At 54.5% G+C, this 137,904-nt stretch overlaps 4 protein-coding genes across 18 annotated transcripts in view; 3 read left to right on the top strand and 1 right to left on the bottom strand.

Moving 5' to 3' along the window:
• Positions 1-37,202: 37,202 nt before the first annotated feature.
• COL18A1 (collagen type XVIII alpha 1 chain) lies at positions 37,203-56,129 on the top strand. 2 transcript variants are annotated; one of them, XM_082056297.1, is made up of 42 exons: positions 37,203-37,999; positions 42,074-42,618; positions 45,571-45,654; positions 45,746-45,805; positions 45,988-46,126; positions 46,244-46,347; positions 46,436-46,462; positions 46,534-46,704; positions 46,806-46,832; positions 46,923-46,985; positions 47,083-47,169; positions 47,332-47,385; positions 47,459-47,608; positions 47,758-47,820; positions 48,008-48,052; positions 48,742-48,882; positions 48,967-49,038; positions 49,146-49,172; positions 49,276-49,320; positions 49,466-49,528; positions 49,969-50,004; positions 50,076-50,165; positions 50,260-50,289; positions 50,396-50,422; positions 50,622-50,684; positions 50,835-50,909; positions 50,996-51,031; positions 51,155-51,208; positions 51,412-51,486; positions 51,694-51,765; positions 51,973-52,015; positions 52,127-52,189; positions 52,269-52,312; positions 52,413-52,535; positions 52,628-52,772; positions 52,867-52,940; positions 53,023-53,151; positions 53,333-53,368; positions 53,828-54,100; positions 54,184-54,381; positions 54,564-54,679; positions 54,773-56,129. In XM_082056297.1, exons 1-42 carry the CDS (start codon positions 37,237-37,239, stop codon positions 54,984-54,986), a joined length of 4,746 nt encoding a protein of 1,581 aa, XP_081912423.1. In that variant the 5' UTR covers positions 37,203-37,236; the 3' UTR covers positions 54,987-56,129. The 2 variants fall into 2 exon arrangements, with proteins under 2 accessions (XP_081912423.1, XP_081912424.1); XM_082056298.1 differs by lacking the exon at positions 53,333-53,368.
• Positions 55,918-61,811, bottom strand: SLC19A1 (solute carrier family 19 member 1). Of its 2 annotated transcripts, none has more exons than XM_082056300.1 (6): positions 61,672-61,811; positions 58,835-59,145; positions 57,341-58,088; positions 56,923-57,115; positions 56,690-56,831; positions 55,918-56,599 (listed from the first exon to the last, which is right to left on the bottom strand). In XM_082056300.1, exons 2-6 carry the CDS (start codon positions 59,009-59,011, stop codon positions 56,411-56,413), a joined length of 1,449 nt encoding a protein of 482 aa, XP_081912426.1. In that variant the 5' UTR covers positions 59,012-59,145; positions 61,672-61,811; the 3' UTR covers positions 55,918-56,410. The 2 variants fall into 2 exon arrangements, with proteins under 2 accessions (XP_081912426.1, XP_081912427.1); XM_082056301.1 differs by having other exon boundaries at positions 55,918-56,544.
• Positions 61,812-61,913: 102 nt separating this feature from the next.
• On the top strand, positions 61,914-123,374 carry PCBP3 (poly(rC) binding protein 3). 13 transcript variants are annotated; one of them, XM_082056407.1, is made up of 18 exons: positions 61,914-62,016; positions 62,938-63,013; positions 67,951-68,040; positions 74,157-74,238; positions 75,334-75,439; positions 93,244-93,315; positions 93,612-93,635; positions 94,600-94,632; positions 95,286-95,402; positions 95,824-95,955; positions 96,757-96,885; positions 99,544-99,687; positions 102,848-102,889; positions 107,003-107,081; positions 107,823-107,882; positions 110,735-110,787; positions 113,215-113,384; positions 122,990-123,374. In XM_082056407.1, exons 5-18 carry the CDS (start codon positions 75,374-75,376, stop codon positions 123,033-123,035), a joined length of 1,167 nt encoding a protein of 388 aa, XP_081912533.1. In that variant the 5' UTR covers positions 61,914-62,016; positions 62,938-63,013; positions 67,951-68,040; positions 74,157-74,238; positions 75,334-75,373; the 3' UTR covers positions 123,036-123,374. The 13 variants fall into 13 exon arrangements, with proteins under 13 accessions (XP_081912533.1, XP_081912539.1, XP_081912535.1 ...); XM_082056413.1 differs by lacking the exons at positions 61,914-62,016; positions 62,938-63,013 and having other exon boundaries at positions 67,998-68,040; positions 99,544-99,618; positions 107,006-107,081; XM_082056409.1 differs by lacking the exons at positions 61,914-62,016; positions 62,938-63,013 and having other exon boundaries at positions 67,998-68,040; positions 99,544-99,618.
• Positions 123,375-133,096: 9,722 nt separating this feature from the next.
• COL6A1 (collagen type VI alpha 1 chain) overlaps positions 133,097-137,904 on the top strand; it is a 24,591-nt gene continuing 19,783 nt past the window's right edge. Inside the window, exons 1-8 of the mRNA XM_082056640.1 lie at positions 133,097-133,382; positions 134,159-134,288; positions 136,158-136,358; positions 136,674-136,833; positions 137,034-137,156; positions 137,249-137,269; positions 137,477-137,497; positions 137,603-137,647. Of these exons, the coding sequence (XP_081912766.1) occupies positions 133,274-133,382; positions 134,159-134,288; positions 136,158-136,358; positions 136,674-136,833; positions 137,034-137,156; positions 137,249-137,269; positions 137,477-137,497; positions 137,603-137,647 (810 nt within the window). The 5' untranslated portion in view covers positions 133,097-133,273. The remainder of the gene's footprint in view (positions 133,383-134,158; positions 134,289-136,157; positions 136,359-136,673; positions 136,834-137,033; positions 137,157-137,248; positions 137,270-137,476; positions 137,498-137,602; positions 137,648-137,904) is intronic.

Genomic DNA, 137,904 nt, shown 5'->3' with positions numbered 1-137,904 from the left:
CCAGTGTCCCCAGGGCATAGGAGAAGAAGACAGTAATGGTGTTTGTACTCAGCAACCATTGCCCAGGCATGCAGTGTGGTAGGAAAAGTGGGCAGAAACCACTTTGCACTTGGTTTTTCCGCTGAAGCCTTTAATGCTTCCAACAAGAGCAGAACCCAGAGCTGTTGGGATGCCTGAAAATCTTGGAGATGTCCACAAACATTCTCCCCACCGTGAACTGCCATTTGTGCCTCTTTAGCCGGCTTCTGTGGAGCTCCTTTGGTGCTGGGTCACTGTGGGGTGGGTTTGCTGGGCTGGGGGAGCCCCAGGGCACACGCCTGTGGCACCGTGTCACAGGGCCGCTTGTGGCTTGTTCGCTGTTGATCCGTGTCTGCTGTCTACGACGCTTTTCCTACGTATCTCCCATCCCTGCAGCAGGCGTCCTTGAGGCCAGACAGCAGCGGGATGGCGTGCAGACCCCCATTCCCACCCAGGGTGGTCTGGCTGAGTGAGAAGAGTGAGGATGAGGACGAGGAGGAGAAGGGTGCTGAGGCCGCCCCAGCATCACAGCATGAGGAGGTGCAGGAGCACCAGCTGCTGCAGGCAGGTCAGTGGCCGGGCTGGGCCGCAGGGCGAGTGGCTGCAGCCGGCTGGGACCATCCCCGTGGACATGCCCAGGGAAAGAGGGGACGAGGGGACAGGGCTGTTCCCCACGCTGGGCTCTGGCCATGCTCCATCCACGGGCACTCCCAGCCCCATCCTGCGGCCAGAGAGACGGGGGTCAGTGTCCCCACCAGCCCCTGTCACGGGGCTCGGCTGTGTTCTCCAGCCTCTCCAGCAGCCCCTCAGCTCTGCCCACGCTTGGTCTTTGCCAGATCCCAACTGGGAGCTGCCAGAAGAGGAGCAGAAGCAGGAATACACCCATGTCCTGCACAACCCCAGAGCAAAGGTACGCGCAGCCAGCTCTGCTCTCGCTGCCCAGCCAAGCACCGCTGTTGGGCACTCGGTGTGGCATCCTTCTCTTCCCTGCCCTTCCTGCCCTTCCTGCAGTAGCAGGTGTTTTGGGAATCCTTTGAGCCCAAAGACGATTAAGGCTCCACCGTCATGGTCATTGAGGTCATGACAAAAGCACACTGCTGTGATGCAGAGGCTGGTGCTGCTCTGCTGGACATGCCTGTGGGAAGTGAAGTCTCCACTTTGGAGCACTTAAGTAGCCTGTGGCCAGGGCTGGTGCCCACCAGGGATCCTGTGGTCCCAGAAGCCGGGTCTGCTGGGCTCCCAGCAGCCTTTTAGGCCAGCACACTGTGGTGCGAAGGGCAGGAATTGTCAGGGGAAGCCGGGGAAATGTTTTCCTCCGGCAGCACTCCAACTCTCAGCTGTGCTTCCTCCAGGTGCCCAGGATTGTGCGGTGCATCCACTGGTGGTTCACGTCCAGCACAGATGAGTCTGCTGAGCGCAGGCCAGCTGCCTGGCCAAGCTCTTGAGCTGCCACTGCCCAATGTGGGGTGCACGAGGCTCCCTGCTGCCCTCTTCCTCCCCTGCCCTTGGTCATCACGCTTGATTAAACAGTTTATTGAAAGTCTGAACCTGCAGATCTTAAGTTACTGCTCTTGTGCCCTTCTGTCTCCAACCAGTGGGTTTTGCTTTGGTCCCCAGTGTCCCCAGGGCATGGGAGAAGAAGAGAGAAAGGGTTCTTGTGCTCAGCAACAGTCACCCAGGCATGCAGTGTGATAAGAAAAGCGACCAGAAAGCCTTTTGCCCTTTGGTTCATCTGCTGAAGCCTTTAATGCTTCCAACAAAGCTCATGCGCAGAGCCCAGAGCTGTGGGGATCCCTGAAAAACTTGTCCTGGGAGATGTCCACAAATTCTCTTCCAGCCGTGACCTGCCATTTATTTCTTGCTGACAGGATTGTTGAGGGGTCCGAGTTGCCTCTTTAACCGGCTCCGGTTTCCTGTTTCCAGGCAAAATGCTGCCATTTTTGTTAAAATCAGTGTTTAAAATCTGTTTTGTTTTTCAAAGTGAGTTGTTACGGTATTCCTTCCAGAATTTGAAATTTATTTTTGATCTCTTCTACCTCCTATGCTCTACACATTATGTTTTGACAATCTACAGGTTTTTATCCTTTGTTTCTGCACAAGTGTTTCTCCCAGCTCTAGGAAATGTCCCAATGCTCTTCCTGTGTTTTCCTTGTACTGTTTCCTAGAGTCCTTTTTTGAAGAGATGTGTTTGAAAAGCTTCAGCATGAGAATTACAAAAGCACAATGTAAGCAAAAACATAAGTTCAGAGGGAAGGGGCAGGGCCCCAAAACAGCCATCTTCGGCCACATCACCATCCAAGTGCAGTCACAGACCACCTCAGCGCATTCTGTTCCGAGCCCTGTCAGTACAGGGACAGTTGACCCAGAACTTACTGAGCTCTGAGGTTCTCTCACAGCAGCGATGGCTGGTGCCAAGGGTTCTCACCGCAGCAAAGCTGTTCACATTTGAGCCGGAGAAGAGAGATGTGGCTGCAGGTACTGTGGAGGAAGAGGAGGCCATGTTGGAGGGGAGGCACCATCAGCCGCATGGGAGTGATGGCCAGCACTCATGTAGCTGATTATGTGGAGCCAATGGAGGTGGATCCACCCCAAGACCAAGAAGAGCCGATGGAAGTGGATCCATCCCCAACATGGCTCCCCTGGCACCACTACACCGTGCCAGGGCTCCCCTTCAAGACACTACGCTGGCGCAAGCGCACCTGGCGAGCGTGTTACTGACGGTGCAGCCTCCACACCTGGCATTAGCTGGACGCCCAACCTCCACGGCAGCCACCCTGCAGCCTCAGCTCTTCCACCGCCTGGCAGTCAGCAATCCTGTGGATCACCATGAGCAGCATGAGACCTTTTCTCCCACTCCTCTACCCGCTTCCCTACTCCACCCCTCCCGACCAGGTGCCGTCTCCTCAGCTCTGAGGCCCAAGAAAAGGGGAGCAGAAGACAGGGCTTCCATCTGGCTGCTGCACTGAGGGGACGTGCGCCCTCCCCTGGAGGCCACCAAGGAGGTCCCCGCAGCCTTGAACTGTAGTTCCTTCAGTCTGAGGAAAAGGGTGGTGAAGGTGAAGCCCAACTCTCCGCAGCAGCGCAAAAAGAAGAGCAATGGATCAAGAAAAGAGGGCAGAGAGACAGCTGATTTTGTGAAGAAGCAGTAGCATAAGAGTTGTGCCCTCACAACAACCTTGTGTGCCAGAAATACTGATTTCCTCCAGGTCTGTTAACCTGAATGCACTTCTAGGCAAAGATGCTGCAACGGGCAAGCCTCTTACTACACAAGTTGAGAGAAGAATATAGATAGACTAAGAATTTTCTAAATGTTTGAAATTAACCTCAGCACACTCCTAGATAAATACGCTGCCATTGGGAAGCCTCTTACTACACAAGTTGAAAGAAGAATAGGTAGACTAGGAATATTATAAATGTTTGAAATAAAATCTTTAAAACTACAAAAAGCATTATTCATTATTACAGACTAGAGTTTTTCAGCTGAAATATTTTTAAAATAATCAAGATGAAAAAAAAAAAAAACAAAAAAAACCAAAAAACAAAACTACTATCATATTCACATCTCCAGACACTGTCAAGAAACTAAAGAACACCATCTCTCTTCTTTTACCTTTGGTGGAAGGTTTCCTTCCATTATAACCAATGTATCTCCTCTGCAAACATTAAGTTCCACCTGGACTAGAATTAGTTCCTAAGCGTTGGTGTCTCTGCACTGTCCATCTGTCCACCTTCATTATCTTCAGTGCTTTCTCCGCAGTGATTGACAACATGAGACAAGCGAAGCTGCTCCTGCACACCGAGCTCTGAGGAAGGGGCAGCACCATCCACACAGGGGACAGAGAGAACAGCCCCGGGGGTGCCGAGAGCCCCAGCACAAGAGCTCAGAGACCCCACGGGGCAACTGGTACCCAGGATGAGGCGCTGCCCACTCATTTTTAAATAGCAGTTTATCTTCATGACACTATGATTATCATTAACAGAGAATAATTTTCTTTGCTAGTGTTTACAAACTCTTCTGTTCCAATTAGCATAATTCTGGAACCGATACTGTGCCCAGCTACCTTCTACTTATTGGTCATTTTTCCACCACACAATTTGTTCGTTTTTTTTCTGTCATTTTAAGCCATAAGTATTTCAGTTTGAAAGCCTTTTAGTATAGTAAGAAACAAAAGCGTGCAACAACAGTCCACGTTAAGATAGGTTTTGTATTTCTGTTGCTTTGTGAATTGCCATGCTCACTCATTTGAGTTTCAGAGAATTAAAACTTTTGCTGCCAACAACAAAAATAAAGGATCAGACCATTTCCTTTCCAGATTTTCTTTCCTTGGTCTCCACACTAGTTTATGGGCACAGCCATAATTAAAAAAACAAAACAAAACAAAACCAACCTAACAGAAACAAACAAAACCAACCAACCGAAAAAAACCACCACCAACACAACCCCAGGGAAGGAGGGGACAGGGCTGTTCCCCAGTGCTGCAGAGGCACTCCCCAGCCCCCCTGCACCCCCCTCCCTGAAAGCCCCAGGAACTCCTAGATGGAGACAACAGTATGGCCATGCACATGCCTCTTGGCCAACAGACAAGGCCAGTCACCAATCAGTTGCCTTGGTTGAGAGAATAAATGCTCAGCTCAGCTTTAATGTATGTTATAAACCACTTTGCCATTTGTATCTTCTGCTGAAGCCTTTAATTCTTCCAACAAAGCCTGTGGGCACAGCCCAGAGCTGTGGGGATCCCTGAAAATCTTGGCCTTGGAGATGTCCACAAATACTCTCCCTGAGGTTCTAGGAAGTCCCTGAGGGTACATGGTTGTGGGAGGGAGGAGGGGGAGACAGGGTCCCCACGGGGGTACATCTGCTGGTTGCTGCTGGCAAGGGGCAGTGGGCAGATGCAGGGCTGGTGTCCAGCCCCAGCCCTTGTGGTTGCCCAGGTGGCAACTAAAAGCATGTAGTGCTTGCTCACCCCTCCCCTGCCCCCCGTGGGATGGGGAGGAGAATAGGGAAAAAAAAGGCAAAGTTTGTGAGTTGGGATAAGAACAGTTTAATGGAATGGCAAAAAAAGAAACAAACAAACAATAATAATGAAATAAAATACAAATTAAAGACAATCCCTCACTGTGTGGTGCAGTTCACTTTTCTGAGCAAACTATTCCCTGGAGCAGTGACTCTGAACTCCCGACTGCAGCTCACTGAAACCTAGTTTTTGGTCAGCTGTCCTGGCCATGTCTCCCCCCAGCTACCTGTGGAAATTCACCATATTTCAGCTGACCCAGCACTCCAGGGCAGGGCACTGTGGCCAAGACCCTTCTAACACGGTGCTCTGGACCCGCAGAGCTGGCCAAGGCGCCTCCAGAGCATAGCAGGAGCCCACGGCCTCACTGCTGCACCACCAGGCCTTATGGAGCCTTTTGGAGCAGGAGGTGTTGAGGAAACACCTTGTCATACTCAGAAGCTGGCAGGACCCTGCCTTGCTGCCCTGCAGTCTGCATGGTTCTGCTGGGAGAGGTAATGGCTCCCACCTGGGGCACCCCCAAAGCTTCCTGCACCTCCTCTGAGGCAGGGTGCACCCCCAGGCAGTCCTTCACAGCCCAGCTACAGCACCAGCAACCCATCTCATTGGAGCAGCAGGACCAAGCATCTCTGTTGCTATTTGCCAGCCTGAGATCAAACCCATCTGATTTTCCAGCAAGGCAGCAAGCACCCAGACAAAAGCGGTCCTGCTTTTACACACCACCGCCCTGCAGAGTGTGCAAAAGCCAGGAGAGCAGCTTTCTTCTGGAATATTTACCCCCCGGGCATCTGTAGAGGTTTTCTCCCCTGCATTCACTGCCTGGAAGCCCAGCGAGGCTGCTGGCTGCTGGCCCATTCCTCAGCTCCCAGCTTGCTGCTGGAAAGATCAGCAGAGGGCAGGGCAGTCCCACCAAAGGGTGACCCAGGACAATTCCCAGGAGCCAGGGCATCCCGTCACAGCGCCATAGAGGATGGCTGCTGATGAAAAGGAGGCCAGGGTGCCCAGGTGACCTCCTTCCTGAGGAGGATGCAGCCAGTCAGTCAGGTTCTGTGCCAGAAAATAAGCAGGGTGCCAACAAAATTGCTCTTGCAGGTGCTAGGGATCCTACTCTTGGCTTAAAACGCACATCCTTTGTGGGGAAGGGAACAAGCCCGCCCTGGGTAAGGGGTAGGCAGTGTAACCCTGCCTTGGCAGCTGGCCCAGCCAGAGTGGAGGCTCCCCAGAGCAAGTACAGGAGGGACGGTGCCTCTTGTGCTCCAGCCCTGACCTGCTTTGCGGGAGCTCGCTCTCAGCTGTGCTGTGTGCAGGTAACAGGATCCATCAGCAGCCACAGTGGAGAGGAGGTCCAGACAGGAGCAGCAGGAGAGGGGGCTGGAGGCACCATTGGGAGCAAGGCTGCAGCATGGAGCTGAGGGCTCCATCCAGGAGATGGGGCAAGACACAAAGACCAGCCACCTCCGCCGTCTGTCCATCCAGCAGATGGGCTAAACACAAGCTGTCTACCACACAAGTATGAGGTTCACACAGGAAACAGCACCTGAGATAAGCTACCTGTTAGACAGGTCCAAGGTCTACCTGAAGACAGAGGTATCAATAAATGCTTCCTCTCAGAGCTCAGGGCTCAGATGAAGTGATCACATGGCCCACAGCTGAAGGATGTGTGAGTGGGGGTCAGAGTCGAGTCCGTTCATGGTCATCAAGACCTATTAGTGCCATCAGGGTCCAGACACTTAATGCAGGTCAAGTTTTGAGCATGAGGTGTGGGCCACTCAAGGGTTCAGCTCTGATTGGGGCTACTCCTCAAGATGGGGTTTGAGGGACCTGTGTGTGGTTGTGCCCAACTGCCTGTGACCTATTTCCCTGCACCTCTCTTCAAAAAGTGAAATTTGTTGTTGTGTTCTGGGGGTGATATGCTTGTTCAGGTAAGGAGGAAGAGCTGGATACCACATTTGTAGAGATGCTCCATCAGAGCCCAGGGTAGCTCCAACATTTGGTATCTTTGCTTCTGTGAAATCCCAGGTGCATCTGGGTCATGAAGCTTTGGAAAACATCATTGAGTGGCCAAGGCTGACTTGCTTGTTCGCTCTCCTGGCTGCTTGGCTTTCAAGGGTCCTTGGCATTCTCTTAGTGAATGCACCTAGGGGATACATTCCCTGGAGATGGTCTTTTTGCCATCCTAGAAAACAGGCAGGATAAAAAAGCCTACTTTCCTGCTCATTAATTGTAGCCAGACAAATGAAACATATGATTGTCCAGCTGTGTTGCCGGGGTGATGTGCCAAAAAGGCAGCTTCAGGGGCTCAGGGCCAGGATGGGGAGGAGGGGTGTCCACCTTCTGCAGGGGCCTTGGAGAGGCTGGGGCTGCTGCAAAGCAGCGTTGTGAATCTACAGCACAACACAGATAAGCAGCTTTATTTCTGCAGCCAGCAGCCACGTTCATAAATAGCAGGAAGTTCCAGATACCTGGATAAGTAATTTCAGCTACAGTTGGCTTTGCCACACACAGGGGGTGGTTTGGTATCCATGCCTGCAGGGTGTGTTTCCTCTCCAGCTTGCCAAGCCTGTCTGTCCTCTGCCAGGACAGAGTGCTCACCGTGCTCTCCGCAGGGCTCTGCGCCGTGCCGGCAAAAGCTCCACAGGACCTGCTGAGCTGGAGCAGGTGGAAAACATGCCTATGGGGACACATCTGCAAGTGTCTCTCCATGCCAGGAGGGCTGGGGGGTGGGCTTTTGTGGGAAAGCCTGGTGTCTAGCCTCGGCATGTGAACCTAGCAGCTGGAGCTTTGGGAAGGAATCTGAGATTCAAAAAAAATGATAAATGACAGGAAGCAGTGATACCAGCAGGTGCCTGAGGAACCCCTATGCAGCCTGCACGTCAGGAGTCTCCTCTTGCCCATTACCCAGCAGTGCCAGGCACTGCTTGAGAGTGGAGAACGGAGCATGGAAAGCTGCAAAACCACACCTGTGTCTTCTAGATGCTGTGTTTGGGGACAGCTGTGACAGCTAAAGGTCTTTCTGGGAGAGATGGGGCAGGAGCAGTCCTTTCCCTGGTGCATAGGAGTGGAGTGAAGAGGACCCCTTCTTCCCTAGCTCCAGCAGACACAAGGGCAGAAGTAGAAGTGCACAGCAAGCCTTCGGGGTCCAAGTTTGCACCTTGTTTCTCTGCTGGGGGGGCTGAGAGGTGGGAATTTGGCTGCTCGCCTTCTTTGGAAAGGGTCCAGCTGCCTTAGGAGAAATTCCTCACATACCTTTGCTGTGAAGAAAGTGCTGACCTGTTTGGGGGTGTTTTCTGAGCAAGTGAAGACGAGCCAAAGGCAGCTCTTAAGTGCTGGGAGAAAAAGGCCTGTTTTCTCATCACTGGGGTTAGGCAGCAGGTCAGGTTCTTTTGGGAAAGCAGTGCCAGCTGGCAGCTATTATGTACCCAGTAAGCAAGCCCAGCAAGATGCCCTGATGTTTGCTGCCTTCGCACACTGGGGAGATGCTCTGGCTACAGCAGAGAAGCTGATGGTGCCACGCCGTGTGGTAGGTGAGTGCCGAAGGGTGAGCTGGCAGCCACTTCCAGGCTGCTTGGCCAGACACTGATGCTCAGGACCTGCCTGTGGTGCTCTTCAAAATCCTGCCAGTTCCACAGGTGAGACCTCGGAAACATGATGAGATCTGGAGTCTCAGGGTGGGGATGAGACAGTGGGTCAGAGAGGAGGCGTTTAGCTATGGTGGGACTTGGGCACCTCTTGGGATGCCAGGGACAGACACAGGACAAGGGTGCTGTTCCTTCATGGTATAAGAAGCAGGCAGCTGACACTGATAATTGCTGTGCCAAAGAGAACTTAAACCAGAAGCAGGCGGCTGGGGGAAAGCACCTCATTTGGCCTGATGGGACTGAAGTGGGGAACTCAGCTAACGCTCAGTATGCTTCCTGAAAATGCCAGCAGGAAAACAAACAGCATAACTGTGATAAATAAGAAGGCAAATTGGATCTCCTGCAGTGCTGGGAGAGCAGCCAGCGCATGCCTGGGCAACTGAGCAAGGGCAAACCCACAAGTGCTCTCACACCAACGCCAGACACCTAAAGCCAGATACTTAGTCATTTTAGGGGAGGCTGTTATAAGGGGACACTTCAGCTATCCACTTGCAGACTGGATTGAAGTGTCAGGGGACAAGGCATAAAGATAAAACCCTTGAATGCAGTACATGGTGCCATACCCCCAGAAGTAGCCTAAGAACCACCAGAAGGTACTTTTCTGTATCTGCTCTTGCACAGCACATGAGGCTTAGCTTGGGAGGGTCTAGCCCAACTGTGATACCACTTGGTTTTCATTTCATGGTAAAGGAAAAGCAGGATGAATAAAGCCAGCATGTGGTTATTTGATTTCAAGACAAGAGACTGTGTAAAAATGAGGAAATGTGTCAAAAAAATAAAAAAGACAAAAACAGGCCAATCCCAAAACTCTCAGTGGTGTGGTCCAGGAAGCCAGAGGCCTCCAAGCTGCCTGGAGGCTGCAAAAAAAATGCTGTATTAAGAGCCTCAGTAAAATATGGAGCAAAGAGCAACAGGGCAATCTCATAAAATCTCCACACAGCTGATGGGAAAGAACAGGGAAGACAGGAAAAAAGGTTAATGCTGAGGAGCAGAAGGTCTGTGAAAAGAGCAGGAAAGCTGAAAAAACGCAGCAAGTCAGATATAAACAGGGAAGCAAGAGGGCTGGGAGCAGGCTTGAGGACTGTCCTGCCAAATGTGCTCAAACCAGTGGTGAACAGCTCAGCAAATCTACTGCAGGCACCAGGAGGTAAGCAGGGTGCACAGGGATGGGATGGCCACAGCAGACAGGTCTTTGCCTGGGCGCCATTCCCACCCCCACCCAACCCAGCTCATTTTTTTTCCCAGACAAGCAGGAGGGGCTCATTAATTGGAATAGAAATCCTGGAGGGGTTATCCTGAAGAGACAAGCTAATGTCAGCCAGTCCTGGACAGCTTGGAAGCAGCCAGGACCAGCTGGGCCAGAAAGGGATGAGGCACGATGACTGTCAGCAGGAGCATGGTGATGTCCTAGTGCTACCCTGTGCAAGGTGGGTACAAGGATCCTTGAGCATGGGTATCCTCAGAGGAGCAATCCTTCCCAGGGGCCCACCCCCCTCCCAGGCTGCAGGAAGCCTGGCAGCTCAGTGCATCTTGGCAGAACCTCGAGGCATCCAGCTGCTGGACAGCCTGAGATGGTCTGGTCCTACAGAGCTCCTCTGTGGAGAGCTGGGAATTTTCTCTTCCCAAGGAGGAAATAGCTCCTATTTTGAGTCTTGCTGGAGCAAAGGGCTCAGATTTTTTTTTATTTTTTTTTTTATTTTTTTTTTTTTTTTAGGGGGGGTGAGTCAAAGTTGACTCTTTCTCTCCAGGGGAGATGCTGGGTGCAGTCTGGGAGAGAGGAGATGACAACCTTAGGGCTGCCGGGAGACCCTTCAAGGAAGCAGCACTGCTGTGTGCCAGGACCTTCAATTTTGGTGCTTTTTGCTCTCAGTGTTCCCTCCACACAGGGAAAATGAAGGAATGCATCACCACTGACACAGCATTCCCAGTGCCCTGCTGGTCCCTCCTCGAGCCACCACCCGTGTACCCCCACCTGCATCCCACACCCTGTGTCTGAGCCAGAGACAGCCGTGGCTTACAGCCCGTCAGCGTTGTGCCTGGCAAGCTGAGGGTGATGCTTCCAGGGCTCTGCCCCCAAATGGCAGCCTGAGCTCAGCCCCATCACTGTGCCAGACCCGGCTCTGTCCTGGAGACCTCAACTTGCCTGGCCTCATTCCAGGGCTCTCCCTTGAGCAAGCACCTGTTTGTCAATGCAGGCAGGAGGGGAAACATGCTCTTTTTCTCATGTTAAACATAAACTGCTTTTCAAGAAGTCTCTCTGAAAGGGCTGGGGAAGGGACACAGGAATCTGGATGAGTTTGCTTGCTCTGTGGCCCCAGCTCACACCAAGCAGGGCAGGCATTGATTTGAATTGAACTGCAGTTCATGGGGGCAAAAGGGAGGTGGGAGTGTGAGCAGAGTTTGATGGGGCACAGCACCCACCAGCCAGCCATGTGAGCGGAGGGAGAGCCCAGGGGACACATCCCAACCTTGAGCTAGAGGCTATGGGGGGCCCCCGACAGCTGTAGAAGGGACATGGAGGGGCTGGAGCTGGCAACCAGAGTGTCCCAGTGTGGGATGACTCCTCCCTTGCATGAGCAATTCAGACATCACAGCCAACCAGGGCGTTTCTGGGAAGACTTCAGGAGCTCTCCCAGCCTTGCGGGGTTTGGCAGAACCACGGATGGTCAGTGTTACCAAGGAGCCCCAGCCCTGCAGAGGGATGGGGGTTTTGGGCAGGGCACACAGTGAGAAGGGGCAGGGGGGGACCCAGTGTCCTCCCCTGGGTAGGTGATGAGGATACAGGCTGGCACACATCTCCATGGGCAGCAGCAAGAGATGCTGCTGGAGATGCTGTGAGCCTGGGCATTCTCTGTGGGCTGGTCCCCTTTTGCTCCACTGGTGTCTGTAGTCATCGCATCAGGGATATTGGTGGGGATGTGCCTGTCTAGGGTCTTCAGGACCACCTCCCCATCCTAATCTGAGAGCAAGCGGTGGCTGGGGACAGAAATGTCTGCTGGGATCTGCTCAGCCTCTTTCTGCTGAGCCTCAGCAGGTGGCCCTGATGCTGGTGTTGCAGGCTGCAGTGAGTAACAGCTCTGCATCACCTTGTCCACCAGCTCTGTCAGTATATAGCCCTCCATTGCCCTCCCCTCCCACCCCCTCGTTTCCTCCCAGAGTCCCGCCCCGCCGGGGTAGTCTTACCCCTCAGGCAGCTGCTCCATCCCCTCAAGTGTTGTGGATGCTACTCACCCTGGCTCCAATAGATCCCTCTGAAGCTTTGGGGGACCAGACCTGCACCTCATACCTGCGGTGTGGATGCAGCAAGGTTTCATGCAGCTGCAGAGCTGTACCCTTCTTATCTTCCACTGGTGGTGTACGAGCGTGACTGTGCAGCGGGAAGGGAAACAAGTACCATTTCCCACAGGCAGCCAAGAGGCAGAGACCCAAGGGCGAGACGCTGTGATGAGGCATGCAAGAAGCATCTGTCTCGTCCCCTTTCCCATGAAATGCTTCTCTAGGTCCTTCATCTGATGTGTGCTGAGGTCTTGATTTTCCCCTGGAGTGGATGAGTCATGGAGAAGCCGAGAGGGAGCAGGGGCTGCCAGGACATCCCAGGTGCCTGTGTCTGTTGGGGAGGCTGCATGGAGGGAACAGGCACTGCCCAAGGGTGCAGGCAGAGAGCAGGAAGGATGCCCGTGGTCCGGAGGTCTCGGGCTGGCTGTCTCCCTACTGACACTGCACAGGGTTCCCAAGCCCTGGCATAAGAAGGGGGATCCCTCCTCTGGTCTCCCTTCTCCTTCCCTGGGGAGGAGGTTGCTGTGCATGGGTGGGTGAGCTCTGAGCCATGGCTCTGCTAAATTAGCACCTGTGTATCTGCTGGCTGTGGAGAAAATGGTCTCGCTTGCCCTTCTCTCTCGAGTGTTGCTTGGTTCTTTTTTTGTGGATATCCAGCTTGGGAATGGAACAGGCTGTCTCCATCATGTTGTGACTCCACCAGACAATAACTCTCCACAGCATGTGGCCCAGGGAGGGAGGCAGAGGCCCCAAGACATGGCCGGGGCTGGGATCCCATGCCCACCCAGCTTTATGCGCAGGACTCTAGGCTCTGTGATGACAGGGGCTGTGCCATATGATGCAGGGGGCTGCAGACAGGAGCCTGTCCTGTCCCTGCTGAGCCAGGAGGTGATGCTGCAGTGGTCCCCTGGCTCACCTCCCTGCTGAGCCGCAACAATTCACACTGTCCTGTTCCTTGCATCCATAGGAAGGATGCAGGTGGGCTCCAGATCCTGGAGCATTTCTGCTGCCGGCCAAGCCTCCGGCTACCCCCGTAACACCTCCTTCTGCTCATCACTAACGCATCCACCAGAGCTGGCTGCTGGGCCCAGGCGCGGTGCTACTACACTCCAGCCTTCCGGCACCCCAACCTGGCTTAGCTCATCCCCCGCCTACATGGGCGGGTAACGTGCTCCCCACTCAGCCAAGCTTTTGTGCTTGCCAGCTTTCCTAATTGGGGGAATATCTGGATTTCCAATTATTCCCACTCCCTGCCTGAGCTACTTGGGTCATTTCCCAAACGCCCACCTTCATGTCTGTACGTGCTTCACCTCCAGAAAGGAGGGATGTCTTTTGCAGACCAAGATGCTGTCGTGTCATTCCTTGCCAGATCCTTGCTGAAGATGTCAGCTGAAGGGAGGGCATGTTGCTGCCCTTTGCAGCAGACGTCCCTCCTGGACCAGCTCCTCCACCGCTGTCCTGGTTGGTCTGGGCCATCAGCAGACACAGGGTTCTGAGGCAGAACAACGGCTATGGCAGAGAGATGCAGAACTGACTTATGTCAGTTGTCCTGAGCACTCACACCCAGGGGCTGCAGCTGGGAGAATGTGGCGTTAACATGGACAAATGGCACATCAAAGTGGCAGGATCTGCCACAGCCACTGCTTGGGGGTTGGCACAGATGGGACAGTCCTGCCCGTCTGTGTTTTTCAGCTCCCTCTGCTTGCTGCAGCCTTTGTTTTTCTGCACAGACGCTTGCCAAATGTTGTCCTTTGCCTTCTTGTCCCTTATTGCCCCCCTGGCCTCAATCCCCCCTGGCTTCCACTTCTCCCCAGCCTTCTTGCTAAGACCCTCCATGAAAAACCACGGTGGCAGCAGGACTAAGCCCCCTGCCCACACCTCTGCTGCACGTAACGGGAGCATCTCAAGGCAACCATGCACAAGCGACTGTTTTTCAGCAGTGCTGCCAGTTCATGGCACCCCTGCTGCTCCCACAGCACGCGGGTCACGGCTCCTTGAGCTGCCCGGCAGCCTGGGGACACACTGCCCTTCACAGCGCAGGGGCAGCCGTCGCGCCGAACCCGCTTTGGGAGGGGACGTGGGTGCATGAGTGCCAGCCCTGAGTCACTGCCAGGGACGCGCCTGGGCTGTGGTAGCCAGCGTTTCCAACCCCTCCCTGCTGCTCAAAGGAGGGAAAACAGGCCAGTCATCCCGCAGGGTTGCCAGGGTGACATTTTTTTTTGGCCATCGTGCTGTCCCAGCCGCTGAGCTGGCAGGGGCTGTGTGCTGGGAGCTGGGGCACCCTGTATGTCCCTGCACCAGGGTGCCCCTGCCCAGGGCCACCCAGCAGCACAGGGCCACCAGCCGTGAGATGCAGCTGGGAGGGAGCGGGTGGGGGCCAGGCACAGGGGTGGGGGGACAGCAGGACCCTGGAGGAGCCATGCAGAGATGAAAAATGACAAAGCTTTGCTGGAGCTTGAAGCCTGCAGGGCAGGAGGGCTTTTTTGGCTGGGGCTTGGGAAGTCGTGGCTGCGAGCAGCCGAGCCACCATCAGAGCACCGCTGGTTTCTATTTGGGCGGCTTTCGAAAGAGCTGCCTCCCTGGCAGCATGTCCGTCCCCCCCCGCGGAGGGCAGTGTTTGTTTGCCTGGGAAAAGATGAGCCTCATTATCTGTCCTTCGTGGTTCTCAAACTTTAAAGCACAGCAGGAAGAAATTTTACGATGGGAAACTGCCCTGGTGTCAGCCAAGCACTTTGCATGGAGGTCTGCCGGGGGGAGATGGCCCCACGACAGTGCGGCCAGCACTGGGGCACAGACCCACTGACAGGCACAGGGAAGGCAGGAGGGTGGGCGAAAGGTGATGCCCTTGAACCTGCCCCGTGTCTCTCCCTGCAGAACCAGCACAGCAGGAGCTGGGGGAGCAGGGCCAGGCCAGGCAGAGCCTGGAGGTGCAGCGAGGAGGAAGTCGGGCTGTAAAGCAGCTCCATGTTCACCTGCACCTCGGCACGGGCAGCACCCAGCGATAACATCTCTGCTCTCGGAGAAGCACCAGCCGCGTCAGAGCATGGGAAGGTCTGGGCAGGTGGTCAGGATACCTGAAATGGGTTTGCAGCCCCTGGCCCATGGGGCACTAATAACGATAGGAAGGGCCCCAACACTGCATTTCGCTGCTGAGCTAGAGCAACACCCGGTGCAGCCGTCCTGGAGCTGCCTCTCCCACCCTGCAGGAGCATTTACCCGCCCGCTCCCGTCAATCCCATTAAAAGCCGGCTCGCTTTGAAGAGACCGCCACTATCGGGAAGGATCATTCTCTGTTTTCAAGATTTTTTTCCAAGCACCATCCTTGCCCCAGGACTCTCCTCCCACTTGCTTCCTGCTCTCCAGGCCCAGCACCATTGCGACTCCTCCTGCAGCTCATCCACCCCTCCGAAAACCCTGCCCGAAATGGCAGCCCGGTGACTCAGGGCTGCCACGTGTTGCCTTTTGTGCAGCTCAGGTACTCTGGCAATGCACATCAGAGTCTACCTGGAGGAAAGGAATCCAGCTGTGGGAGAAGAAAGGGGCGGTAAATCACTCACAGCATCCAGCCAGGAAAGCATAAATTTAACAGTCCAGACCGCATGAAATCATTCTGCACCCAAACAAAAGGCGGCTTCGGTGTCTATTCATTGCCTCCAGGCTGGGGTCCTGCCGAGGGGCTGCCTGCCTTTGGCTCTGTGATGCAAGGCGCGGCTAAAAGATTCATAGCTAAAAGACGGATAGTGACAGCATGCACCTCTGCGAAAGCAGAGCTGAGCAGCTGGATGTCATGGTTTATTCTGCTAGATCCAAACTGTGGCTCAGACTAAACACCGCCTCTGCCACCAGTGAATCACTTCTAGATCCCCTGGAAGTTTCCAGGGCTTGGATTTCAGAAGCTTGCTGCCGCGGGGCACTAAAATTGCTGCGGAAGACAAAGCAAGGTGTGGCAGGTTTCGTGGGGATTATCCTGCCCTCTGTGGCGCTGGGGCTGGAGGCAGATGAAAGCTGGGGTAAGGGGAGGAGGTGGAAGCGGGCGGCAGCACCAGCTTTAACTCCTTTCCCTGCACAGGAAAGGTGAGGAACTCCAGCCCTCTGGCAAGGGCTTTCCTGGGATGGTGTCTAGGGACCTCCAGATCCCCCACCCTGCTGGGGTGCCAGGTTCATTGCATGAACAGCCAGAGTGGCAAAGAACACTCGTGGGGTTCCCAAACCCTCCACATACAGCAGGGAGGAGTGAGAGACTGTTGGGGTAGGGAATGGCCAGGAGAGAAGGGCATGGGGTGCCCAGGTGGGAGCACCCTTTCCTGGTGCCCCCGGGGCTCAGATAGGTAGAGGAAAGGGAAACGAGCTCAGCTCGCTGATTCACCCCCTCCTTCGAGACCTGACCTGGCTTGCCAGCTGAAACCCATGGTCTTGGTGGAGCAGGCAATGCTGGGGCAGGTCCAGGCTGCCGGTGCCCTTTAGGGCCAAGGGTGCTCCCCGGCGCCCCGGGAAGAGGATGGCCTTTACGAGGAGATGCTCCTTGGGGAGCCGGGCCGTGTGCCCCCGCACACCGGCTGCGCTGGGGCTGGCGCAGAGCCCGGACGCACCAGGGGCTGTCCCCGAATCCCTCCCGGCTGCAGGAGCCCAGCGCGGGTGCAAACTGGGGGGTTGGGGGCGGGCTGAACCCCCGCCCGCTCCGCCGCCAGCCCGGGCCGGGCCGCCCCTCCCCTCCTCTCCCCGTCCCTCCCTTCCCCTCCCCGCCCCCCGGCCGCGCCGAGCCGAGCCGCGCTGCCGGCACCGAGCGGGCACCATGCGCCCAAGGTGAGCGACGGGGGCCGCGGGGCTGGGGCGCGTCGGGACCCCGGAGCTGCCGGGACTGACAGGGACTGAGACCACGGAGACGCTGGGGGGCACCGGTTCCGCGGGAACACCGAAGCCGGCGGGGCTGGGGGCACCGGGGTACTGTTGCAGGACGCCGGGGGCATCGGTACCGGGAGAATAACGGAGCTGGCTGGGCTGGGGGGCACCGGTGTACTCGCACCAGTACCGCGGGTACCGCCGAGCCACCGGGGCTGAGTTTTAAAACGAGACTCCAATGAACCGGTGCTGCTGAGGCTGGAGGGTGCTGGTATGCTGTCGGGACCCCAGAGGCACCGGTACCGTGGGGATTTCCCAGCTGCCGGAGTGCCCTGGGGCTGCGGGGGTCAGCCGGGAACCGGCGGAAGGTTTGGGTAACACTTTACTCTCCCCTTGCCACAGGTGCCCCCCGCGGCAGCTGCTGCTCGGGCTCTTTGTCCTGCTGGTCCCCGCTGCTTCCCAGGAACCGGGTAATGTGTGCGGGATGCTGGGGAGGGGTGTCCCTGCTGCCGTGCCAAGGGTCCCGGACCCCGTCCCTGTCCTGAACCCCCCTGTCCCTTGGGATGCGCTGTGAACGCAGCCCTCCTCCACGGCATGTGTGGGGTTCCATCTTCCCTCAGGCCAAACGTTGCACCCAGTCCATGGTCCCCAAAGAGAAGGGTGATGGAGCAGGTTTCCCCTCACACTCTCCTTCAATGGCCATGTCCCTTGTGGCTGCTGAGGGTGGCAGAGTTGGGGTCCCATGTGCCCCATCTCATCAACGGAGCACTGGGGAAGGATGCTGGGAAAACACTGTGCCAGGCAACCCTTGAGAGAGGTGCCTGTCTGCACTGTGCTCAGAGGCTTTACTGGGGTGAGAGCGGTTTGTCTGGTCTGTTCTAGTTGTGGGATGAACCAGATGGCTTTGCCCCAAAGTGGCCATGCTCCATGTGTTAGCGGTTTGCGCCGCGCCTACAGAAGTCCTCCCTGTGACTGCATGTCCTTGGAAGCTTTACCAGCCGTAGGAAGCCTCGGGCGCGTGCCTTGGGGATGCAACACCTCCTACGCCACTTGCCGGCTTTCCTCTGCCTTCGGGACTCCGTGAAACAACCCGTTCATCTCACTCTCAAGCCGCTTGTGCCCCGTGCAGAGGGGAATTCGTCGCTGACTCAGCTTCCCAGCCCTTCTTTCCCCATCAGGCTCATGAGCCGGTTCTCCCACTGCCTGAGTGCATGAGCTGCTGGTTTTTCTAGTGAACTTTACCTCCCCGACGGGGAAGCTTCCTCCTGGCTGCCAGGCTGGTCAAAAGCCCTCCTCCCCTTGCAGCCAGTCTCTGGATGCGTGCCCAGTGTGAGGCAGCAAAGAGAGATGCTCGTGGCTGACACAGGGAGCCCCTGACCCTGCTTGTGGCCCAGGAACCCCATTGCCAAAGCAGCTGAGCTGTAAGCATTGATCCAAAACTGGGTGAGGGTAGCTTTTCTCTGTGGTGATGCTCTGGTTGTCTTCTGCTTGCACTGAGTGTTGTCAGCTTGCCAGCATATTACGACGCATGGCTCATGCCCCTCTCTGGCATCACAGGCTGGGCGAGACGTGTTGGGAAGTGGCTGCCCCAGGTACAGGCGAGCTGGAAGTTGGACAGGCGCTGGGCCGTGAAATCGGTGGATTATTTACTGGAGCAAGGCTTCGCGTCATCTAGGAACAGCTCGGGCACGGCTGCGCGGAGGCTGGCTCTGCTGGCGGCTGGGTCATGTCGTGGAGGGGAAGAGAGGGGCCTGGGCGGTGGGGATGCCCAGCATCCACAGAGCGTGTCTGGGAACACTTGGAGCAGCTCTGGAAGTGCCCCGGGCTGGGTTTGTGATGCTGTTTTTTGTGGCGTGGGTGCTTCCTCAGGGACTGCGGGAACAAAGGTCCCCTTGGAGGTCTTCAGAGATGGGAACATCATTCCCATGTGAAATCCTGAATTGAGTATTTTAAGTCCCTGGAGACCATCCAGAATGGCTGAATGGAGCTGGAGGGCTGGGAGCTGGTTTAACAGAGGTTACTCAGAGCTATTTGTGCCCTTCCCACCCCCTCAGCACCAGCATCCCGGCTCCTAGAATGGCACGGGGTACGCAGGGCTGACCAGGACTCTTTCCTGAGCTGAAGCAGCATCTCTCCACCTTTGAACAGCCACACTGAGGGACCCCAAGGAGTTTTCGTGTGGCATGCGGAGGGGTTAAACATCAGGGGAGCACCGGCGGCGCCGGTCACCCGTTTCACCCAGCTGACTTGGCTGTCTCCCAAATGCAGGCTGCGAATCGGGTTTTAGAAGAATTTGCAAGAGGGCTTGGTGTGGCTTTTCTTCTTTCTTTCATTTTTTTTCTTTCCTTCCCTTGGTTCAATGTCCAAGGACGGCAGGGCCTGTTCTGCCAGCCCTCCTTTGTGGTGGCTCCTGGGGAATGTTTGCTCTGAAGGCCATCTTGGCATGGAGATAACCTTTGTGTTTATCTGCCTGCCTCGCAAATTTGGGGGCTTAGCTGTCTGGAGCTGGTCTTACCTCTTATCACCAGATCTCTAGGATTCCTCAGCCATGGCACGTAGCTACATCAGGGATGGGGATGCTGTGGGACCAGTCCTGAGACCATGGGAGAACTGGGGCATGTGTAGGGCTGTGGGTGTCCCCTGTGCAGAGGACAGCAGCCTGAGCTGTGTCAGATGTGGGGGAAATCCCCATTCCCAGGAGCAGGGGACATCCCTGGGACAGGTCCCCAGAGATGGGGCATCCCCACCCTTAGGGGATTCCCAAACCAGCCAGGGTTGCCTGACTTAATTAATTTTATCTTGCATTGAGTTTCTCTGTGTCAATTTGGGGCGGGGATGGGCTGGTACATCAAGGTCTCAGCTGGTGATGATGACAATGCAGCCAGTACCTGGGAAGCTGATCTGCCTCCTCCCTCTCTTAAATATAGCAGGTGCTAGAGCTGCTTGCTGATGGCATAGAGGCTCATGCTTGATTTTATTTCCATCTTCAATGGCCTGTCGATCTCAGTGGCTGGGATTCTTTGCAAGCACGTGCCTTCAAAGATGAAACAGGTGCCGTGCAAAGCGATTTACAGTCTGTGACATAACTGCTTTGGCATCGGTGCCTGGGGATTTCTGACAGGTGGATCAGAGCTTTCGCAAACATTATTTTAAGAATTTCATTCTAAAGACTAGGAAAAAGGGCTGTGGGCAGCACCCACCTGTATGGGTTTGGCTTGGGGAGAGTTGGCACCTCTCAGCTCCGACAGCACCATTTGGCTGCTGAGGCCCCTGGGATGGGCTGGAGCAGCTGGGGAGGATGCTGTGCTTAGGAGGCTCTGTGGACTCACCTCCTTATCAGCTGGCAGCACTTCTGTTTGCAAAACCTTATCTGGGCCGCCACTCTCTGTGTGGGAGCTGGTGGGGAGCAAGAGCTGCCCTGGGCTGCTGGTAGCTGCAAGGAACCAAGCCTGTGCACGTCTCCCTCCTGGATGCTCCTGGTCCGTCCCCTGGCAGATGGATCCCATCCCAAGGTGAAGCAGCCCCGCTCAGGTGACACTCTGGGGCTGGAAATTCAGTTTAAAAAGAGACTGTGTGGTCTTGCATAGTCACTGTGCTCCCAGGCAGGAGTTTTTTTCACTTCCTTCAGTGCAAGCAATGTATTCAAGCCCTTTTCCTCATTTTCTCAGTGGTTTGCAGCTCTCTACCTGGACTCAGTCCATCCACAGGATCCTTTGTGCAGAAATCTGATGTGATTTTGGGTTTCCTTGTGGGGAAAGGGAGCTCAGTCTAAGTCTCTCCTGGCCTTGTGTGGCTGTGGGTACCTGGGAGCTCCCCACTGGTGTCTGTCCCTGGGAGGATGGAGAGCCAAGCTGCTTTTCCCTGTGACCTCTGGCAGATCATGCACACACACTACCAGATCCTGGAGAAGTGGAATTTCTGCTCTGAATAGCAGCCTTTTTGTGGCATTGCTTTTGGCCTCTAGCTGGAATAACGTCTTCTTGCAGTGTTCATGTCAATACAATTTTGATGCTGTTAAATAGCAAACCCGAGCACTTGGAGAGGATAGAGGAACACGTTTTGCAATCCCATTTTAAGTGCTATCACAAGGCTTAAAAAACCCCAGGCTGATAACTGTGTTGCTGAGAAACAGTCTTTTCTCTAGTGAGGGGATGTTGCTGCTTCTTTTTAAGGAGGCACTAGCATGTGGAGCAGGGAGTGAGCATGAGGGGTGAGGACCAATTTGAAGCTACATCCTCCCGTGAGCGTGGAGCCTCCTGAGGACCTGGGCACGTGGCTGCCACGGCCACCACTGTTTGAAAAGCAGCTTCCTGGGCAGCCCCAAGGGTGTCTGGTGGAGCTGAGGTCTGTCACCAGTCCTTCGGGATAGTGAGGGAGAGCTGTTCTCACCACAGCTGGTGCCATGGGATGCCACTGTTTTGTCCTCCAGCACATCTGGGGCTTGTTGCAGTGGCTCTGGGGGGAAGCTCCCAGGCACATTGAGCAACCTGCTCTTCTGTGCAAGCCCAAGGTGTCTCGTCCTTGTGCATCTGCAGTCTTACTAATTTACACGCTCTTGCTTTATCATAGAATAACAGAACAGTTTGGGTTGGAAGGGACCTTTGAAGATCACCTAGTCCACCCCCACGGACAAGGACATCTTGCATTAGATCAGGTTGCTCAAAGCCCTGTCCAGAACAATTTCATTGATGGGATATCCATGGTTTCTTTGGGCATCCTGTTCCTGTGTCTCACCACCCTCATCATAAAAAAAAAAGTCTTCTTTATGTCCAGTTTAAACCTATCATCTTTATTTAAAACCATTGCCTCATGTCCTGTCACTACAGGCCTGGCTAAGAAGTCTCAGTCTCTCCACCTTTCTTATGAGCTCCCTTTATGTATCAAAAGGCTATAAGGTCTCCCTAGAGTCTTCTCTTCTCCAGACTGAACAACCCCAAATCTCTCAGCCTGTCTTCACAGGAGAGGTGCTCCAGTCTTTGGATCATCTTCGTGCCCTCCTCTGGACTCATTCTAACAGGTTCATGTCTTGCTTGTGCTGGGGATTCCAGGTTATTCCACCTTCCCTGCCTGGAGAGACGCTCCGAGCTTGGGGTGATGTCTCTGGGAGGATACATGGAGAGAAGGAGAGGGAGGAGGGATGGAGCTGTGCAAACTGCTCCTGGGGTGCTGGCGGGGCTGCTGCTCAGCTTTGCCAGCGAGGGCTTCCCTGCACCTCGCTGCTCCTCCTGTTGTTGGGCATGCCTGGTGCTGGCTTCTTTCCCGCACCATTCTGGTCTGCGGCGACTGTGAGAGATGATGCTCTAAGCCCTGAAATAACAATCCCAGTGAGTGCGCTGTGTCTCTTCCAAACTCTGATAGTTTACCAAGAAAAGAATTAATTCTGGCATTTCAGTAGAGAGTTCAAAGTGCTGAAGGAGGCATCTGGGATTAAATATCGGATGTATATCAGCAGCCCAGAGGTATGGGATTAATAAAGCATTTTAACGATCTTCTAGCGTATCCGATGACATTTGAGAAAGCGTTGGAGGTGAATCCTTTCCAAGAGCATCCTGCACATCTCTCTGGCTGTGTATGCAGCCTGGAGGCAGCATCTTCTGCAACCGATGGGGAGGCCGGTGCTGGCCTCCACTTCGCTCCATCACTGGGTGTTCTCACATGCTCTCCTGTCTTCCAGCTGTGTTCCTAATCCCTTGGGTACCAATGTATGTGGAGCACTGGTGCTGCTGCCCTCTGGGAAGATGTGTCCTGTCCCGCTGGTGTTTGGAGGAGGTGCTGATGGGTGGGAGGTAGTGGAGAAGAAACCTGCAATAGTGCTGGCTGGTACTAAATCCCCTTGAATATCAGGGAGTGGGAGAAAAGTCCCTGACTTTGTGGTTGGAGGAGAGTATGTGGTAGCAGCATGTGTGTGTGTTTTGGCTTTGATGTAGGACTTGATTAGCCTAGAAAGCTTGTTGCCAAAGATGTAATTGAAGCGAGGAGCTGAATGGGATTAGAAAATGGTTTGAACATTTGTACAACTAATGGGGGCTTCTAACATTGCCTTAATGTGGATTTGGAGCCACTGAGGGAAACGTGAGAACGGAGGCTGTGGGTGTGGGGAGAGCTGGAGTGGGCTCGAGGGCAAGAATAGTTCATGTTGGGTGGAAGCGAGCGAAGAGCAGAGAGGGAAAAACGTGGTGTGGCAGAACCAGCATAACCCGGGAAACTCGTGGCTGATACACTGTGGGTGCTGTTCATCTGGATTTGGACTAATGCAGAAATGCTCAGACACTCATGAGGCCATCTCCTGTTCTTGAGAAGTCTGACTCTGCTATTAAGGAGAGAGGAACCTTCATTAAAGAGAAAGCTGTTGGGTGTCTTGTTGCGATGTTGAAGCCTGATGTCCTGCATCCCTCCTGGTCCCCGGGAGCAGGACTGCCTGTGGGGTGCGTGGCAGCTTGGCGGCACAGCTGGTGGGTTTCCTCCCTGGTTCCGGGTGCATTTGCCAGCTCTGCCTGCACGGTTGAGCATCTTGGTGTCGTTCAGTGTGTTCTCTGTCTCTCTACTCAATTTCTTTCCCTGCGAGGACATGCAAGAGTGGACAGTGGGCCAAAAAACCTCAATGGCCTTGAGACGTGAGCACAGTTAATAAACCCTTTAGGGGTGAAGGGGTGGTTCGTGCAAACCAAAGCTTCCCCCACCCCAGGGCTGCTCCAGGACAGGGCTCCAGAGACTTGCCGTGCTCCCAGCTCTGACCGGCAGCGCTGTTTGGCAGGAGCATCCTCGGCACTGGGGGCTTTCTCAGCGAGCAACATCTGGTCCGGAACATCCCGTGTCTGCTGGTTTGCAGTTGAAAAGGTTGCTTTTGTGGAATTTTTATTGCTTTTTTTGGCATCGTGTCCCAATCCTTTTCTAAGATGGAAATAGGTCATTAGTGAGATTTTATTGTATTTTTATTTTATTCCCAAGCTCAATCTGCTTGGTTTCCTCCTCCTGAGGGACTGGAAGATCTGGCTGTTCCTCTGACCCTCTCCCCAGGTTGTGGGAGGCTGCCTGAACAGCCTGGGGTGGGAACAGCAGCCAGGATACTTGGATTCTGCAACTTGCCAGCCCGGCATCACCATTCCTGTGCTCTTCCCACTGTCGCTGCTAGCATAAATCTCCATCAGCCCAATGGCCCCTGAGGCTATCTCCAAGTAAGGCACCCTCCTCTCCTCCAGTAAACGCTGTAGTCAAACAAATTATTTTTTTTTCCCACCCTCCTCGTTAGTCTGTAATTTAATTGAGTCAGGGATTGTTGACTTTTGGATAAACGGCACCTTTTCGATAACCCCAGATAAGCTGGCAGTGCTCGCTGGCTGCGCCCATGCTGTGGATGGAGGGTGGCCTGGGTCCCGTCTGATTTCCCTCTGTCCCAGCAGCATTCCCAGCATGGTCCTGGGGTGCATCACCTGGGGAGGCAGGTCTAGGATGGGTTTTGATGGGTACATGAGGCCTTGGCCATCACTTCTGCTGGTGGGTCCCAGGCTGCTGCTGCTGGATCAGGGGCTCTGTGTTTGTTCTTGCTTACAATAGGCTGTCATTTATTAAATTGGTGGTGGTGTGAGATCAGGGAGGGCGAGGGGTTGCTGAAAGTTGGGGAGATGTCCCCACTGCCATTATAGGACCTATATGTCTAGTGAGATGGGTGGTACAGGGGTGCTGCATGTTCTGCTGTGTCTGCCAGCAGTAGGATTGACAGGGTCTCCACAGGAAAGAGGTGACATGGACCCCTTTCCTAAGCACCTATGGTCCAGGTTGGGGAGGTGATGCATGCAAGTCAGGATAGCAAGGCACCCATGCCTGTGTTAGGGTGAAGGTGAAACAGTGTCTTGTCTTGCTTTCAACTAGCTCCCTTGAGTGTGAAGGCATCTTTTTGGCTCAGTTCTTCCTCTCTGGCCCTGAACTGCTCTTCAGAGGGGCAGGACCCTCATCTTGGGGAAACCTTGACAGGGGACTGGGAACAGCCAGAGACCCTGGACTCACACGGCCAGCCTGGTCTCAGCCACTCCTGAGGTTCCTTGTCAAACCCCAGCATGGGATCATCTCCTCGCTCCCTCCTGGGGAGCCCCCCTAGGACACCTGCCCACTCTCCACATCACCCCCAGGGATGGGATACCCGTAGCCTTTGGGCGGCGGGCTGTGCTATGGCAAGGGGAGTGGGCTTGCCCACACTTGGGACCCACAGGTGACACAGAGCCCAAGACAACTTTTGTTACCTTCTCTGTGATGCCAGCATCTCCCTAGCGGGGTCCTGAAACGGGCAAAGGGCTTGTAGTGGCTACTTGCCCACATGCCAAGACTGTAAGTCTTCAATGCAGCATTTGTTAGTGCGTGGTCGTGATTAATAATGGCTTGCCTTGCTCACGAGATGACTCATGCTCCGCTGTTGAGCAGTGGGTCATTTGCCCTGGGGAGGGGATGAGTGCTCTCAGAGCCAGGAGGACCTGTGATTTGTAAGGAGATGACCTCCCACTGTGCCACGAGTGGGGTTTCTCTCCCCAGAGCCCTGGCGAGGAGCTCATGGCATGGCTGTCATCCTTCCAGGCTACGTAACATCATCTGCGATGGATGGAAGGGGCCAGTGCTGGGCTTCGTATCACTCCATTGTTCCATCTCTTCTCTGCTGTCTCAGGATGCTCTGACTGGCTCCCCTGAATTCCAGCCACACTTCTCATCCCTGGGTACCAGTGTTCATGTGACATCAGTGCTGCTGCCCTCTGGGACCATGTGCCTCATCTTGCTGAGAGCCAGTGCTCGGAGAAGGCACTGATAAGCAGGAGGTGGCGTGGAAGAGATCGGCAATTTCAGTTGGTACAAAATCCTCTTGAATATCGAGAAGTGTGAGAAAATCCCTGACTCTGTGAATGGAGGAAGGTGCGTCACAGCAGCACGTGTGGGGTTTTGGCTTTTAATGTAGGACTTGATTAACCAGATGTTATTTCTGCAGCTGTTTCAGGGACCTCTGTGCCCCGGGCTTGCTGTTAAATGCTGGCTCCTCAGGAGCGAGTGCTGCAGCCCTGCAGAGCGCCTGGAAAGCTGCGGTCACAGGGCCACTCCTGGCAGAAGGGTGAGCTGTCCCTGTGCGTCCCCATCCTGTGACCCCACTCAGTCTGGCCTCTTGCCTGCCAAAGCCACTGGAGGCCAGGCTGGGGATTTGCTCTCTGGGTGGCTTTTTGCAGGGACAGCTTGCATCGGGCAATACCCCTGGTGTAGGGGACAGTGACACTGTCAGGACAAACTGCTCTCCCCTGGGTGACCTGTCCCAGATTTCCTCGAGGAGGGTGGTGAAAGGTAAAATTGTGGGTTTTAGGTTTTGTCATTGGGAAGAGAAAAAATTCTCTGACGGAGGTTTCTAACCTCTTCCCACCAGATAAACAGGGCATCATCCGATAAAAACATGTGGGGTTTTATTTTAACAAGCTATCTCATCTTTTTGGTGGGAAGACAGAGACATTGGGCCACAGAGGCGGAGGGAATTGGGGTGTCCCAGCATCTCATCCATGCACGGTACCTAGTGGGCTGGGGCGGGCTTTCTCCATTGCTTTGCTCAGCAGGGCAGGAGGCAGGAGGGCTTCAGCACATGGCATCCTCTGCAGCTGCTTGATGGCTTGAGTGAGGATGCCACTCGCCAAGGTCAGCGTTTGATCTTGCAGGGACTCTTACAGGGCCAGGCTGGAGACAGAGTGGTCCCCTCCCAGCCGGGATGTGGGAGTGTGGTCCTGGTTCCCACTGGGTCTAATCCAGTGTTGGAGCTCAGGCGCAGAGACATCGCTCACTGCCAGCCTGCCCCAACAGCACCCGAGGGGACGGGTCTCCTCGTGGCATCCTGCGAGGCTGAGATACCCCCCGGGTCCAGCCGCCCACCAGCTGCTGCCGACGTTGGTTGCTCCTTCCCCACCTTTTCCTTGGGCTCAGCCGAAAGAGTTAACAAAACCATTTGAGAGGGGCCCCCAGAGGCAACTGCTGGAGGTAATAATCTTCTTTCGGCTCTTTTTTCTTTTCCCCTGCTAATTGCGGAGTTGACATCGTCCCCTCTCATGAAAGGCTCTTTTGTCGATGGGGTTGCTGGGCAAAGCCTGGGCTTGGCAGCAGGTTGCGAGACCCGGGTCTGTCTCCTGCACATCCCTCTCTGGCAGCAGGTAGTGAAATGGCTCTTTCAGCAACAGCGATGTCCCTCCCTCTCTGGCTCCCATCTAAAAAAAAAAAACAACTTTACAAAAACCCCTCCTTTTAGCCAACGGCGCCCGACTTTTGCCCTGGTTCCACCTCACGAGCGTAGGGAAAGGTCAGCCAGTCTAGACGCTAATCCGTCAAGTGAGGTATTTCTTCACCCATGGGTGTCTTAGCAACAGGATTAATGCAGTGGTGTAAGGTGAAAGTTGGCGGGGTCCCGCTCCATCTCCAGACCTGCTGGGCAGGGGGAGCCCCGGGCTCTGCCGGCAGCTCCCACTGCTTGGCTTTGGTCCAATGGCCGGGAAATTTGGGGAACGGGCAATGAAACAGGCTCATGGAAGTTTTGGCTAGCCAGCAGATTGGGGAGTCAGTGGTGAAGCATCCCTGTCCCCGCACCGACACCAGCCCTTCTTTGGGGAGTGCAGTGGGGATGTTCTGTGGCCAGGTTGCACCAGCTCCACCATGATCACCCTGGGACCTCGGGACAGGCTGTGTCACTGTAAATCTGACTGTCACGGTGGAAATGGGTCTCCCAGTACATCCCTGCACCTCAGTGCTGGTGTCTCCCAGTACCTGCCCAACGCCTGGGCTGTGCAAGCAGTTGCTGTGCGGGAGTTGCTGTTAAGCTACCAGCATCTCTTGGGCCTCAGGGTGTTGCTGGTGTGATTTGGACTGATGAACCACAGTTGCATGAACACCAGTAAAAACCAGTTTACTTGGGTAGGGAGTAAAAATGTTTCCCATTTATTTCATTTTGCTATTTTATCTTTTTGTTGCCCTGTTGCTGTTGAATCTCTTGATGACCCCAGTTTGCTTCCAAGTGTTCCTGGAGATGCTTCACTGCCCGTGCTTGGGTTCAGGGGTGCAGCCGGTGCCACTGTATGTCTCCCACACATCCAAAGGGTGGTACCACCGTGGATACCACAAGGTGTTGGTGGGTGCCATGCAGCCAGGGCCGGCAGTCAGAGCCCCCCCGCATACGTGACATGGAGGCATGGGGCAGCTGCCCGCTGATAACATTGTCCCATTTTAATCTTTTAAGCCCTTCCTCTGCTTTCCCCATGGCCCCTTCCGGGCTTTCTCCTGCCTTCCCTTCCTTGCAGAGGGGCCAGTGAGCGTTTCCCCTGCAAGCCACGCAAGCCTTTGTGCCTTCCTTGCTACTCCCCCCATCCTGTTGTTCTCCGATATCCCTGAAAAGATGGGTGCAAAGCAACATCCTTCAGCAAAAACCAATTTAAAGAACAAAATCTGGGTTTAATCTTTACCCTGCAGCCGTATCGCTGCTCTGGCCAAGCAACTGATGGAGAGGAGTCATGGTCGGCTGGGTACCAGCGCAGCCCTGGGAGCTCCTCCAGTTTTCAGCATCCCTGAAAGTGGGGTGCTGGTCCAGTGGTGGGGGCTCAGCCCCAGAGGTGCTGGAACCTCTGTGCTCCAGCTGCTGGCTTTGCTGCCTGCAAGCGGCCACACGCTTTAATTAGGTGAGGGGCTGGCGGTGCTCCAGGGCTGGGAGAAGGGGGGTTCGTTCCCCACAAAGCCTGGCTGGGCGCTCAGGGGACAGGCTGTAGCTTGCCTGGAGTCCCATCGTGTAGCTCCTCCTGCCTACGTGGGGTTTTTTCTGCAGCTGGGATGGGTTAAGTGGGGTTTTAGGAGTGGTTTCTTTTCTCTTGGGTGCTTAAAACAACAACAAATAAAAAACCCCACAGCAGCAAAGCAGGCCGGTGACGCGGCAAGGAAGGAAAGACGTTGCGCTGCTGATTTACGGGGCTTATTTTATCTTTACAGGTCACTGCTAGCATTTGTGGAGTTGGCCCTGCTGCAGGAAAAACTGGTTTCCAGCTTTCCCGTTAGGAAGAAACTTCTGCAATTGTGTAATTAAAATGCAGAAGAAAAAAACAATCCTGTAGCAGCTGGTTGTGGTGCTCGTAGCCGGGTCCTTTGGTGGCCGCGTGTGTCCTCTGCCTTGCTCTGTCCTTGGCTTTGCTGCCTGCAGCCTCTGGTAGAAAAAAAATAGGCTTTTTTTTTCCCTGGTCTTTCTGGCTCATGTATCAGCTTGCAAAAGAAAAAAAAAAAAAATCTACATTTTGACCATGGGAGTGTTTTAATCCATCTTGAGGCAGTTTCCAGTATTTTTTTATCACCTTATCTGAGCTGGTGCTGTCACTGGGCTAGAGTCTCTGTGGGCTGGGGAGGCTGGGACCACGACTCCCCCATCCCATAAATGAGAAGTGATTGATCTGACTCAGCCCCATTACAGTTCCTTGGCAGCAGGTGATGATGGGGGAAAAGACCCCCTGCTGTTTGGGGCACCTTGAACCCCAAGTGTGGTCATCTGGAACAAAACCATCCCAAGTAGCCTCGTTTTTTTAGGGATGACTAAAAGGAGGTCCCCCAGTGACGTACCAGTGTGGCTCGCCCAGCCTTTCCAGCCCACCCCCCGCTCTGAACCCTGTGGTATGTGAATTTTTGCTGGTGTCAGAGGGTCGGTGGCGGCAAAATCCCTCTCGGTTAAAGGGTGGGAATACCAGTGTGTGCAGCTTGGGATAATTACCAGTTGTCAGCAAAACAATAGTGGCATTGTAGGGCAGGAGCGAAACGAAAGGGCCCCTGTCTTGAGCGTAATGTTACTTTTCTATTTACGTTGCCATAGTCTTTGCTGAGAAATGGCCCTATTCTCTCTAATCCTCCTCTTCAGGCATGCCTGCTGGTTTTTTGTATGTGGTTTGGTTTTTTTTTTTTAACCCTTATTGTCCCAGAAAATGGCTCGCAGGGACCCATCTCCATGTGGTGGTCCTTGGCCGGTGGCAGCGGGATGCTGATGTTGGGGACAGTGCCCAGCCGTGGCATCATCCCTGTGCTCGGGATGGGACAAACCTGCTCCTGAATCCCCATCTACGTGCAAGGAGGAACACAGTTTACCCCCATCCTTGTTCTTGATATCTGTTGTGTTACAGTGCTCAACTCTGGTGCGTTAAAACTATTTATCATTATTGTATTTTGCCTTTAAAAGCAAGTGATTTGTTGAAAAAAGCAATAATGGGGCAACTGATGGCTTTTAATTCCCATCTCTTGCTTGTCCTTAGGATTAGTAGATCTCTTGCCCAGTGTATTTGGTTTTTGGTTGGAGAGGGAAGATGTGTTTTCTGGCCTGGATGAAGGTCTTGTTGTGTTTCCCCTGCACTGAAGGAAACAAAGATACCTTCTCTCCAATTGCATGGAGCAGCAAAGTAGCCACTGACAGCATCAACCTGTTTGACCTCTTTAATATCTATCTCTGGTGATGCTTGAACTTTCTCGAAAGAGAAAAATGTTGCTTTTTAAATACTTGCTGTGCCAGTGGAGAGACAGACTATCATGTTGTCCTGGTAGTGAGTGGGGGATTTCAGCCTTGGATGACATCAAGTTGTGATCACTCAACTTAATTTCAAGGCATTCAGCTGATTTATTTTTCCTTCAATGCTGGGACATGTGCAGCAGGGTAGGTTCAAGGGCTGGATGACACTTTCTCTGTTTAAGTGGCCTCTCATCCAGGCTGCTAATGAAGGTATTAAATAGTCTGCTGGGCATCTCTCCCCCTTGCATCCACTCCTTGGGGGACCGAAAGTTGTGGCGTGAAGCTCAGTGCCCAGCAGACGTCCCTGGAATGGGATGCAATGGGATGCCATGGGACGCGATGCCAAAGCGGGATGGCCAAGCTCGGCTGCCTGGAGCAGGGGAAACTCCAGAAAGAGCAGGGAAATTATGCCAAAGTCAGTGGCAAAGGCAAGTGTCGTCTGAGGAGTGCAGAGAGGTGGAAGGACTGTGGAGCGGACAAGGAGTCTTGTTATGAGCACGGCTGGGGGCTTTGAGAGGCTCCAAGCTAAACAAAGTCCCCGGCGCTGCAGGGGGGCAGCTCTGACAAGACCGAGGTGGGGTGGATGAGCGCGAGGTTGTAGCTGAAGTCCAAAAGTAAAACCCCCTCCCGGATCCCTCTTTTCTTTTCCATTCCCTAGCAAACAGTGCTTCTCGCAGCAGCCTCTTGGATTTCATTTGCTGCAAGACGCACAGAGGATGAGGTTTCCCTTGCTATAAAGCTGCAGAGAGGCTCTGTAAAGCATCCACAAGCTGTGGCAGTTGCCTCTTTCAGCAGCATGGACCAGCTATTATAGCACCCGGCATCCCTGGCTTGCGGTGGATGCAGGACAGATGCTGTACCATAGGATGGATGCTGTACCACTCCATTGTAGCTTCAGGTACTACTTCATTTGGTAGCTTTTCTGTATTTTGTCTGGTGAATTTTTTTCTTTGTTTTAGCCATGCTGGTGTTTTCATCTGTCTTAAAGTCCTGAAAAACAACTGAGAATGAACAACTCCCATCTTTTGTTGTGCAGCCTTCAAAGCTGGTGCAGGGTTACCCTCTGGCAGCACTCTGTGACTTTGGTGCCTAGCATCCTGGCATGGTGCAGGGCACAAGCACAGTCTTGGGGGGGGCACTGTGTCCCACTGGCCCTTTCCCAAGCCGTCTTGGTGCCCAACCCCCTCCACGGCTGGAAATATGCTCGTGGGAGTCGTGTCCTGACATTTTGGGCTTCATTGGCTTCTCTACTGCATGATGCTTGAAGGCTTCATTTGGGCCCTGGAGAAGCGTACCCTGCCTGGGTGTCTTGTCCTGCTCTTCTGCGCCTTGTTTTGTGCTGATGTGCAGGTTGTGGTGGCATCGAGTCAGCTTGCAAACCCTCCACCCCAGCCCTCATCTCCCCTTATCCCACGGCACAGCATCCATCCTGCGGCGCGATGTCTGTCCACAAGCCAGGATACTGGGTGCGTTGGTCTCCCTGTATTTCTAGGTAAATAGGTGCCTGGGAACAAGGATGCGCTCCCCAGCTGCAGACCTGCTCAGTCCATTGCGGAGGTGGGAACCAGAGCCCCCTCCCCAGTAAGTGGGGCTGTGAGGGTGGTCGCGGGTGCCGCCGGAGCCCCCTCGGCTGCGTGCTGGGGCAGGAATGTCAGGAACGCAATTGAAATTCAGAGCTTCCCGGGAGTGTGGCTCCCAGGCTGAGCCGGGACCCTGGTAGGGGGTGATTCTTCCCCCTCCAAGGAGCAATTAGTCTGTGAGGTGATTTATTAATGCGGTGGAGGGTGAGTGAGGGGGTTGCATTCCTTCCTTCGCCTCTCCTCGCCTTATCTCCGGGCTGTCGGTCGGCCCGGGGGAGGCGAGTGATGGGAAGCAGAGCCGGTGGCCTCTGCAGGGGCAGGGCAGGGGCTGGTGATGGGGCTGGAGGCTACAGGTCACACCAAGCTCCCCTTGCGTTTTAAAGACCTGTTCTCACTATTAAAGACCTCCCTTGGGTTCAGCTGTGCCCAGAGGTTGATGGTCCCTCTCTACTGCCCGTCCCCTGGGCTGGCCAGGGCACCTGGCGGGGTGGCCAAAGTCACTCCAGCCGCAGCTCCCTGCCCGGGCTGCCAGATAAACCAGGTGCTGCCTTGTCCTGCCCACGTGGATGGGAAAAAAGGGGAGACCAGCATCTCTTGGCTGTCCCTTCTCTGCTCAAGGCTCCCTATCTTTGCCGGAGGGTAACGAGTTACAAGGCAAACTCAAGATGCCTTTGGTGAGACCTGTTCCCCCCCGTGGGTATTTTTAGCCACACTTGGAAGGAAGGCTGTTTGCTTTGCGCTTTGCTCGCCCTGCCCGCTGTCATTGCATGCATAATTTCCCATGAGGGCTGACAAATTAAAAATTCTCCTTAGATGCGTAGAATGGATGCCCCAGAAGCAGCGGGTGCCTCCGTCTCCACTCAGTTCAGGAGTGGGAGGAGGATGCAAGGGGTCTGAGCACAGCCACCCTTCTTCCCCCGCCAGGGGTTATTTGGTGGCTCCTTGAGGCAGTTGTGACATTTTCACGGTTTATCTTATCGAGGAATTTGCTGGGAGGATGTTTCTGGTTGTCCATGAGTAAATGTTTAGGAACGCTGCGGTCCCGGGGGCTCGGCGGTGTTGTGCAGCCAGAGGCAGGGGGGAAGTGCTGGCCCAGAAGCAGGTTGTGGCAAACCTGCACCTGCATCCCATTCGGGGCTGTGATGGATGCTGACGCACACACCAGCTTGGCCCTTATACATGCTCATCCCCAGCCTTCCCGTCTCCCTGTCTGTGTGCCCAATTTGGGGGCCAGGTCCCACTGTCTGTCCCCATCTGTCCCTGGGTGCTGTCTCCACATGGGACGTCAGCAGCTGGGGATGTGGCAATATCCTCAGCGTGGGTCTTGCTGAGAACCTTTTAACTGTTGTTTGGGCTTTTAGATGAAGAACGGATTAAAATCCCAAACATCGATAGGATTTATAGATACCATCTGCTGCTGACAGTCGCTGATTTTTTCCGCTCGGTGCTTGAGTGCTCCTGCATCCAGTATTTTGTGCCGGTGTCAAGGTTTCCATCCTTCCTTCCCCACCAGCATCCGTGGAAGCGTAGATGTACAGATTTGGCATTGGCAGTGGTCCCAGGTGCTTGCTGTGGTTTTGTGCCATTTGGAGACAGAAACTTTCTTGAGCATCCTACAGCAATGTTGTCATCTCTGGTAGTGACCCAGCAAGCTTTCGATAAGCTGCTGAAGTGCTGGTGGGCTTGGGAAAGGTTGTGGGGCTGCGGTGTGTTTGCATCCCAGGGCTGCCCCTAGATATCCATCCTGCTGGTCCCAGGGGTCATTTAATGTCATACCCCCAATGCAGTGCTGTGTGGGCGTTGGTGCGGCTGCTCTGAGGGGACTCGGGACGTTTTAAGTGGCAACCAAAAGCAAGAGGCGATTTGCAGCCTTCCTGCCTGCTGGCTGGGGGAATGAATCCCGAGCTGGACTTGGCAAACAGAAAATGGATAAATATAGCCTGGTAAGGGGTGAATTTGTTGATTAAAGCCCCCAATTGCTAATGGCAGCTCCCTGGGAGCTGTGCCATGGGGATGCCATGAGCTTCACCCCCCCTGGCTCCCGGGGTACAGATCAGTTGGGGGTATCCTGGGGGAATCTTTCCCTCGGTGGCTCAATCTCTTGGCAGCGGGATCTGCTGTTGTTATTAAAGCCCTTTTTGCAGCTGCACTTAATCTTTGGGCTCAAAGCTTCCTGCCCAGGACATCTGACTCAGGTTTCCCCACCAGCTTGTGGAAACCTTCCCTTAGGATGCAAACGGGGGGAGGAAAGAAGCTGCAGATGATGAGGGATCCCCTGCCTGCATCCCCTGCCTGCATCCCCTGCCTGCATCCCCTGCCTGCATCCCCTGCCTGCATCCCCTGCCTGCATCCCCTGCCTGCACTCTGTCAGGCAGCACCCTGCCAAAACCGCGGTGGGTCCGTGCCCGCACCCTGGTGACCTTTGGACTTGTGGCCAGGATAGAAGGTGTCCCTGGTGTAATCGGGCGGGGTCGTCACCCCCGATGAGGTGCGGTGAAATGGGTCTCCTGAGGATGCTTCCACGCTGTGCTCGGCCTGAGGCTCCCTCTGCTGTCGGTCTGCCCATCTGTCTGATCATCTCTGCCTGCCCGGCTCTTGCTGAGGGTCTTGCCCTGGGCTGTGGAGGGACGTTTGAGCTGAGCTTAGGCACGGTTCCTCTTTTTTTCTTTCCCTCCCCCGTTTATCCCACCTCTTTAATCCCCCTTTTCCCCAGTTTTTCCCTCCTCCTCCCACCAGTTCTTTTTTCCTCCCTCTTCTTTTTTTCACTCTTCTTCCCCCCCACTTCTTGCCCTCCCTTCCCACCCCCCCTCTATTTATTTTCCCCTTTTCCCTTTTCATCTGGGACAGAACTGAGCCTGCAATTAGCAGGGCAGCCTCATCCCTCTTCCCCCCTTCCCAGGGGGACTGGGCTATACTAGCGGATGCCGGACCACGGTGGGAAGACACAGGCAGCCTGCTCAGGAGAGAATTGGGACCAGAATGAGGGTCCAATTTCGCTTTTAGAGAAGTGGAAGGTCATGATGATCTTCCGGCAATGTGCAAAGTGATTTTCGAGAGCCTTTAGCCTAGGGGAGGCGAAAAGAAGGGGCTTTTCTCCTGCTCTGCCAGCAAGCCAGCTGCCGTGGCTTCTCTTTGGGAAATACTTCTCCAAAATATTTTGCCAGCTGGTACGTTCCTTGTCCCTGACTTGCTGCTTGGTTTGTGGCAGAGCTGGGTTAGGATGCTCTAGTGCCATTGGGCTGCCCTCCAAGCCCTTATTTTAAAAATCCCAGGTCCCTTATTTTGGAAATCCTAGATCCCTTGTTTTGGGATGCCCCAAAAATAAGGGCTGGCTCCTTCCCCAGGAGCCTTTGGTGCAGAGGTGTGCAGTGAAATGAAGATCATTGACTTAATGAGGGGATGTCCTGCACGACTGCTGTTTGCTGTGCTATCATGAGCTGCCTAATCCCAGCAAAAGAGAGAAATGGGATTTTTTTTTTCCAGTGTCTGCACGCGCTGGGGGCACCCCAGCATGGTGTCACTGCCAAATCCCTCCTCGCTGAGACCAGGTGGCTCATCAAGGCTCGTGATTCTCCGTGCTGGCTCTGAGATCTGCCATAGGGGTGCTGCATAGCCCTGGGGGGCTTGGATGGTATCCCCACTGTGGGCTGGCACACACCCCACTTACCTCCCCATAATTTGGGAAAGAGGCTATGAGGACACCTAACTCCTCCATCTGTCCTCCCCACCGATGGGAGAGGAGCAGCAGCCCCCGGCATCCCTCTTGGACGAGCTGAGGATGCTGGGGGGGGACCCGCATCCTGCCAGGATGCTTCACCCTCGCCCCAGGGAAGCAGAGCTGGGCGCAGCGGGGTCCTGTCCGAACACGCCGGGGCGGGTTGGCAGGCTGGCTCCTTTCATCAGGTTGATGGGAGCACACGAGCTTCAGGGGGGCCATATGGAAACTCTGACATACGGACAAAAATGCGTCCCGCATTCGATTTGTCGTGGGCTGTTCCACAACACGCTCCCCTAACAGCATCAGTTGTGGGAAAGCCTATTAGCAACGGTATCCTTGCTGTGCCAGCTGCCATTTTAAGGGAAAACTCACCCGTATCGCTTAAAAAGTCACATGGGAAACATTACATAAAGCAAAATAGAAATCTGAGCATTCATTTCAGTGCTTTTATTGAATAGTTTAAAATGGGAGCAGTGGGAGAGTCACGTCCCTTCCCTCTCCATATGGCAGGACCACAATACCATGGCTTTCCTGGCCATGCAGAATCCCAGCTGTGGGGACCTGAAATTGTCACCTCCCTGGCAATGTACCCTCTTAGGGACACTTTTTCAGCCACTAAGGTGACTTGCTGGATGTCATGACATGAGTGTCATGGTAGTGCGGTGCAGAGGCACACTCCATCCATGCAGGGGACTGGGGACATGGAGATCCTCAGGGACAGGAGTCATCATCCCTGGAGGAGGGTAACATTGAGGTAGGGAAATGGGCCAGATAAGTGGATTTTGGAGGATTTTTTTTAAGCTGAGGCAAAGAGCAACTTAATTTTGGGGGGGCATGGGAGAGTGCCAGCGCTGTCCAGGGGAGATTTGCATCCCAGACTTTAGGGAAACTCAAGTGCTTGAGGCTGTGGTTGTTCAGACCTCCTGGCTTCGAGAGGTCTCTGGTGGGGTGTTGCAAGCAACCCCGTCACTGTCCTGCCACAGCACCTGGGGGGTCCTGGCTCCGTAACCGAACAGGGAAAGCAGCTTGTAAGCACTTGACTTTTGGGACTTGTAATGTTTTGGGCCAGTGGAAATCTTGGAAATGTTTTCTGGGATTTTTTTTTCCTTTCTTATTTGATATTGCTCTGAGGTTATAACCTTTCCCTGAGACCTGGAGGAGGGTTCACTGCATGTCTTACCGAAGCTGGGCATCCCTGGGGACTGTCTGTGTGTGACCCCCGCCTTGTGTATGCCTCTGAATGCCGATAGTTTAACCAGAGCTGCTGAGCAAGGAGGGAGGATTTAGGATTTTTCTGGTCAGGAAGGAGTTAAAAAGCTGGCAGCAGCAGCTGGGACAGGCAACAGGGTTTGTCTGAGGGCTGGCTCAGCTCCCGGAGATTTTGGGGGCTCAGGTGGATCCCCAGCCACGCAGCGGGGTCCCCGGGGGGCTGTGCCGGCTGCAGGGAGGCTGGCGCAGGGGAGAGGAGGGCTTGGCAGGGCCAGCGGCGCGGCCACTCCTCCCGCTCTGCTCTGGTTTGTGAGCTCTCCGGGAGTCTGGCCGGGGCAAAACTCCTGCCTCTTCCCTCCTTTCCTTCCTCTGGCCTCTCTGTTTCGTCCTCTGAAGCAACAGGACTCATTTTTCCTTCCTAATGGCCCTGGCCCCATGTCGCTTGGGGTTTCTGCTCCTCCTGGCTTGCTGCTTCTCCTCCTCCGAAACGCAGCTCCTGGACTGGATTTGGAGCAGCAGAAAGACCACAGGAAGCACAGCGGCACCCAGCAAGGGAACCACAGCACCAGAGCTGCTCGCCTCTGTGGCAGCTCTCACCCCCAACACATCCACGGGGACGCGGGGTGACCAGGTGGAGGGGGACATCGCCACCCTGCAGCACTGGGAGCAGGATCCTGGCACAGTAGCACCCATGGGTGCGGGGACCGTGGCTGAAAACACCAAGCAGTGGGACGGGAATGCCACAGGGCTGGTGGAGAGCACGGCACAGCCAAGCATCGCTCCTCCCCGCAGCACGTCACCTGCCCCTGGCCAGGATGCGGCCACCAGCTCCACTGAGGACCTGCAGCTCCTGGGGACAGGGACCACCAAGGACCTGCAGCTCCTGGGCACAGGGACTGCTGAGGACCCGCAGCTCCTTGGAACAGGGACCACTGAGGACCTGCAGCTCCTGGGGATGGGGACCACCAAGGACCCACAGTTCCTTGGGACAGGGACCACCGAGGACCCTCAGCTCCGTGGGACAGGGACCACCAAGGACCCACAGTTCCTTGGGACAGGGACCACCGAGGACCTGCAGCTCCTGGGGACAGGAACCAGCAAGGACCAGAAGCTCCTGGGGACAGTGACCCCTGCAGCGATGGGGATACCGGTGTCCTTGCAGAGACCCGTGGGTCCCTGGCCAGGTAGTGCGCCTTTCCCTTTCTCACCAGGTGATGGTCCCCACGAGCAGGTGGTGCTGCCCCAGAACCCCACGGCACAACCACCCCAAACCCACCATGGAGCATCGCCCGCCCCACCGAACCTGCAGCGCAGCACTGGGCGCTGGGGGCTGGTGCTGGCTGGCGTGAATGGGAGCCGGAGCCCTCCATTGCCTAACAGGAGGTTGACTAACGGTGTGGATCCTCCTCTAGCCGATAACTCCCGTCCTCTTGGGTTTGATTTACTAACCTCCGCTGCGCAACTCTACAGTGGCAGTGGCGTGGGGCTTGCAGCCTTCTTACCTGGACTGATATCGCCGACTGGCCATTGCCTGCCCATCCCGACCCACCTGCCCTTCTGCAGCGTGCTGGGCACCCACCATGTCAGATTACCAAATTACCTCCGCCACGGCAGCGAGGTGGAAATTCGGGCGGCTTTGCATGATTGGGAGGGGCTGCTTGAATCGCGGTGCCATCGCTACGTGGAGTGGTTTCTCTGCTTGCTCCTGCTCCCTGGGTGTAGCGCCTCTGTCCCTGTAACCCCCCCGCCCTGCCAAGGCTTCTGCGAGGCCGTCAGAGACCAGTGTTGGATGCACTTGGCCGGCGGCCGCCTGCCTCTGCCTTGTGATGCTCTCCCCGAGGAGGATGAAGGGTATTCTTGTGTCTTTATTAATGCTTCTGCAGGTAATGTGGCTGGGTGATGCATGTGTGTTTGTCTGTCTCCCCTCCGTAAACCCTCCCAGGTCTTTAGGTGCCAAGGGATACTTCAGACTTGTCCCAATAGGATACTGCTGAGTCCAAAAATCTCTTTCCATCTACCCTCAGCATTTTCCCATGTCACCATCCTGTTCTCAGGCTGTTTTACCTTGTCCAGGTTAAAAGGCACCATGCCAGTGCCAGGACAAGAGATGCTCCGCGAGCACATCACACTGACGTTCAGGGCCGGTTTGCAGGTGGCACTGTGGTCCCTACCAACCACAGCAACAACTGAGGTCATGGTGGTGAGGAGGCTTCAAGGTGACCCACGGCCATGCTCGCATGCTCCCCTCTCCCCGAGTGGCCCTTTGCCTTGGGGTTAATGATTTACCCCACGGCTAATGTTTGATCCCCCCTGCTTGGCAGGCGGCAGAGGTTACTTCGCCTCCGGCTTCGTAGTTGGGTGGTTGTGACCCTTGTGTGTGTCAGCCAGGGATCGACGTGTGCCTCTTTGGCAGGGGGTGAAAGGAAGAGAGCGGCGGGGTGGGGAGACAGGCATTTGGAGAAATGCACATCGGCGTGTAAGAGCAAGAACAGAGTTTGGGATGAAAGCAGGAGCGGGAGCTCGGTGCTCCCCCCGCTGAGCCCTCTGAATGGGGCTGTGTTCCCACACTGGCCCCCCCATGCCCTCGGGTGACAGCCTGGGGCTGCCGACAAGGAGCGGCGAGACACCCGCTGCCGTCAGAGGGGTGATTTAGCAGGGGGCTGGCAGACAAGGGTCGCACACATGATCCCCTCATTATCAAAGCGTCTCTGTTCACCAGCTGACCCTGGGGGGTGCAGCGAGGTCACAGGGATGGTCTTGGGGAGACACATGCTTCTGGATGGGCAGCGTCAAGAATGGATTGGGAATGTGGGGACGATGGTGCACCCCATGGAGTGATTTGAGATGCTCCTGTGTGCTGGGGGCTCCCCTGTATCCCAGCCTGCTGAGAAGGTCATGGCAGAGTGGGGAGGTGGCTTGGAGCATCCCTGGGGCATTTTTGGTGGCAGTGGGAGCAAATGGCTCAGTCACTGCAAGCAGCGGCATCCCTGCAGCTGTCCTGTGCAAGCGACTGTCCCAAAACCACTGTGGCATCAGCCATCTCTGGCTCCCCATGCTCTGCAATGGGTGCTGCTGGTTTGTCATGGGGAGGATGGGTGCGATGTCTGGGCTCTGGATGCCCTTTGGAAAAAGCAGGCATGGCCTGAAATATTTGGGTTTTGGAAGGAGCACTTGGATTTTGCAGGGGAGCAGGTGTTTGAGGGGCTCTTGTCATACCCATCCTGCTCCCCCCTCCAGCCTCATAGCCATGGCCACCACCTGCTTTGCACCTTGCACAGGAGAGAGACGTATCCTGTTGTGAAGCGCTGGCACCCAGCTCCCACCCTGGGCTCGGGGGCGAGTGGCATGTTTGGAGAGGAGGGGAGATCTCGGAGTTGGCTGAAACACTGTGGGGAGCATGGTTGAAAACTGCATCACTAACAAAAGCCTCTTTCAGCTCATCCCCCATCATGCCGAGCCCTGGGGGCAGCCGATGGCTTGTCTGGCTGCAGAAATTGCAGCACTGACTTTTAGACCCGTGCGGACCCCTGGGAGGAAGCTCTGGTTTCCTCCAGCCCAAGATAAGCTCCATCCCTGCATCTTGACCTTTGCAGTTGGCTTGGCCGCAGCTGCCTGCTGCAAGGGGGATGAGGCAGTGGGATTGAATTTTGGGGCGTCTGATCATGGGGTGTCTAAAGGGTGGGTGCCAAGCTGGGGCTCGCTGCAGGTCCAGGGGAGACCACTCACTTGCCCCATCAGTTTTGGTGTAGGGCTGCGCACATCTGGGTGTGAAAGGATGCTGGGCTCAAAAGATGCTGAGCTCTGGGATCCAGAGGTCGCCGTGGGCAGCAAGGCAGAGGGGCTGCATTGAGGATGGGGATGCCCCATGGGGAAACCCAGTCAGGGTGCAGGGCAGATGAGGGGGTTAGGGCTGGTGCAAGACCGGGAGGGAGGTCTCCTTGCAGAGGGGTTCTCGGTTTTAGGGTGCCAAGTTTGGGAGGGACTGGGAGCTTGGAGGAGCAGAGTGGGTGCAGAATAGTTTCAGAGCGGCAGGCTCAGTGGGTCTGGGGTCTGGCAGAGAGAAAACTTGCCCCCACCTCTAATTGGTCTCATTTCTGATATCTCCACTGCCAGGGTCCCTGGCACGGGGCTGGCACTGGGGCTTGGCAGCGGGGGGAGGCTGGGAATGCCCCACATCCACAGGTACCCCCAGGCTTGGAAGAGGCAACCGGGTTTCCATCTCCTCCCACCATCCCAAAAGACATGTTTTCCTTCCAGGTTGGGCAAGGCGGGGCTGATTTCTTCTTCTTTCTTTCTTTCTTTTATTTTCCCCTCTTCATTTTTTTCAAAAGCTCTGGAGGACAATGCCTGGCTCCAGAGAAGGGTGGAGGTTCCTGGCTGGTCCTCCTGGGCTCAGCACACCTCTGATACTCCCGCATCGCTCACGGGGGAGTTGGGGACATTGAATTTTCTCAGCTCCTGCTCCTGACTACGGATGGGGCTGAAATTGTCTCTGAGCATCCATTAGACCGCTCCCAGTGTGGAACCCTTGGCCATTTCGGAGCTGGGGTGGTTGGGTTTCCTTGCTCCTGGGAAACACGGAGTTAAAAAGCACCCGGCATTCTCACTCCCGTCGAGTTGGCACCCGCCCGAGCAGTTGACATAGGAGAGGAGGAATCCAGCGCCCGGTGTGTGGGCGATGAGGATGTTCCTACTGCCAAAACAACGGGAGCTGGCGTACAGAGGGGCCGGCTCACCCCGGCCAGATGTTCAGCTGCGTCAGGTCGGGTAGGAGAGACAGTCCTGAGCAGAACTTCCCCAAGTGCCTTGAGAAAAAGGAGCTGGGAAAGGAGGCGAGCTCCAAATTGAGATCATCTGGGAAGCTGGTGGGGCATGCCGGCTTGAGCCCTGTTTCCAGGGTGTTGCAAGAGGATGGCTCTGATTTATTCCCAGCTGGGGTGACCTTGTTGAGCTTGTCCTGGGATGACATGGGAGGGTCACTGTGACCCTGGAGCAGGTATTGGTGCAACACGCTTCCTCGTGGCTCCGTGCTTGTTCAGCATCCTGGTGCTCCAGGAGGAGCTCAAGGAGCGTTGCTGCCTTGGCCAACCCGCAGCCTGAAGGAAAATCCCAGACCCGGGGGAAGGTGAGCGGAGATTGTTGCTGAAGAGCGGAATTTGGAGGAAACATGGCCAGTGGTGTCTCCACAGGGTGCCTTGCTGAGAGTGACCGTACTTGCCAGGCCATTTGTGACCATCCCCTTCTTCTTCCTCTTGCAGAGAACCTGAGCGCTGAGGTCAGCCTCCTGGAGCTGATTGGAGACCCCCCACCAGAGGAGATCCTCAAAATTTATGGCCCTGACAACAACCCCGGCTATGTCTTCGGCCCCAATGCCAACACGGGACAAGTGGCCCGGTACCACCTGCCAAGCCCTTTCTACCGGGACTTTTCCCTCCTGTTCCACATCCAGCCCACCTCGCCCCGGGCCGGTGTGCTCTTTGCCATCACAGACTCCTCGCAGAGCATCATCTACATGGGCGTCAAGCTCTCGGAGCTGCAGGCAGGCAAGCAGCAAATCATCTTCTACTACACGGAGCCGGGCTCACCAAGTTCAAATGCAGCAGCCACCTTCACCGTGCCCACCTTGCTCAACCAGTGGACGCGCTTTGCCATCAGCGTGGAGGAGGACGAAGTCATTCTCTACCTAGACTGTGAGGAGCATGAGCGGACCCACTTCGAGCGCTCCCCGGATGAGATGGAGCTGGAAGATGGCTCTGGGCTCTTTGTTGCTCAGGCTGGAGGAGCTGACCCAGATAAATACCAGGTAAGGCCTTGGGTCACTCCAAGGAGCATCTCCAAGGAGAAGCCTGGGTAAGGCTGAAGGGATGTGACACCAGCCTGTGTCTGTTGAACCAATCTGTTTGCCCAGAAGACAAACCAGTGGCCACACTCTCCGTGCATCTCTGGGGAAGGAGATGCTTGAGATAAGGGGGAAAGGTGGCTTGGGATGCCACCAGCTTTATTGTCTAGGGTCTTGTCAAGGCAAAGTTTTCAAGGTGGAGGAGGGGTTGTGCTACAGCAGCCAGCATTGCCCGTACCTTTTCCAGCAAACATCGAGCCTCTTTGAGTCTCTCCTTTGCTAAAAATACCTAACTCCTTGGGTGGAGGAGCTGGTTTGGCTTTTAAAATGTCTCTCTTAGATGGAAAAAATGCTTGGGACAGAGTATATCTTTGTTGGCTGACGTTGGGCAGTATCTGCAGGAAGACTTTGAAGAGCAAGGAGAGGAGTTGATAACTCAGCCCATGAATTGAGCATGACCTATATTCTAGATAAGGTTTATGGAAAGTGTGGCGAAAATGTGTAGCTAATGTGGAAATCCGCTGTAGTGCTTGAGGAGAGGAAAGTTCAGGACTGCACCACCGGATTTCTCCTTGGTTGAGCACGATTTGCCCAGCAACAGAGGCTCTGCCGAGTGGAACGGTGCTTTTCCTGGGGAGCTTTGCAAAGCACATTTCTGAGCTTAAGCATCATCTCAACTAACAAGTGGCGCTGCTGCAGTCCCAGTTATAGAGTCATAGAATCACTTAGGTTGGAAAAGACCCTCAAGATCATTGAGTCCAACCATTAACCAGTTAAACTGCTTAGCCCAGTTAAACTGCTTTGGGCAGGGAAAGCTCGCCTGGGAAGGGGTTAATGAGTGATAGACTGGGGACCAGTTTGTGCTGGGATTTGTGTTGGTCCCTGGGGGTCTCAAGAGCAACTTTTTGAAGAGCAATTTGTTTACTCTTGAACACGTTGAGAGGGCCAGGTCATGGCCATGGGGGAACTCCTCTCCCCAGCTGGAGAGGGTCTGCACCAGTTGGAAGGCAAAGCACCAGCCCAGAGCAGAGCAAAGAGCTCCTGCCTTCCTAGCAGGTGATGTTCCTCAGCTTGCCAACCACCCCACCCCACCGCCCGCCCCCGGTTTTCCCGCGGGGAATATCTGGGATGGAGAGATGGAGGCTGGCTGCCGAGATGGGAGCGGGAAGCACAGGCTTGGATGTCTCTTTGGCATCTGACTGCCTCGTGGTACTTCCATCACCAACCAGCCCTGACTCACATTATCTGGAACTAACTGGGTGTCAAGCTGGTTAAAACCTGGCCCTCCGTCAAGCTGCAAGACGGGCAGCTGGAGGGATGCTGGAGGGTGTCTCAGCTGGCATCTGGGCTTCATGCCAGGTTGCCTTTTTGTCAGTGGCGTGACACTTGAAGGGGACAAAGCCTGCAGATAAAGAAAAAGCCTCTGAGACAGCAGATATCAAGGGGGTTACTGTAAGTGGGGTCTCAGTGGGGTCTGGCAGGAGGGTTTGGTGGCAGCTGGATGCATGGTAAGACCTAGGGTATTGCTGCCCCCTTTATTGGGGAAAGTGGGCTGCAAAGGGCCCTTACAGCCATCCCTCCAGGAGATACTTTGGTTTAGGGCTGAAACTGGATTGTTTCTGATGCCTCCAGCAAGGCCCAGGACCCGGAAGGCTGGGTGTTTATCAAAGCTTGGGCTTGTTGCTGGTGCTCGGTGGGGAGGAGGGGGATGAATTAGACCCGGCTGTCACCAGGACAAGCAGCTGGAGGATGTCACAACCCACCTTGGGGGCCTTTGCTTGTGGAAGGGATTTAATTATATATTTTTATTATAGATATTAAAAATGTAATCTATTTATGCTAGATTATATTTGTTAAGTATCTATAATATATTTATAATATATGCATATTATGATGTCATAGCCAGCCTGGCTGAACTGCAACTGCCCCCGATTCTTGTTTTCTTAAACCCATTGTGTTTCCTGAGCGCAGCTCTCTTTCCCGGACATGGTGCACTTTGTTTTCAACAGAGCCCAAATATTATTTTAGGTGTCTTGCCCGGAGAGGAGACACCGAGTGGGAGGCATCTGCCTTCTCTGAGCTGGCTTCCCAGCATGGTCCCTGACACCTCCCCGCCGGGATCAGAGGGATGGGCAGCATCCCATCCTAGCATCATCCTGTCCCAGCAGCATCCCCTTGTCCCACCCCAGCAGCGAGGACCTGGGCTGGGCTCCAAGATGTGCCGGGTGACCCCACTCACTATGGGAGCTGTGGGGTTCAGGCTGGAACCCATACACCCTCCCTGGTCGATATGGGGATGCTGCGCTCCTGGGCAGTGCAGGTAGCTTGGCTGTGGGGTTTGTCTGGAGGCAGCATCCTTAGGAAGGAATTCGTGGCTGTTTCTTGTATAAACAAGTGGTTTGGATGTGCACAGTGTTTCCAAAACCCAAATAAATGGTAAGGAAGTGTGGATTAGCCTAAGAAATACAAAACCAGGGCTGCAGTGGACTGGGACCTGCCAGCAGCCTTTGCTCAGGACAGAGAGGCTGTCTGTGTCTGGGGAGCCCTCTGGAGAGGGGAAGCAAGGAGCATGGCCAAAAAGGTCCTTGTAAAGGCTTTGCTGGCTGTCTGGATCACGGCTGCTGTCTCCACTCAGCCCGCCTGGTGCCAGAGCTGGCACGTGGCGTTTTCCTGTGGCTGGTCGAGCCATGCTGGTGGTGCCGGGCACCAGGGCTGCAGGGTTGAAACCTCTCTGTATGGGGTTATGGATGTAGGGTTGGGTGGGGAGTGTTCTCTGCACCAGGGGAAGAGCCTGAAGAGAGGATGTGGTGGCTGAGTGACATGGCAGGTCCCATCATGCCACTGGGTGGTCTGTGGCACACATCTGTCCGTGGCACCTGTCCATCCATGGCACCCATCAGTATGGTTTCCTTCCAGGGGGTGATTGCAGATTTGAAGCTGCGAGGGGACCCACGGGCGGCTGAGCGCCAGTGTGAGGAAGAGGAGGATGACACCGAGGAGGTGAGCGCTGGCAGCCCGGCTGGGGCGGGCTGGAGGCTGCTGCCCCATGCTTCACGCTCACCCCTCACCTCCTTGCCCTGGGCAAATGCAGGTCTCTGGCGATTTTGGCAGTGGAGCAGAAGGTGAACACCAGCCCTCAGGGAAAGACAGGGTGAGTTGGTGCCCACAAGTGTTGCATTCAGTGGCAGGACCCCAAGGTTTTAGGGATGAGGAGGGCTGGGTGCCCCCCACGGTCAAGGTCCTAGGATGCCCAATGGGGTCCCAGTGCCTGTTCCTTTTGGGAGGGCACCAGGAGGTGAATGGTGCCATGGTGTCCCCTTATTGTTGGCACAGGGTGTCCCAGGGCTGGTGGATGCTGTCCCCGTCACCTCTCCCCCCGTGGCAGCAGGCGGGGGGGTAAGGAGTGGCGGGGGCTCCCTACAGCAAGCGGAGAGGACCAGAGCAGAGGAAACATTGCGGGTCTCTGCTGGAGGTAACACCACCCACAGCTTTCCCCTTCCCTGTGCTGGCCGGCCCCAGGGCTCACTGGTGGGGACATGGTGGGGTGGCCGTCCCCAAGCTCTATCGGGTCTCTTTTCCCTTCCTGCAGGCACCGGCCCAAAAGGTGAGAAGGGGGAGAAGGGCGAGCGGGGCCTCAAAGGAGACTCAGGGACCGGCAGCATCGTGGGGACAGGCAGCGTCAAGGGTGAAAAGGTGGGTGACAGAGGGCATCCCAGGGGCTTGAGGATGCCACCAACGTGTCTGCATTTGACACCCACTCCTCTTTGTTTCTGTCCCACAGGGGGAGAAGGGTGAGGTGGGAATTAAGGTGAGTGTCGCTGGGGGAGCCTGGGCTGCCACCCCTGGGGACATGCCATCCATCCCCACTTCCCTCCCCAGGGCAGTGCCGGATTTGGCTACCCTGGCTCCAAGGGCCAGAAGGGGGAGCCGGGTGACCCCGGTTCCCCCAGGACCCTCTCACGGCACACCGATGGCTCAGTGGTGGAGCAGGTCACTGGTCCCCCGGGGCCACCGGGCAAGGACGGAGCCCCTGGCAGGGATGGAGAACCCGTGAGTTGAGTCCCCAACCCCTTGGGTATCCCCTGTGCCCCCAGCCCTGCCTGCTTGCTGCCTGCCTGCACACTGACCTCTCCCCTCTCTGCCATCCCTAGGGCGATCCCGGCGAGGATGGCAAACCTGTAAGTGGGGTAGGGGGTGGGCTGGTGGGGCAATGGGTGCTGGTCACGCCCTTGCCTCGCCACCTGACCCACAACTGCTTCCCTTCACAGGGTGCCATGGGGCCCCAGGGGTTCCCCGGGATGCCAGGGGAGCCCGGGCTGAAGGGGGAGAAGGTGAGTGCTGGTGTGGGACAGGACATGCTGCTGCCCCCCTTTCCTCTTGCCATTGCCTGGGCTGCTCTCACAAACCATACTCTCTCCTCTCTGCCAGGGTGACCCAGGTGTGGGGCCAAGGGGACCCCCTGGACCACCCGGTCCCCCGGGACCACCAGGACCCTCCTCCAAGCATGACAAGCTGGTGGGTGCCCCCTAGGATACAAGGATTTGGGGTGGGGTGGGGTGGGGTTGGGGCCACAGAGGAGCGGGATGCTGCTGCTCCTCTCATGCAACATCCCTGTGCCTCTGGGCACCCCAGCCGTGGCCATGGGTGTGTGATGTTGCCCTTGTGCTTCTCCCCCAGACCTTCATCGATATGGAGGGCTCCGGCTTTGGCGGTGACCTGGAGAGCCTGCGGGTGAGTGTGGGTCCCCTCCTGCTGACAGGGAGTGGGGGACACACTCAGCCATCATCCCCTCCTTCTCCTCTAGGGTCCACGAGGGCCACCCGGTCCCCCAGGGCCACCCGGTGTGCCCGGTTTGCCAGGGGAGCCAGGACGGTTTGGGATGAATCAAACAGACCTGCCGGGACCACCTGGGCTGCCAGGCAGGGATGGGACCCCCGGATCCCTGGGGCCAGTGGTAGGTGTACAGGGTGGCCAAGGGGACCCATCCCAGTGCCACCCTACAGCAGCAGGGCCATAACTTCCCCCTGTGGTGGTGGGGGGCTTCGTGCCCACCAGCCCCATGGGGTTTCCCCATGCTGGCACCAGCTCATGGGCATCTTGCAGGGTCCTCAGGGTCCTTCTGGAAGAGACGGGGCACCTGGGCAGCCAGGGCCCAAAGGAGAGCGGGTGAGTGTTCTCTGTCCCCTGTTCCCCCTGAACATGCACAGCTCCCCTGTGGGGCAGCTGGCACCCAGTCCCCTGGGACATCTCCATGAGGACTCAGCTCCCTTCATCCCTGAACTGGAGAGCATCAGCCTGCTCATGGAGCAAGGCAGCTTCTTCGCACTCTCTTCACCTTCCTCTTCCTCCCCAGGGCGATGTGGGTGACCTCGGCCTCCCCGGTGCACCAGGACCCAAGGTACTGTGCCTGGAGCAAGTTTCTTGCAGGGGGGTTCCATGTGCATTGCAGCCTGGAGGCGGGGATGCTGCTGGGGGGCCACCTTGTGCCGGGGCGGCGAGGGGGATGCTGGTATCTGGGTTCCTCCTGGAGCAGAGCAGTGCGGTGGCTCAAGGGTGCGTGGAGCTGCACCCCGGGGATGCTCGCTGGGCTCCCGCCATCCTCCACCTGGGCTGGGTGCAAGAGCCTAGTGAGTTAAGGTTTCTTAACGTTGCCAGCAACGAGAGGGTAGATGGGGTGACAATGATTATAAGGACTGATGTTGCACTCGGAGACCAGTAGTAAAGCACAAGGGTGCCTGTGAGCATCGCCCCTCTGTGCTGAGCTCTGCCACCGCATCAGAGCCTGTGATGCATGCAAAAAATAGTCACATTTATGATTTTAGACGACCCTCTGGTGGCCACTGTGTACATTGCACAGGGATCCAGCGTAGTGTGAGTACAGCCAGGATAAGGGATGCCAGAGCTGGGCAATACCCCATCCCGCAAAGCCCCTGCCCCAGAGACAGGGGAGCATCTGTGCCCTGACCCAAGGGACGGTGTGGGGATGTGGGAGGGGATGCGCTGCCTACTGTTTGCAAGCCCCAGGCAGGGACTGTTGTCACCTTGTCCCATCTGTTCCCTTGTGTTTTTTTCTTGTCCCCTTTGCAGGGCAGCAAGGGAGAAACAGGACCAGCAGGAGCCCCAGGAGAAACGGGGTTAGCTGGCCTTCCTGGGCCCATGGGACCCCGAGGGCCACCAGGACCCCCCGGTCCCCCAGGGCCACCAGGGCCGGGCTATGAGGCTGGATTTGTAAGTGATCACCCCTGTGATGGGGGGGCGGGATGAGCTGGAACTGGGGACAGATGTGACTCAGCCTCTTTTCCACCTGCCTAGAGTGACATGGAGGGCTCAGGGCTGCCATTCGCCGCCAGCTCCCCTGGACAACCTGGACCTGAAGGACCACAGGTGGCTTCCACTCCCACCCTCCCCTCCATTCTGGGCTTGCTTGGGCATCTGCCACCATGTCTGCTGCCATCACCCCATGTTCATAGCCCTCTTCTTGTTGCTTGCAGGGTGTGCCAGGACTGCCAGGGATGAAGGTGAGGAGCCCTTCAAATGCCACAGGAGCCTGGCTCCATCCTCGCAGGATGCCCACGGGCAGCCTATGGGGATGCTCCTGCTCTGACACCTCTTTCCTTGCAGGGGGAGGTGGGCAGCCCTGGGCAGCCTGGCTTACCAGGACCAAAGGTAGGAGCATCAGGAGATTGGGACAGGCTGTGTGCGAGCATCTGGGGTTTACAGGGTGCTGGGGAGGACCCCTGTGCTCCCCAATGTGGGGCTGTGGGGGGGATGCTCAGTACTGCATCTCACCCTCTCCTGTGCCTTGTTGCAGGGGGATGCTGGTGTGCCAGGTGTGGATGGTCGCCCTGGCCTGGAGGGCTTCCCTGGACCACAGGTAGGAGCATCAGCTCCCTCTTTTCAGAAGCACCTCGCTTACTCCAGGCAGAGCATCCTTGCTTGCTGCAGGGCCACTTGCAGCAGCTCCATCCCCAGCAGCCAAAAGCTGCCCCAAGCAGCCAAAATCCACACCTAGCAGCCAAAATCCAAGCCTGCAGTGCCTTTGGCTGTTGCCTTGCTTTGGGACTGGGCTCACTGTGTGCCGTGGATGCCCACACTGCTTGGGACCCCATACTCATCAGCTCGCCACCCTGCTCGCCATCACCTCCACCCAAAAGCATCCCACCCCAGCTCACTGCCTGGACCTTGCAGGTGGCAGGGGGTGGCCTGAAAGGTTTTGCTGAGCCTCAGGCAGGAGGGGGTCCCTGCTTGTGAGCCAAGGTCTGGCTGCATGTGTTGCCAAGTGGGATGCTCACCCCTGCCTGCTCCTCCTTCCAGGGACCCAAAGGTGAGAGAGGCAGCCCCGGAGAGAAGGTAGGTGCCACCATGCTGGGGATGGGGACTGACAGGCGGTGGCCTTGGGGCTGATGGCTTGTGTCTTCCAGGGTGAGCGAGGCCAAGATGGTGTGGGGCTGCCTGGCCCTCCCGGTCCACCTGGTCCCCCTGGACAGGTCATAACTGTCTCGAGCGAAGATGTAAGTGATGGGTCCTGGCTTCCCCACAGGTTGGGGGAGCTAAAATTAGGGTGGGGTGAAGGGGTGAAAAGCCTTGTTTTGTCTCTTTTAACAGAGATCTTTGGTGGCTTTGCCCGGTCCAGAGGTAAGTGCTCCCCTGTCACCTGCAGCCCCTGGCAGTGCCAGGAGGGCACCCAGTTTCTTGGAAAGAAGAGGTTTGCTCATACGAACATCTCTGCTTCTCTCTGCAGGGCAGACCAGGTCACGCTGGCTTCCCGGTGAGTTGTTGCAGGGGTGGCACTGGTGCCTGCAGCGGGTCATGGAGCGTGGGCACTGGAGGAGGGTCAGAGTGAAAGCTCTGGGAATGTTCTGGTGAAATCTCTGGTTGCTGGTCATCCCACAGTGATGCTGGGGTGGTAATTGGGGTCTGCCTATGGTGTGTTGGGGCTGATGTGAGCTCTGCGTTCCTCCCTGCAGGGCCCACTGGGACCGAAAGGAGATCAGGGGCCATCTGGTCCACAGGGCCCCCCAGGGTTGAAGGTAACTGCTCCAGGCCACCTCTGCCCATGGAGTGGTCATGGTTCTGGTCCCCTGTCCTGCCTGGCCACCAGGTGCTGGTGATGATGACAGCCCTGCTGTGGAGGGAGCCTGGTCCCTCTACCTACCCTCACACTTCCTCCTCTCTTGCAGGGGGAGAAAGGGGAGCCCGGTGTCATCATCAGCCCTGATGGGACTGTGGTCACTGCAAAGGTGAAAGGAGAAAAGGTGGGTGTGCTGTGGGAATGGAGAGCATGTCCCCAGGCACTGGATGGTCCTGGTGGTGATGTTCTTTCCTTCTCCACTGTCCCCAGGGAGAGCCGGGACCGCGGGGACCGATGGGACCCTTGGTAAGTCACCATCGTCACTCTCCTCATGTCCATTGGGAAGGGACGGGGCTGATCCAGGGCAGAGGGGTTGGGGGGGGTGCCCCTACTCAGAGCACCCCCATCCTCATCTACTTTCCTTTCCAGGGTCCCCCGGGAAGACCAGGGATGAAGGGAGAGATCGGCTTTCCAGGCAGACCTGTAAGACCCACTCCCGGTTTGTTTGTTCCCTCGGGCATCGCCTCCTCGTCTGTGTTCCCCCACTCTGTTTGCACATCTTGAACCCGCCAAACCTCAAACCCTGTCATGTCCCTGCAGTGCCCAGGGGTGGGGTGATGCTGGGGTGTCACCTTGGAGCTGGTGGGGGGACAGGGACGAGGCTTATCTGTGCTGCTCATCCACAGGGACGTCCCGGCATGAACGGGCTGAAGGGTGAGAAGGGTGACCCTGCGGATGTCAGCAGTGTCCTGGGCTTGCGGGTGAGTGCTCTCAGGACCACCCCCCAGGCTGCTGGCCCAGCAGATGGGGACACACACTGAGGATCTCTCTGGGGACCCAAATCCTTTGGCAAAGGGCACATGCTTCCCCCTGTCAAGAACTGGGCGCACCTCTGCATGGCCCCAGTGTTGCCCCCACAGGGACTGTCCTCTTTGCAAGACCCTGACATATCTTCTCTCCCTCAACAGGGTCCCCCAGGACCCCCAGGGCCCCCAGGCCCCCCCGGCCCACCTGGCAGCGTAGTCTACGACAGCAGCAATGTGAGTAACAACACGGTCACTGTGATGGGAGAAGGTGAGAGCTGATGACCCTGGCCCCGCAGTGGCCCCTACTTGGCTGAAGGGGATGGGGGACACTGGTGGCATCCTGGCCAGGGCCAGCATGTGGGACTGCCATCAGCATCACATTAAGGGAGGATCCCTGAGGATGCTGCTGTCTCTGCAACTTCTTCCTTTGTGTCCCCACAGGCCTTCAGCGATTCCGGCCGTCCCGTGCTGCCAGCCTTCCCTGGTAAGGGGGTGTCCCCAGGGTGGTTCAGGGATTGGAGACACCTTCTATTAGAGGTAGCTGGGGCTGAGATGCTGCAGCGCTGAGGTGGCATCTCTCTGCTGCTCCTCACAGGTTTCCACCAGTTTCCAGGACAAAAGGGAGAGAAAGGCGATACCGGAGCCCCAGGACCCCCAGGTGGGTGATCCATCCCTGTGAGCAGAAGGTGGGTAATGCCCACCCTGACTCTCCTCTCCCCTCCTCTCCCTCTCCACAGGCCACTTTCCCTATGACTTGAGTCACTTTGGTGCCAACCTGCGGGTAAGCTCTTTGCCCACTGGCCATGGCTCCTGGGGCCAGCACCTGGCGTGGTTTGGGGTACTACTCCAGCTGCTCACGCTAAGGCTGTGCCATCCCGCAGGGTGACAAGGGGGATGCAGGTCCCAAGGGTGAGAAGGGTGAGCCAGGCAGCACCCCACTCTACGGTTCCAGTGTCTCCGGGCTGCCGGGGCCACCAGGGCCCCAGGGCTACCCCGGGCTGCCGGTGAGTACCCCATGGCATGGGGTGCAAGAGGGGCCTGGCGGGGTGGCTCCCCTGGGTGCATTGCTCTAGGGATGCTCTCTTGCACTGCTTAGGGTCCTAAGGGGGACAGTATCGTTGGGCCGCCGGGACCTCCTGGACCTCAGGGCCCCCCTGGTATTGGATATGAGGGGCGACAGGGCCCCCCTGGCCCTCCTGGTCCCCCTGGTCCACCCTCCTTCCCAGGCCCCCACAGACAAGGTGAGTACTTGTGCCTCTGCATCCCTTCATGCATCCTGCCCCGTGCTCCAGACCTGTGCTCCAGCTCTCTCCTTCTCACCCTTCTTCCTTCCAGCTATCAGCATCCCTGGCCCCCCTGGACCGCCGGGACCCCCTGGACCACCAGGCACCAGCGGGATGTCCTTGGGGGTGAGTTGGGGCTCTGGAGGGCTGTGGTTGCCTGCAGGCTGGCCAGACAAGCCCTGAGCCGCTTGCTGGGCTGTACCCGCAGCTGCGTCCCCTGCCGACCTACCAGGCGATGCTGAGCACTGCACACGAGCTGCCCGAGGGCAGCCTTGTCTTCCTGACTGACCGGCAAGAGCTCTATGTCCGCCTGCGCGGGGGCTTCCGCAGGGTGCTGGTGAGTGGGGGGAAAGGAGGGTGCCCCGTCTTGGGTTGCACTGCCTGGTTCTGAGGAGGTGCAGGCAGCATTTTCCTGGGGTTTCAGTGGCATCTTTTGGGGATGCTCAGGCATTCCCCTTCACCCTTGCACAAGATGAGAGTGGGGGGTGGCTGGGATCTGATGTGTCATGTACTTGCAGCTGGAGGAGCACACCCTGATCCCCAGCTCGGCTTTGGTGAGTTCCCTGTCCTCCATCCATCCATCCAACCCTCCATCTCCAGCCATTCCCGTCCCCAACCCTCCATCTCCAACCATTCCCGTCCCCAACCCTCCATCCCCAACCATTCCCGTCCCCAACCCTCCATCCCCAACCATTCCCGTCCCCAACCCTCCATCCCCAACCATTCCCGTCCCCAACCCTCCATCCCCAACCATTCCCGTCCCCAACCCTCCATCCCCAACCATTCCCATCCCCAACCCTCCATCTCCAACCATTCCCGTCCCCAACCCTCCATCTCCAACCATTCCCGTCCCCAACCCTCCATCTCCAACCATTCCCATCCCCAACCCTCCATCTCCAACCATTCTCATCTCTCCAGCCTCCTGCAGCCCTGTCACTAGCCCCATCTCTAACCATCCCCATCCCTGTCCCGGGCACCACCAACCCTCAGCCTGTTTCTCCTTTCCTCCCCAGGACAATGAGGTGTATGACAAGGCCCCCAGCGTCCACTACACTGGCCCCCAGCCCCCGCTCCAGCCCCGTGGACCCCTTCACCCCCTCCGCAACCATAGTCCCCCACCCACTGCCCGGCCCTGGCGTGGGGATGAGGTGGTGGCCAACCAGCACCGCCTGCCTGAGCAACCCCTGCTCCACCACCAGCATGAGCTTCTTAACAGCTACTACATCCACCGCCGGCCGGATCCGGCCCCTGTAGCCGCCCACATGCACCAGGACTTCCAGCCCGCTGTGAGTGCTGCGTGCTGGCCGAGTGGAGGAGGTGATGGTGGCCAAAGCCCTGTCCCTCATGCCCTGTTGTCCCGTCTTGGCAGCTTCACCTGGTGGCCCTGAACGCGCCGCTGAGCGGCAGCATGCGCGGCATCCGCGGTGCCGATTTCCAGTGCTTCCAGCAAGCCCGGCAGGTCGGGCTGGCTGGCACCTTCCGTGCCTTCCTCTCCTCCCGCCTGCAGGACCTCTACAGCATCGTGCGCAGGGCCGACCGCGCTGCCGTGCCCATCGTCAACCTCCGGGTACGTGTGTGTCCCCATCCTCTTCCTGACACCACGGGGGCCCCAAGGGATGCAGAACATTCCAAAGCCCCCCTCCATCTGCACAGCAGTGACCATGGAGCATCCCATCCCCAGGGGCTGCCAAGGCTCTTGGGGTGCAGGCAGGACTGACTCCCCTCTCCCCTTTTTCCACCCCTCTCCAGGACGAAGTGCTCTTCAGTAACTGGGAAGCCCTTTTCACGGGCAGCGGGGCCCCACTGCAAGCTGGTGCCCGCATCCTCTCCTTTGATGGCCGGGATGTCCTACGGGATGCAGGATGGTGAGTACGGGATCGAGTGATGGGGAAGGAGGGGAGATGGGGGTCTGGACCACGGTGGGGGCAGCGGCAGCTCCCCACCTTTCTCCTTTCCAGGCCGCAGAAGAGTGTCTGGCACGGCTCAGATGCCAAGGGCCGGCGCTTGCCCGAGAGCTACTGCGAGACGTGGCGGACAGAGGAGCTCACAGCCACTGGCCAGGCCTCCTCGCTGGGCTCCGGCAAGCTGCTGGAGCAGGTGGCCAGCAGCTGCCAGCACAACTTCATCGTCCTCTGCATCGAGAACAGCTTCATGACTGCTGCCAAAAAGTGACACCACCTCCCCCTGCCCTGGGTACTCCCCATCTCCCTGGGGAGGGTCAGACCAGCCTGCAGCCCGGCAGCCTGGTGGTCCTCGGCCCCTCCATCTCCTGCCCTCACCCCACAAGGTTTTCTTCTCCTCCCACAGACCTGAAACCAAAGAGTGTGGCCATTGCCTGGGCTGGCTGCCTTCCTGCTCCTCTTGCTCCACTTCTCTTCTAACCCCTAATATTTAACCACTTCAGCTTGTGTGCACCACCTGCTCAGATGCTCTTTTCAGGGTGGCTGGGGAGGAGGATGCTGGGCAGGGAGATTTCAGCACTGCCGTGTGGTGTGTCCTTCTGGAAAGCCTGTGGGGATTTCTCTGACTCCTCCCCACCAGCTCCACACTGTCCTCACCAGGAACTTGGGGCTGAACCCAGATCCCCACTGCTGGGGCCATGGGTTCTTCTCCAGCCAAAACCCCGACATCCCATCCAAGCAAAGGCCTGTCCTGTGGCCATGATTGGGCTCCCCCCAGCTGGTCTCTGTCCTCCCCAGGTAAGGTCCATTCCACCTAGTCCTCCGTCACCATCATCATCCTCACCTCCATCCCTAGCTAGAGAGCCTTGGCAGGGTGGGAGGGGCCTGGTCCCCCTAATTTCCTCTGCACACCCTTGGGACCCTGTGCCGTGCCCCCCACCCTGGGTACAGCTGCAGTCAGGCCAGTGCAGGGATCGCAGTGATGGGGTGGCCCTGACATGGGGCCAGGCATCTCCTTGGTGTGTGTGTACAAGCGTGTGTGTGTTGAGCACGTGTGGTACCAAGGGCAGGTGCCCCCATCGTCCCCCTGCTCCCTGTGCCACCTTTGCTGCGCTCTAAGGGCCAAGGCGCAGCAAAGTTGGTTTGAATTGGTGTGGGCAAATCCAAGGTGCTAAAAAAAAAACAAAAAAAAAGACAGAAAAAAAGATAAATCTGTAACTAGCTTTTTATTATTGTATGGAAATTATTACCATAAAAGCTGTGCGAGTCACACGGTCTCTATTTCTTACAGTCTACTGTATTTTGTGTAATTAATGCAATTTAAAGCCTGTGGATCTTTATATTTTTTTTTGTCAGTTGTGTCCTATAAACCATTTTCTGAAGGCACTGAATAAAGAAACATTATTCTCTTGTAGCCTGGCTTCACATGATGATAATAGAGTCGGTGGCCAGGAGACCATCCGGAGCCCACCCGTATCTCGGCGGTGGCAGCCACGGGCATCCTGCCCCTGCTCTGGTTGTGTTTGTAGCTGGGGGGGCACAGCCCCTGCACCCATGGAGCAGAAAGCAGGTCCTAAGGAGTACGTCCTCAACAGGCTAGCACCAAGGACCGCTGGTGGGACAGGAAACGAAGCACGTGGTGATGGTGACGCTTACGGAGCAGGGACCTGGCTGCGCTGGTGATGGTGCTGGCGCTCAGGCTCGCACGGCATCTGCCTCTGGGCTTTTCTCCTGCGCCGGCATCTCAGCAGGGAGCTGGCACGGCTCCTTGGCCATGGCCAGCTCCACTGGCTGCTCGTGGCGCCTGTGCCGGATGCCCACACCAATGGCTGCCAGCAGGTAGAGCACCGCCATCAGTGTGAAGTAGCCAAAATACACGTAAAACTGCAAAAGGTGGGGAGAGAGCAATCGTTGCAGCACCCACCCTTTCACTTTTTGGGGACCACCTCCATCCTAGGTGTCCCCCATCCCTACCTGGGGATGCACAGACAAGCCCAAGCCCCTCTTGTCAGCCACGATGATGGTGATGATGGTCTTCAGCACGGTGGCAAAGAAGGTGTTGACCCCGAAGACCAGTGCGCAGAGCTCTTTGGAGAGGGAGGTAGCGATCTGGAAACTGGGACAGAGAGGGGAACCAGTGAGCCCCTGGTGCCAGCCCAGCTGCAGGGGTGGGAGCCGGCCCCCAGGGGCACCACGGAACCACGCACACGGCAATGGGCACCAGGAACTGGTAAGAGCCACGGAAGAGGACGTAGGCGGCATAGCACAGCCAGATGTTGCTCGTAGTGTTCATGAGCAGGAGGAGCCCTGCCTGGAAAGCTGTCACCACCCCGATCACCAGCTCTGACCACAGCGTCCAGCGGATCTTCACGTAGCCAGCAGCAAAGGAGGCGATGGCCCCTGGGGAAGGGATGAAGGATGCTGTGAACACCACCACCAGCATGGGACCACCTTGTATCCCCTAGCCTAGTGATGCTCATCTCACCTAGTGATGGCCATCTTATCACCACTGCCAAACCACCCCCTGCATCCCCCAAAATACCATAAGGACCACGATTTCCAGAGGATGCAGTGGGATGGAGTGTCCCCCTGCATCCCTGGTGTCCCCAGCCTGAAGCAGCATACCCAGCAGCGTGGAGGCGGCGTCCACCCCTCCGTTGTACACCCGGCGGTTGTCCATGGCAGGGTAGATCTCATTCCAGAGGATCTGCACGTAGTACAGCATCAGGTAGTACCCAGCTGAGTTGAAGATCCACCAGAGGGACCAGAGCCGGAGCTGGGGTTGCCTGGCCAACGCTCCCACCTCCCGCAGCATACGGCACAGCGTTGCCTCCTGCCAGCCCTGCATTCCCCCACCACCATCCCCCCCAGCCATCTTGTCCAGCTCAGTGGGCACAGCCCCATCACCAGCCCCCTGAGGCCGGTTGAAGAAGAGGCTGCGCCGGGGCCGCTCAAGGAAGATGGTGAGGATGAGGCCGAAGCTGACGAAGCCCAATGAGACGTAGTTGAGGGTGAGGAAGGAGATACTACCCAATGTGACACAAAGCTGGCCCAGCACTGAGCTGGTGAAGACGCCCAGGAGGACGGAGGAGCGGGAGTAGCTGGCCATACGCTGGTAGTGGGACGGGGCGACGAGGGAGAAGATGTAGGAGGAGTAGGCGATGCGTGCGGCCATGGTGATGCCGTAGAAGAACTCCATCAGCTGCATGTCCAGGACGGAGGTACCGAAAACCAGCAGCAGCCAGATGGAGATGTGGCTCAGGCTCTGCAGCACCAGCACCGGCTTGTAGCGCAGGTAGTCCGTCAGCAGGAAGATGGGCACCAGCACAGCCATGTAGGAGTAACTCAGCACTGGCGTGATCACGTTGGTCACCTGACACATGTGCAAGCAGGGGCTGAGCACTGGACAAATCCCCAGGAGATGCCCCCAGCCCAGAGGAGTGTAGTTTGGGTGGGCATCAGCTGCTGATCCCCATCACGGCACCTCCTCAGGGAGGAATGTGGCCCATGGCGTGCTCAGCCGGGGACCTGGCTGAGCCTTGGCCCCCTCCTGGGCCAGGAATGCAGCGTTCCCACGGACACAGCAGCCTGCTGGGACCAGGGCCAGCGTCCCTTGGTTGGGGGACAGCAACATGTGGCCTCTGCTCGTCTAACCCCGTCGCTGCCAGCAGCTCAGTGGTGCCCAGCCCTGTGCCCCCACTGTGCACTGCACCAGTATGGGAAGGTCTCCCCAGTGGAATGGGGCTTCTCCCAGCCTGGCACTCCCCTGCCAGCCCACTGTCTGCCCAGGCGGGCAGGGCTAGGCATCAGCCCCCAAAATCAGTTGCCAGCCTGGGAATGAGGTCTTGTGCCAGGGAGAGCTGAGCCTGGGGCTCAGGGGCCAGGGTGACCTCGCAGCCCAGTGAGACAGGGACGTGCTGTGATCTGGGCACATACAACGCCACTTTTCCCACGCCCCCTCCGGCCCAAAAGCATCACCACACACCACCTTGCCTGGGACATGGCGTGCCTGCACCCCTCCACACCCCAGGACCGCAGGAGGATGCTCTGGCCAGCCCCAGGGTAGTGATGGTGTGCAGAAAGAGGGACACTAGGGGGAACAGGCTGCCCACGGCTCACCTCTGCCTGCGTGAAGTTCTTGTCAGCCCCGAGGAGGTAAGGGGTGATGAAGCTCTCCCCGGGCCGGATCTGCGTCATGAAGCCATAGAAGCAGAGGTAGAAGACTTGTAGTTTCCAGCGCTGGTCTGGCGCTGTCTCCGATGACGGCTTTTTGGCATCCTCATGCTTCTCAGGCATGGCTCTGCTGGCTCTGCTGTGGGACAGCAGCTTTATCCCTAGGACTGTCAGCTAGATGGGCTTTGCTGGGCCAGGCAGCCCCTCTCTGGCCGCAGGCGCTCTCCGACACATCGAAAGCCACGTCGCTGCAGTTTCTGGGGAGAAAACAGCATTTGGCACAGGCTCAAATTCCTCCATAATCGCAAGGCAAATAAATAACCACTACCTTCTCCCCAGGATATGTTCTTGCAAGAAGAAAAGCAGCTGCGCGTCTTGCTGTGCAAAAGCTGGTGGCGGGGCATTTCAGGCAACATTGTAAATCCCATTGTAAATGGAACACCCAGCTCTGCAGCGGGGCATACTCAGCTCCGGTCACCTCCTTTTTCTCCCTTTTAAGAGCCAGTGGGGTTTTACCCTCTCCCTGAAGAGATGCTTCCCTCTAGCCAAGTTGCTCTGCTGCAGACCTGGAGGCAGAGGGATGAGGACACCCTGTGCCGGGGATGCTCTGGAGGGAGATGGCAGTGGCTGTGGGGACCGTGCCGCTTGTGAAAGTGAGTTAATCTGCACACCGAGTGCAGGGCTGCCCACGTTATACATTAGCTGGGCGGTCGGTGGGACTTTAGCCGAGCCGCAGGCAAGGGGCTGCCCCTTGGTTCTCCTCTGGCAGGATATGATGCTCAGGCAGTGCTGCTCAGCCTGGGGAGAATGCAAAATGCCACGAGTTTCATGGTCTGGAGAGGGATTAAATGCTCAAATCCTGAGGTTTGGCCGCAGGAAAGTTGGCAGCGCAGGGGAGGCCCCATTAGCAGTCACGGGATGAAGGCACGGAAGGCAGAAGGCTTGGCCTGGGTGTCCTCCCAGTGCTCCCCACTCCTGCAAGTCACTGACGGTGCTTTTCGAGCCATAAAAATCCACATGTGCCAATCCACGCCACGGGAGCAAGGTCTAGAAACCCGATTACCTTGCTAATTGCAGCACAACTAATCACGGTCATTAAAAAGGAAGTCCATGGTCCCAGTTTGTGTCCTCTGCTGCCACCCTGAAGTGTATCTCATGGATAATGCACATGGCTAATGGAGAAACAAGCCAGCATCAGCACCAGCAAGGGAAAGTCGGTTGTGATCGAAACCAAAAGCAGCGGCGGGTGGCAGAGTGCCCATTAGCTCCAGCGAGGACTCACTGGTCCAGCATCATTCCCATGGCATTTCAGCGCCAGTGCCTACACACCACGAAAACACACATGTCGTGTAGCTCACAGCTGGGTCAACAGCCTCTACCTGTTAATTAGGTACTGGGGGAGTGGGGCAGGGATCTGGTACTTACTGCCAGCCCAGAGCCGGTGCCGGCTTGTGTGCTGGATGGAGCACCGCAGCCCCCTCGCTGTGCCAGGAAGGGCAAGGGGCAAGGAGTGGGGGCTGAACCCCCCCGAACGCCAGCGCCACGCCATGCCGTGCTATGCCCGCCTGGGGCCCCTGCCAGCCACGACCGACTGGACTATGCCCCATCTTCCGCTTGTCCCTGACTTGCCCTGTGGATGTGAGCGATGTCACCTCCAGCTGCCACTCTCTGCAGGGCAGTCCCCTGCCACATGCTCCGGCACCCCGATGGGCTGTTTTCCACCCTCCACACTCCAAACCCGTTCAGGAAGCAGATGCTCCCAGTTTCTTTTCATGTCCACCCGGGATGGCTGCAACTGCTCATCCCTGGCTCAAAGGAAACCATCCATATTAAACCCGAGATACAGTTCCATGCCTCTGTCCCAGTGCCACTGACCCTGGGAGCACTGGCTCCTAACTCCTGGCATGTGTATCCTCACACATGTTAGGGACCTCAGCCCCAAACCCATGTGGCCAGACCCAGTTCCACGTCTCCACCCCACGCATGGAGCTCCCACCACTTGAGGTGAGTGGGTGCAAGTCCCAAGGGATGCTCCCAGCTCGGTACTGTCATCCCACTGTCCTGGTGCAAGCCAGGCAGAGGAGGGGAGCAGAGCATGGACGGTTATCAACGTGTGAACCTGATTATCGCCGGGTTATCGTGGTGTGACCTTGACAAGGGATTGCTGTCACACACGCAGTTGTCAACCTGCAGCCACAGGCTGTGTGGGTGGGTGAGCTCAGGCTCAGCTCCGAGGGGAGCCACAGCCACCAGAGTATGGAGGGGACACCCCCGGGGGACACCGGTGGGGATGCTCTCCCCACAGCCACGTGTCGGTGACAAAGAAGTGACGCCACCGTAGCACAACGAATTTTGTGGGCAGCTGCGAGCAGGCAGGGGGTGGTTGGTGTGTGGGTCCCTTGGGCACCTTCGCCAAAACAGGAGGGGGAAGCTCCCCAAAATACATCCGTGTCCACCGTGCGGGCACCTATCTACCTCCCTGCCCAGCACCCAAGGGACGGGTGGCTCTTTCGGGTGCTGGGGGATGGTTTGGGGTGCACGTGGCAGAGAAGGGTGATGCGGGGGGGGCGGTGCGCGGCGGCCGCTCACCCTGAGACAGGGCACCCTGCGTACCCTGGGGACACCCCACAACCCCAGCAGCCCGGGCACCTGTGGGGCGCTAGGGCAGTAACCATATCCCCGGCACCCCAGGTACCCCGGGCACCCCAACACCCGAGGGACATCCGTTACCTCTGGTACCTCAGTCAGCACAGCACCCCGTACCCCCGCAGCCCGGGCCGTACCTGGGGAGCGGCGGGCATGGGGGTGGCGGACCCTACCCGCCGGGGCGCAGCGGGGGGGTCCCGGGGCTCCCCGCGGCCGCCGTAGCCGGATCCGCAGCAAACCCGTGAATAGGAGGAGAAGGGGGAGGAGGAGAAGGAGGGGGGCCCTCGGGAAATGTAGTCAGCCCCCATGTGCGGGGCGGCGGGGGGACTACAAGCCCCACAGTGCAGCGGGCAGGAGGAAGAGGAGGGAGGAGGCAGAGGAAAAGGAGGAGAAACCCGGCCGCCCCCGGGGGCAGAGCCAAGGTGGCTGCACGTGGTTGTGTGACCGAAACCGAGGGAAATTTCCACCCTCCCTACACAAAGGTATCGCCTCCGCATCCCCTCCCCCGGTGGCGAGGAGAAGCACCCTCTGCCCGCCCATCCACCGGCGCCTCTGGGCTGCGGGGCCCCTCTCCTTGCACCTCGCACTATTCCCGGGGAGCCTTGGCAGTGATTTAACGCCCTGATGCCCGGAGCTGCTTGGATTTATTTCTGCCCCCGCTTTTTTTTTTTTTTACGAGAGGGAGGGGATTTGTTACAATGTGGGCTGTTCCACATCCCAGAGAGTCCTGGATGTATCGCTGCCTGCTGGGTCAGAGCAAAATTGCCGAATGCCCTCTTGCTCCCGGCACAGCCTGTATGCAGCCCCCCGAGATGTGCTTATGGGATGAAACATGGCCATGAGGACAACAGGGGCTGAACCGTGGCCCTGCACTCGTCCCAGAGGCAAGAGCTTCCACAGAGGGAAACTAAGTGGAGGTGGAGACCCTCGAGGATTGGGCCCTGGAGCTGGCGTCCCCATCTCCTGGGAGATGACACAGCTTCTGAAAGCATCTTCTCTCCCCACTTTCCTCCCCCTCTTCCAGCACTTACCCTGCCGGAAGCAAATGCAACCTGACAGGGCTTGGCTGATCTGCTGAAATATTTATATATTCCCGCCTGGAACCACAGCAGCGGGATCGTCACACCCCCACACCCAGAGCTGTGAGGGGCCCAGGCAGCCACACCCCAATCTGGGGTCTTCCCACCCAGAGGTCTCCTTTCCTATTGAGCCCCCCAACACCCATGCGAAGATGCTCACTGACAAATCACTGCAGTGAGAGCTGGACCAGTATTTATTTCACTTGAGTTTTTCTCCCCCTTTTTTTTTTTTTTAGACAAATGGATAGAGTCAGGGTGTGATGTTTATGTGAGGGACATCCCAGGTCCTTTCTTTAATGACATCGCATTTGCTCCCCTAATTAGTTTCATCCCTGGGGAGGAAACCAGGACACCAGAACAGCTTTGGTGCTGCAGAAGCTGGCTTGTGTCCCCCTGACAGGTAGGCGCTGGTCCTGGGGAGGGTGGCAAGACGACAGCAGACATGTCCACAGGCTCCTTGTGCCAACCATGCACCTCTCTTGGGCAGGGGGTCAGCCTTTGGTGGGTCTCTCCGTCCCCTGATTGCCAGGATGATTGCAGGGCTGGGTCCCTTAGGTGTGTGCAGTAGGACCTGGGCACAAGAGCACCCAAGGGTGTGGGTTCAGGGTGATGCTGTGCACCCAGGCAGTGCCAGGGCACTGATGGGTCTTAATGACCCTGAGAAGTGTCACCTAGGACTCTCACCCATCCACCCCAGTGTGCGTCCCTTGGCAAACTCATACTGCTGCTACCAGCCCCAGGCACTGGCCAGACGACTCAAAGCCTGGGACAGCACCCAGGGGTTCGAGGGCCAGGCTAGCTAATGCATTTGTGCAAAGAGTGCAGGGTACTAGCAGCATAGGACACCCCAGCCTCCCACCAGACAGCTCATGTGGGGCCAGGCGGCCACCAGAGCCAAGGGCTGGCATCCCCTGATGCACGGTTTCTGGGACTTTGGGCTGGAGCTGGGACGTGGCTTCAGTACGAAGGATGGGACAGGAGCAGGACCCAGGGCAGTTTTAGGGGCAAGATCAGGAGCAGGGCCAGTGTCGAGGTCTGGTGCTGGGAAAGGGACAGGGGCTTTACCAGAGGCAGGGAAGGGCTGGGACAAGGGCAAGGCGGCGGGGCGGTGCCCCGGGGGGGCGGGCAGAGCCGGGGGGTGGGCAGGGCTGCGGGGCCGGGCACAGCCGGGGGGGCGGGCAGGACTGAGGGGCCGGGCACAGCCGGGGGGGCGGGCAGGGCTGCGGGGCCGGGCAGAGGCGGGGGGGCGGGCAGAGGCGGGGGGGCGGGCAGGGCTGCGGGGCCGGGCACAGCCGGGGGGGCGGGCAGGGCTGCGGGCCGGGCTCCGGCTGCCGCCTCCCCGGAGCGATCCCCGCCGCGCCCTCCCGGCCCCCAACTCCGCCACTCCGCTCCTCTCCTTTCCTCTTGCCCACCCTGCCCGAGCCCTCCTCGCTCTGCACAGCCCGTCCGTCCGTCTGTCCGGGGGCAGGTAGGGATTTGCCTTCCACGGGGCGTTCTTTTAAGGGCGGGGGCGGGCTCGGGGGAGCCCGGGACGGAGCCGCCGGTACCAGAGGGGCTGCCCTGCACCAGGTGGCCACACGCTGCCCCAGCCGGTTCCATCCTTGGGGCGGGTCCCCCACGCGTGGACTTGTGTGGTGGCAGGGAAGGGGACACAGTCCCTGCGACGAGGAGGCGGCTCCCAGTGCGGCATTACTCGGAACCAGCCTTGGGGCAGGAGGTGAGCACCCTCCAAATCCAGGGTAGCTCTGTAGAGCGTTGGCCACCCCAAGTCCCCATCCTGAGGGGCTCCCCCTGCGCCCTACCACCTCCCTGGGTGGGTGTTTCTGCGAGACTGCTGAGAGTTTTCTGTCCCTGACTGCCAGCCTGGGATGCTGCATAGCTTGGCAAGGGCTGGACTCTGCCGAAACAGGTCCCAAAGTGCTGTCCCCATGGCCCTGGCTCACAGGCAGGAATGCCCCAAAGGAGGCAGCTTGCCGAGCCCCCCACCTGCTGCTGCAGGGAGAGGTACACATGGGGATGGGTGATGGCAGTGACGCTGCACAGGCAGCTGGCTTTCAGGTGGTGGCCTTCAGGTGTCAGCATCCCACAGGGTCCTGCAGCTGTCAGTATGATGGTCATTTCTAAGCCCCAGCTCTGGGTGTGCCAGTCAGCAAGCACCCCCTGAGCAGCTCATTAGTGCACACAGCTGGGCAGATGTTGGGGGGAGGAAAGGGGCCCAGGCCTTGTTTCTGGAGGATACCTCCGAACTTCCTTGCAGTTGCACAAATCATCTCCTGGGAGCCCATTTCCCCAGCTGGGACTTTCCTATCCTTCCTCCAAAGTTGGGCTGATTCATCAGCAAATGCCCTGAGGAAGCATAGGATTCTCTACGGGTTGCTCCCCCTTCCCCACTGGAGCCGTCACCTCCCATCTCGTGGAGCTGGGTGAAGAGGAGTAGGTTTGTTTAGGTATCACCTTTGGAGCAACAGGGGCATTTATTGCCCATCTTCTCTCAGCAAGTCCCTCTGGGGTCTGGATGAAGCCTTATTGACCCATCCTGGGGAGGGGGTACCATTCCACCCTTCCTGCTGTATCTCAGCCCTGTGCAGCATCCTTCATCGGCCGCTGTGCTGCAGAGCGTCCCCACCCTGGTGCGGATGCTGCAAGGCCCCCCGGGAATGGCGCAGAGCCCCGCGCCGCAGGGCGTCCTCCCCAGGTTTGCAGCACTGTGAGCCCAGGGTAGATGGGGCAGCTTGGGGCTGTGATGTCTCTGGGGCTCCCATGGTGCTGGGGGTGTAGGCTGAAGCTGAGTGCTGCGGCCATGCGACATGGTGCAGGTGCCCCAGGCTTTCCTGACCTGCAGACATGGATGGTGCACGCCCTCTCTCCATCTTTATGAGAGGAGAGAACGTCTGTGCATCCCAAGGGATGCTGTAGCAAAGGACTGGCTGGTCCTGGTGGGAGATGCGCTGAACATGGCTGTGTGCTGGGGTCTTAGTTGGGCTGGGAGGTGCACAGGGGTCCCCGAGGGTGGATGAAATGGATAGCAGCACCTAGTGCAGACCAGCTCCGCTGTAAGCAAGCAGCCTGGGGGTGGAGACCTCCATGGAAGGTGAAGGCAGCACCCAAAATCTCTGTGACCTATTCCATGCTTTCTAGGAGCATGTCCATAGTGGCCTCTGGGAGATGCAAGAGGGAAGCCCCTGTCTGAGCTTGCTTTAAATGATGGCTGAGAAGGTGTAGCTCTGCCGTGAAGCTCAGGGCAGTCCCGTGCAGGTGCCGAAAGTGCTGCCAGACATTGCTGTGGTAAGTCAAGCGATGCTCAGCCCCTGTGCTGCCTGAGCCCTGGGTCCATGGGGCTGTTGTAGGAGGCTCCAGCCCAGGTTAGTGGGTACAAATATAACCCCTGGCTCCTTTCCCTTCTTTTTTCCATGGCCCCAAGAGAGTGTGGGCTTGTTTCAGTGCTGGAGCTGGCTCCCACCCACCTGTTGAACAGGCCTGTACGGCGAGGCTGGGATGCTGTGGGCACCACTGCATATGTGGTGTCCGTCCCATGGGGCAGAGCCTGGGGAGGGGGAACAAATGCCCCTCCGTGGGAAGGGAACACAGTCCAGGCAGCTGCTGGCGGCAGTAATGGCTGCTTCTTTGCCCTGCTAATTGGAGAGGCGAATTAATGGCACTATGACACAGCCAGCATCCCATGCGGTGCCCATCAGCTGTCCTTCCTGCATGGAGGCTGTGGGGATGCCAGAGATGTGTCCCAGGCTGGGGGACAGCATTTCCATCCCCAGGGTGGATCCTTCACAGAAATAGGTCCACTTTTTCATCAGGTTGGCAGGGAGGGTGAGTGCTAGCACCTGTCTGACTGCCTGCAGGGAAAACACAAGAAGAAAAACTCTTTTTAACACAGAGGTTCCTCCTTTGGGTGTCCCCAAGGGGCTGTTTTCTGTTAAGGAGGGAATGTGGATTTCCTAGTGTGCAGGTTCCCCTCATTTTGGGGAAATCCCATGGAGACTCAGTCAATGGGGAGCCTTTGACAGGAGCTACAGGTGGTTGGTGACTTCCTAAATGAAGAGAGCACTCATGAGTGCAAAAACCAAACACTTTCCACTGAAAATGGCAAAATGAAGTGCTTTGAGTTTTCCGCCTTATTTTTTTCAATTGCTTCCTGTCCTTGCTGATCCCCAGATTCTTGCCTGTCTGCGCAGGCTTTGCAACAAGACATGCAGAAGAGCAATGCCATTCCCCAGCTGTGGGGAATGTGTTTCCAGCCCCCTTTGGGCCAGCAGCAGCCTCTCACCAGGGTCTCACGGCGTGTGTCCCACCCGCCCTTACCAGGGCAGCGTTGGCATCGTGTCCACCAGCCTGGTGCATGCACACAGTGGAGAAACCCGGGGCCAACCAGAGGAGGAGAAAGAGGGTCCATCCACATACAAGGGCGACCAGCCATTGTCTCCCAGGAAGGGGTTAATCCTGGAGATCCAGATCTGGTATCCTATTGCTGGCTGCTTTGGGTAAAAGCTTTTTTGGCTCAGTTTCAAGGGCAGCGGCTGGAGGATGACTCATGCATCCCTGCCACCAAGGAGTAAACCCTCTTGTCCAGATTTTCTCAGCGCAAGGTGATGGTTTCCTGAAAATCCAAGTGCCCTGGGGTTTGGGAAAAGCTGCTTCCCAGCAGTGCCAGGACTGGCTTGTCCTTAGGGAACTGGTGGGGACAGTGGCATCTCTGGGATGGGTGCTAGGTGATGCTGAAGCACCTGCGCGAGTGTCCCTAGGATGGGGACCTGCAGTGGGCTGAGCAACCCACCAGCCTGCCCACACTTGGCTGGAGGTGGGAAGGGAGCAGAGTCTTTTCCTAAAAGCCACTATAAGATAATAACTTAAGCAACGCATTTGTAAACTTAAGCGATGTGCTGCTGCAAGTGGATGCAGCAAATGCTCTGCTTATTCTCGACGTTAGCGGCTGAGCTGCTGCTCAGGGAGGGGTTTCTCATCCGCAGCGTGCGGCTTTGCTGCATGCCTGGTTTGGGACTGTGTGTTCATAGCAAACATGGCATGAACACGAGGCTCATGGAAACAGCAAACCACAGCCGAGATGGGGCTGGGGGTGCTGCCGGGGTTCTCTGCCTTGAAACCTTGACCCTTGTGCAAACGCACCATGATGTGGGGTCTGCCCTCCCTGACTCCCCCCATGATGTGGTTACATGTTTCTGGTTGTGACATCTTTGCTCCATGCTCTCGTGAGGATTTTGGGGGCGGTTTGCTGGGCAGCCAAGCGCTTTGTGTGGCATAGGGGTGCATTATTTGGAGGACACTTTTTCACCAGCACAGCCTGACTCTTGTCCCTTTTGTCTGCAGAGAAGAGCTGTCCGGCCAGCTGCACCGTCACCTTCCCAAGGCTGCCAGATGTGCCCCCGCATCGCACTGTTCTGGGGACCGGTCCTGGGGGTAAGGAGGTGGGAACAGCCCTGCCGCAGGTCCAGGGCTGCCCAGGGGACTCCAGGTGTGACAGTGACGTGTCTCTCCCTGGCACAGGTCACACTGGCTGGTGGCCAGGCTGCACTGGACCGGCTCTGTGCTGCCAAGGGGTGGTGTGTGGCCACTCCATCCCCCCTTACCAGGTGATGTTAGGAAGCTGGATGATTTGTGATGAGATCCCCGCTGCCTGTTGTGCTCCTGAAATGATAAAAATGAGTTGTTTTGGTGATGAGGATGAGGGCATCCAAATTTCCGTGCCTGAAGCGAACATCTCTTCTCTTCCTCTGTGTTTTGGGAAAGCCCACGGCAGAGCCCCTCCCAGTGTGCAGGCAAAAAATGGAGGGTTCGGAAAAAGTTTCGAGGTTTCAGGGTGAAATTCTTTCATGCTAGGTAGCCTAATCCATCTCTGGAATGACCCTGCTTGGGGCAGGAGCTGGACCAGAGACCTCCAGAGATGCTCACAGCCTGACTCACTCCGTGCCTCTGGCATTCCTTCAAATACGGAAACAATTCCCTATTTAAAGGCTTTTATTTGACTGATAACATGAAGGCAAGGTTTTGGGGAGCTGTAGAGAGGAGAGGGGTGTCTGTGAAACCAAGCCCTCTCCTGTGACAGTGCAGCCCAATGGGGCAGGTGGGTCTCTCCGCTGTGCTTGCTGTGGCCACTCCGTGAAACCTCAGGGATCTTGGGAAGCTGCAAAGCCCAAAGCCAGCAGGCAAAATGCTTACATTTCTGACATCTCCTAGCTTTGAAGAAAGTTCTCCTAATCTGACTGTGTTGGGTGCTTTATGTCAGGGGAGGAGGATGCCTTGGGGATGCACGGGGTGGGCTTCTGGAGCTTGTGCAGAGACACATGAGGCTGTGATGGGGAGGATGGTGAGTGCATAGTGAGGTGCGGAGAAGCAGCTCCATAGCATCATCGGGTGTTAGTGCCCACTGAAAAATCCACCCGGGGGACATCTTCAGGTACCTTTCTTGTTTGGTTGCCTCTGTGACTCGGTTTCCCCACCTGGAAAATGTGTTAACCCCTCCTGGGAAATTTAGACCTAAGTGCATGGCAGGGGATGGATGAATGAGGGACCTGAAGTTGCCTGTTTTTACTGCTCAGCTTGGGTGGCCGTGGTCCACAGGGACATACCCCGATAGCTCACCCTCTCTCTCCCAGGACATTTCCTTGCGTGTGGACTCTGCGCCGGGGCTCTGGCTCCCCAGGTGAGTGTCAGAAGCAATGCTGTGCTGTGCTGACGTGTGTTACGCCTCAGCCAGCTCTTCACCGGGCTCTGCCGGCCACCCATGCTCCTCCACCAGAGGGCCAGGGTGCAAACCGTGCCCAGATACCACATGTCCTGGCCTGTACAGTCTCTGTCCTTGCCCTGGGTTGCAACCTTCTCCTTTCAAGTGTTTATGAGAGCTAACGTTACTGTCGTCAACAGCTCTCCCTGGCGCGGCTAGAAAACACCATAGAGTTTTGCAAGTGGAACTGACAGTATCTGGTGAGATGTTTCTCTCTTGCAAGCAGGCAGGAGTAGTTTTGCCAGCCCTTAAGCAAGGCAAGAGGAGCAATGATAAAGAAAGGATGGAAGAAAACAAAACAAAACAGCCCAAATGAAACAACCCAGAAGAATGGAGGATGGTACCACATTTGCTGACCTCCTTGCTCTCGGTTGCCTCTGAAGCAGAAGGAGAATGAATTGGAGGGTGCTGGCTGCTTGCAAATGGCCCCGGGATCAGGACCAGGCTGTACAGAGCCTGATGCCTCCTTGGGTTGACCTCTGCCATGGGTTTTTTTGGGCAGAAACACCCTTCTGAAAGGCACGGAATGGGCTTGGCCATAGGTGATGTCCTGGGTAGCTGCCGGTGCTCAGCTGCTGGGGCTCAGCTCTGGCTCCACTGCTTTGACATCGGTGCGTTATGTCACTCCTAATCCTTTTAGTGATGTCTGGGTTTTGGAGAAAGCATGTTTGGCTTTCTAAATCCCATCCTGGGGACCTAAACTAGCCCAATCCAGTGGACCTAATCCATCCATCCCCAAAGGCTAGCAAGGACCAGGGATTCCACTGCAGATGGTCTGTCTCATCCTGGTGGTGACTCCTAAGGCTTCCTAAGCCCACCAAGAATTTCTAATGTGCAGTGAAGCCTCAGTCCTTCATAGCAGAGGAGTGCTCTGGAAGTTTTAACACTCACCAGAGGTGCTTTTCCCCAAGGAGACACTAGGTGCCCTGTCCCCCTGGGTAGGGCTCTTATGATTTAGATTGCTGTGACCTAAATGAAATGCCTGCTTGTCCCAAAACCAGGTCTCCACTGGGTACCCAAGCCCCCAGCACTGCCTCCTCTGCACTCAGTGATGCTGCTGACCCTCTGTGCATGCTGGGTGCTTCTGGCATTTGCCAGAAGAGGGAGGAAAAGGCAAAAGGCTGAGCTTCCTCCCCTCACCAACTGATTTGTCCTCTAGGAGATTAGTCTCCTTCCCTGGCTTAGTGGGGGATTTGCAGCTGCTCCATCTGCTCAAGCCCAGCAGGTCAGCGGGTGCCGGAGAGGAGCGGAGGGAGCCCAACTGCTGTCACTGCTCCCGGGCATCGTGGGCAAAGCCACCCTTGGGTTTGCACCCCGAGCTGGGCGTTTTTGGCTATATCTGTCAGAAAGGAGCAAAAAGCTCCAGAGCTACGTGGGTGAAAATCCCACTTATGGTGTGGTTTAGACCTGAAGGGCGTTTGTTGATGGAGCTGATGAGAACTGTGTGGAGCAATGGCAAGGCTTTTTCAGCTGTTGTTGGCTGGTAGAAAAGCCTTGAGGATGTTCAAGGACCAACCCCTTCCAGCCAGGATGGTCCCAAGGAGATGATTGCCCTGTAAAAACCCTTTGGCCTTTGGGAAAGCAGGTGGGCAGGTGGGGAGGAAAGCACCTCAGTGCAGGGTTTCCCAGGTGAACTAACAATGTGCCTGCCAGGGCTTTGGGGGTAAATGGGAGGAGGTTTGGTAGCTTACAAGCACTTTTAGAGCCAGGTTTTCTGGAGGGGAAAACCGGGAGGTGATGGGCGATACAGGGCTCTCCTCTCTCCCGCTCCGTCGCTCCCGTCTCGTCACCAGGCGCCATTTGAAGGTGGTGGGTAGCAAAGAGACTGGAGGTAAGTTAGGGAAGAGCAGATGACAAGTGGGCTTACAGATACTGGATTTATAGGGACTGACTGAATTAGGTTTGTGGAAGTGGCGGGAGGGGCTGCTGGGTGGTGCTGAGGGCCAGGGCTTTGCCGAGTGCCATTCTGCTCCCGGCCGCGGGGACCGCCTGTGCCCGTGCCCAGAGCTCAGCCAGGAGCAGGTCTGGCGTGCTGCTGGACCCAGGAACATGCGCTCCCCATGCTGCTGCCTTCTCAGCAGGCATGGGGAGACCCCACCAGACGCCCCTCTGGGGATGCTCCTGGTGGGGCAGCTCTCAGAAAACACCAGTTTCTCTTCTAATGTGGCAGAAAATCACGTAGAGGGGAGCTCTGGGCAGCAGAGAAGAGATGCTGAGATGCCACTGCTGTCCCCATCCCACTCACCCACAGCTGCAGAGCCTGGGGGGGCACCAGTTTTGGCCCCCTGTCTCCATTCTCCTTCCCTTGCTGTTTCGCCAAGAATACCGATGGAGGCTGCCAGGTGTCAGCTCGGAAATCTTTTAACTTTACCTCATCTCCCCAAATGGACAATGTCTCCGCTCATTAGGTACCCGCCCAGGGGGCAGACGTCAGCTCCGCTCATGGCTTTTCTCAGCTCATCTCTGCCGAGACTCTTGATGGCTTCAGAGCGCTCAGGTCCCATCACGTCATGCTGGCTCCTGCCCACAGCGCTGGCCGCTCTGCCTGCCCGGCGGCCGCGCTGTCCCTGCAGCATCTCACCTGCGCCCCCCACACCTTGGGCTCACTGCCTCCCCCTCCTTAGGAGCGGGATTTTGAAGGGTGTTTTGTTAAAAGGCTGGAAAATAACGGGCACCGGTGGCACATGCATGGCGTGTGTGTGTGGGGAGCTGGAATCGGTGTTCCTTGCTCAGGCAGTGCCTGGGAGGCGAAGCCGTCGCTGAAGCCTGCCCTTTGAGGCTGATGCGTCCCGACAGCTTGTTCACTGGGACATTAAAATCATTGCCTCTGTCTGCGTAAAACACCCAGTAAGGCGGATGATGGGAACACAGGTCAGGGGAGGATCGTTCTCTCCCCTACACGATGAAAACCCCAAGCAGCAGAACAAAGCAGATCCCGGCCGCGCAGGGGCTGCTGCACCCCGACTGGGTGTGAACGGGGTCCCCTCCGACATGAAGGAATTTGGGGATGTGGTGGGAGAACATCCCCAGCCCATCTGGTGCATCCCTCACCAGCTGCACAGCATGTTTTCCCAGAGGGTTTGAGTTTTCCCTGGGGGGGTGCAGCAAAGCAAGAGGATATCTGCAAGCCCCCCGTGCTCTCTGCAGACCTTAGACCCCACAGATGCCCCATGGTCCCAGAAACAGGGCCAAGCAAGGTGTCCTCTGGGCACAGCCAGGTATTCACAGGTGAGGGGCAGCTGCTCACAAATGACTCCTTCAGCATCCTGGGTGACCCCTTGTGAACGTTGCTGACCCAATTTACTAATGGAACCTAGTCCATGAGAGCTAGCAGGCAAGCTGGCCTTGCAGGGATGCAGCCGTGCTCTCCACTGACATGGATCAGAAGATAGAAAGCTTTTGGCTTAAGTTTGCTGGTGTCTTTCTCCTGGCACCAGTCCATGTTTCACTAGAGAGAAACAACCAGGGAAAATGGTAACTGATTCCTCTGCTTGTACTACCAGAGCAGACACAAGGTGCAGGGGCTTTAGCTGTGCTGGAGAGAGGATTTAGGAGATGATGGTGAGGATGATAGTCTACTAGCAGACCAAAAAGTTGCTTGTCCATGAGCTTATGATGCTGCCTTTTAAGACAACTCCTGGCTGCCTTGTGTTGGTCACTGATGAGCAAGACCCCACTGTCGTGTGATGTGGGGACACAGGCAGCTGCCACAGCCAGTGACACTGGACGGCTGTGCCTGGCAGAGCTGTTCTGGAGACAGCCCTGCAGGTGCTGGGGGATGCTGAAAGCAGCTGTGGTCAAGACGCACATTGCAGTGCTGAGGTTGCTGCTCGGAGGCAGCTTTTGGAATACTTGAGGTGCACTCATACCCGTGCTGGAACTGAGGTTTGCCCCAAGCACAGCACCAATGCTCTGGGAAATGTAGGGATGTCCGTACTGGGAGGTGACCTGCACCTTTATGGCAGAAAACATGTGGGTTGTCTAAATTCATATGATGTGAATTGATCTATAACATAGTCTTATATACATATAATAAGTTAGCTAGTCTGTTGTAAGAGTAGGCCATGACAACAGTGGGAATGTGCTGCAGTGGAAAATTACAACGTGCTGAAGCAAGAACAAAGAACAAGGGACTTACTGTGATAAACAGGTGTCTTCTCCTTGCAACAGAGTATATCTTATGACCATGAAACTAGCAACTGTTAGCAACTATTAGCGATGGGAACGTAGCTTGTAAAACCTTCTCAGCCGAACTAACTTTGCAAAAAGTAACTAATCAGTATGTAACACGCTAGCCATAGACTATATAAGTGTGTAGCCTCTGATCAATAAATCGAACACTTGTTTGCATCAAACTGCGTTCCCGTCTCTCAATCGTGGCAAAAACACAAGTCAGGTGGCTAGACAAGTGTGTGGTTTGACTGAGCTGCTCCTGTGCATCTCAGGGGGCCGCAAGACATCCAAATAGCAGTTTTTGAGCCTGGCTTACAATTCTGTCTGCACCAAACATGCTTCCAGCATCCTGCATCCTTGTCTGAGCCCTCTTGTCCACATGTATTTTTATGGTCAGGGGTTTTCCTTCTTTTTCTCAACACAGGAATCAGTGTGTGCTAATCAGCATAAAAAAATTACCAAGTATTCCTCTGCTCAGGACTGTTTTACCCATGCTCTTCCCCATCCCCTGGGTTTCCCTCGGCCATGGTGGTGGTGCCGGGAGGATGCTCTTGTGAGTTCTCAGGTGGGGGTGCTGGCCGGGCACCCCAGGGTGCTGAGATGTTGTACTGTCTTCCAGGTCCTCCCCTGCCACTTCTGCTGCTGACCACCAGCCCTCTGCCCCACGGCCTCCCCAGCCTGTCCCCTCTGCTCCTCCAACGGTGAGTCGCAGTTTGGGTTTTTCATGCTTTTCAAATTTTTTTGGCCATTTGTTTGGGACCTGTTCTGCTTGTTGGGGACACCAGGTGGGGATGCAGTAGCTACCTTGGAAGACATGGCAGCCATTCAGAGAGACATATAAAATATTGAGAGAGAAAAAACATGAATTCTGAAGATAGCTGATCACTGAGAGAAGCTGTGCAATCTCCATCCTGGAAGCTTTTCAGGCCCCAAAGGGATAAAGCCTTGGGCAGCCTGCTCTGATCTTAGTGCTGATGTTGCTGTGAACAGCAACGCTTGACCTTGGGGGTCCCATGGGCTCCCCTCTTGCCAACGGACTCCTTCCCAGGTCACTGAGGATGAGCACGGTGGCTGCTACGTCACCATGAAGAGGAAGGTTTCCCCTTCTAACACACAAGCCGCCCTGGCATGTCAAGAGCAGCACCAAGTCTGAGCGACGAGTGGGGCCTGCAGCTCGCCCGTCCCACTACCCGAGGAATATTTTGGGCGGTGGAGAGGTTTTCCTGCCCTCTGGCACTCAGCTTATTAATGGCTCAGGCTGCTTGATTGATTTTATTGATGGGTAATGCATGCCCCAGTTAACTTATTGGGAGCAGCAGCAAAAATAAAGCAATAAAAATAACCCCGCGCCCATGTCATGAAAACGTGCTGGATGATTTCCATTGCTGTGGCGGTGTGATTTTTGGATGAAGGAGACCCCTGGCTCATGGTCTCCCTATGCGGGGCTGTTCCTGCAGCTGGGCCACTGGGCTGTGGTCACTTGGGGGGTATTGCTGGGGTCACATTCTGGAGATGTCCTCCTCCACAGCCTGACTCTTCGGATGTCTTCCCTTGGCCAGTAGATGCTGGGGCAGGACCTGTCCAAATCTGCTCTGAGTGCAGAGAAAAGTGTAGACAGGGCTTTGCTGCCTGCCCCGTGAAAAACCTGAAGGTAATGCTCCTGGTCATTTTGAGTCCCCCTACAATCCAAAACATGTTGTATTTCTCTCTGAAATACACTTTTCCTGGATGGTAAGCAGCCATTGGGTGTCCTTCCTCCATGCTGTACCTGATCTCTGCCGTGTCCTGGTCTGCAGGCTCGTGCCGCGGAGCCCCGGTTTCCACCCCGCGCTCAGCATGCCCTTTTCTGGTGCAACCGGACCCTCTGAGGAATCGCTCTGGAGCTCGAGCCCAGCCTGCAGGGTAAGGTAAGGTGAGCTCAGTCCCTTTCCAAATTCTAGCGGAGGGTCTTTGCAGCTGCACCGCAGTGTCCCTTAGGCTGTAAAACGCCTGCAGGGAGGATGGGGTTGGGCTCTGCAGGCAGAGGTGCTGCTGCACCGCTGGGACCCGGCGCTGCGAGAGGGGCTGCGCTGTGGTGTGGGCAAAAAAGGGAAGGGGGTTTTGCCCCCCGCACAGTGCAGTCCCACTAACAGGGACCCTGTGAGGTGTATTTTGCTGCGGGGGCCTCTCTCTGCAAAGGTCCTTCATCTGTGCAGGTCTCCTGTCCTGCCACCTCTGCCACCCACTTTCCGCCATGCTGGTCACAGGGGTCCATTAAAACCAGCTGCGGAGCCAAGCTGGGATGTGCATAGATGGGGTCATTTTCATCAGCCATTCTGCTTTTGTTACTAAAATAGATCTGCTTTGGCCTGGGGCCATCGCATTGTCCCAGGCATTGACTACTGCAAATGGACGGCGGGGCAACATTTTCCATTAGCAAAGAGGAGAACACGCATCTCTGAGTGAGAAGACAGCTCTGTAAAGCAGAAGTGTTACAGAGGCAGGCAAACCCACCTCTCTTCTCTCCCTTTGCTTTTGAAAGTGTTGCTAATCCTTGTTTTCTGTACCCAAAACCCTGGGAGAGACCGGCCAGAGCAACACCCTATACCTGCAACAAGATGGTGTGTTTTGGATAAGGGATGGAGGGTTTCTCAGAGGAGCTGCAGGTGACCCAGTAAAGGGCAGCCAGCGTAGAACTTGCCCAAAAACCTGCGAGGAGGCTTGTCCAAGGTCACTGGTGCTGTGGTGGGTAACAATTGTACCTGGTCTTGAGTGAGCATCATCTGAGGTCTCTGCTGTCACCATTTGGAGCTTCTGTGTGCTATGGTCAGCCTCTTACAAACACATCCATCCACTGAGAAGTTTCTTTTGGGGGTGGAGGGTGGCTTTGGCTTTCCTGCAAGTAGCTTGGAGGCCACGAGCTGAAGGAAGGATGCCCTTGAGAAGGCACCCTGGGAGGGCTCTGCCTTTTCCCTGATTTCTGGCATCCCCTTGAGCATGACAGTTCTTGAGGAAGGGCTTCCCGTACCCAACTTGAGGAAAATCAGGGCATGGCCTTGCTGAGGGCAATGAGTGTCCAGCCTGGGACCAAGTCCCCAAACTGTCATCCCACAAGGGCTCATAACCCCAATCTGCCCAGCAAGTGGGTTTTATTCTCTGGCTTTAGTGAAGAGGCTTTTCTGCATTAAGTGGTTATTAAAGCATTGTTTGGATGAACACGATGACACCCTGCAGCTCCTGCTTCCCTCCAGGAGGGTCTCCAGCCTGATTTTTCTGCCTTCCCACACTACTTCTTCAATGCCCCCTCCCTTCTCCTAAGCATGTGTCCTGGCCCCTCTCCCTCATCCACAGGCAGGAGAGGAGCCTGGTACCCAGCTCAGTGCAAGCCAGCAGCTTATGCCTCAAATTGCAAATTGCAAAATTTCATTTTAAATGCTAAGCCTCCTTCAAGGCTGTGTCTTGGACCTCTCACCCCATGGGATTTCATCCTTTGAACTGAGAAATGATCCTGTGCGTGTAGTACCATGACTATTTTGTAGAAAAACTACAGGTGCAGGAGACACCTGGAAGAGGACTCTGTTTTTGGAGACCACTTGGCACTGGGAAACTGCTGCTGCTCCATCTCACATCCAAGCAATGCGACAAGCAGTCACTGCTGATGCTGTGGACTGGAGATGCTGTGGGGCAAGTAGGGTGCTGGGGTGGGAAGTGTCCGTGCTGGCAAGGGGAAAACTGGCCACAGCGTGACATGGGGCTGCGGGGTGGTGGGGATGTGCCCGCCAGCGACAAACGATTTCCCAGTTTGACCCTTCTGCTTAATCTGAACTTGAAGGTGAATGAGCAAAGCTGGCGGCATCGATCCGGGATGCGGCTGACGAGCGCCATGCCCTGTGGAGAGCTCGGCCCGCAGCACCGGGTCCCTTTCCCACCGTTTTTTTCCTGCCTCCCCTTCACGCCTTTCCAAAGCCATCAGTCAGCGTGGGGTTCAGCACGGCCCCCCACGCCACCGACCTTGCTGGGGGCCAGGGAGATGCCATATAGGCGCTTGCAAAGAGCTGTACTGCTCTCTGATGGGCTTCTCCCAGCCACAGCTGCCTCTTCACTGCTGGTAAGCCGGGCATCTGCCTGCTGTCAGCTCGGGGGTACAGGGAGGCACATGCTAAAGGCGTCGGCACCAATAAAACCCACGCTGTGTGCCAGGAGGCACGTTTCTCGTAGGTAATGAAGTTGTCCTCCAAGCCACACACTGTCTTCCTGACGCAAGAACAAGCAGTGATGTGTTGATGATGTTTAATTCAGACTCAGCCTGCAGAGCAAAATGTAACTTGGAAGCATCTCCATGCTGCTCTTAAGCCTTTAGATAAAATGCTGTATGAACTCGCCAATTTTATTTCTTTGTTGTGTAACAAAACCTGAATATAGGTTGGAAACCTAGGACTTGCCTTGGCTAATACGTAGAAAGCTCTTTTAAGGGGAAAGAAAGGTGATGTGCCTTCCCTCAACATCTTCTGTGCTTTAGCCACAGATTTTCTGCAGCTGAAAATAACAAACCATTTTAATCTAAGTATTGCTTGTTCTGATCTTTTAATCCAGCTTGCTTTCTATCGACAGAGCAGCCTAAAATTATTTCTCTGCCTGCCTCTCTATTATATAATTATTCAGAAGATTACTGGGGAGCCAGATGTAGCTGGGCATCTCTGGGGAAGGATGAGGGGGCTGTGAACAGGGAGCTGCAGGGCTGGAAGATGGGGGGTTTCTTGTCTCCCTTTGCACGCTGGCCATCACAAAACACAGGAGGGGAGAGCAGTGAGCTGAGCACTTTTGGCTCTGCCCGTAGTTTGCATTTCAGTGTGGCAAGCTTGTCCCTCAGCTTGTATTTGTTGGAACAAAATGCCCCATTGTCTGGCTGGTGGGTGGAGAAGTGTGACCCCCTGAGCCAAAGGATTTCAGGTGAAGCTCTGCACTTCTCTACACTGTTTGGGGTCTTTTATGGCTGTATTTTTGTATTTGGCCTGGGGAAGGACCTGGAAATAGAGACTGTACTCCTGATGCCTCCTGTCCCCCTGCAGAGCTGTGGGTGGGGGAACAGCTGTGATGGAGAACGAGCGGCCAGGTTGGGATGTGGTGATAATGACCAGAAGGCATGGAGGTGGCCAGAGCTGTGCTTTCTCACCAGAGCCCAAGCTCAGCTGGTTCTTTGAGAAGCCTCAGGTGTTACCCTGAGATAAAAAGGGCTCAAGCCCTTGGATGATAGGGGACAGCTGCTCTGCAGAAGTAGCATTGCTGGAATTCAAGGGTGGATGCTAGAGGTATGTTCATCTGGGGCTTTCCACTGGCAGGGGTGGTGAACAGGCGTATCACCGGCACAACAAGATGACACAGCTGAGGGATTTACTGGGAGGAGACTCAGGTTGCCAGAAAAATGCAGATTCTGAGTGGCATGACCTATGGGCCTGACCTTTGATGGGAAAAACAAGAGGATGTCTTGGGCTCCAAAATTTCCTTTTCCTTTCCCCAAACTTTGTGTCAAGCCCTGATGGACTGGTACCTGTGGTTACTGAGGGAAGGACAGAAGCTGCTAGGCCTGTGGACCTTGACTGGCTGGGATGTGGTGGTTCAGAGCCTCTGTCCCCTGAGAAAGACAGACCTGGGGCAAGGATGAACCCCAGCACTGAAGTCAGACACTAGGAGCTGTGGCTTGCCTTGCCTTGCTCCACTGGGTCTCCGGGGCAGAACATCCCCAGAATTGTGCTGTCTTTTAGGTGTGGTGAGTGGACACTTTGAAATGCCCTTTGAGCCCAGTGTGGCCATGCGGTGGTGGGAGCAGGCGATGCACACCTGGGTGCCACACTCCCTCCACTGCGCTTGGTCTTTCTTGCAAAAAAAGCTGTTTCAGCAGACCCTCTGCCTCCAAAGCAGGAGACTTGTCCTCTCTCGGAGCAGCTGGTCGGTGCAACCGCTGTGCGTTTATCTGGGAGGACAGTGGAGGATGGGATCAGGCTGGCAGGGGGGGCGTCAGGAGCAATGCAGGGGGCATGAGATAATTTTTTTAGTGATGAAGCAGTTGTAACACATCCCTTTCCTCCGAGGCTCAGGGAGCCAGCTGAGCTCTGGGGTCTGCAGCCAGCGCTTCAGCCTGGTCTTTCCCTCCACCACTGCCAGCTCTGGGATGGAGGGTTTAGTACAGCCAAATGTGCTGCTCTACATCCTCCTCTTCCTCCTGGAGGCTCCAGAGCAGGTGGGCACCACTGTGCCGATACCCTGATAAAGCATCTCCAAATTTCCCCATGCAGGCAGGCAGGCAGCACCCCAGTGCTCGTCTCATACCCGAGCTCCTTTCTCCTTCATGTTGAATGCATTGGCTGGTTCGCCCTCATCGCCTCAAGGCAACCTGATTTGCTCAGTGGCCTTTAAACAAAAATTAGAAAAAAAAAAAAAAATCAAAGCCCAGTGAAATAACAAGAACATCAGTGGTGGGTGCGTCCCCCTTTCCAGCAAATGGAGGGATTTGGGAGAAAATGGGTCACGTGCCCTTCATGCCATCCCACGTGGTGGCTCTCGCAGGGCCAATGAGGTTCGGAGCCCTCTGCGCCGTACAGCAAAAAAAAAAATCACTGGGATTTTTTTTCCCCCCCCGTAGCATTTTTCATCCTTTCCAAACGTGAAAAGACTGGCCATCTGTCCGGACCCCCCTCACACCAAATCGACACTAAAGCGGCTCTTTGGGGAAGGTAAGAAGATTTAAAAGGTTGTGTTGGTGGAAGACCACCTGCCGCGTGCAACTTTTCCTATGGATGGAAATCAGGGAAAAATCACGAAATGAGTTGGGTCTGGGACTCCAGTATGTGTTAAAAGGGTGTTGAATGCTTAAGAGCTGTCTTAAGTGAGGCTGTTGTAGAGGAAATTTAAGTCCGTGTCGGAGGGAGATGGGATTATGGGAGAAATAGGTGCGTGAGGAAGGGGGTCAGCTTAAGTTAACAGCTGCTTCTCAAGTCTGTGCTATAAAATATTTGCAAAAATATTTTTGAAAAACTTTTTTTTTTTTTTTGCAAAATTGTTTAGCAAAGTGGTTGTTCTGTGTTCTCATGTGTGCTGTATTTTGCTAATATTCAGTTTTACCTGTGTCTTGCGGCTAATGCTGAAGATTGTATCTCTGGGCAGGGAAGTGTCCATCTCCGCATAAACCAGAATCTTCAGCCATTCCTAATTTGTGTGATTTACAGTGCAGGTTTTGGACAGTATTGTTTATGTATGTGTTTGGGGTGGAAATAATGCAAATCGAATTGCCTTAAAGAAATTGCTAGTAAAATAACGTAGATGTTAATCACATAATAAAACCCCCAACCCTATTTGATTTGATTTTTACCTTTTGGTTCTATTTCCATTAATTTTTTATCTTGCACTGGGGAAATTTGGAGAGGGGAATACCTTTTACCGTGAGGTTCGCTTTGTTTTCTTTTTGGTTTGCCTTCAGATACCCATTTTACTCAGGGTGGCTAAATTCTTTCTGATACCATCGCATTTCTGTTGCATTTTCTTTGGTTGCACCATTGCTGTATAACAGTGAAATTCAGTTGCAAAGGTTGTGAAGGACTTACATGCTGTTGAAATCAATGCCAAAATATCATATCCTTATTATAAAGGGAGAATGTTCTCACATGTATTTTTCTGGTGATCTGGGTTTTCTGGGATAACATGATTTTAATGTGAGCCATATTAGAAAATCTTATTTTATTAGTCAGAAGTCACGTCCAGCTTAAAAATAAAACAGAAAGATTGGGTCAAGGGCATTGTGTTTAAGTATCCATAAAATGATTGACCTTTGTTTTGACAGATGCGAAGACAGATGCTAGCCTGCATTTTGATGCAGAAACCAAACCCTGAAAAAGGCAGATTTTCCTAATATCTGGGGTTTCCTTTTTAATATAGAATTCCAACACGATTCAGTAGTATTTCTGAAGCTCTTAATCTCAGACTATCTCCCTCTTTTATGGATTTATATAAACATTTTTAGTATTCTCAGATACAAAAGCAAATTTGAAATTCTTTCTTCCTGAGAAGTAACTGTAAAAAAATATTCTTTTAATCTAGCTGAATTAAGACGACATTTCTTTCTGAAGAAAACTGATCATTTTGGGATGGGGAAAAAAAGGCTACGGGTGAAGACCAAGGGAAAAAAAAAAAAGCCAACAAAAACCAACACCACCTCTTTAAGTGTTTTCAGCATTATTTAATGTTCATATTGCAATAGGTGCGAATTCTGCCTTCAAAACGCCTTGGAGAAGCTGTGGGATTTTAGCGCAAAGGATCAGAAAATAGGAATACTGTCAAAATTGGTGGCATGGGTTGTGTGGAGCGGACAGAGGGAACTGCCTCTGCAGTGGCCAGCACTGATTTGAGGTGGAAGCAGAAGGGTCCTGGGCACCTGTATGGGGAGATGCTCCCCACCTTGTGGGATGTTCTTACCCTCTGTGGTTTGGTAATCCCAGGGCTGCTTTTCTCAGGCCATGATTATTGTTATTATTATTATTTTTCCTCCAAGTCATGCACCCGCTTGGAAAACTGGCGCTTGCTCTGCGGCAAGGGGAGCGGGCACCTTGCTGGCGGCACGGTGCTGGCCGGCATGGCTCGCGGCGGCAGAGGGGCTCATGCCCAGCACAGGGGGGTGAGCCGATCCCACTGGCAGCAGAGCACTTCCAGCCCCAGCTCTGATCTGTAGCAAAGCGACGCATTTGCATTTGGTGAAGCAGAGGATGCTTTCCCGGCTCCAGGACATGCGGCGTGGGGTGGCACGTCTGGCATGGAGTCCCCATTCCTGCAGCGTGATTGTGGGTAGCAGCCTTCATAGCTTGAGTTTTCCAGGCCTCTGCAGCTGCTTTTTGGCCAGCTGAAATGGAAAGTGAATTTAAATGCTTCCCCAGTGGGCGAGGGCTGTCCCCATCCCTGTAGTGAGCTTCTTCCAGCCTCTTGCTGGTCCTGGTGCTGTGGCTGCACACACAAGAGTGTGTGGTTTAGTTTCTTTCTTTTATTCAGGCTTTGCTAAATGAGCTGGCAGAAAGCAGTGGGTGTCAGCGCAGGATGTCCTGGTGACACCAGACCTGCCAAACCCCACGGATGCACCATCCGCCAGAGCTGCCGCGGTACCACCCGCCAGCGGCAGAGGCAACTCAGGGTGCCGTATCCCACCCTGGATTTCAGCAGAGACCCACAGCCCCATGGGGATGGGACCTCTGCTATGGCCGTGCCTTCACAGCCAGGGACAGGTTTGGGGACAGGGGTGCTCATGACCCTTTCCCCAGCAGCCGCGATTCCCAGCCAAGCAAAGTCACTGATTCCCATGCCGGTGTGTTTTGCTCAGTGTTTAGACCCGAGGTTACAGAGGACCTACCACGGGGAGGAGGAGAGAGAGGAGAAGGCGGCTCTCCTTGATTTTAATCGGGGTTGAGGTTTAGCTGAAGTGAAAACAGATCGGGAGTGACAGTTTTGGAGCCTGCTGTCAGGGTCTGAGTGTGGCGTGGCAGCGATCCACCCCCAGCCACCAAGGGCCCCTGTCCTCCTCCTCGCTGGCTGCAGCCGGGGAGAGTGAGCATGGGACGGGGACCGTGCAGCCCAGCTCCACCGCCAGCGTGGCTGCTGGCTGGCTTTGTCACACTGTGTCCTCCTTCCTCTTCCTCCAGGCAGGAGGACATGGCCTTGTGGTGGCCACTGAGCATGGACTCAGCCCCCACCTTCTCCAGCTCTGTGCAAATGGATGCTTGAAAGGAGGAAGGATGGGATTAGCGCAGCATCCTGACCGATCTGCTCGGTCCTAAGCAAGCAATGCCGGGTTGTGTCTCCAGGGCAGGGAAGAGGTCCCAGGGGTCTCCCTCCCCATGTCTCCTGTCAGTCTCCCATTCCCAAAGAGCATCTGTGGCCAGGGTGAAAGTCACGGGTTTAGGCTTGTGCAGAAACGGCATAGGCAGAGCTCTGGATCCAGCCCTGAGCCTGGAGGAGCTGGGATTTATTGGGATGGGCTGGTTGTGGCTTCTCCATTGGTCTCACACACATTTTGCATGGAGGGGACAAGCAGAGTGGTGCTGTACCCAGTCTGTCCCTTATGTCCCCACCATGAGGGTGCGGAATGGGAAGACTTGGCTGTTCCCCCATCCTTGGTTCAGGAGGGGCTAGGACCTGCCCCAACTTCTTTGGGTGGTTCGGTGTCATTCACAAGAGCAGCTCCAATGCCCCCCATCTTTCATCCTGCACAGCCTGGCATTGGGCTGTCATCTACTTAAAAAATAAAATAACCAGCTAAATCAGTTGTTTTTTGTAGAGACTGAGAATGGTCAAAATAATAGGCTCCTTGCCCATCTTGACCTGGCACCTCTTGTTTGCTGCTGTGCGGTCCGGGTCAGTCTGTCTGTCCGTCCACCAGCGCCTGGAGAGACCCCTCCAGGGTAGCCTGTGCGCTGCAAGCCTTGTCCCTGTTTCCAGGGATTAGAGAGAGAAGCAGAGATGGGATGAGATGAGGCAGTAGATTGCTTTGCTCTCGGGATGAAGGGATTTGCGGACTGCCCCCAGATCAGTAGATTGAAAACGGAGGGAAATTATTGGGATGATGCTGCCTGCGGGATTAAAGCCAGAGCAGCCAGCAGGCTGTGGCAGAGGGGGGGTCATGGGTGAGGGGGCTGTGGGGTGCCTGCTGCTCCGAGCTGCAGTGAGGTGCTCCTGGGTGCACCCTCATCTGTTTCGGAGGATGCACTGGAAGCAGATGCCTCCCAGCCCCGGCTCTCTAGGGTGCCTGAACGCGTCTGCAGCATGATGGGCCAAGGTGGAGAGAGGGTTTAGAGGACAGGAGGCCTCATGATGGCTACATCATGAAAAACAGTGGCAGTGGGGGGAGGTTGGTGCCTGCTCTGCAGGTGTTGCAGCCACGCATGCGTCTGTGCAGCAGTGGTGTAGAAAGAGCAGGGGCAAAAGTCTTGTGGCGGTTAAGTCCATTCAGCTCTTTTAGCTGAGGACTGAGTTACCCCTGGAGGTGATGGTTGAGGCTGTGCAGTGTCTGGCATGGCAGCGGGATAAACATGCCCATTGCTTTTTGTTTTCTTGAGGCCTCGGAGGTGCTCTCTCAGCTGCCCCTCAGGTTGAAAGGATGACAGGAGTGTGCCTGGAGCTCTTTGCAGAGCTGTGCCCTCTCATCTCCAGCCAGTTTTCCTCTGAGGTCCACCTACAGCCATGAGTGCCCTTTTTTGGGTGTCCTTTGGCCTTCATCAGAAAAATTGCACTTAAAAACAGGCACTGCTATCTGGTCGTCTCACCCCTTGATCTCTGGAGGGGTGTGCTTCTGATGCTGGTTGCACTGGCATCTCTTGGGCAAGACACAGCTCCTTCAGAGCTGATGCACAGCCCTGGCAGAGCATCCTGGGGGCATCTGTGGAGGTATCTCCCAGAGCAAGTGATGTCTCCTGGCTCCTGTTCCTTAGCCTCCGGCTGGGGGAAAATAAATAGACTAAATTGGGTGCATCCCTGAAGCATGACTGACCTTGCGCATAGCTCAGTGTCAAGGTTATAAGTGCAGTTGTCCAACAGAGATGAGCTTTGTTTGCAAATATGCAAATGTTTTCAAGATTTAAACAACACTGACTGGCAGAATGACATTGTCACCAGCAGCACATGGCTGCGGGGAAGCTCTTTTCCATTGCCTGACCTGGATCTTCTTCAATGCATTTTAAGGTCCTCACTTAAGCCCATTGCCCTGTCTCCCCCCACCCCCTGTCCTGCAGAGACTTGGTTCCTCCAGCCCTTCCTCATGGGCCATGTTTGTGGCCCCAGGGACCTAGGTTGCTCTCTGCTGGCTGGTTGTCCTATGAAGATGCACCTTGTAATTCCTTATTTACTTCTGCAGATCTTGAACTTGCAGGTTAAGTTGTCACTCCCAGCCCTTTTTGGAGAGCTCTTCCTCTGTTTCTGTGCACTTAATTGTACCCAGCCAAGCTCATCACTGTGCCTCGCTGAACTGTGCCTTATTTTCTCTTCTTTGCCAAGCTCGCTTTGGTTTCTTGCTCTGCTCTCCAGTATGTTGGCCTCCCCAACTTGGGTACTCACCTGGCAGTTTAACAGGGGTGCAACTGATAAACGTTTTGGGGACTTAGGGCATTTCCCAGCCATCTTCAAATGGTTTCATCTGCCTCAGGCTTCCCTGTCTCTTTCAGGATGATGCCACATAGGACAGTATGAACAGCCACCCCTCTGCTACCAGTTAGGGCATCTCCCCACTCTGTGAAGACGCATCCCAGGGATATTAATTGCTGGTGCTTGAAGAAATGCTGGATGGGCTGCCCTAGCTCCCTTCACATCACAGGAGTTTCTCCATTGTCCTACAGCTTGGTCCAGCTGCCCTCTGTGGCACTGCTAGCGGTGTCTCCCTTGTCCCACTGCACGTTCAAGGAGCAGACGTGGAGCATGGCACTGAAGCAGTCATCTTCCCGGCCTCCGCAGTGCAAGGCGGTGCCGTTTCAGCTAATTCGGGAAAGCTCTGGGATTTTTTTTCTGTCTCTCAGTTGCTGCTGCAGAATCCAGCCCGTTCCGCAGTGCTGAGCCCCGCGGCAGGGTCCAGGCTGGGGCTGCAATGCGGAGACTGAGCCAACGCTTGGTCCTTGCTGGTCCATCAGCAGCTCCTCTGGGGCCCTCGCTCCCGGCCTCTCCAAAAAGTAGGAATTAAGAATGTGTCACTTCTACCTGCCCTCTCACCCCAGACATCCAAAAGCAGCTTTAATTCACAACAAAATTAAACAAATTAAGTGAAGACCTATTCTTATTCCAAGCAGCATTATCTCAGCTTGTCGAGACAGTGGTTTAGCAGGTTCAGCTTGCTGATTTTGCTCAGGGTCCCACAATCATCGAGCCCTGAAACCAGCCCAGAGAGGGTTTTCTGGGTTGCACAGGGGTATCTAATAGCCTGCTCTCACTAGATTGCATTTCCCTCCAACCTCCGCTTGCAACACAGCAGCAGCTCGCGTGAGTGAATGGAAATTCTGCATCTTATAGATCTCTGCAGATACATATCTTAGGTGCAGCTTCCTAAATTTCCCCTGCACACGGTAATTAACAAAAGCCTCCAAGTTTTATGTCTTTTGCAGATTTATCAGGGCAAGAGGCAGGTGCTATCATCCTGCTGGCCTGTCACATGGGATGGAGTTATTGCATGCAAGACCTTCATCCTAGTGTGGTCAGTAGGGAAAAGCTGTGGTTTCGTTTGCTAGCCTGCACACAAAAGATTGCAATAACAGCACCGCTATTGTGATAAAACCAGTTGTTCTCCTTGAACTGGGCTTGCTGTAGAGGTGGTGGAGACTAACACCATCTGACATGCAGGGCCTGATTCTGATTTCATGCGTGGTTGCACATCGATGCACCAGCCGTGCCAGGGCTGCACTTCTGTGGGCGGCTGCTGTGGGTCTTTGGTTAACTGTTGAGGTGCAGGTGGCTGTGATGAACTGCATGATGCTCAGAGGATGAGCAGGGTCTCCGTGGGCTGGAGCCAGGGATTTGTGCTAGTTTTGCTTGTAGAGACTTGCCACCTTTCCTGGACTGTGCTGGAGGTGTGTGATGTTGTGTTTCTATTCCTCTTGCTTTATCCATCAGGACAGAAATCACTCTGAAATGTGTGAAACCCCACTCAAAACCTACAAAGGTAAGGTGGGTTCAGCAGAGGCAAAGCAGGCTGGTATGGATGACACCCAAAGCAGGATGCATGGCCTGATACCAGCTTGTGGGTGCATTATATGAAAGAGAAACTCAGGAAAGCAGCTGGGAAATTCCTGGAGGGGAGAGCAGGCTTAGCAGAGCTTTGGGCACATCTGAGAGCAGAGCTGTGCATTTGGTTGTGATGTGGCTGAGCCCACAAAGGTGTGACATAGCTGGAGCTGTGGGTCATCCTAACAGTTGCTCCTGAACTCTAGCTAATACTAATATCTAGAGCCAACATCTATCCCTGGAGAGCCACCCAGTGTAAAAAAAACAATGCTGTTCTCTAGAGGGCAAAGGCTCTGGGGAGAAAGCCATGCTGACATGAAGGTGTGGTAGGAAATTATTGCTTAGAAGACACGGAAGAACTCCCAAGAGTTGCAGCCAGCAAAGAGGTGGGAGAGGCAGGAGTTAGAAGACCACCCAAGGCATGGAGGCAGCAGGAGAGGTTCCTCTGGTGGCCCTGGCACTGAATTTGCGGGCAGAGGAGCCAGCAGAGCAGACAGGGGAAGGCACATTTGCATCCCCTCAGTAGAAACTGGGGTAATTGGCATAGAGGTGAGTAAGACTGGAAGAGCCCTCTGGTGCACACAAGCATGGAGGGGAAGGCAGGTTAAGATTGCTCATCAGTAGCCAATGATTGACATGCTGGGCCATGAGCGGAGATATCCAGATGAGAGCAGGGAGGTGGGAGAAGGTGATTGAGATGAAGCCTCCAGAGACGCCTGCTCTGAGGGCAAGAGCAGGGATGTTTTTCTCCTGTGATGCCTGGAAAGATCAAGGGCAGGTGAGAAGCAGGGAATATTCCATTGGAGCTGGAGAGTTTGCAGAGGAAAGGTCAACCAAAGTGACTGCAGTGTGTGGAAAATGGCAGCAGCTGGAAATGCAGCTTTATTGCAAAACAGCATTTGGTGTCATGTAGACCGTGCTGCTGTCCTCTCACAGCTTCATTTCTGACAGCCGAAGCCTGCGGTGGCTGATGCATCCATTTGGAGCCTGGGTTTAAGGGAATGCTTGACTTTGATTTTCTGCCATAGTGTTGTTTTTTCTCCTTCCTCCCCCGTCCTGACCTGGCCAGACCATGTTGTCGTCATAATCCTCAGCTGGCTGCATTGTGATGCTTCCCAGCCACTAAATGCAATGCTGAAAATCACCGGATTAGGTCTTAATGGCAGGATCAAGCCGCTGGGAGATGAGTGGAGAGAAAGCTCCTGCTTACGCAGGTGGACAGGCAGTGCTCCTCGGGAAAACAAGCTAGAAAACTTAAAATGTCGGAAAAGCAGCTTCTTCGGTGGCCTACCCTACTTTTCACTGCATTTAGAATGTCCTTCACTTTCCAAGGGCCAGAAAATGCTGGTTTGAGTTTTGTGGAGGGGGTGTTGAGAGGTCAAAGGTGTTTAAACATTTCTTCCCTCCCAGTGGAAAATGTTGTCTTGAGTGATGGGCTTTCTGGCCAAGATGTTAATCCCCAACATGAAAATCTGCCAACCACATTGGAAATCTGGGCCGTGCTGTTGCATATTGTGGTGTGCTGAAGGACATGGGAGCTTTGTGGTTGTCTTTAATACCTGGCTTGCTCCTAGAGCACCAAAGAGCCTGGGGAGCACGTTGGATGTTTTTCAGGGTGGCACTGCCGTTGAGCAGCCACCACGATGGTCCAGGGTAAGGTCTCAAGGGCGTTCCTCTGGGCAGGTGGCACAGCATCCCTGTACAGACTGGTACCCTGACCGCCCTGTACTTTACCTGCATGTGTCATCAAGGGCTCTTGGTCAACAGAGCTCCAAGGTGTTGGAGTTTATCAACCTGCATTGGCCAAACCTGTCAAGAACATGTGATTTTCTGAGGCCATGTGGTGGGTGAGGGGGGTAACAGAGATTTTCTTCTTTGAGTTTTGCTTGGCAGCGCCTATGAACTTTCCATCCAAACCTTTTGGGGAGGAGGTGGGTTGTGGGACGTTTTTGCACTGAGTTGTGCTCTCAGTTTGTTTTTGAACAGCTTGAACAAAACATTGCAGTCCCCCAAAACAAATAGCTAGATAAAGCCGTGAAATTTGATGTCCACAATGCTGATGAGGTATTCCATGATGAGATCTTCCAAAGAAGAAGCCAATCTTCCGGCAGGACCATCCATCCCAGAGGCACCAGGGTGACTTCAGTGCAGAGAAGAGAGACCCTCCCTCTGGAGCTGGGCTCTGCAGGCACCAGCAACGTTGGTGCCAAAGCAAAAGGAACAATTTTGTGACGGAGCTCGTTTCTGAGAGCCTCAATCCCCTTCTCCAGAATGCAGGCGGCTGCTGCCACATCCCTGGATGGCAGGGGCTGTCTTGGGGGAGCTGCCCCCCAGTACCAGCAGCAGATGCCTTGGTCTCCGCTGGGCATTTGCAGAGGAGATGTAGGCAGCGTTTGCTGGAGCTGCGCCGCAGGACCCGCTCGCGCATGGATAATGTGCCCGGGGAGCCCAAGTGGATGTGTGGGAAGAGGAGGAGGAGGGCTGGCTTCAGCGATGTCTCCCAGCCCCTGTAGGGACACCGACTGTGCCCCTGCTACCGCCCGTCTGGAGACGGCTACAGGGGTCCCAGCATCCCATTTGGAAACCAAGCTGGAGAACAAAGTCCAGCCCAGAGCTCAGTTTCCCTCCCCCTATTCTGCTTCATGTGCCATCTCCTGTCTGCGAGATGATCATGGTATTAAGTTAATTTAATACATGGTATTCAGAATTCCCTTAATTTGAAGGTTTTGCTTGAATTTCAGTATTTGTCAGGCATCAGCCAGAATAAACACAGCTTAGGCAATCGCTCCATCCTCTAAAAAACTGGACAGGAGGAAAATTGGAGTGTGTATGTTTGCACGTGTAGAAGAGGAGTCTTTCTGCTGTTCTGGGTTTCCATTTTCCTCCTTCTTCTCCTTATTGTCCTTGGTCACTGGCACCTGAGCTGCTTTCGCAGACATAGGGAGTTACGGATAGATTAAGGAAATTTCTCAGAATTGAGTATATTTAATCTCAAAACTAAGGAACAAGGGAGAACCAGATTGCTCTGAGTACTGATGATGCTGCTTCTGAGCACTTTTCCAAAAGACAGCTGCATGTAAAAGGCCTATTTATTCTGCAATGGGATCATCGTTTGGAAAGATGTTATTTGGCTGGTTTGGGGCAGATCAGTGCTGAGCACTGTGCTCCCCACCCTGCAAGGCTCCCCTTGCTGCCATACAAAGATATTGGGCTCCTCCCTGCCGTGGCTGCGCTTGGGATGATGCTGCTCTGGTCCTTCTCCCGTGGTTGCCCAGGCATGATGCTCAGCAGAGCTGTGCAACGTCTATTTCAGGGCTAAACTCGACACTTCTGTCTCCAAATCCTGCTTCTTTTGACTTCTGCAGGGCTGCAGCTGCTTTGCACTGGGTTGGAGTTGTGCTCTGGACATACTCTATCCATTGGACTGGACTTAATGGTGTCCTCAGGGCTTTCAAGTAGATGGACGAAGAAGCCATTTCAAAGCTGTTGTGAAGTAGGCAGAATACAACGGTGAAGAGGAAGGGTCTGAGATGGGTCTCTCTCCAGGCAGGGAATGCTCTGAAATGCTCAAAATGGCGTTTGGGGGATAATTTTTCCCAGCCCTTTGTCCGTGAAGAATGAAGGCTGTTGGGGGAGGCACGCGCCCAGGGTAAATGCCTCGGCTCTATTGTTCCCATCACTTCCATTGAGCTCATGAACCCCCATATAAAAGACTTACCTTTCGCTAGTATGATTAAGAAAAGGCCAATGTAGCTTTCCTGTTTGCTGGAGCATGAAGCGTGTTTAATTTAATAATGCTGATAAATCTTAAAGCCAGGAGCATTTGGCTAACACATGACCCACTTTTTCAATCAATTGGAAACATTTACATAACGGCCTGATGCAGGATTCCTCCTGCGAGGGATGTGGAGCAGGGGATGGCAGACACCCTTGCGATGAGCCCTGCCGCTCTAGGACATTTGGTGAAAGCAAAACGGTGAATTTGGCCAGTCCTTAGCGGACAAGTCGTGAGCTGCCTCATTGGGACGTGCAAGCCATGGGAGCCACTGCATGTGGAGATGCCGTGGCCATCAATTGTGAGCAGCCTCTGCCTTCCTCTGGCTCTGCTATTAGAGGATGCTCATCAGGCGGGAAGGGAGCTGAACCCCTCCATTGGCATGTACCGGCTTCCTGGGTGGTTGCAGTGGTGTCACGGCTTTGTTTCTTTCCCTAGCTAGGTGGCTCCTGGGTCAGGACACCCCAGGATGGCTGTCCCCCTATGTGGCAGAGGCACCTCTTTGGTACTTTTTTGGACATTTTGTCTCCTGGTACATCAGGAGCACCAGCTCCTGACCTCCACAAATCAGCCCATTCATGCTTTTCAGCACTGCTTGCCCTGCAAAGAAACTAAGATGGGGTTAACCAACTTAACCAGTTATTTTATTTTCCTTCATTGTTTCCTTGCAGGGGGCTTGGTCTTTAAAGAGAAAGTTCCTGATCTCTCATGTTGTGCTATTGTGTGTCAGTCCTTCTTGTGTCACCTTCTTCCTCTGAAATATTCTCTTCCCCCAACCCTTAACAGTGCCTTTTGGCTTGACATCTTCAACACATTTAATTTCTTATCCTTCTTGTGGGGATTTTTCTTTTTTTTTTTTTTTCTTTTTATGTTAACATCCAGCTGCCTCAAGATCAGCATTTGCAAGTAGGTTATAAGCAACCTCATTCCCAGTGAGTGGTCTCCTGTAAGCTTGCTGAGAACGTCATCTCCCTGTTGACCACGGGGGTTTTATACATTCTGGGTTTCATAATAACCTCTTGAAAGAGGTTTTTTTGCATCAAACACATCTCCCAGCCATAATGTGTGCATTGCTGCATGTTTATTCATCCCCACTGCCTCTTTCCATTAATGTAATACTAGAAAACTGTTTTACCACCCATTTTTTGGTCAAAGTCCCGGTTGGAGTGAAGGAAAATTCCAGATGCTCATGACCAGGATGAAGAATCTCCCATCTGATGAATACTGAGGGATTCAGTAACGTGAGAGAGAATGGCTGCAAATCTCACGCCGTTGCACGTAGAAGGATGCTGGCACCTCCCTCTGAAACAGGACCACTCTCCCCATGCAGTTGAGACATAGGCTGCAAAGACATTTTATATGCTGGGTCCTAAATGCAGAGATGCCATTCAGGAGGTGTCAGGGAAGAAAAGGAAGGATTTGTTGCAGTACTGTGTGGTTTGTTTGTTTGTTTTTTTCCTGTGCCTTCAAAACATCAGTGGTGTTTTCCCCTCTAGAGGGCAGGGGAGGCAAGAGAGAGAATGGGAAGGGAAAGGAATGTGACAGGGAAAACTCACAGAGGTTTGGTTACATGCAGAGCCTGAATGGCTAGAATTGGCGTGGTCCTGAGATGGAGTGCCCAGCTAGGGTGCTCACAGATCAGGCTGGAAAGATGTGTAGCAATGAGGACACCAGCTCCATCCTTCCTTATATTTTCCAGTTACTGAAAAACTGGCTTTTGATTTTTCTGAGTGCTCATTCACACTTAAAATGGTGAATTTTGGTTTGCTGGCTAGATGCCCTGGGTCTTTTAAAGTACCAGTTCAGCCATCGCTCTTTGGCCAGGCTGCTCCACTGACTCCCTGACCCTGTGTCCAGGTGTCCAGCTGGGCACAGCTGTTTTTTGGCTGGTGCAGGTGTGGGCAAGCCCTTCGGCTGTGCCATTTCCAACACTCGGGTCTGTGCTCCCACAATGGCTTCTGCCAGTGGCAGAGCTGCGGTCCCTGCAGCAAGCGGACAGCCTGATGCACACCCACGAAGGTGCTCAGCCCACGACATCTCCCTGCAGCAGCTCCAGCCATGGCTTTCCCATGCTCTGCAGGGTCCCACATCAAGAAACCCGCCTATTTTGAGAGAAAACCTTTCCCCTCTCTGTCCCCAGGTGATACGGCCGTGGTGCTGTCTCCTTCTGTGCCGGGGCTGCTCTCCCAGCTAACACACGTCTCCCGTCCCCTGGTAGGAAATGGAGTCGAAAGTCTCCGAAGGCGGCCTGAACGTCACCCTCACCATCCGGCTGCTGATGCACGGCAAGGTAAGGGGCTCCCAGTGAGGGGGTTTCCTTGCAGCCTCCTCTCCCACCTCTGTTCTGGTTGAGCCCCGATCCGGACATCCCCACACACCACCTCCCCAGACCCAGGCTGCTGGGAGCAGGTGTCTTGCTGATGGGGAGGGTGGCATGGTGCTTCTGGCCCCTGTCACGCTTGCAACACACCCTGTCCTGCTGGGGACAGTGTGCACCAGCTCTTGGCTTCATTATGGGGTTGGGCTGGATAGTCTTCAGGTTTTGTAATACTGATTCCTTTGTGCCTGGCTTTTTCTCTCTTGTAGGAAGTTGGAAGCATCATTGGAAAGGTAAGGATGTCTTTTAAATGTGTATTTAATGCTATTGCCTGTGCCATTTGCTGCTTGTGGTGTGGTAGATGCCAGTAACTTCTTCCCTGTGATGTCTTTAAATGTTTGGTGTGCATGAGCTTGTTGCTCCATTTGTGAGACAAATTCCCCTCAAAGATAATTCGCCTAAAAAAACCCAAAACACCACCAAACTTACCTAGTGCTGTTTCTAGGTGTTTCACTGGAGTGATGAATAGGTGTTTATGATCAATGTGTTGTTCTGACATTTTAATCAAATTGCTTCATTAAGAGAAATTTAAGTGTCACACAGGCCCATTTAAATTCTGCAGCACTTGTCCCTGAGGCCACAGGGCACCCTTTAGCTTGTGTAGAAAAGCTTCACAAGGTGCTCTGCTCTGTGGTGTTTGCCACAGTCATTTGGAAAGTCTTGACTGTACAGGATTTAGTTTTTCACGTTTTTACAAGGCAGGTTTATGGTGGCAAAGGTTTGCAACATGAACACCTTCCCCCTATATGCTTGTACCTTATTTTTCCATCAACCTGTCCAGCCCTGGGAAGATTCACAGTTTTACTTGCTTTACATCTGGATAGAAAAATAGATCTTTCTATAGACACCAGATCAGAAACTGCTCTTTGAAGCCACTCTGTAAGTGCTTTTCTTAGCATGGGGCCAGTTTCTGAGCTTTTTCTGTGCGCTTTTCCTCCTTATGGGAAACACAGAAAGGGAGGTGGAGGCCTTAGTAGCTGTCACGTTGTGCAGACGTGGGAAGCGGGACTACAGTGGCTTACACACAGCTCTTCAGCTGCCCATCGCGTGGGGATGGAGGGCCAGTCATCACAGAACTGCCCAGATGTTTGGTTACATGTTGCCATGTGTTAGAGAGATGCATGTTTGGAAGGGCTGTTTTGAAGGTGGAAGTCTTGAATGTTCAGTAGTATTTTGTGTTTCTGCTTCTTATTTCAGAAAGGAGAGACTGTGAAGAAGATGCGTGAGGAGGTGAGTGACCCTGCTCTGTAGAAGGGTTTGCAGGAGGAGGGGAGAGAGGTGGGGAGGGTATCGGGCTGTCCTGCCCAGCAGCAGCCATAGCTGCGTATTCCTTTGCAATATGTGCAGTAACTCCCAGGATCAGGACATGCAAGCTGGCCATGCCCAGAGCTCTTTGGTCCCATTTTCTCACTCTGTTCTCAGACAAACTCCTACTACATTTAATGGGAATTTTCCAGAGCCAAGAATTTGCTATTAATGAAATATTGAAATTAAGTCACTCATAAGAGTTTGTCCAAGGTCTTTGTGCCTGAAGCTACCAAAGAGTTATTATATCAGACCAGTAAGCAACACTGTGCTTTTTACAAACAACGATCCCACAAGCTGATCTTGTCTTGATCCTGTGGGTTTGCATTGCAGTAAAAGCCCTAAAGTGGATGCTTGGGAACCCTTTCTGGGGGTCAGGATGAGGCAGCACTGGAAGCATCATGGGGAGCAGAGATGGGAGTTTTTAAGGTTAGATGGGATATCAAGAGGCTGGCACAGAGGAGAGGACAAGGGACCAGGCTGGGACAGGACTTGACGCAGAGGAAGGGCTGTGCCTCTGGCACATCCCTGTGTGTTGCTTGGTTGTCGCTATTCCAGCACTGCCCTTCTCTTTCCAGAGCGGGGCCAGGATCAACATCTCGGAGGGAAACTGCCCCGAGCGAATTGTGACCATCACCGGCCCCACCGATGCCATCTTCAAGGCTTTTGCCATGATCGCCTACAAATTTGAGGAGGTGAGCAATGTGAGCCCTTTCCCCAAGAGGACAGAGTAGAAGGGTCTGCATCTAGACCCTTGGGTGGCCTACCAGCTCAGCAGAGCTTCAGCGTGCCCACCGCTAGAGCCAGTGGTGCAGATGGGCCTGGATACCTCCAACCCGTGTGTGCCTGGCTGGGCTTGCTTAACTGGTACATGACCTTGGGACAGAACCTTCCAGACATCTCTAACTAGGCAACAACTGAGTTTTAGTGAACTGTCTCAGAGGCCTCACAGTTAATTAACTGCTGGGATGCGCAGTGATGCAGCTGCAGACAGAAACCAGCCACAATCTGGGGGACATGACCCCTCTTCTCTGGCCCAGAGCATTTGGGTTGGCCTGGGTGACAGGCGTCGGGTTGGGTACCAAGAGCTGATGTGTTGCATTCTTCCTTCCCAAGGACATAACCAACTCAATGAGCAACAGCACTGCTACCAGCAAGCCTCCGGTGACACTGAGGCTGGTCGTGCCGGCTAGTCAGTGTGGCTCACTGATTGGCAAGGGTGGCTCCAAGATCAAGGAAATCAGGGAGGTAAGGCAGACTTGATTTTGTTATTGTGTGTAGTCGCAGCTCCTCAGAGCTGATCTGTAACCAAAGAGGAACTGCCTTGGAAAGGAGGATCCTTACACTGCGAGCATCATGCACCATGTTGCTTCCCAGGATGGTCCTGTTGACATAGGAGCAGCATCACAGAATCATAGAATGGTTTGGGTTGGAAGGGACCTTCAAAGCTCATCTAGTCCAAACCTTCTGCAATGAGCAGGGATATCTTCACCAGCTCAGGTTGCTCAGAGCCCCATCCAACCTGGCCTGGGATGTCTCCAGGGATGGGACATCTACCACCTCTCTGGGCAACCTGGGCTGGTGTTTCACCACCCTCAGTGTAAAAAATTTATTCCTCATGTCCAGCCTGAATCTCTCCTCTTTTAGTTTAAAACCATTACCCCTTGTCCTATTGCAACAAGCCCTGCTAAAAAGTCTGGCTCCATCTTTCTTATAGGCCACTTTTAACTACTGAAAGGCCACAATAAGAAGACTCTACAGAGTCTTCTCCAGGCTGAACAACCCGAACTCTCTCAGCCTGTCCTCATAGGAGAGGTGCTTCAGCACCCTGATCATTTTTGTGGCCTCCTCTGGAGCCTGTCCAACAGGTCCATGCCTTTCTCATGGGACCTTGCCGGTGTGCTCCCATGGATGCAGGCAGGGTGCCGCATCTCAGCTCGCGCAGGGCAGCATGGTTCTTGGGAGGCGTGTGGTTTTGGAGCTGGCACTGGCTTCAAGGAGAGGCAATTCAGCTGTGGGATTTCTCCTCCTCTCTCTTTCTGTCTCCAGTCAACAGGTGCTCAGGTTCAAGTGGCGGGGGACATGCTGCCCAACTCCACGGAGCGGGCGGTGACAATCTCGGGGACACCCGACGCAATTATCCAGTGTGTCAAACAGATCTGTGTGGTGATGCTGGAGGTACAGTCTGTGACAAAGGGGGTAAAGTATATAGGAAAAAAACCCAGCTGGCACCACAACAGCACTGGGAGCTGTGGAGCGTGTCTCTCGTACCCTTCACCACGCGTTGTCGGACCACTCATTTCCTGGTACCTCCGTTTGAATCCCACCCAGTGTGTTTTCCCCACCGTCTTTGTACGTTGTTTCTAGAGTCCCACCACGGAAACCTGCCTGGTCGGGTGCCCCAAAGGAGATGGTTTGTGTGGTAGCACAGGGTGGCTTCAGGAGAGAGCAGTGCCAGAGGAGATGGGGTGAGCTGGGGCAGCCATAGCCTGGTGTCCCAGCAGTGCTGAGTGTGCTGTGGGAAAGGGACAGGGGCTGCAGCCATCCCACTGAGCACATGGCCTCCTCCATGTGGGGCTCACGGTGCCCTGTGAGAACGACAGCTGGGAGGAGGAGGCCAGGGCATCACCTGCATCATCTCCTGGGGCCGGGAGCACAAAGCTCCAGCCGGGCACAGTGGGAAAGGTAGTGAGGAACACTGGTGGAGAGCAGGCCCCGTAGGGCATGTGGACATGTGTCCAGAGTGGGCTTTGTCTGGGAGAAAGGCTGATGAGCAGAGCTTGAAGGTCTCTGGAGAGATGCTGCTGCACCGATGGCTTATTGCTGGGAATGGCTGTGGGCACGTGCCTTACGTCCATGCTAACTACTTTGGAGGGGAGACGCTCCAGGAGAAAACCCCTCAGGACACAGGATGGTGACACCTTCTGCTTCTGGTGCCTCCCAGAAGTGGACAGGCACAGACCCACATCAGGCCCCATTGCCTTGCTGCCCAGCCCGCACACAGCTGCCCTTTCACATCAGGCAGAAGCATGTTTGCCGCTGCAAGAGCTTCACATGAGGATGCCAAGGCTTGGTGGAGGTAAAGCAAAACCAAATGTAACCAACTTCAGTTCAGCATCGGAAGGGCTAAGGAGGAATTGCCACCAGCCCCATTACCCACTGCTGTTGGTGGTGATGCTCAGGCAGGGACACTGCTGCCAGAAGGGTGTGATTTTAGCTGCAGGGTGACTCCAGGTTATGCGCTGCACTGTGGTAGGGCTGGGCCCCAGGTGACACTTGCAGGTGTGTTTTAAAGTCTTTGGTGGCTGCTCTTCTCACTGACCAAAGTAAGGGTTTCTGCTCCTCTGAAATCTGGGAAGTCTCCTGACTTTAACAGTCCACAGAGATGCTCCTTATAACCTTTCTGTCTTAAATTATCTTACCATAGAAATCCTTGCCAATCCCTTCCAAGTTCTGTAATGCAATACAAGAAAAAGCAGGTTTGTGATTATAGAGGCTGTGCTTTGATCATGCAGCTTTCCTGCAGACCTGTGCTCAGCAGGAAGATTTGGATATGTCACTTGGCTGCAAGTAGATGTTTTTAATAATGTACATTAAAAATGAAGACTTTTCCATAAGATAGCGTAATTTATATTGCCAATCCTTACATAGCAGTAACTGGGTGATTTCACTCAGATAGAACCAGGAGTTTATCTGAAATCTCTCCTGATCCCTAGAAACTGCCAAAATCTCTTCTGTGGCCTGTTCAAGAGAAATCCAACAGAAAGATAACTTGGGTGAGATGATCCTGTGTGTCACGCAGAGGGATGCGCCACTACATCTTCATGTACATCGCTACAGCTTCTGCTCGGACCTACCTGCTGCAGCAAGGAGCGAGATGTCCTGGCCAGCTGGAGCAGGGCTGCCCCAGGGCACGCTGCTGCGGGAGGAGGGCTGGTCTGTCCTCTGCTGCTGGCGTTTGGCTGGCTGCTCATGCAGCCCTAGGATGAGATCTCTAGAAACACTGGTGTTGCCATCTGAGAGGGGTTTCAAGCCTCTGGCTCCTCCCATGCTCAGCACCCCAGCCAAAGCGATTGCTGAGGCTTGCCCCACCAGGGCATGGAAGATCTTGACCACAATGACGGTGCCTCGCAGCATCCTCTGCGTGACCATCCATGTCCCAGCTTGGATGGCAAATAGACCAAACCACATCCTGAAGGTGACCCTGTTCCAGTGGTGAGGAAGATGAAAGGGGTCAAAGAGCTTGAGGACCGCGCCAGGTCACTTAGATGGTCTGCTCACTCCTTCTGATGCCCACGCTCACAATGCTGTGCCACATCTCCTGCTGCTCGCCAGGGCTGGTGCAACTCTGGGGTGGGCTGTAGCGTGCAAGAGCTCTCAGACGGCAAAGAAAGCCACTGCACTGGACGCTTCTGGCAGGTGGGAGTGAAAATCCTCGTCTGTGGTTATGCCTCCTCCTCTTGCTGCACCTGGAGCATCTCCCCAGGGTGTTTTGAGGAGGGCTCTGCATTCCAGCCTCAGGCTCTAGTCCAGACCAGGCAACATAGTTCGCGGAGAGCAGAGCGAAGGCGAGGGAGGCGGTGGAGGTTCGGGAAGTGATTTAGGGTCCTGTGCCTTTCAGAGCATCTCCTGTACCCCAGGTTGTCCTCATTGTCCGTTAAACACCAATTTCCCCCATGTCCTCCTGTCCAGAAACGCGGTTTGCCTGGTGCGGGTGTTGCTGGCAGCGGCCCCGGGGGCCGTGTTCCGTCGGGTGCTTTTCTAACGCTCTTTTTGCCGCCGTTTCAGGAAAGCTGTTCTAATGTTCTCTCTCCCTCTCCTTGTCCCTTTTCCTAGTCCCCACCAAAAGGTGCCACCATTCCCTACCGCCCAAAGCCCGCCTCCACCCCTGTCATTTTTGCAGGTGGTCAGGTAAGAGCCGACCCGCTTGCAGCCTCCACTGCCAACCTCAGCCTTTTACTGCAGCACCAGCCGCTGCCCGTTAGTGCACTCAGGTTTCTTGCCTTCTGACTTGCATGGTGTCATCCCATCCGTCGTGTCCCACGGCAGGCGAACTGAAAGCTCTTTTGCAGAACTGCTGGCAGGTTGCAAGGCCAGGCCAGACGGCTCAGCTCCTGCGATGGGTGCTGAAGGATAAGGAAAGGGCCAGCCCAGGGGAGAGAGGTGTTAGCTCTGCTGCGCACTGAGAAAAGGCTGGAGAGAGCGTGGAGGTGTTAATCTGGCCTGGGGAATCATAGAATCATTTATGTTGGAAAAGACCCTTAAAATCTTTGGGTCCAACCATTAACCTAAAATTGCCAAGTCTACCTCTAAACCATGTCCCAAAGCACCACGCCTAACCCACTGTGTTTCTGATAGGCTCCTGTGCTCAAAATACTGATTTTTGCATGCATTTATGCCTTGTTGAGTCCTGTTTCTAAATGGCTCCTGGATCAAAATCCAGCTTGAGTTTGCTTTATTGTACCCCAATTCAGTATTTTCTAGCAGTTACCTGTGTGAAGGAGAAAATGAGAAAAGGCTTGCTGAACAAGAGTCAATGACAATGCTCTCACAGTGGCTGCAAGTGTTTGTTTTCTGACATCTCTAGCTCCAATTAAAAATAACTTCACACAGCTGCAATAAACCTGAGATAGGAAGGGGTCATCCCAGCCACTCCAGAACCGTGCTGAGCCTCTCTTGAGGGCACCCTTGTGACAGAGTCATCTCCATCGATGGTGCTGGGCTGGTTCAGAGTGCTGCTTCCCCAAAACGTACCAGGACCTCTGCTGCACAGCTGGGTCTCAGCTCTGCCCACAGGAGAGCCTGCATGGTGTTGCCTTCAGTGACACTGCTCAGGGCTCGGTCTGCAGGCTTGCAAGCATGATGTGGGATTTCTAGTGACCCTTGGGAAGTGACGGCAGATTTTTTTCTTTGCAGGATAACTGCACACACATGGCACGGGAGCTGGTGGTTGTTCTGCAAACAAAAATCAGCCTCCGGTGGCATGTGATTTATGAAATGAGTGGTCAAGTGGGCAGATACTTTTGAAGAGGGGATTTGAGCCTTTTTCAACCTCATCTGTTCACCTTGCCAGGTGATGCCATCATGCTGTGGTGCACCGGGATCTAGCAGGAGAGGTACTTTGCCAGGAGCTCCAGCAGCCAGGTAGAGCCAGTGCCACAAAGCTACAGCAAATGCCATCCAGAGCAGCACCACACAAGTTATTTAGTTTGTCTCCAAGCTTAATAAATAGCAGAAGGGCAAGCTAAGGCTGGGAGCAAAGCTCAAAGCACAGGTTATTTCAGGCAGAGTGCTGAATTAGCATCATTTAGTCACTACCAGCATGGGAAGGAGCGTGCCGTTTGGTCTGAGCCGCCGTCCTGGAAAAGAGCTTTTGAGTCCAGCTGCTTGGTGAACTTATCTTCTCAAAAGGGAGAGTAAGGTGAAGGTAGCATTTCTCCTCCTGGCAAATGGTTGGTGTCTTGCACAGAAGTGACATGGTGGGAAGAGGCGACCATCGCTGAAATGGGAGCTCTGCCCAAGGGGTGACATGGGGCAGGTGGGCAGAGGATAGCAGGTGACAGCCAGTGGTGCTGCTTGGGGTGGGCTGAACCTGCAGGAGCTCAGCAGGCTGGGGGTCACAGTGGCCAGTGGCAACTGCCGAAGGGATCAGCCCCATCGTCCATGTGCAATGGCAGCCCCTGCAGAAAGCCAGGGTGCTGTCAGAGTTGGGTTGCATCTGTCCAAGACACCTTTCTGCCTTTAATTGGCTTTTTCTAATCAATTGTCCTAATCAATGACCAAATTAAACCACCAGGAGAGAGTGAACTGTTTAGAGCAACCTCTGCCACGTCCCCACAAGCACACCAGTGCCATTGCACTAGGATGCCGGTAGGCACTGGGATTGCTGTTTCTGTGCATGGGGCTTTGCCTTCTTCCTCCTCCAGGATTTTGGGGGTTTTCCTCACACAAAGTGCTTTGCTGTTTGCAAACAATGCAGAAAATTTGCAGGAGGTTCAGAGGGTATTTTTTTCTTTTTCTTGGCTATCTTTACTCTCCCTTTTAAAAGTGTTATCCATCTCTTTTGCCATTTTTTCAGAATCATTTGAATAACGTGTCAACCAGTAAGATACGTTTTACTAGCTGGTTAAGTCCAAAATAGTGGGCTCTCTAGTGTCTGGCTCTTTACCCACAGTGGTGCATATTTTCACGTTATTTACAAAAGAGAAAGGATTGCTAGAAACGATGTTAAAAACACTAAGCAGTTTGCCTGGCAGACATTTGCATGGATTTGTTGATTATTGCTGGTGAAAGGCATTGCAGTGCAGGCAGCCTGGCCCTGAGCGCTCTCCATGCTTGGTGAGACATCAGCACCAGCTGTCTTTCTGCACAGCAATGTCATTTCCCCCAGCAGAGCACTGGGATATACTGGGGATCTGTGAAGCATGTTCAGAGTTGCGCACTGAAATCACGGAGAGGCTCACTGCGCTGGCTTGCTTCCTAGGCTCACGCTTAAGGTGCGAAGGGCAGCGGTGATGTTACCCTGCATCCGCTACACAGATAATTCTGGTTTGATGAGCATCTTTTGTACAGCAAAGCCCAGTCTTCCCAGTCCATGCAATTCTGACACATTTAAAGAGCTGTTTCCTTCCTTTTGGAAAAGCCAAACTGAGCCCAAGCCCTTCAAGTTAGGTAGCTCAGCATGCTCTGGCGTTGATCAGAGGGAGGGGTATGTCTCCTTCCCACCCCAGGGACTTGTTGCCCCAGTGAATTTAATGCAGCACAAAGGGGCTTTTCCCCTGGGCAACTGCTGGCTGCACAGAAAGTGCTTCCCTCATCCCCTCCAGCCTCAAAATTGAGCTGGTTAAGTCAAAATTCAAGATCCTGCGCTCCGCTTTCAGTGGCAGTGGAGCAAGGGGAGAGGTGTGCCAGAGTCACGGTGCTCAGCATCCCCTGCTCGGCTATTTGGGGGTGGGAAGGGGTCCCAGGCAGAGCAGGGAGGGGGCTGAGCTCCTCTTCAGCCCCTGCATTCACCGCATTTACCCCACAACAGGCAGAAAGCAGCAAACCCCAGGGAGATCAGTCCCTGCGGAGAGACACGAGGTTTTGCCACCACCTCTTGCCAACCCTAATAACATGTTTGTTTTTTTTTCTTTTGCAGGCCTATACAATTCAGGGACAATACGCTATTCCACACCCGGATGTGAGTTTTACCCTAATTTTTCTTATACCCTTTTATGTCACCTGCATGCTACTGTTAATTCACAAAATATTAATATTAGACAATAATATTAATAGCACATTTTCAAAGTAACTGGCGGTGTGTAGTATCTGTAATACTTTGAATAGCCTTTTAACCTGTTAGCACTAAACTTTATGAATTCTGAGGACTTGGCCTGATGCTAAATTGTTTGCACTGTTCAGTGCTATCCCTTTGTTCCGAGAGAAACCATACTGTATGCATTTTGTGCCTCAAAATGATCAAAACACACAAAGAAAGAAAAAAAAAAAAACCATAACTTTTCATTCTGTTTCCTCCTTGTCCTTAAAATGTTGGTAAGCCAAGGGCTTATTTAGGTGCTGAGTGCTTTGGTGGGGTGGTGAGAAGCCAGAGCTCCAGCAGTGCGGGCTCTCTTACTTGAAGTCTTGGCAGGGGGGATGTGGCATTTTGGGGTTCATCCTCTGGGTGACTTGGAAGCAGGTGCTGAGGCTGGGCAAAATGCCACCTGTGTCCCCCAGAGGGATGGAGAGGATGGCCGCCCACCACGCTGCTGGGTCTCACCTTGCTGAGAGCTCTGCACCTCCCCGGGGAGCTGGACCCCCAACCCAAGTGGTCACCATAGGTTTGGCATCTGTCTTGCTGGGTTTGGCTCTCTGTCGCCCGGGGGGAGCATCATGGGCATGGTCCCTGCTTTGTGTCACACTCTTTGTTGTGGAGACAGGCGCCATTCAGGCTTGCAGCGCGGATGGGTTTTGGTGATGCTCGGGTTCCCTTGCTTGCACTGTGCTTGGTCAGGAGCTACAGCACATTTGTGGGGGAACATGTAGGGAACGACTGCTAGCACGTCTGTGTGTAAAAGTACCAACAGAAATAGCAAATCAAGTCTGTTTTGAAGGATTTTGCTATGAAAAGCACTGCAATGCCAGCAGCTCCTTGCTGTCAGCAGACAGCTGCTCAGCTTCTGGGGTCATCACTGCTAACACGTGTTGGGGAGCTCTTGGAAAAAGCTGCAGTGTTCGAAATGTGTTTCAGAGGGGCTAAAATAGCTGGCGAGTCGCCTCAGAGGCCACTTCTTGCTGACATGCAAGGGGTCTGCAGTGGGGGCTGAGCACAAAGTGCCGCTCTGGGGATGTGGCTTTGCTGTAAGTGGTGAGGTCCGGGCGGAAAATCTTCTCCACCGAGGCCGTGCACGGGAAGAGTTGGACATAGCTCAGTGCTCCTCTTGCTGCTGGGTGTGTTGGGTATTAAATCACGGAATTACTTTTTGCATGATTGAGAATGGGGCAGGGCTGTTTGATACCAGGAATGCACGCTTCCCGTAGGAGCTGTAGGATGGTTTTTGATCTTAGGAGCAGTTATTTCACCCAGTTTAGTGGAGGCCAGGCTTTGGCTCTCCATGTGGCACCAGTATGCCTGTACTTTGAATAGTCTGCTGCGACAACTGCTTAGAAATATTCTTAATTGTGTGCACTTCACTTTTGCTTCTTAAGTGGAATATAAAGAAATACACCTGTGTATTTAGCAAGCGTAGTTCAATATATTCTGTGTCTCAGTTTTACTTTGCAAGCAGTGGTGACAGCTTAGTGTTTTCCTTGTTATTATACTCTTCTGATGGACAGGAATAAAATACATTTAATACATTTGCTGGCTGTGTTCTGCCCTATTCCCAGCAGATCCACTGAGACCTGGAAAAAGTTGTTCATACGGGGGCCACGTGCTCCATCCTTACAGCTCTCTGGACTGGTCATTTTAAACACTGTTTGGTGCAGAAACCAGTCTGGGACATGATTTCAGGGTATTGCCCTTGCTCTTGCAGATGTCTGTGTTTAGTGGATACCTTTTGCAGACCCGTGGCTGCGGAGTGGGCAGAATTTCAAATACCGAAGTTAAAAGAAGAGCTGCTGCCTTGATTTTTATCCCCTGGGAAAAAAACACCAGGTCAGCAGGAGTTTTGGCTCACGAAGGGCTTCAGCATTGCCTGGGTGCTCATAAGCCATTTGGGAAGTGATGTGTAGCTTACCTGTCTTCATGAAATTTGTGACAGGAGATGAAAAGATGGCCATGGCAGCCAGGAGTCAGGGGTATTTGGGAGTGAAATGAATGTCAAGCACAGGAAACCTCCACAATCAGGGCATCGCTCCTGGGTACACACGAGGCTGCCAGTTGATGGGGTGTAACCGGGTGTTGCTGTGGGTACCTAGTGATGCTGGGCATGGCTGTACGTTGGTCCCAGCGCTGCTGTCAGGTCCTGTTCTGTTCCTTCCGGCAGTGCCAGTGGGGGAACTTCCCACTGGTCTATGGGGAAAACCAGAGTTTGAAGAAATGCTCTCAGGTTTTTGCTTTCAGCTTTTTCCAGAAAACAGGAGAGATGTTAATTCACTGCAAGCACTCGCATAACAGCTTGCGCATTAACACATAGGCATAGCCATCTTCTCCTCTAGTCCCTTTTTTTGTTGCTATTATTATGGGTGTTTGCTAGATACCACTACTCAAACTGTGTCTTAAAAATATGCTAGATCAGTATGAGAAAGGATTTTGGTGTTTGCCCTGTTGGGTGAAGCAGGACCTCTGCTCCTCAGCAGTGCCAGCAAAGAGGCAGGAGAAGGTTTCATCTGGAGTCCAACCACTGGGACTGGTTCTAACAAGGAGCTCCACAAACAGGCCTCACCTGGGTTTAATTTGGTAGAAAGCAGGATAGTTCTTAAATTACAAAGCAGTGGATGCTGATGTCTCTGCTGCTTGCAGAAGGGATGGTGTGCCAGGTCCTACCCAGAGCTAACTGTTTTGGCAGGAACCCACTGTAGCACACACACCTTTGGCTTATCTCCCGTGCTGCAGAGAGCGAGATGTGCACCTGCCTCTCCTCCTGGGGTGGCGAGATGTTCTCCTCAAGTCTGGAAGTCCTCACAGCTTTGCCAGGCAGGGCTCCCTTGGCTATTTCTCTGGGGATCTGCAGGCATTTCCCCTCCCCGCTGCCTCCCCCAGTCTCTGCCCCTGGTCTGCTCAGCCTCCTGGAGCTGCTGTCTCCAGCGCTTCCCCCTTGCTGCTGCCGGCCAGACCCCCTGCACTCCCTGCCCAGCCACGCTGCAGGAGCAAGGAGGTTTTTGAGTATTGTTTCCCCCTCAAATGTGGAAATCCTACCTCTCTCTCTCTGCGGAGGGGATGTGTACAAGGAGCGGTTTGCTTTTGGGGGATGATGTGATCCTGGCAACCCTCAGAGCACCTCTGAAATTGCCAAGTGGGAGGTGATAAAGACCCTCCCTCCTGCTCACTGCTAGACTTCAGCCCAGTTTGGTTTGGTTTTCTTTTGCTTTATTTTCTTTTTCTTTTTTTTTTTTTTTTTTTTTAATTTTTTAATTTGGAGCAGTGAAAAGGAGCACAAAATGTATTCCAGACAAACTCCTCTCTATGCAACCACTTCCAGACGGGGCACAAAAACCTACCCGGCACAACAAGGGATACAAGGATCTGAAATACCTACTGGTCATGGCTGAAGCCCTTATTTCCCCACACTGCTAAGGGGCTTGCGCTCATACCATGCTGACATTCTGAGCTGCAGTTTGTCCGTCTCCCAGACGTGTTTCCCATCAGAGGTGCAGCACAAGAGCGTTTGCTGCAGGGGCAAGTGGTCACAGTGTGGCTCCAGCTGCACAAAAAGGGTGTTCTGGCTGCTGGCCCGTGGTGGCCACCAGCCTGGCAGTGCTCTAAAGCCACCCTGAAGTGAGCAGCAGCCTCTGATCGCAGGTTGCGTAGCCCAGGAGGGGAGGCAGCAGCCGGCTGCTCGCTCGTGCCGAAGGGGCTGAACCATTTGATGAGGGGTGGAAACCGAGAATGGGCTTCTTGCTGGTATCGTACTTCAGACCCTGACCAAGCACTCCTGCAAAAGATTTGGGCTTTATTGCATTCTACCCAGGCCAAGTCCTTCTGCTAATGTTTTTGCCATGTCTCACCATGGCTTCCTGGTTTGGTTTTTCTTTTGTTTCCTTTTCTTTTTTTTTTTTCCTTCCGTTATAATTTCATTCTTGATTTTCGGTGTGACTTGTTGTACTCTATGAAAATAACCTTCTTAGCTCTAATGTCCCTCCTACCCCTCAGCAGTTGACCAAGCTCCACCAGTTGGCTATGCAGCAAACCCCCTTTACTCCCCTTGGACAGACCACCCCCGCTTTCCCTGGTACGTACCCACACACCCTTTCTAGATATCCTTCTCTTCTTACCTGTAGAGTTTCTCTCTCTTTCTAAACTCATGCTATTTGATGGCAACAAGCAGGCCAAGTAAAACTGAAGTTGCAATGTCCACGGGGAAAGGCTAACAGGGAGACAGGATGGATGTTTGGGGGTGACGGTCCTCACGGGTGAGCTCTCAGCCCTTCACCGTGTGCACCTGGGCTGCTCCTGCCAAGCCACGCTTACCTCGCTCCCAGCTTTGCTGGCTTCCCCAGCAGAAGCGATGAGTGCCAGTCCCATCCTCCCCTGCCCAGAGGAGGCAGCATCCCCTGCTGTGCGCTGATCCGGACCCCGGTGGGACATCCCCGCGTTCCTGGGGGGACCAGCTGGGCGCCAGCCGGGGATGCTGACTCGGTGACTGCGAGGAGTGGTGCAAAGCCGGGCACCCCTCGCTGGGTAGAGTGATGGGAAGGAGCATTTTGATGGTAGGACAGACAGACGTGACGTGGCGTGGCTCAGCAGCCTTGTCCCCAAGGCTGGCGTGGCAGCAAACGTATTTCACGGTGACCTGGGAAGCAGATAGAGCGCAGGGGATGGAGACTCCTTTGCTTACTTGGTGGTCAAAGTGCCAGTTGGAAATGCCTTTTCTGACAGTATGTTCATCATATTTTGAGCTTCCTAGATGAAGTGACATTGCTTATCTCCTCGAAGGCAAAAGCATTAAATCTGTTTCTTCTTTGCTCTTCAGGAGAAAAGCTGCCCTTACATTCCTCCGAAGAAGCTCAAAATCTGATGGGCCAGTCATCAGGTAAAACACAAAGCTACAGGGAAATAAACAGGCTTCTGTTGAAATATATTTCTTAGATAGGACTGTGCCATTGTTGTGCTCCTAGATGAATTGTGGTATTTGTGGAGAAGACAGCAGGTTTTCTTGGTGGGCAGGGAGAGAGCGGGCAGCACCTACCTGCCATTCTCCTTTGTACAGCATGCCAAAAGAAAAGTGCCTGGAGTTTATTGCCTTGGTTTTTGATGTTTGTGTATAACTGCCATCCGTGTAACAGGAAGACATCAGAGCCATTGCCCTTATTCTTTCATTTAATTTTGCGTAAACTTTGCTCAGAAACAGTAGAAAAATGCCTGTGGGAGCAGAAACAAGACACAATTTTAGCTGTGTCTCAGCCATTCAGGGTGAGCTGCATTTTTAGTGGGACAGGACCCTGAGGAGCCAAAGCAGGCCTGTAATCTCGGAGAAATTTTGATGGCAAATGTCCCACACATTCATCCATATGTGCTGAACATGCTTATCTTTTATAACCTACCATTGCTTAGAGGAGTTATCTTGAGACCTGGAGGCTCATAGGCGACATGAGCCAGGCGCTCACATGTTCTGTGCCAGCCAAGGTGCATCCCATCGCACGCCTCGAGAGAGCCTGGGGACGTCACCTAGCTATGCAAGCAAACAGAGCCTAAGTAAACAGACCCCACAAAGCTATAGCAGATACAGATTTTATAATACCAGTCTCTGCAGCCTTGTTTTCTGCATGCCCTGCTTTGCCCCGTGCAATCACCTGAGGTGCTAATCCTGCCCTGACCCCACCATGTTACTGCTGTGGGGAATTGCATGTGTGTTATCAGAGAGGGAGGACCCGGTATGATGAAATAAACAGTCTGCAGGTAATGGAGAACGATGTGGCCATTCCTCGATGGCTGTTATGATGTAGTATCATGGCACTGCATGTCCCGAGGGCTTTCAGCAGCATCTGTGCCATCTGCACGTGGGGCAGGGGGTCCCGTCTGTGAATCTCAGGAGCCCAGCCTCCATTTCTAAAGACCCCCTGGGTGCCTTGGCATTGCTCTGACCCCATCCCCAGTGCTCTGCTCTCTTCAGAACACACTTTCAGCCATACCCAGGCTGCTACTGAGCTGAGCCTTGTAACCCATGGCCAAGAGGTGGAGACATCTGTACCCTGGGGAACATTTCTTTGTGTTAGGTGCAGCCCATCTGCCCCTGGACTGCGAAGAGCCTTGATGTGAAAGATGGTCCAGGGCTGGTGAAATGTCTCTTCTAACACGGTGTGCTATAAAGTCAGCATTAAGCATCGCCCACTGTGTAAAACCTGGGCAGGAGCTGTTTTGTGCAGGTTTTGGCATTAGTGCACCCAGCAGGGGTGAAGGAAGGTGTAGGGCTGCTGAGTGGAGGATTTGCATCCCCGTTCCCTGCCTTTCTGTGTGCACCTGAGTGAAAAATGTGGTAGACTCTCTGCAAGCTGGTGCCTGGGCAGTGTACCCAAGCATTGCGTCTCTGAAAGGGAGATGCATGTGGGAAAGCACAGGAATCATGCAAGACCAAATCGAGGATACCTGATATTCTCCTTTCTAGGGGTGATGCTCAAATGGGATTGCAACCTAAGCCTTCATTTTAGTATTTTAGAAATCTTGCTTTGACAGTGCCGGTACCCAGACAGACATCAGTTCAGACCTTCTGGCTTTTAAAACCTGGGCAGCTGTTGCTGGCAAACTGGATGGGAGCTCCTCAACAGAAATGCAGACTGTCAAAACTTGTCTGTAGCTTGGAGAAGTTGCTCAGCGTGGATAAGGCAGCAGCATCGTGCCGTGCAACAGGAGGAAGCCCTGTTGGGCTGGGTGACCAGGAATTCAGAGCTGCCTGCTGTCTTGTGCTGTAGCAGCCCACCACTTACAGTCTCCTTGTGCTTTTCTCTGCACCCCCTTACTCTGCACAGCTGTCTTGGGCTCTTGCACATACTGCTCTTGAAAGTCTTCCTCTGTACTTGATATCATATGGATAAAGTTCTTTTTGAGGTTACTGCAGACACCTGTTATCCACCAGGCAGCTTCTCTCTTGCAGGTTTGACACAGGACATCCCTGCTTCAGCATTGAGGTGATTAAATATGGAAACCTGTGGGGGAAGCAGGGTTTGGCCTGGCTCAGGAGCGTTACGGCATGCTATCCTCTCGCCTGTGGAGCTGCACACACAACGGTAGCCTGCTGGCTACCTACTGTTTGCCAGGCATTCCCTTGGGAGGAAGAGGGACCATCAGCACCAGGTCCAGCTAGTGTGCATGTCTTAGCTGTCTGGCATAAATCCAGCATGCAAGTCTATGGGGCCATAACTTGCAAAGTGCTTTGCAGGCTGCCCTGCACAAACACTGCCGGATCCCCTGGGGAAACCGGTTTTAGGCCACTGAGCTGCTGTTGTAGCTGAGGGCCTCTGTATTGGGGTCCAGTGAGGGCTGGAGGGTGCATGGACATCCCTCCCGCTGCCTCAGGGTTGGGTTTCCCAGCCAGCAGGCTGGCTGCCGCTGAGGAGAAGGGAAGGTGCTTTTCCCAACTTTCTCAGACACCCCCGATGATTCTGCAACCTTGCACTCATCTGAAGCCATTCCCAGTGGAAGGCGGTGGGAAGCGAGGCACTCGTGGGCCAGCCAGTGTGAGGGATGCAGGGGCAGGTGGCACCCAGCTCCAGCACTCAGGTAGCAACCTCCATGTTCCTCCTCCTTGTACCAACGTGTGTGATCCCCTTCCCCTCCCGGCCCTGGAGCAGGACACAGCCTTTGCAGTGTTGACTGATGCAGGAAAGCAGCGGAGCTCCACCGCGCTGCCTTTGCACACTGTAACCGTTTTCCCTTGCATATGCCCAGGTTTGGATGCCAGTCCCCCGGCCAGTACTCATGAACTCACCATTCCCAATGATGTAAGTAAACCCAAGTGCTTCCTCACCATGTGTGTGTTTCTGTGTGTGTACACATATATATATGTGTGTGTTTGTACATATATATATATATATATATATATAAGCTGCAGGCATATGGCTTTGTTAAATATATTTAGAGGTGCCCCTTCACCAGGTTCACCTGTGCCATGTGCAGCCTGTTGGGGATCAGCCTGCAGCATAAAGCACCTTCTGGACTTTACCCCTTTGGTAGCTTTCCTAGGTACAATCCTTCTTAATGCTCCTTTTCCCTTTCCAAATGAACTCAGTGCTCATGAAACAAGCCCAGTTGACAGCACTGGGAAGGGGAGAGAGCTCGTGAGCCAGTCCTGATTAAACCATAATCATTTAATCTAGCACTGGATTGAGCATACTTACTGAGGGGTTGGAGAGGAGGTAAGTAATGAGTGTTTCTAATGTCATGAAGTGTCGCACAAGCTTTTGAAGGGTGGTGCATCTCATCTTGATACTGGTGGCAGTCAGCTTTTGGGTCTTATAGATGGAGGCGTTGTGGTAAAGTGGATGTTGGACTGGGATATTGGCTGGGAGGAGGCTGGAATCACACAAGGCACTGAGTGGTGCGAGGAGAGTGCTTGGGGATGTGCAGGGGGATGGATGTGGGATGGAGGACCCTGGCAGCAATGAGAGGAATATCAAGCCACCCTTTGCAAAGGGCCTTTCCTCCCCTTTAACATGCTGAGGGACATGCCACGGGACTTGGGAACACTCGGAGCGTCCACTCACTGAAAGCCTGGCTCTCATCTGACCTGCGCACTGTTAAATGTCATCACCTGCATCTTTCTGCTTGCTGAAAAATGCCTCCCTAGCTCTGCCTCCTGTTGCTTTGAAGACTCTTAAATTCACACTGCTACCTTCCCAGGAAGCAGAGAACAGGTTTTGGTTTCTTAAAGCAAAAGGTCTTCAGGCGTATTTTAGTGTTATAGGTCAGCTTGTGGGTGTGCTGCAGAGAATGGACAGTTGAGGGAAAGCTGATGATGAAATCCATCTTGTCACTCCTCTGAACATCAGGAGAAACTTGAATGCTGTGCAGAGGCGCTTGGATGTTGCTGAACATTTCTCCATATAGGCTTTGCTCCTCGGGTCTCCCCAGCAGGTTCCCAGCTACAAGGGATATTTATTTGCTGAAGCATCTCTGAGTTATTTCTGTGCTGTGAAAAGCAGGATGTGCAGCTGTTGGGCTGTACATCACACTGCAGCCCCCAAGATAACTGGTACCCTCCCAGTGCTGCAGTGGGGTATATATTCATGTCTGTATGGGACAAACCACAGTAGTTTGTCGGACAACAGGACCAGCCCCATGATCTGACAACAGGACCAGTGAACCTTTGGAGGAGCATTTGTCTCTGCTTCTACAGACAGCAACAGAAGCTCAGCAGTTGCCAAGATGAGTGTCCCACATATAAAATTCCCAGGTGCAACCTTAGAAAGAAGCTCAAATGCTGATGGCCAAGAAAGGCATGCGGAAATACCTTGTTGCTGTTCTGGAAAATACTGACATCTTGATACACGTTGCCAACTTGTGGAAGTGCTTGAGTGAGCCATAATTTGATGTGCAAATGAGCAAGAGCCAAGATGAAGACCGTTGAGGAAAAGGACCACTGAGGAAATTAAAGCCTCCAAGTGTCTCTAACCTTTTCACAAGAAGGTGAAAGCCACACTTTGAAGCAGAATTCTCCTCTTCTGCTAGCACCACCAGCCAGGTGGTGCCCTCCTTGTCAAAAGCGTACACACCAGCGAGCCCTTGCATTGCACTGAGAGAGCTGAAGGGGTGACAGAAGGAGCAGGCGCTGGCTGCAGCGAGGGTGCCCCATAGGGCAGAGGAAGGGTGGAGCGGGGTGAGCAATGGGAAGCTGTCAACGGTGTGTGGTTGCACCAGCTGATGAGGGGGCACCTGGGGTCAGGCTATCCCCGTGGAAGGTGGTGGGTTTGTTTTCTTCTGATAACGCATCCCATATAACCACCTTCAGGTTTGCTGTGGCTGGCAAGGGGATGGGTGTGGAGCACAGCCTGGAATGTGACATTCCCATCCTTATACCCTTGCAAAACATGGACCCATCATTAGACCATGTTTATTATTATTACCGAAATGAGCCCGGTATAATGCCTTGCCCTTCCTGAAGCCTTCTGAGATGCCAGGCATTGTGTGCAGATAACTGAAATTTGCACCCCAGGAAGCAGGGCAGGCTGCTGGATGTGTCCTGGGAGAACTGTGTTCTTGTGCAGGTGGGATTCACCCCTGGGCTGTCCCTTTCCTGTTTTCATGAGCATCAATGCCACTCATGCCCCAGGGCAGGGGAGGAAGGCTTCTGGCCAGTGCCATGCAGTTGTGGTGCCAGTGACGGCCAGAGCTGCCGCTTCTCAGACCTTCCCTCCATGCTTTTTTTCTAGCTAATAGGCTGCATAATCGGACGCCAAGGGACCAAAATCAATGAAATTCGGCAGATGTCGGGAGCGCAGATCAAAATTGCCAACGCCACGGAAGGGTCATCAGAGCGCCAAATTACCATCACAGGAACCCCTGCAAACATCAGCCTCGCGCAGTACCTCATCAACGCCAGGTGAGACCCCTTCGCCGAACTCCACTGCCTCCCGCCACGGCTGAACCCGTCCTGCCGGCGCGGTGGGAGCGGCGCTTGCTCCTGGCATCACGGGCCAGGAGGGGCTTCCTGAGGCCGGCTGGGATGGATGGTGGCTTGCTGAGACCTCTGAGCAGGGACCAGACGTCACCAGCGGGACCTCTCACCCCAGCTGGCACTTTGGCTGGGGACTGGGAGCTGCTTCGCTGCCGGTGGAGTGGCCACAGGTTGTGCCAGTCGCCTGCCCACCCGCCACCCTTGCTCGAGGATTTTGCTCATGCGTGGGCAAAATTGCCACCGCCTTTCCCTGCAGACAAGGCAGGGGATGGGGATGGAGCTGAGGTGGTGGTGGGGAAGCATCACTTGGGACCTCCTCGCTGGGATCCCAGCATCGCGTACCGCTGCATCAGAGCCTCTTCCACGCGCTTCCAGGCCTCCCAAAGGCTTTTCTCCATCCAGTGAAAATAATGAGTCCAATAAACGCAAGACATGGGAATGGCCTGATTGCTTCCTTTTCATGCAGGACTTTGGAGGGGCTTAGAGCTCCCAACACTGCCTCCGGCCCGGGGGCAATGCTGCCTGCGCTGAGGGGGACTGGGGGTCTGGCAAGGCACTGCGAGGGGCGCGTATGGGGGAGAAGTAGCTGGAAGGGGCTTGGGGACCAGCTCCGTGCCGGCGGTGAGCTGTGTCCCGGGTGTTCACACAGACCTGTTTGCCTGTGCCTGCGGACTCATGGATGGGGAGCTTAAGGGGAGACAGGGCCTTTTGGTGGCTTCATGGCCACCTGGCACAGCCGTGCAAGCCAAGCCCGTCCATCTGTCTGTGCGCTCTGCCGTGGGCAGAGTTGGTGCCTCACCAACCTGCCGCCATCCCAGGACATGTGGGGCCGTGGGAGGCTCCCAGCGGCGTCCCAAGGATGGAGCGGGCTGTTGGCGGCGACTCTAACGTTCGTTGGGGTGCGGGCTGGGAGCACCAGTGAGGTCTGTGTGTGATTTCTCCTCCTTACACCCAACCCACCTCAGACCCAACCTGCAACAGACCTCCACCATCCTGTCCTGCCCTGCTGTCCTGCTGCCTGCACCTGTGGCACCTCTCCAGATGCCCAGGAGAGGGACAGGGACAGCCCTGCTGAGCGTCTTTTCCCACAGCTCCTTGCCAATCCCCTCCCGCTCCCACCTCTTGAGACAAGAGAGGGAAAGAAAAGAAAAACGAGTGGCTCTTGGTTACCTGGCTGAGCTGCAGCCTGTGCTGTGGTGGAGGCAGAGGTGACCTGGCAGGGGGCAGGATGGGGCAGAGCTCAGCCTCTCCTGTAGTTCTGAAAACCAGAGCAAAACGAAGAACCCGAGTGAGCTGGGACAGCTGCATGTCCTCCGTGGGAAGGATGGTGATAGAAATGAAGCTGTGTGCTGGGATCTCTCCTGCCAGCATCCCTGGTGAGTGGTGCGTCTGCCACAGCATCCCCCCTGTGCCCTCTGCAGGGACCCCCAAGCTGCCCAGTGATGCTTTGCCCCCCGAGTCTGAGCGGGGTGTAGGCAAGAGGAGAAGCGTTGCCCCGCAGGGTCTTCGTTTTCTTTTCTGCTCCAGATATTAAGCGCTTGTTTTTGTCTCCCCCCCACCCCTCTCTCTGCCCCTGTCTATTCTAGGCTGACGTCTGAGGTCACTGGAATGGGCGCACTCTAATTTCCACCCACCATCCTCCACTCCGCACCACCCGACCCTCTCCAGCCACCGGCACTCCACCCAGCCTGTACATTTACCGTCTTCCCTTTGCCTCCACAGATACTCTTTTCTTTACTAACAAATATATATATATATATATAAATACACACACATATGCACACACTGGAACGTTTCTTTACGAGCTCCTTCCTGTGCTCCCAAGGCTGCTCCCGAACTCTTTGGTTATGGTCCTTGTTTTCAGCGTACGATGCTATTACTTCATCTGCTTTTTTGGGGGGTGGGGAGGGGGGGTTGGTTGTTGTTTGTTTTTTTTCTGCTGGTGAGACTTCAGAAGATGACGGAGTCTCTAGTGTCAGTCTAGCGTAGCTACTTACACGTTTGAGTTGATGTTGGCGGTTCTTGCTGTAGCCTATGGATGTGTGACGCCACCCAGAGCTGTGCGTGCTTCAGAGTACTTAATTTTCTCACCCTTCTTCCTTTGAGACTCCCTCTTTGTTCGCTTTGCTTGTTCTGGCTCACCTTTGCCACTTTGCACCCCTGCCCTCAGGGTAAGGTGTAGTTTTCAAGTTTTTACCCCATGTTATTTGGGAAGTAGGTTGTGCGGGAGCCAAGCCAATGTGGATGCACCGTTTCACCCGCAGGCTTGGCTCTTTGCACCATGGCAGGGTCCAGACAAGCCCTTTTTCATACTAAGCGAAGGGAATCACACACACACATACATGCAAATGGTTCTCTTTTTTTAACTAGCAAGCAACTGGAATTAGGAAGAATTCAGCTGTATGGGATTCACACCCCCAGGGGCCTTTGAAAGCACTCTTTTGACAATCCCCACGAGCAAAACCTTTGAACGATAGCTCAGGAAGCTCTGTGAGCCGGCTGTGTTTGTCGTTGTTCGTGTTCAATAAATGTCTGTGCAGCTCTGCTACTGATGGGCTCCGACTGTTCTTCTCCTGGCTCATCCCACCATCTCTAGCCCCATCCTGCCCTTCGCTTCCTTCCACACCTTTTTAGCTGCTTGGAGGGAAGGTGGGGGATGTATAAAAAACTTAATTATTATTATTATTACTATTATTATTATCGTCGTCATCACCATTATTTTATTTTATTTTTAGCAATGAGCAATACACTTCCTGAATATTTCTAGGCTTCCTTTTTTTTTTTAAAAGGGAGGGTACTTGGCTTGCATGATGCTTTGGTTTTCCCAAAGATTAATTTACAAATTACAGTATGACAACAAACATCTCTCACTGCCCCCTTGTCTGGACAGATCTGCCATGTCTGTGCCCTGCACCGTTCCCCAAGACCCTCTCTGCCCAGTCCTGCCTTCTGTCTGCTTCCAGGCTTTACTTCTCTCTCCTGCCTCTCAAACCGGGAAACAAATATATTTTCCATCTGTTAACTTCCTACTGTACAAAAAGTATGGCACATGTTTTTCCTGTATTGCAAATGTGGGGATCGTAATACACCGTGTCCCCAGAGAGCTAAAGCAGCCACACTAAATGTTTTTGCACTGTACCACATGGGAAATATTTTGTTTTTCCAAGTCAGCCCCAAGACTTCATGGCCTTTCCTCCCCTGGTGCTGGGATGCAGGACCCCTTCTGTCACCAGCGCTGACTGCTCTGCCCTCACACGGGACTGTGGTGGGGACCCAGGGTGATGCCACCACATCTGTGGAGCCAGGGATGGGCAGGGGTTTGTACACTCCAGCCCCAGCACAGGGGCTCATGCAGCTGCTCAACAGCTGGCAGGGATGCTAAAGGGTGAAGGGAGTCAGTTTGCTTGAGCATGTGCCTGCTATCTGCGTGTGTCAACCAGCATCGTCACTTCTCCTTAGAGGTCCGTTCCCCCAGCCCAGGAGCCCACTGCTGGCAAAGCTCCTGCAAGGTGGAAGTGGCTGCCAGCCCTGCCACTGAGCATCAACCATTCGCTCAGCCTCGGCGTTGTATAACCCCTGCGTGCTCAGCTCTCTGCAGCGTTTCAAGCCTCTGCATTTAAAGATGCTTCCAGCTCCTTCATAAGATGCTTTGCTGCCTATTACCAACACCCTTCTGTGCTCTCCCAGGCAGTTTGGACTCGGCTGTGCCTTTCAAGTGATATAGTAGCCAAACATGCTCCAGAGCACCCCCTTATTCCCCATGCAGGGGAGCACAGGTGTTTTGGGCATTGCTATGTGGGCTCAGGTGGAGCTGATAAGCTCCTCAGGCAGCAGATTCTCCTCATATTTGTGCTGATGCTGGAGGAGGGAAGGAGCCCAGGCACCAAATGTTGCCTTCCCCAAGTTGCCCACTGCCCAGAACAAGCACAGAGCCATCTGCCAAGATGGTAAGTCACCTGCTGGCAATTGCCACTCCTTGCCCTCTCCTGTTCCTCCCTTCACTCTAACCCAAGTGTTTTTCTTGTTGAAAGAAAAAGAATGCCAACCAAGGTGTGTGGCAGGAGCTGCCTGTCTCTTCTTGTGCTGCTTTTGTGGGACACAAGAGCACTTTAAAGCTCTGGCATATGGGTTGCAGTCAGAAATCATCAGCAACATCATGTCAGCCAAGACAGGGAACTCTATAAGGAGACAATGCAGTTCTGGGGTTCATATGTCTGTTGGGTGCTTATGCTCTGAGGAAGGCAGGGACCTTAATGGTGTGCTAATTGCAATGAATATGGAGATGGCTTTGCATGGGGACCTGCGGTTTCTGCAGATCACGGCTGCCCTGAATTCCTTTACTCTGTGTGCGCTGTGCTCCCCGTGCTGTTCCCCACCTCTGCTGAGACAGTGCTGCCCAAAGTAGCAAATGCCAGATTGGGTCTGCCAGATGCAACCCAGCTCAGAGGCTGCTAGAGAGGAGGAGCAGAGTGTAGTGATACCCCCAGACCTGTGCCAGGGAACCCGCAGCTAATGTCCTCCTCTGGGTATCATCCCCATCCCAGCTGCCCCTCACCCAGTGAGACTGTGACTGCGGGTGAAGCTGCCGCAGGAGCTGATGGTGAAGTGAGGGAGGTCGGGTACGAGCATCGCTCTGGCTTTAGGCAGGTATCCGAGCTGTCATGTCAAGCCACGCACTGCAGCAAGGACCTGGGCTTGTGGGAGCACGCTGGGGACGATGCTGGGGCCATGGGGGGGTGGCAAGGGACAGTCCTAGCAGTAGCGGCCACCCCACAGGAGCACCATGTCCTTGCAGCCTCGGCTCAGTGTGGGGCAGCAGGAGAGTCTCACAAATCTCCTGGCACCTAGATAAAAAGCAACACTGCTCAGCACCTGGTTTGTAAGGACTGTTGCTGAAATGTGCCGTCCTGGAGGTCAGAGCATGGGGCTGGATCTTCCCTTCTCCCCATGGCATTTCAGTTCTCTTTATCTGAGTTATGTCTGCTTGTGTGATCACTAAATCTTGAGGTATTTCCAAGGGACTTGAGAAGGCAAAGGTGCCTTGATGTACCAAACCGATCACAATTGTGCTTTTGCTTGGAGAGAGGGTGCTTTTTTGTTCTAGCTATCTGGAGAGTGCTTATGACAGAAAAAGCAACTTGAGCAACTATAGCTGGGAAATGCCACCCCTCCTGCAAATGAAGCCAGGGGTTTCTCAAACCAGGCATGCAAAAAATGATAAATCTATACTGAGCCCCTACAAAACAAATGCTTATTTGCCTCCAGTTGCTCAGGAATCCCCTCAGAGGAGGAGGGAGAGATACAGCCCAACCCGCTGCCTCTCCCCTCAGTGCATTCAGGCTTTAGAGGAGGGGGAAAGGAGCTGAGCCCTTTGCTGTAGGGCTGGAGAGGGGGAACCTGTGGAAAGCTTCGGGTGGGATCCTGCAGGAGTGGGTGCAGTGGAGGATGCGGTCACGCTGGCGTGGCTCAGGCATCTTTCCTTCTGACATTGTCTTTGACTTTGCAACTTCTCTTTGGGTTTGCATTTCCCAGGTTAGTTTGCAAAATAAAAAAAAAAAAAGAGAAACAAAACACCAGTGTTATGTGGAAATCTAGCGGCTTATCCATCATCACCTGGGCTTGAGCGAGGCTGGAGAAAAAGATGTTTAAACAATTGCAGCGTCTCTTGGGAACATGTTAATGACAGCAATGATAACATAATCACAAGGAATGGCTTTGATTTCCTTGGTACAGCTCAAAAGGAGATTTGCTGTTTTATTTGGAAGGAGCCTCGGTGTTCTGCTTTTACTTGTGATATGTCTTTGGTTTGCTTTTTTTTATGAATTTAAAACGCTCTAGTGTTGCATCCACAGCCATGCCACTGGGAAAAATATGTGCACATCTCTAATACTGGAGTGAATATTCAATACAAGGTGAACGTCCCAGTTAATCAACAGAATAGCTTTAGTGCATTGCTTTTCTCTCTCAAAGCAATGCATTTCATCCAGACAGAATGATTCAACATTTCTGGAAGTATCTGGCTCAGTATTACTCAGTCAGACTCTTTGAGAATGCATTATTTTGTGGGAAATTGTTACTTTGGCAGGAAAATTTTGGTCTGATGCTTCCTCCTGCCCCTAGAGCGTGGTGGCTCTTAATCAGAGAGGGGCTGGCTTAGGTCTGTACTTGCCCCCCTGGGCTTCAGCTAAAGCTCTCCACTCCCCCTCATATCCTTCCCAGGTCATGCTCCCAAAATTAAGTGTTTGGAGTATTGTTATGTGCATTGTTTTTCCTAGACTGTATTTGCAAATCTAGTACATAATGGAGTTGGAAAAAAAAAAGTAGATAGTTTCCCCTAAGGGAAAGTGACTTTCACCAGGGAGACTCTTTAACGCTCTCTTTTAGTTGTAATTCAGGGGTTTTTTATGTATTCATGCTAGTCACTTTTAATTATGTTAATTTCAAGCTTATGATCCATTAGCAAGGGTAATTTCCCCCGCAGTGCCAGCAGAGGTGGAGTGTCTGGGGGATCACTCTGTGCTGTGGGAGGAATGAATCCTTAATTGGATTTTCTCCTGGGCCACAGGGGTGGAAGGATGGTGCGGGCTCAGTGCAAACCCTTTCTGACACCTTTGTCTCGCCGATGAGAGACAGCCCAGCAGCCCATCTCCCCTAACCCTGCCAGGCTGCAGCCCCCAGCCCCGGGCGGGTACCCGCTCCCCAGCGCTGGCCCACCCAGGCTGGTCACTAGGTGTCCCTCTTGACCAGCTTTTTGCAAGCATCCTGCTCCAGCCGGGGCGTGGGCAGCATCTGGGTGCTCCCAGCTTCTGCTCCATCCTCTCACAGAAGACACACCACACTGCTTGGGGTGAGAAGGGAGAGGGTGTTTGTATCCCCCACACCCGTGACCAGCAGTGATGTCCCATCAGTGCTGTGACCTCCATGGAGACACCCTAGCCCACCTGGGCAAGTAGTTCCCTTGGCCACAGGTGTCCTAACGCTCTCTGGTTATGCCGGTTGCACCAAAGTATGACATTGGTGGCACAATCCCCCACCTTACAATGGCCCAAGCCCATTCAGTCTTCCTGACCCAGCATTTCGCAGCAGAAGGATAAGGTTTTGCTCGAGAAGTCTCAAGGGTCTCCAGCCCTCGCTGTCCCCAGGGAGGTTGGTTTGCCTTGGTTTGCAGCAGAAGCATCTGCAGCTGGCATGAGTGTGGAGCTTGGGGTGGAACGACTTGCAGAAAGGTCACGGTCTCAGTGCAATTCCCCATGTTGGATATCACAGGGAGCTGGGGATCTGCCGAGAAGGTTATTTTTGCTTTCCCTTTGAAAAAAAATGCAGCTGCGGATCTTAATCCGCTTTGCTATGCATCAAGTCCCAGGCCTCCATCCAAAGGGTAACGTGGCAGTGACTTTTAGGAAGTACTGAATGTACCAGATGTGCAACTCCTTTGACTCCAGATGTGCAGCCCCCACCTCCCACTCTGCCTCAGCAGAGTTGTCCTGCAAAGAGGAACAAGAGACATCAGATTTCTCAGAAAGCATCCCACAGACTGAATCTAGACAAGTGTGAAACCCGACTGGCTTTGGATTCCCACACCCGTGTTTAGGCAGTGAGTGTAACCACAGGGATGTCTCTTCCCAGAAATGATACTCGCGTCAGCTCCACACATGGGGAACAAAAGCAGCAAGGGGATGAGTGGGGTAAAAACGGAGCAGCGGGAGGAGGCTTTGTGGCTGTGCCCCACTCTGAACTGTGGCCTGTTGCTGATTTAAAACATGCGTGCTGTTTCTAGAAGGAACTGCTTTGATCCTGAAAGGAAAAGCTGGGATGTGCATGAGGACTCGAGTATCTGAAGCACTCCCAGAGTGCTGTATTTTGGTTCCCTGCAGGCAGCGTCTCAGCAGTGCTATTTATTCCGGGAGGAAAGCCTGTGTTTAAGAGCGTTTCTGTCTGTACCAAAAAGGGGACAAACATCTCTTGGCTCTGGAGCCTCTCTGGGTTTTGGTGCTTCAGATGAGACTCCGGGTGGGGGATGCTCTGGGGAAGCGTGGGGATGGTGGTAATGGGCCACCAGCCAGCTGGCAGCATGGCCAAGCATGAAATGTTCAGGGAGAGTGGGCTTTGGGGATGGAGCAGTGTTACTCCTGAATTCAGGGTTGCGTGCATGGCTTAGGGTCGAACCACAACGGAAATCCAATAGGATTTCCCAGCACAAAGGGAAGCAAGATAGCTTCATGATGTGCTCACCCAAAAGCTCTCATTTAGTGGTGTGGGTTTTTGAGGTTTTTTTGTGGGGTCCTTCACAGAAGAGCTCCCACCCAGACATTGCAAAGAGGTCATCTGAGGCTGCTGTGTGGTTTTCCCAAGGGATGTTGCTGTGTGCTGCTCAGCACGCAGCCGTGCTCCCGAATCTTGTACGGGAGCGCTGCAGAGGAATGGTGTGCTGCTTCTCACTGCCTATAAAAAGACAGTTAAAGGCGCAAATCTGACACCCCCAATAAACCACATTCTCTGTGTTTGAAACAGGTTTTCAGTTGCATGCTAATATTGCTTTTCTTGCCTCAAGTAGATTTCCCCTCCAAACATTTCATTTTGAAATGCAACGATTTTAAGACGGCACAGTGCATCTTTAAATGCAGCAATATTTGGGGTGGGGGTTTGGACTGAAAAAATTATTTGCTGGTGTGCCTGTGGTCTTGTACCTGGGATGCAGTGTTCACCCTGTGATGCTTGTCCCCTCTGTGCTGAGTCAGCCTGGGGCTGTATGACTATAGCTCCTTGTTGGCCAGAACACGGACAGGGTGTGCTTTTTTACCCTTAGCACAATGCCAAGCACAAAACCTGCTCACGGGCTTTCTGCTGTTCACCTGCAGAGGTGGGGCAGGTGTGTGCACCCTTCCCCAGTGCTCCTCTCCTAGCTGCTGGCTCCTGCCCATACCCCCAGCCCCCACCCCCAATGCATTTGCCCGTCACCCCCAAACCTTGCTGCATGGGCTGATGGGGACCAGTAGCACCAGCTCTCCTGGTTCACCATCTTCTTGGACACATTTGCAGGGCACAGAGAGACAGGCAGGAGGGCAGGGGTGATTCTCAGCCCAGGGACAGCCCACAGCATGTAGTGTGGGGTCAAGGCATTTTACCTGCACAAAGCCTGTGGCTTCAATATGTTCAGACAGCTCCTCTGAAGCTCCCAAAAAGCTGCTCTTGGCACGCAGCAAGACCCCACAAGGCAAACCCGCAGTGCCAGATGCGTGCCTTGGCTCAGCTGGCAGCCCGGAGTGCTCACATAGGATGCGTTTGGGTGTGAGCTCCAGCAGCAAAGGGAGGTTTGTGTTGGTGTAGCAGGGCTCAGCCTGGGCATGGCTCACTCAGGCTTAGTCTTAGGGGTGCGGGTGATCTCAGCATCACACTGGAGAGTTGCTTGGGTGGTTTTGCAGGGCCACATGTGTCAGCATAGCCCGAGGCATGGCTGGGGCTGGGAGGGGGAGACACCAGTGTTGGAGTCTTGGCTGAGCCCTGACCATCTCCTTTCATTGACCCCCCAGCTCTCCAGATCCTGATCCCCACGGGAGGAGCTCCTTCACCGCCTGACTGGAGCACCACAGCCAACATGGGCCCAATGGCTGACGCTTGAATCCTACCTGAAGACACCATCAGCTTCCCACCAGCTTCTCCCTGTCCTCCGTGGCACCCTTCAGGCCAGCTGCCCGGAGCCCCCCACCCCTGGCTGCACAGATCCCTCAGCCATGGCACGGGGCAGCAGCGGGACTGGGTGGCTCAAGCAGCGGCTTGCAGAGGGACAGCAGCTTGCAGCCAGCACGCAGCAGTACCTGCTTCTGCAAGCAAGTGGGTCCCCATCACCCTTCTCTGCGCTTCTTTATCACCCCTTGCTCCCTTGACGCTTTGCAATGTACTTCGTGGCTTATTTGTGTAACTGCAGTAAAGCTTTTGTTGCTTGAGGTACTCTCTGTGGTTAACAGGAGGAGATTGGGGTGACAGCAAAATGGGGTCCCCAGGGAGTATACACACTGCTTGGCCAGCGGGGCGTTCACGGGGAGGGTGGTGGGATGCTGGGTGGTGGGTGGTGGGGCAGTGCAGAAGCCTCTGTACCCCTGAAAGGGTTAAAGGGGAAACTCAGCCCACGCAGCCCACAAAGCAAACCATGACTGGCTGGAAAAAGGGCCTCAGAGCGCTGGCTTCACTCAGCATCAGGAAACGATCCTTTGTGGGAGCGGGGCTGCCAGGATGGGAGGAGGAGTGGGATGGGGGGAGCACTGCAAAGAAAATCCAGAGCTTTCCCCGAAGGCTGTGACAGCCGGGATTCATTATCCATCGAGAGATGTGTTTATGGCAAGCGTGAGTCACTGCCAGGCCCTCGAATGGGAGCAGCCCATGGCATGGGCCGCCAGCAATTTGGATGGGGTACGGGCTGCCCATCCAGCCCCACACAATGGCAGCTCTCAAGCTGCACTCCCCCCTGAGCCACCACACAGCAGCCCTGGACCTTGCAGCAGACTCAGTGCTATTTTGAGCCAAATCAAGGCACGTGTTTTCTGCAGGATGCTCCATTTCTCACTTGAGAAGCGATGCCAGAGCACTGCCCCTCCCTGCCACGTCACCAGCCATGGCAGTGCCCCTCTGTGCCCATGCCCATGGGTTAGGCCAGCCCTGAGCAGGGGATATCACCTCGTGATGATCAGAAATGGAGCTGCTGGCTCAGGCCACCACTCTGCTGAGCACCCCAATGCGCTGCCTGCCCGGACCTCTGCGCAGGGTGGAAATGAAGGCAAAAATACCTGTTTCTACCTTCTTCTCCATTTGGAGTCGTATTTTTGAGCAGTGCACATCACCCTTGCTCACATTTGGCCCTGCAAAGGGGCTGTGGGCAGGCGGGCAGCCCCTCCGGGGCTTCTGCAGCTTGTTGAACCCAAGTGCTGCTGCTGGAGTCCGCTTTTCACCCCAATAAACCTGCTCCCCAGGAAGCAGTAGCCCCAAATCTGTGTGGGCACTGCTGCTTGCCCCAAGTGCCTTCAAGTGGGAAATCATCTGTCCCTTGTCTGTGCCATCCTTGGCACCCGCTTCGCTGGGGCCCAGCCCCATGGCCAATCTTATTGGCCCTATATAGTGGTGTCAGCCTGTGCGCCATCTGGGGGGGGGGTCTTGGTCACCCCATAGTCAGCATCATGGCCCTATGTCCTCAGACACTTGGCGTGAACTGTGGGGTTGTCATATGCAGGGACAGGAGTTGGACTCGATGATCCTTGTGGGTCCCTTCCAGCTGAGAATATTCTATGATTCTATGAAAAAAGGTCCCCACTCCCACCCTATCCCAGCATCTGTCCAGGAGGAAAAGCCACCTTTGCTGGCTTGCAGAAGGCCGGGGAGCTTCTGTGTTAAAACACCAACTGGCATCATCCTTAAAAGCATGCTGTTACCTTGCCCGAGATGGGAATTTGCCTAGAAAAACATAATTTTGCTCCTGCTGTGCTTCACAAATCACTTTACTGTGGATGAGGCAAGGCACAGGCAGGCAAGCCACAAATCCACCTGTGATGTGCAGCTTCAGGCCTGGCACCCACTTTTCACTAAAAAAAAAAACCAGGTTTTTGAGGTTTCTCCTGCCCCAGCAGCTCATCATACGCTTTGGCTTAGAGAAAAAAAACCCTGTCCCCACTCCTGCCCCATTCCTCCAAGCAGAGCACCATGGACACCCTCCCAAAGCAGAGTGTCACCAACTGAGATGGATGCTCTGGGAAACATAGGCCAGCCTTGCTCAGGGCTCCTTTCCCACCTCCCCACAAACCATGGGCCATCCACGAGCACCCTGTGTCACCATGCACCCTTGCACAGTGCTGGGGGACACTGCCAGGGACTGCCCAGGGTGGGGACAGCCACAGGGATGGAGCCAGTGGCACTGCTGGACCTATGACTGCAAACACCTGGGGCTCAGCCCCAGCTACTGCTGCCTTCACACCCACAGGTGTGAATCCCCACCCAGGCTGGAGAGGTGGGATGTGGATGTTAATCACCCACATGCTTCACCTGCATGCTGGTTTTTGCTCTGCAGGATGCAGATGAGCTGAAATGCAAGGCACCTGTGCCCCTGTGAACTCTTTAAAGGGTGCAGATGCTCCACCCCTCTTCCCTATCACAGAATCACAGAATGTCAGGGATCAGAAGGGACCTCAAAAGCTTATCCAGTCCAATCCCCCCACTGGAGCAGGAACACCCTGATGAGGTTACACAGGAAGGTGTCCAGGTGGGTTTTGAATGCAGAGAAGGACACTCCACAACCTCCCTGGGCAGCCCAGTCCAGGCTCTGGCATCTTCACTGTGAGTAAGTTTCTTCCCAAATTTAAGTGGAACCTCTTGTGTTCCAGTTTGAACCCATTACCCCTTGTCCTACTGTTGGTTGTCACTAAGAAGAGCCTGGCTCCATCCTCCTGACACTCACCCTTTATATACTGATAACCATGAATGAGATCACCCCTCAGTCTCCTCCAAGCTCAAGAGCCCCAGCTCATCCAAATCATTGATGAATATATTGAATACTATAGGCCCCAGTACTGACCCCTGAAGCACTCCACCAGGTACAGGCCTCCAACTAGACTCTGCCCCATTGACCATGACTCTCTGGCTTCTTTCCTTCATCCAGTTTGCAGTCCACCTCACTACCTGATTGTCCAGACCACACTCCCTCAGTTTAGCTATAAGGATGCTGTGGGAGACTGTGTCAAATGCTTTCCTGAAGTCAAGGTAGACCACATCCACTGTTCTGCCATCATCTATCCACCTCGTTATGTCTTCATAAAAGGCTATGAGGTTGGTCAAACAAGACTTCCCCTTGGTGAAGCCATGCTGACTGCCCCTAATGACCCTCTTAACCTTGATATGCCTTGAGATGGCACCAAGGATAAGTTGTCTCCAGCACTTTGCTGGGAGGCAGCCGGCTGCAGCAGTCAATGGCTTCCTGCTGAGAGGGTGAGTGTTTGGAAATTTGAAACAGCCTGTTTACCTTTGACTGTTCCTTTGCACAACAAAGCAGTGAAGGAGAGATGCTTATCTTTATGACCTGCTGGGATTTCCCTTGCTGCAGCTTGTGCTGGGGGCCTCTGGTCTGCTGCCTCTTCTGTAATTCCTGCTTCTGCTCCAGGATGGAGCAAGAGTGCAAGGGTGCTGCCATCCCAGGCAGGGTGCATGCCTGCAAGACTGAGGGTGCTGCTGCTCCTCGGCAGTGCCCCTAAGGGACAGCTGTCCTTCCTGCTTCTCCTCCAGCTCAGCATTGTCGCTGCTATCTCAGCCACAGCTTAGCACAGAGTGCAGGAAATATGCTTGAGGACAGCAAAATGGCTGGATGGTTTACATTTGCTCTTTGTTGTCTGCGAAGGAGCTGAGGAGGATGCTTGGCACTGCTCGAAGAGAGCTGGGAAGGAGTCCTTGCCAGGAGGGGTAGTGGACTCATTTTGTGTTTCTAGGAAAAAGCTGCAGGGTGGATCTGGCTCTGGTGCAAAGAGAGCTCAGCTGCAAGCCATGCTGCATCCCAGGACTGCTTTCAAAGGGCACAGCCACTCCAGGAGCTGTGGTGGCTGCTGGAGTGACAAAAATAACGAGTCTAAACAATGTGTACTGAAAAAACTGGGAGCAGAAACAGTCTGGGTGCGGGTTAGCAGGGACCTCAGGGGGTTTGCCAGATATGTGAGCTCCTGGGTTGGGATGGATCATCCCCCTGGAAAAGCACATAAAGGGGTCAGGCTGGTGCTGGGCTGAGGCCAGCTGAGGTATGTTATTTGGGGGGAATCTAACAACGAGGTTAAACCTTTGTGCTACGTGGGGCTTGGGTGCTTGCTGCCTACAGCAGGGGGAAATGAAAGCCTGTTCATGGGGGTGGAGCAAACTCGAGAGCAGGAGGAAACTGAATGGAAAGCAGTTAGTGGTGGTCTTTTGGTTCTGCAAGAGGAGATGAGCACTGCTGCAGCTTGAAAGACAAGCCAATGGAAAATGAATGAGGAGTGGAAGGAGACGCGTGGCACAGCGTGGGAATCGGGAGTTTTGCTGCGTGGCTTTGGAGAGGATGCAGATTGCTGCCAGCCTCCTACCACCCCTTCCAACCAGGGCTTGCTGGGACCAGTCCTGGGCACTGGTGTGCACCAGCAAGCTGCTGAGCTTACAGATGCAGAGAGGGGGCTTAGAAGTGGTGCTGTTGTCCATAGCAGGGGAAAAACAGGTTTTCTACCTGGGTAACTCATTTCTTTGCAGCTTGGTGATGCAGGCTGGCCTGACTTCTGCAAATCGTGGGGCAGGGGAACTCTGGGTGGGAGCCAGCACCTGCAGTTCCCCCAGCTGGAGCCAGGGCTGTGTCTGGTGGCTGCTCATCTATTCCTCGAGCACCCGGTGCCTCCCTTCCACAGGAAGATGTGCCCTGCCCAGCCTGGTGAACACGTTCTGCTCCCTGGGAATGGCCCAAGCAGCTCACTTTCTTGCTGAGAAATGGAAAATATTCTCCTCCCAACTGCCGGAGGGTTTAGCGCATGTTTTTCCGCCCGGTTTTCATGCTGTGGCTGCTGGATGTGCTCCATGAGAAGCTGCGTGGGAGACGCGGGTGCTCTGTCCCCTGTCCCGGCAGCAGTGTCCCAAGGGCTGGGGGTGGTGTGTCCTGGGGTGCTGCTGACACCACACATGCTGGATGGGGCAAGCGCGGTTCCTTGCCAAGGGTTCGGTCAGGATCTAGCAAGTAATGATTCTTGAGAATCAACACCTTCCATCGTTTCCTCCCTAGTGTTGTCAGAAAACCACTCCCCCCTCCCCCCGCCTTGTATTTTTTTTTCTCCAAGAACAGAAGAATAGTGCAGGTGTTGCCGACCTTTCTGGTTTGGGACATTTTTATCCCCAAACCACAATGCCCTCAACCCCAAAAAGCCTACGCTTTGGGCTGTTTCCATTTTCTGAGTATAAGGGGTACGTTTTTGCCTGGAGAAAAGGGGTAAAATAGCCGTGAAAGTGAGATTTACTTTGTTCACCTTCAAGCCTCCATGGTAGAGGGAAGAGGCTGTGACTCCATCCCTTCCCGGTATCCTGAATGTGTGATGTCCCTGCATCCCATGGTACCCCTGCGAGGAGAGGATCTCTATGAACACTGAAGGGCCAGAAAAAGGAGCCCAAAAGTATTATCTCCTCTCTTTCAGCTCCCACGCTGCATCTGCAACCTCCCCTCTCACTCAGCCCACTCATCTTTCCTAAGAAGCCGAGCCAAGCTTTCCCACAGACGCAGACAGCTATTAGAGAAATATTATTACCAGATGGTTTGTTTTTTTCCATAGGACCAGAGGCCAGTGTGAGGTAATAGGGAAAACATTAACCCACCCTGCACCAGCCTGGGGTTGTGGCTTTGCTGGTGGGGCTGTGCTGTGTCCTGGCTGTGCCGGCGTGCAAGGGGTCTGCAGAGCAGGGTTTGGGGGGTAACTCGCACCCTATGTGTGCCGGAATGGCAGAGCAGCTAGAAACCTCTCCTTGGACTTGCGGTAGCCCTGTGGGGTGGCTTGGGAAGGGAAGAGTATGTCCCCAAACAGTGCGGGGAGGGAGGGAAGGGTCCCTCCAGGACAGCTCGAGCTGGTAGGAGCAAAGCCCAGCTGGCAAAGTGCACTGTGGGGAAGTTCGAGTCGGGTGAGCCAGAGAATTGAGCAGAGGAGAAGCGCCACGTCATGGCTGTCCTGCCTCTTGCAGGGTCAGGAGGAGCACCTGGCACAGAAAAAGTGCCAAGGTGCCACTTTGAATAGGGATGTCAAGGGATTTGGAAGATGCTGCATGGTATGGGTTAGCTCTTCTTTTTTGCAGGTGGGTGGGTGAGTGTGAGCCCCTCCTCTGGTGCTGCTGAGCCCCCTCTGTGCCCATGGTAGGACACTCACGAGGCACCACCCGCCTGTGCTGGGAGAGCAGCTGCTGCTGTGCTGGGAGAGGTCATGCTTTCCTGCTTGGAGGGATTTTTTGCCGCCTCCTTGTGCATAGAAGTACTGTGGGAAGCTAGATTATCATATGCAGAAACACCACAAACCACACTCTTTCCAGTGGGGTCTGTGGTTGGTGTAGTGCTATGCTCAGACCACGGCTGCTCCTGCCTTGCAGGTCCGAGCATGGAGATGGAGCGGTCATGGCTGAGCCATGGGGTCCTACAGCCAGCATGGAGAGGTGCAGACCATGGTAACCAGACAACATGGAAACCACACCAAGCAAATGCCTTCACCATCCCAAACACGTGGCAGGTTTTGGGTGCTCACATCCCCGTTGGGGGGAAGGTGACACAGCCAGCTGGCAGGAGGCTGGTGGCGCTTCATGTGGTTGCAACCAGGGAAATTTCAGTTCTTGTTGATTGTGGTGTCTCTTGGGACTGTGTGACAGGATAAAGTAGTCCCAGCTGCAGAAGATGTAGCTGGAAACCTGCCACTTGATCCTTCCTTGCCTTCCAAAGCACCCTTTGGTTGTAAGAGTGCTGGTGGGTTCAATCTTGGCTTGTCCCAGGGGAATTCATTTCAGCTCATTTCCATATTTCTTATGGAAGAAGCATTTTCCATTTCTAAGTGGACTTGATTAAAAGGAAGGAAAAGTTGCATGGAAGAGTTAATAGCAGAAAAACAAAGCAAACTCATTCTTTTGTCAGTTTCTGGGAGGAGAAAAAGCAAAAATCCTGTCCTAAGTGCATTTTTTTTTTTTTTTTTTTTACACTCCAGTTTGGTCTGGAATAGGGCTAAAATTTTATTGTTTGCTGTTCAATACAGTGCTACGGGCTGGGACTTGGGATGGGGAGTTCTCATCCCCCAGAGCACACGGGCATCATGGAGGGGCTCTCCTTGCCCATCTGCATGGCACTCCAGAGAGATGCTGGCCCCATACAGGTAGATGGAGAAGATCCCTTGCTCCTGGAGGACCTGTTGTGGCAGAGCCATAGGGCTCCACTTGCCTGGCCTCGTGTGAAGAAGGAAAAGGGAACGTGCTTCGCAGGCATGTGTCCTTAGATTTTGGGACCTGATGGTGTGCTGCTAGGCGCAATGATTGCAACACCCCTAGGGTCAGCCTGCAAACTGCTGTCCAGCTATCAGCTGGATTTCTGCAAAACTAGCCCACGCTTTTCCAAGGAAACGGCTGTTCAATGCCCAGGGGACACTGCTGGCTCTAGTTTAGCAGTGTGGACCTGGACAAGGCAGTGCTTTAAAATGCTTTTGAAGCTGGACACGGTCCAAGCCCACAGTCCGGCTGGATAGCGGAGAGGATGCTCCTGGGATGTTACGCCTGATAAGAGCCCCTGGGGCTGGTGGCTGGGTTCCAGGCGGGGAGCAGGGTCCCTGGTGTGATGGGGGAAGCCTTACTGACTCTGGGTGCTGGGGTGCACTGCGTCTGACAAGCTGCAGCTGCCTGGAGCCATATACGGTCAGCGGGCGCCTTGCACAAGCCATACCATTATCATTAAGTCTTTGCTGGCGGGGCCAGCTGGCCTCCAGCTTGCAAGGCTCTGCAGAGCTGTTCCCGGGCTGGATGTGATGTGCTTTCCCTTCCTGTAAGAAAGTGAGGAGGCATCGGCTCTTCTTCGGCTAGGGGCAATTCCCTGAGAAAGGGAGAGAGAAACGGATAAAGCAAATAGGAAACATCTCTGGTGTGCAGATTCAGGGATGCCTCTGATGAGCTGATGCAGGAAAACAGGTCCCTTCCCAGCACCTTCCTTCCTGGGAGCTTCTGGCTCTTTTTCAAAATCGCAGGTGAGCTCCCTCATGGGGGTGCTGAGGAGCCATGCTGGAGAGTCAGGTCAGGTCTGATCCCCCTTGAACGGTCACACAACAGGATTTGTCCCTTGACAAGTTTGCTCTCTTGGAAAGCATCCTCAGTAGGTTTGAGATGCCTTGAAAATTTGCCTTTTGGTGTCCTCATCTCCTGGTGCACAGCCGGGTGGTTATTGACACCAGCCAGGTTCATGTTCATACTAAGTCTTTTCAGGTGGGGGAAAAAATATTATTTCTTCAGCACAACAAACACCTGGCTGTTTTGGGGCTGGAAAGTCTCTTCCCATTCCCAACACACACAGGTTTTTTTCACATCTTGGTGTCACCCCCTGATGCTGCCCGACATCCTTCCCAGAAGGAGCATTGTTGGTCTGGCTGCCCCTCGGTCAAAGCACATGGCACCCTGAGGCTCTCCAAAGTCCTAGAGAAGCTGCAGATGGGGTGCCCAGCAGCAGTCCTGCCCTTCTTTGGGACCATCAGCTTCTCCTCTTTCTTTTGTTTCAATGTCAGCTTCCACAGGTGCACCTAAATTTGTATTGGCAGGAAAAACATCACCTGTTGTGCTGTTGGGTTTGCACGGTTTCACTTCAGCAAAGTTTGTGTGGGTTGTTTTTTTTTTCCCCCACTAACTTTAGATTTGTTTATCCAAAGAGTCATCATTTGATGCATCTGCCTCAATAGTGTGGACAAGCTACTCCACTGATGTAACTTGTAATCAGTGCAGCTATGGCTTTTTGTTTTTTCAGTTGTCTTGAGACAACTTCCTACAGCCAAGTCTATGACATTTTCTCCTGATCATTCACACAAAGATGCTGTCAGAGTAGCGGTGTGTGAAAGGCAGGGTGATGGATGTGGCGGACAGCCCTGCATGGACCTGTAAAGCAGCACAGCATGTCTCCTTCTGCTTTCATGCAACCAACCTGTGTGCAAACCATTTGTACTGATGAGGTTTGTGCTGTCAATTCTTTGCGCTTTGGAGCCATCTTGGACAAAACATCAATTTGCTATTTAATGCCAGCTTTTGGTCTCCTCCTGTACTTGTGGGAGCAGGTTACAACTGTAGCAGAATCAGCACCTAGGTGTTCCACCTCTCTCCAATAGCAAATAATGCTCCTGTTGTGATGAGGGGTTTGGCAGTTTGAGTCTGAGCTCAGCAGCATGGGACTTGTCTACAGTGCTGGCCATGGAGAGCAAATGGTTTACAACACCTTGGGGGTCATTGCTGTGGGGTCCAGCTCCCCACTGCTGCAGGTCCTCAGGAAAGATGCTCATCTCCAGGAATCCTTAAGGGCTTGGGGCTCCTGCTTCTATCTCTTGGCTTTGACAGCTTTGGCTCCATCCTTGCTCCCTCCCCTGAGCATGGCCAGCGGGGGTTATTCCCAGTTTGTGGGGGTCCCTGTGAGGTTTTTCTCAGTTTTCCCCTCAGCTTTCTGACTGGCTTGAGTAGAAAGCCCTGAAAGTTGGGAAACAAGGTGCTGCTCCAAAAATGTGGTGCCTCCAAGGTGCTTCCATAGGTGACCATGCGACTGCTCCAGTGGTGGGGACACCCCAGGTTAACAGGGGCAAGACAGGCCAGCTATCATTCAGGTGGGGATGCAATGGGAATCCCTGTTCTCATTGCTGGGAGGGAGCAGTCTCATAGGTGCTCCGAGCGCCCCTGCCCCACAGAGCAGGCTGACCCCCGAGGGGGATGCTGGTGCTGGGCACAGCCCATGCCAGGGCTCCCTGTGTGAGGTTTGCAGAGACCGCAGGCACCGGTGGCTAGGGTGTCATGGCAGGTACAGCAACATCCAGAAAAGGGTAAGGAGAAATGCCTCATTCATTTCTGACTCACAGCTGACAGCCCCTGATCCCTCCCTCCCTCCGTCCTCAGGCTGGAGAAGTCTCCTCCTCACCCTTACCCTCCTGCCTGCTCTCCCTCCCACAGAAACCAAGGGGAAAGCGGTAAAAAATATTTTCAGCAACTCCTGCCTCTGGACCGTGGCCTCTCTCAGCTGCTGGGTTCTCCTTCCCTGCCTTTTTTTTTCCTTCGATCCAGCTCAATGGTAATCTGAACCAAGAAAAATGAGGCTGCGAGACTTTCTATTCACTTTGCTGCTCCCAGCCGGCTTCCTAGGGGGGGGCTCATGGGCTCAGCGCCCAGTAATCACCACCCGGGTCGCAAATGCGGAAGGTAAGCCTGAGCTACTTCCCAGGGTAGTTTTCTTCCCCTGGGTCTTCAGATAAGTTTGCCTCCTGGGCAGACTTCTCTGCTGCTGCACACAGCCGCAGCTTTGTTGGGGTGTTTGGTGGAATAGTTGTGTTTGCTGGGGAGAGCAATGTAGGATCAGAAAGAATCTACAAGACATACACACTTTAAAAGGTTTTTGGCTCTTTCTCCTTGATTCTGTCTTGTCAGATCTTACCAGTAGCACGGGGATGCAGGAGTGGGGGGTAACAGATGATACCAGTTTATCTTTGTGAAACATTTTGGTTTTGACACTGGCTGTTAAGGGACGCTTTCATTTTTGCTCTCCTTTGCAATGATATTTGTGCTAGAATGTGCCAGAAAATCATTGATTTCTCATTGTATTAATTGCTATCGTGTTTTGGTTTTATTTTTTAAGTAGTTACTGCAGCTGCATGTTATTTTACACAATAACTAGTATTGGTATTGCAAAGATATCCTTTGAATGTAAATGGAAAAAGATGTATAGGAAACTGTTAAACCTTGCAAAGCGTTGTTTTCTGAGTATGTGCTCGGTCCAGCTTACACTTGATGATGAAACAAATGAGCAACCTCACCCATCTGTGCGTACTTGTGTGTCTTGCGTGGGGTTGAGATGTGACAGTGGTTCTCTGGGTGCAGGCACTGGGAGGGGAGCTGGGTGCAGATGTGCGGGGAGCTCAGGTTTGGGAGGTGATGCACTGGGGCCACCTGCCCATTCCTCCCTCCCCGCTTCTTCCCAGACTGCCCTGTGGACCTGTTCTTCGTCCTGGACACCTCTGAGAGTGTCGCCCTGAGAGTGAAGCCCTTTGGGGACCTGGTTGCCCAAGTGAAAGATTTCACCAACCGGTTCATTGATAAGCTGACAAACAGGTACACCTCCTGGGGTTTGGTCCAGGCTGCTTTAGGGATGGTGCTGGACAGGATGCTGAGACTACCTTGTGTGACCATCAAGGAGAGAGAGGAAGAAAGCAGGGATGCCAGAGAGGGGGTGGGAGCGTCTCCTCCCTCTACCGGTCTGTGTCGCCCTGTTTCTGCCCTATCCGTGCCAAGGCCGGCACTGTGCCTATAGCAGGGCTGTCTGCATCCGTCCTCCAGAAAGCAAGGGCTTTTCCTGGTGTGGCAGATGAAACACCCCAGCCCCACCACCTCTGGCTGACTGGGTGGTTATTCTATAATGCCAAAGCAATGTTGATCCCCATGCCATCAGCTGCTCAGGCCCAGGACAACCCCGGTGCTTGAGTGATAGCAGGGCACCTCTGATGTTAAACCCAGCAAACCCTCCCTTGCAACTGGCATCCGCCAGGGACACCCTGCAGCACTGAACCCAGATTTGGGTGCCCCTTATCCACCCCAGTGCCCAGCCCTTTATCTGCCACCTCCTCACCCACCATTGCAGCCACCAACCCCGGTTTGATCCTGTGTTTCCCAGGGCGAGGTCACCCAGGGATGCCCAGGAGCGCCAAAGCTCCCAGAGCATGTCTCTGATGCTGGGAAGGGCTGCAGGCAGAGGCCATGGCTTGCATGCTGGCGGGAGATCCTGGGATGTGTGGGACCACCACAAGTCCTAAAGGCGCATGGATCTTGCCGAGGCCCTAAGGACAGCAGGAAATATGTGCTGGTGCCCAGAGGGGCGCCGGGGGGATGTCCCAGTGCTGCATGAGCTGGAGAGGCAAGGCCTGCATCTCAAAACAGGTGGAAGGGGGTTAACAGGTCACCTGCCCATTGCCCAGGCAGGAGAGCTACTTTACAAGGTGTTGAGTGGCCACTAGAAGCCTTGTGCTTCAGAACAGCCTGCCAGGCCTCCATCAATGCAGCATGACTCTCCTAAGCAAGACTCAGGGCTTTGTCAAAAGCCTCTGCTCCATGCGGAGAGATGGACAGGCCTCCTGAGCCCATGCCAAAACCCCTGTGCCCTACCTGTGCTGGAGACATGTCTCTGCAAGCCACCACTGTGCACACCATGTTGCCAGCCACACGCAGCATGTGTAGTGTGGATCACCCAGGTGACGGTGAGGCAACTGGCAGATGTGGGGCGGAGGGGATGGCATTAGGCAATCCTCAGGTGGCTTTAGGAAAGGTCCTGCTGGGCAGAGAGAAGATGAGCTTGGGGAAGCAAGGGAGCTGTGCAACCCCATCCCTTTGAGATTGTCCCTGGCATCCTGAAAAGACTATTTTTGGGGCACTGACCGAAGCACAGGGAGTTGTGATGCCTCTGTCCCAGGGAGTCACACATAAAGGCTGTGTCAGTGCACAGGACAGGGCTTCAACACACACTCATCTGTCCCGGTTAGAGCATCCTTCAGAGGGAGGCGTCCCTCTTTATTTTAACATGTCCAGCAGAGGAAAACTCACTGCAGTCCTGGATGGGGTGTTTCAGCAGTTACCTACCTTACAGACACACACCTGGCTGTCTGGCTCAGCCTCTCCTGCTCAGCTCCAGCCACTGCAGCCTGGTACCTCTTTGGGAAGCCTTTCTACCACACTGTCTGACCTCTCTGGACACCACCAGCAGCACACCTGTGCCCTTCCGCCTGCTGGACAAACTGCCTGCTCCCAAGGCTGGTCTTTGCATGTGAAGCACACCCCAGCCTTGCAGGGCAGCAGGAAGCCCTAGCAAAGCCCTGCAATGTTTGGCAGAGGGTTTGCGTTTTGCATGGCAGGCCAGTGCACGTGAAGCGGAGGTGGTGGCAGGGCGTGGACGAAGGTGCTGAAAGCCCGTGTCCTGGTGTGTCCATGCAGGTACTACCGCTGCGACCGCAACCTGGTGTGGAATGCCGGGGCGCTGCACTACAGCGATGAGGTCGTGCTCATCAAAAGCCTCACCTCAATGCCCAGCGGCCGGAATGAGCTGAAAAACAGCGTCTCGGCTGTGAACTACATCGGGAAGGGCACCTACACTGACTGCGCCATAAAGCGAGGCATCGAGGAGCTGCTCATTGGGTAAGGCTGTGGGGGTGGAGGGGTCTGATGCTGGTGGTATGGCTGTGGTGGATGGAGGTTGGAAGCATCTGGGTTAGGATGTCCCTGTGTGTTGTGCAGAGCTGTCCCCAAGCTAGGAGAGGAGATCATCTGGGTATGAAATAGGCACAGGGGTGGCAGGTTGCTAGTGCCCAGCTTTAGTGGGATGAAGCATTGCCCCGAGCACTGGCTGGGGCACTGCCTGGGGTGAGTGGCCAGAGGTCCCCAAGCCACTCCTCTCCAGCTAAATCTGCTGAATCCTTGCAACGTTAAAATCCTGTGTTTAAACCCTTGCAGTGGCTCCCATCACAAGGAGAATAAATACCTGATCGTGGTGACTGATGGACACCCCTTGGAAGGGTACAAGGAGCCCTGTGGAGGCCTGGATGATGCTGCCAATGAAGCCAAACATTTGGGGATCAAAGTGTTCTCTGTCGCCATCTCCCCCAACCACCTGGTAGGAAACATGTGGAGGGGATGCTCCCTGCAGGGATCCTGAGTGAGACAACAGGACCCCCAGAATGGCAAAGGAGGCTCTGAGTGCCCTTCAGAGCCCCTCACTGGAGGGAGGATGTGGGTCCCTAGGGTGGTCTCTGGGGATGGGTCCTGTGTGGGTACCCACAGGTCTCACTCTGCCCTCCCTACCCCCAACCCTAGGACCAGCGGCTCAATATCATTGCCACAGACCATGCCTACCGCCGCAACTTCACCGCCACCAGCCTGAAGCCAACCCGGGAGCTTGATGTGGAGGAAACCATCAACACCATTATCGACATGATTGTGAGTACTGACTGTGCCCTGTGACCAGCCCACCCCTCCTTGGGCTCACCTGTCCCACTTAAATCTCGTCTCTTTGCTTTTTTGTCTTGCAGAAAGTTAACACGGAGCAATCGGTGAGTGTCTCCCAGAGCCTTGCTGCCCCCAGTCCTGTGCCTGAGCCTGTCCCCTGTGGGTCACCCACAGCCCAGCAGGGGCTTGGTGGCACAGCCCTGCCCTGCAGATAGCCCCTGTCAGCCTGGGGAGCTCCCCCTGGCAGGGTGCAGCCTGGCCCTGGTTCTGCTCACTGCCTCTAATGCTGTTGTCTCCTTCTCTTTGGGCAGTGCTGCTCCTTCGAGTGCCAGGTGAGTGGTGGGAGCTTTGGAAGCCCCACCATCCCCTCCCCTTGCATCCCCATGGCCCCAGGCGGTGCCTTGGTGGCTGATCTAACCCATATCTCTCTCCTGTAGCCTCCCCGAGGGCCACCCGGGCCTCCTGGTGACCCAGGCAATGAGGTGAGCGACCAGCCATGGTGTAGTAGTGGGCTGGTGGGATGGGCTCACTTGGGAATGCTCAGAGATCTGTGGGACACGTGTCCTCAGCCCCCACCACTGTCCCATGGAGAGGTGGATGAGGACCCACACTGTGCTCCCATGCGTCCAGCATCATCTGCTCCTCATACCCATGGATCATTGCTGCTACCTGCTCTCCTTTCAACAGGTCACTGTTCTGTTCCTGGGGATGATAAGCTAACTTTATTTCTGTCCTGTAT

This window comes from Streptopelia decaocto (genome assembly GCF_964273445.1).
Source record: "Streptopelia decaocto genome assembly, chromosome: 6".
Lineage (NCBI taxonomy): Eukaryota > Metazoa > Chordata > Aves > Columbiformes > Columbidae > Streptopelia > Streptopelia decaocto.
This window is presented reverse-complemented; position numbering and strand designations above follow the sequence as displayed.

Coding starts and splice junctions, on each gene's coding strand:
- COL18A1 (XM_082056297.1), top strand. CDS start 37,237: ATGGCCCTGGCCCCATGTCGCTTGGGGTTTCTGCTCCTCCTGGCTTGC. Junction 46,833..46,922: donor CCGGCGAGGATGGCAAACCT/GTAAGTGGGGTA, acceptor TTCCCTTCACAG/GGTGCCATGGGGCCCCAGGG. Junction 50,005..50,075: donor GAGGCAGCCCCGGAGAGAAG/GTAGGTGCCACC, acceptor TGTGTCTTCCAG/GGTGAGCGAGGCCAAGATGG.
- SLC19A1 (XM_082056300.1), bottom strand. CDS start 59,011: ATGCCTGAGAAGCATGAGGATGCCAAAAAGCCGTCATCGGAGACAGCG. Junction 58,089..58,834: donor AGAACTTCACGCAGGCAGAG/GTGAGCCGTGGG, acceptor CACATGTGTCAG/GTGACCAACGTGATCACGCC. Junction 56,832..56,922: donor TTCCTGGTGCCCATTGCCGT/GTGCGTGGTTCC, acceptor TCTCTGTCCCAG/TTTCCAGATCGCTACCTCCC.
- PCBP3 (XM_082056407.1), top strand. CDS start 75,374: ATGCCCTTTTCTGGTGCAACCGGACCCTCTGAGGAATCGCTCTGGAGC. Junction 99,688..102,847: donor TGCAGCACCAGCCGCTGCCC/GTTAGTGCACTC, acceptor TTTCTTTTGCAG/GCCTATACAATTCAGGGACA. Junction 110,788..113,214: donor AACTCACCATTCCCAATGAT/GTAAGTAAACCC, acceptor CTTTTTTTCTAG/CTAATAGGCTGCATAATCGG.